Source organism: Helicoverpa armigera, chromosome 30 (assembly GCF_030705265.1).
Source record: "Helicoverpa armigera isolate CAAS_96S chromosome 30, ASM3070526v1, whole genome shotgun sequence".
In the NCBI taxonomy this organism is placed as follows: domain Eukaryota; kingdom Metazoa; phylum Arthropoda; class Insecta; order Lepidoptera; family Noctuidae; genus Helicoverpa; species Helicoverpa armigera.
Window position 1 is genome coordinate 3768988 of NC_087149.1, and position 143642 is coordinate 3912629.

The 143642-nt window shown below is 36.3% G+C and overlaps 6 protein-coding genes across 10 annotated transcripts in view; 2 read left to right on the plus strand and 4 right to left on the minus strand.

The window, feature by feature from the left end:
- The window catches only part of LOC110382506 (single-minded homolog 1), a 14846-nt gene extending 13166 nt beyond the window's left edge, over positions 1-1680 (minus strand). The window contains exon 1 of the mRNA XM_049848132.2: positions 1603-1680. Coding sequence (XP_049704089.1) covers positions 1603-1663 — 61 coding nt within the window. The 5' untranslated portion in view covers positions 1664-1680. The remainder of the gene's footprint in view (positions 1-1602) is intronic.
- A 32379-nt stretch (positions 1681-34059) lies between these two features.
- Positions 34060-35149, minus strand: LOC110382505 (DNA-directed RNA polymerases I, II, and III subunit RPABC3). The gene is made up of 2 exons (XM_021343120.3): positions 34759-35149; positions 34060-34284 (listed from the first exon to the last, which is right to left on the minus strand). The coding sequence occupies exons 1-2, from the start codon at positions 35049-35051 to the stop codon at positions 34125-34127; spliced, it is 453 nt and encodes a 150-aa protein (XP_021198795.1). The 5' UTR covers positions 35052-35149; the 3' UTR covers positions 34060-34124.
- Positions 35150-35784: 635 nt separating this feature from the next.
- Positions 35785-38919, plus strand: Nop60b (Nucleolar protein at 60B). Its single transcript, XM_021343118.3, has 2 exons — positions 35785-37378; positions 38173-38919. Exons 1-2 carry the CDS (start codon positions 35967-35969, stop codon positions 38297-38299), a joined length of 1539 nt encoding a protein of 512 aa, XP_021198793.3. The 5' UTR covers positions 35785-35966; the 3' UTR covers positions 38300-38919.
- A 2019-nt stretch (positions 38920-40938) lies between these two features.
- Positions 40939-44080, plus strand: LOC110382504 (oocyte zinc finger protein XlCOF26). 2 transcript variants are annotated; one of them, XM_049848182.2, is made up of 5 exons: positions 40966-41100; positions 41739-41916; positions 42283-42416; positions 42973-43084; positions 43378-44080. In XM_049848182.2, exons 2-5 carry the CDS (start codon positions 41773-41775, stop codon positions 43684-43686), a joined length of 699 nt encoding a protein of 232 aa, XP_049704139.2. In that variant the 5' UTR covers positions 40966-41100; positions 41739-41772; the 3' UTR covers positions 43687-44080. The 2 variants fall into 2 exon arrangements, with proteins under 2 accessions (XP_049704138.2, XP_049704139.2); XM_049848181.2 differs by having other exon boundaries at positions 40939-41916; positions 43378-44079.
- A 3723-nt stretch (positions 44081-47803) lies between these two features.
- LOC110382501 (uncharacterized) lies at positions 47804-120631 on the minus strand. 4 transcript variants are annotated; one of them, XR_010278004.1, is made up of 7 exons: positions 120383-120631; positions 109981-110388; positions 68629-69021; positions 66260-66481; positions 61969-62193; positions 48298-49081; positions 47804-48252 (listed from the first exon to the last, which is right to left on the minus strand). XR_010278004.1 is itself a non-coding variant. In XM_049848183.2 (6 exons), the coding sequence occupies exons 2-6, from the start codon at positions 110379-110381 to the stop codon at positions 48889-48891; spliced, it is 1434 nt and encodes a 477-aa protein (XP_049704140.2). In that variant the 5' UTR covers positions 110382-110388; positions 120383-120631; the 3' UTR covers positions 47804-48888. The 4 variants fall into 4 exon arrangements, 3 of the variants coding, with proteins under 3 accessions (XP_049704140.2, XP_049704141.2, XP_049704142.2); XM_049848183.2 differs by having other exon boundaries at positions 47804-49081; XM_049848184.2 differs by lacking the exon at positions 66260-66481 and having other exon boundaries at positions 47804-49081; positions 120383-120630.
- Positions 120632-137027: 16396 nt separating this feature from the next.
- LOC126056160 (UDP-glucosyltransferase 2) lies at positions 137028-142137 on the minus strand. The gene is made up of 9 exons (XM_064042781.1): positions 141988-142137; positions 140386-140470; positions 140065-140239; positions 139706-139900; positions 139198-139417; positions 138679-138898; positions 138100-138322; positions 137720-137823; positions 137028-137358 (listed from the first exon to the last, which is right to left on the minus strand). Exons 1-9 carry the CDS (start codon positions 142135-142137, stop codon positions 137177-137179), a joined length of 1554 nt encoding a protein of 517 aa, XP_063898851.1. The 3' UTR covers positions 137028-137176.
- Between the last annotated feature and the right edge of the window lie 1505 nt (positions 142138-143642).

Consider the following 143642-nt stretch of genomic DNA (forward strand, 5'->3'; position numbering starts at 1 on the left):
TTTGCTTCAGAAAAAAAATCCTACCATAGAGTTTTGGCGGGAAAACAACATCGTGATGAATTATTCAGTAATGCTGACAAATGAAGCTTGTGACGTATACAAAATGGCTGCCAACGTGTTTGCGAGGATTTTGTGAATTTTCTCAGTCTTTTGGGCGTGGAAATGGAGGTATTCTGTTTTTGTAGGTTTATTAGTGTAATCGTTGCTGATTGATTTTAATTTAATATTTGCTTATATTATGTAATACTACTTGTTTTCCCGCAGTTCCATTAGCGTCCCTGTCGAACTACTGCCCGTACCGAAATAAAATATAACCTATGTTACTCTCGAACACTGTAGCTTTCCAACAGTGAAATAATTCTTCATACCGGTTCTGTAGTTTCGGAGCCCTCAGGGTGGAAACAAATAAAAACATGTTTCGTCTTTTGTTATGTTATACAGCGGCAGGTAATTATCTTAAATACCTATTATAGCTACCGATGTTTTGAATTTTTACTCATATTACTTTAAAAAAAGATGGCTCAACTTTCAATATGTATTATTATTTTTTAATATCATGAAAAAGGTATGGATAAAACCAACAATTTAAACAAAGCCCTAGATTCAAAACATTAGCATTACAATACAAATCTCAGTAACACAGTACTAGCGATTTCTCCCTGCTATTGGTAACTCAATAATGAGCTCCATAGGTCCAGCAATAAACTCAATCACAGTTATTCCAAATTAACTACCTTTGTTTATTATTGGCTGGGTCTAGACTCGTCTAGGGCTGGTCACAGTCAAAGTCAAGTCATTTATTTTAATAAGGACCTTTACAAGCACTTATGAAAGACAAAATAAAAATTAGTTTGATTCTAGTTCAAATTTTCTGTAACCGCACTGCAAACTTTTAGTCGGCTGATAGTTTGTTTGGGCTCATAAATCGTATGGACAGGAATAGTACGCATATTGCGAAGATCAGTTAGCCGGTATCCGACTGAAAAAAAAACTTTGATTGGATTAAAGATTTTCTTTTAATAAAAAAATCCTACTGTTGACCCGATAATCAACTGTCGGCCGACTTTAATAATTGCATAAGCTGTAACTCTAAGCTAACACGACAAACATAGCTTTTTTGTCAAAAGCAGATAAGTGAGACGGTTTCCTGGGCACGGAAAACTATGTTTATATAGTTTAGAAGCATGTAGAAATATTGGTAAAAATTGGGTTACCACTTTTAGTGCCAAGAATATACATATGTAGGTATAAAAAATAAGCAATTTTAATTAATTATTATTAAACCCAAAACTTTCTTGTTTGTTCAAATAAAAATTCGCTATGCATTTAATTATTCTCTTTCCAAAAGGACAAAAAAATAATGCCACCCCTATGCACTATGGTCCAACGACATATGGCCGTCATTTATACAGAACCATAAACTAGCACTTGATCGGATTCCGCACGTTCCATTTACGAATTTGCGCGCGAATATGTTTGTTTTACGGCCAGCCAGTAACGTGGGGTATTAATAAAAATAAGTATTTACTGAATTAATAAAATGACTCAACTTGATTTTTTTTGCAAAAAAAGTTAAAAAAAGAGATTAAAAAGTATACTTACAGAGACTAGTATCATATTCTGATACGCATTTAGTGAACAACTTTCTTCTCGGATACTTCATTTTGAAAAACTTAGTCTTTAACTTCTTAAACTAACTTGAAAAAGTACTAAAACTCTTTAAAAAAAAAACTCGAGTTGCAACACGTAACTGAATAAAAATAAAAATTAAAAATGCACTTTACCCGAACAGGTTCAAATCGATACTGACTGCATCCACCTTCCTTCCTATGTCCGTTTCCGAAAAAAAAAACACAAATGACAGGTAATAACAATGGCCGACAATAGGAACATAAAAACCTAGTTGTATTACGTCACTTTGTATAATAAATGGGCGGTGAACAGGGGCGGGCAATATTTAAAACAATACCAAAGTAGGTTTTTTCTGTATGCACAATGTTTTTGTTGTAAATCATAGGATTTAGAATTTGTAGTGCACCTGCTTTGTGTTTTAAATATCTACATGTACTAATTTTATAAAGAAAAAAACTGATTGTTTGTTTGTACCCTAAATGCTCCCGAAACTACTGAAACCATTTGAAATATTATTTCACTACGCTCTTCCCGAGTACCTACCATAGGTTATATATTATCCATTTAAAATATATGTGACAAATCTTTAACTGGTCCGAAAGATACCTACATAGAATATACAGTTCATGAAGGATGCAAGTGAACCCGCAAGCATTGGCTTGTCTCTAGAGATAACGTGCACAAACTAGGAAATAATAAAACTGCACATCACTGTAAGACTTTGTTTACAGTTTATGACTAATTTATTCTAATGACTAATTCAGTTTCCTTTTAGGTCTCCTTATCTTATATAGATCCGTCGCATTTCGCATATGAACGAGGTCTTTAAAGCTAGAATACTGTCACCAGATAAATATAAAACAATAAACTTGAATTCCTATCATTTTTCAATTCGTTGTCCACTTATTCAGAAGGCAGTAAGTTTTTCTGCCTTTGAAGCCTGGATTTTGTGCCGGTGCGATACTATTGTATTACTCATAATCATAGATGTTGTTATATTGTTTTAATCATAAAAAAATAGTTTAAAAAAAACACGCTTTTTATAACGTTTCTTAGCCAGACTTGTATTGTCATCAGAGCTCAGAGCGTGTGCAAAATTTTCAATTTTCTTTGGGTCAAATTAAGATTCCAAGACTTTCTTACATACATAGTAGAAGCTAATATTAAACGTGTTTAAAAAATATATTTCTTTAAAAACACATAAAATTCCCCTCAATTATTCCGTCGCGTAAGCTAAGCATGTCACTTCATCTCAAGACACCGTTGGCCCGTATCATTTTGACAAGCGTCGATCGATCCGTATTGTGTATTGATAGTTCTGTTGTGTTGATATTATCTGATTCTTTAATATGTTTACACGTGTTCTGAGGGCTGCAGATAATCCCGTCTTTAGTGTAGAAGATATTAACGGTGAATATTTGTAACCTGCCTATCATTGAACATCTTTGGCAGTCACAAGACGGCCGAGACCCGCATTTAGACTTAGATGTAGCATTTGTGGGCTGTGGGATTGTTCGCGAAAGTTACCGCGGCGCTGGTACACTGCGGGCTCCACAAGGAAAATGGGGGGGTTTAAGTCCGAAGGAGTCCCTCACGCTGCACCCACAGTGGAAGAGTTCATTCAATGATATTCCATAAAAAATGTGTAGAGTTTGTAATTTTTTTTTCGCGCAGCCGACATAATTTATGTCTACTTAGTATGTTATCGGCTTTAAGATTTGGACTGGTATGTAAGGGCATAGATACTTCACTCTACAGAAGACCTGATTCTCTTTGACAGTGCGGGCTATACGGTCTCGTCCTATTTTACATGAAAAGCTTTTTGTGGCATTTATTTATCGATAATATGTAAACGTCACATGTGCAAATCTCGAACAAAACCACACATGATCAGTATTTATTCAAAAGGGACGTTAAAAGATTATCATTTGACAGCAAAGCTCATTATGCGGCCTCACACCTCATATAACAGTTTGAAAAGGATGAAAATCAATAAAATTCATGATGAATACAATTTGCATATCGGCGGCCATCTTCCTTTCATTGAGCAAAAAGGGCAACGTCGCAATTTGATGCTGGCTGGTGAAAAAACACAATTCGAAATTTGAATCTTGGAGTGTCCTCGAGGTGTTCTCTTGGAGATGGAATAGATTATGATATTGTTTTTTTTTATTTGTCTTTGATTTGCAAATGTTGCTTAAATACTTATTTGAATGAGAAAGATTGTCTTTTGTGTACATTTGTCGGTCTTTGCGTATAAACTCTGAATCAATTCAGACACCAATTATGTTAATAAGCAATACTTATCTTTCCATTTATTAACATTTAATGAACCCATAATTAACAGAATAGCTGCAAAGAAATTTACAGCGATTTGCAAATAAAAACTACAACACTACAACGCTGTAATGACAGTTTTTAACGACCAATAAAAATTGACAAAAGCTTCGCAATAAGCTGGCTGAGAAATATTACCTTACGGACTGATAAAGATATATTAATAAGAATTCTTGATGCGTGTGGTCTTAGTCTACACAATACACGGCTCAGGCCTTAGTGACAAGATAAGCAATGACAGAAAGGGTTCGTCATGAATTTAATAAGACATACCATAGGTAAATCTTTCAGTCTTCATCAGCATCTGCCTAGCCTTTTCCCAACTATGTTGGGGTCGGCTTAAAGTTACCAGTGTAAGCCAGTATTTTACTCCGGCTTCTGACTACCCTTAACGACTGGCAAAGATTTCCAAATGACAACCGAGTTGGTAATAAGATCTACCTACCAGTTTATGTGTCAAGGGGTATTGGCTTGCCCAGGTAAGTGGGTTGAGGAGATTAGGTACATGGACAGTCGCTCCTTGTAACTTATTCAGCTGCATCGGGTATACTGGAAGCAGCCCCTAAGATAGTTGGGAAAAGGCTCGGGAGATGATGAAATTACTTTTGCTGCGCATTAAAAACAAATCAATAAAAATCGTGTCCGAGCATTGCAATTGCAGCCAGCTAGTTATCTCAATAGCTTTATCACATTTTTTTTTTAATAAAAATCATCAAACTTCAAACCCAAAAATACACTAATATCTACTAAATTAGACCTACCTTACTACCACAACAACAAAATACCAAATACATAAAAAACAGCCTAACAAAACGTAGCGCATAGTAACTCGATACCGCACGTGCAGGATCCGGGCGCGCGCGGTGGTCCCGTGACGTAGTGTATGTGTGTTTTACTATAGACTATAGACCAGCTGTGAGGTTGATCAAAATAGGAACTAAATGACAGATATTCAGGTTTTTAAGCGTATAAAAATTTGGGAAATTAGCCATATTCTCATCACAAATAGATACCTACATTTGTATTAAAAAAATTGGTTGCCTGTAAAGTCGGTATACGGGCGAAAGTTTTACGTGACAACAACACTTTTTATGTCTGTCTCTCTCGCTCTTAGGCGGGCTAACCATGCCCGAGTGGAAGGGACGCGTGCCTCTCACTCGCTCTCATTGTGAGCGCATAACGTGAGCGGAGTGTAACGCAGTTTCTTGAAGTGACACCCGGCAAACCAATTTATAAGACGTTGTCAAGTCAAAAAAAAACGACTTCAAGAGACAAGAAGCACTAAAAAGCATAAAATACCTCAAAACACAAATGTCTAGGAGTCGCTGCCTAGCTAGAGGATGCAGCAGCAAACTTGAAACCTTTTTACACTTAACAACATCACAATTGGTTCAGTTAAACCAACAATAATCGCATAGATAAATAATCGCCTCGAATCATTGTCTCGCGGGAATTAATTCTACATATTTTATATCATGGACATGGATTTTCGCAAAGTAATATCTAATTTCGTATCTAATTTTTAGCTAAAAAGCGACATCAAAGCTAAACTACCAGCATTGATCTAAACCAGTGGTTCTTAACCTTTTTGACATGAGGGACCACTTTAACTAAAGTTGGCTTGCCGGGGACCACCTCATCGGTTGACCTAAATTAGCACTAATTTCTTTATTATTTATCAAAAAAAAAAACTGAATTTTTGGGTCAGTTATACTCAAAGCTAAACGCATGTCGGCAATTGTATTATTTATTAAGGAAAACTTGCCTATGTAGTTTCCAAATGCGCGAGCGAAGCGAGCGCGAAATTTTTATCGGATCTAAACCGAATATTTTTGGTCTGTTGACAAATGCAAAAATAAGGGCATAATATTTAGTTTCTGAATACCTACGCGAGCGAAGCGAGCGCGAAATTTTATCGGACTTAAACCAAATATTACGTAAAATTAAGCCCAAACGTACTTAACTTTTTGTTTGTTGACAAATGCAAAAATAAGGGCCATAATATAGTTTCTGAATACGCGAGCGAAGCGAGCGCGAACTTTTAATTATTTTTTCAAACTCAAAACCAAAATTACGTAAAATGTAGCCCAAACATACATATTCATGAATGGGGGGACTAGGTACGACACACCCGATATACGTCCATACGAAAACCCCCGCTCGCAATTATAAGTCGATAAAAATTAAGTTAGATAACGTATAGCAACGTCGCGAAGCTAGGCTTCGCGGACCACTTGGAATGCCTCCAGGGACCACCAGTGGTCCGCGGACCACCGGTTAAGAACCACTGATCTAAACAGATCGCTCGGCGGGACTACATATATTTTTGTAAGAGATTTGTACGCAATGAAGGGGACGTTTTTATGCAAGTTTATCATAAGTGTTTAGAGAGATTTTACATGGATTATCTTTGGAAGGCATTATAGATTTATGGCTGTAGGATATGTTTGAATTTATTTGTTTTGTTTAGTAGATTTGTGACGCTTTTTGTAACGCTCTTGTGGCTTCCGACGTACGTATTTCTTCTTGCTTAGAACTTAAAGAGTACCTATGATAATTTTAGGTACCAATAATCCATCCACCTTAAAAAAAATAAATGAAACTACGGGTTTTAACTAAATTAAGAATGAATATAAGTGCAAATCGCATTTATTCTGATTTAGTTTACCTATGAAAACTAACTGAATACCTACCTACCACAACCAAACCAAGAATTTTCCAATTGGGTATATTAGATTCGGCCTTCAGTATAAAAGGCTACCGAAATATTAAACATATTAAATATTTATTGTTTTTAAACTTTGTATAATAAATGTGCCAGCAGTCAGTCAGTTCAAAAAAAGATTTGCGAAGAATTTTTGTTTTCTGTCAAAACCGATCTAAGTAATTCCTTGCACATGTTACACAATAAATGCACAATAGTATGATTATCAATATTAGGTAAATAATCCGATTGCAAAATATAAGCTCCACTGCGTAAAATACGCAAAAACAACATTTGTTTCCTCTTTACAAAGACAAAATATTTTTTTCTTTAAAAAGTCAGCCCAGATGTGCCAATCACGACTTAGTGATGATAATCCTTTCAAATTGGATAACTATGGATAACTATACAGGTGTAAAGGATTAGAGAATTAAGGAAATAGAGATTAGAAGACATTTTTTGTCTCTGGTTCCGTCGTTCCAAAATGACTAGCGGAGATGTCATAACGCAAAATCTCCTAAGAAAGTTGCGCGCCAAAATGCGGGTGTTCGGGGGACGAGGAACGTTACTAGCTCAAAACTTACATGCTTTCTATGGAGCTCGCCCATTATTTTCAAAATAAAATCATCAATCAATCAAGACCAATCTTTGACAGATTGGTATTGGTTTGACAAGGAACCCGAACCCGTTTTCCCGGGGTTTCACTCGCGTCCTGTGGGAACTACTGACCGTACCGGGATGAAATATAGCGTATGTGTTTAGGGAATAGTCTAGCTTTACAACTGTGTAAGAATTTAAAATCGTTTTAGCAATTTTGGAGCCTTTAGGGTGCAAACAAACCTCTTTATAATATTATAGTACCTACACATACATGTACCTATGTGTGCATAGGAAGGTAATTTTAAATACCTACGCAGTTAGCGTATTCATTTATGCTAATAGAATCATCCATTAAGTTAAAATATTAAATTAACACCTTTCCAAAGAAATGAAAAGAAATCATAGAAAGAAAATAAGAAATAAGTATTAATTTCCGTTATAACTTGAAAACAAAATATGTTTGTAACAATTGTTAATATTTTTTACATTAAGGCAAGTGTCTTATAATTATGAAGAAGATGAATTCTTACTTTTATGGAACCCTAAACATTTATGACAAAACTCGTGGGAAACTAACAAGTCAATAAAATGCGCGCCAAAAGTCAATATCTATGGTTTTTGTTTCTTTTTTTTTCAAGCAAAGGACAGCCGATAATGCCATTGTCTCTGGCCGCAAAGGACGCACGTGTCTATGCAGGTTTTACTGTGTTTTGTGTATTTTTTTGGCGTAGTAGACACCTGTAGAGTCATTGATGAATTCGTGTAGTAATCATTCTGTAATTTGCGTTTGTACGTGGGAACGGGCGGTGTGAGACACTGAGACACCTTTTGTTTGACAAGTCAATTGTCTTTGGAAATGTTAGACTGTGCAATTTCATGCGAAATTTATAAGTTCTGGAGTTCATTTGTGGATGAAATGTTGAGTCACTATTTGGTGAAAGTTAACGAAAGCATGTAAGTAAATAGTTTAATTTATTGAATGGGTCCCAGTTGTCCTTTGACCATCAAGCCAGTAAGTCAGACAGCCAGTCTTACCAAGGGGTATTGGGTTACCCGGGTTGGGTTGAGGAGGTGAGATCTATAGGCAGTCGCTCCATGTGGCGGACTGGTTAGACTGGAAGCCGAACCCAAAATAGTTGGGAAAATGCTAGGCAGTTGAAGTATTACTAATTTTCTTTTCATTCCAAATATCTTTATTACCCTGTTAATTATATCCTCGACTCAAATTAATTCATATCAAACCCTTTATAGTCCTTGTCTATAAAACGTAGTACTATAAAATGTTCAAAAACGCCCCCAACACAATTTGCACGGGACATTTACTCATTCATTCACAGCCGTCTGTTCCCACGATATTCATAAACATCCAAACAATTGAATTATGTATTAGACAGTAAAACCTTTCGCATTACAATGCTTCGCCCATATTTAACAGGTTCAATTTTACACTTCACTTCGTCAAAGTTTTAAAAAGGAGTTCTTATGACAGTTACTGAAAGATTGTCTTTGGGACGAAGATGTTTATGATCTATGATTTTGACAGCTTTGAATTCGCGGGAAATGTTTGACGTTTTATTTTTAGACATCCTGAAAGTTTTTTTTTTATGAAATCATGATATTCTTTGTATAAAAATTATTGAACCTTTTACCTACCGAGGACGAATTTCAGCGAGCCTGAATTTAATCTATTCATCATGCAGTTCCCGAGTGCCTATTTCCATAATGTAAATATCATAAGTAAGTAAAGCAAATAAAAAATTGATTGGATAACCTGACAGACTGACTTCTAACTTTCTAGCTTCTGGTGATAGACGTGATTAACCGGCAAAATGAATGATAGTGTAATATTCAAATCATGAGCTGTAACAAACTGCTCTTTACTTCAGCCAAATTATAATTAGGTACCTATAGAGAGCGTTAATATATAAAAATTTACTCATGACAGAAACCGGGTAACACCAATTTCCCTTAAAAACCCGGTAACCATTAACAGAATTACTTAGACCAGATGTTTGTAAGCTTACAAGCCCAAAGCCCTCTAATCCTATAATCTGAGGAACAGTTTGTAAAAAATCCGGCCGCCATATTGATTTATATTCCTTTCCTGTGATTTAGCGGCTGTTTTCTCACCTTTGCTGTTTCTGTGTTTTGTTTTTAAATATTAGGGGTGTAGGAAGTGATTTAGATGATAAAGATGGCTATTTATAGGTACTTTCACTAATGTGTCAATATTCGATAACTGTCTATGGCCTTGATTAAAAGAGGCTTTTGCGAATTAAAAATTACATATATAAATGGCGAGTTCAATAGTAGGTAAAGTAAATAAAAATGAGTATTAAAAAATAATGAAATGAATCAGTGTAACGAGCAGGAAAATAACGTGTGCGCAGGAATAAATCGGAATTTATCGGTAAGAAATTAAATTTTAAGCAATTTTATAAACAATGAGGTGGTAACATAAAATAAGAAAATGGTACTTAAATAGTACTAAAAAAATAAATGACTCACTTTGACTGAAGGAATAAAATAAAACAAATTGTATCTAGGTATATCTAATAGAGGTTGGCTCTTTACCCACTAGGCCACCACGGTAATTTACTTGTTTAAAGAATTAAAAATAAAAAGTGCCGCACTAATATAACAGGTAGGTACAACAACGTTACAAAGTATCTGTCATAATTACAAACAAGAGTTGTAAAGTAGCAGTTATTAGTAGCCGTTCCGAACGTTCCGATATTCCGAACGTGCTTGTAGAACACGCGGCACGGTATTTACGATAAAATCACGTACAAATACAAAGTTGCACATAGTTGGCCGATGAAATGGTTCGTTTGGAACTTAATTTTATATTCCCGGCTTCGGCGAACGAAAATTGTTTAAAGTTAATTTTTATTGGTTGGTAGAAACTTGGTAAGAGGTAGTGGAACTGATTAGTGCGGAACCTATGTACATATATGCAATATGGGAATCGCTACTAATATTGTAAGTTATTGCAAAAGTAACTGGGGCGCGATTCTGCTATTTTACTCAAGCGACATACGATTTACATTCGACTGAGATCGAATCACAACTCAATTACGATTGAAGCGTATGTGGCATTCTGCATTTAAATAAACGTTTTTATCTGTATATGTGATTCAATTATGAATCATATCGTCTGCAAATTATTTACGATTCCAATATGATTACAGAGCAAACTACCCTATCCAGACCAAACGGCAGACCAATCGCACACCAATCAAATGTCTTTTATTAGCAGTATGTCTGTCGCATATTCAAGCCAAATCTAGGTACTGAACCGCTTAGATAGCCTAGACTAGAGCCTGAGAAAAGACACACGCTACTTTTCACTCGGTTACGAGAAGTGGTAATCCCTGGAGGTGGATGGAATCACGGGAAACAGCTAGTCTAGCATTCTTTTGTACACACTTTCAGCAAAGTAAAATCAAGAAAAAAAATATTTACCTCATGTAAAAAACCTTATGTACAAATGCATTCCTTTTTTCAGACACATTTTCAAACATAAAAAAAACAACATTGATCAATATCAACCGAGCACTTTAAAATCGGAACGCAACAGATGTTTTTTTAACCCCACCCATCCAAATAAAACCTATGAATGAACGAGTTGACTTTAAAAAAAAAACTCGTAAACATATCATGACCGAAAAAAAAATAGATCGTTCCAAAACGGTGTTATATCACGCACGAAATCTATCCATAAGGATTTGTGTGACTCGGAACGTGCAACAAGAATTCAAATATGGCGGCTTTTTTTCACAAAATGCATTTTTTTGCCTCCTATTTGTTGTGTTTCGAACTTATATTTGTTTTTATTGCACGGGAATGCATTTGAAAAGTCACGATTTCGCCATTAGACTAATCTGGGTATGTGTGTAGATTTTTACGGTTTTACAAATTGACGTTAGTACGTTTCAATTTTGGGTATCGGACGTGTAAATATTCGGGGTATGCGTTTTAAATTGGGAGGTGATTAATGAGGGTAATTTACGTGTTTGAAAAGTAAGATTAATTGTTGTTTCTATTGTAGCTGGTATAAAGTTCTATTAAGCATGGTTTTATAAAAGCACGTACCTGTGCGCAATTAATTTACAAAATTTGAGCGCAAAGGTGGTGCATTGTTTAAGTATCTACTATGTCATGTTATGTGTACATCTTTTGTTGGAGATCCTAAATAAAATAAATAAATGAAGTATAGAACTACCTAAGTACGTTATGGTTCTGAATTGTTACCTTTTAATGCCTTAATTTATTTTATGTGTGTATGCATGTTAATTTATATTTTAAGTACCTATTTATTTAACTTTATATCTTCCCTTTTTTCAGTTCTCTACCTTTTTAAAAACTTTGTCACTCTTTTATTGACGCACTTTTCATGCACTGTAGCTTATTACTTATTTGACTGAGAAAACCTCAAAACGTTTTGGAACATAATTTTGTTAAATTGGTACGAAATACCCGTGCAGCTGTGGACGGCGATCGATAGATTATGAGATGCCACTTGTGGAAAATCCAAGTGTCACAGAAATACCAAACGTTCAAATCTGAATTACAGAGTTCTTTAGGAGTTAATACTTTAATTCAAAGCAAGCCTACATCTTCAGTAGCAAGCAGCTCTAGGTATGACTATTTCTACCCTTTTGATAGGTAATAAACAAAAAAATATATTTCTTGAACAAAATTACCGTTTCACATTCCACAAGATATTTAGTCCAACTTTCCATTCGAAGTCACCTCATTATACCAAGTTTACAGACATTAAACCATGCAAAGAGATCGAATATGGAAAAAAGAAAAAAAAACTACTCATTATTCCCAGAAAGGAGGTTCTTGCGGCGGCCATTTTGTTCTGTTTGCTTACAAGATGGCTACCGGGCGCGCTTCGATGGACAAACAAACAGTTTTATTGTGGACCGGTTTCTTTGGTACTAATGGACAATTTTTAGGGCCCCGTAGATATATGTTGGGAGTAGATATGGAGGATCTTAATAATAAAATATTAAATTGTTGTGATAGGGAATTGGTGTAGCATTTGATCTTTTTTCGTCTTGTGTACCTAAGTTTGTTTGAATTTAATTTTAATTTTAACATCTTTGGCAGTCGTTACGGGCTAATCTGACAATTGGTCTTACCGAGGAGTATCGAGTCTGAAGACCAGACAACCAGGCTTACTGAAGGATATCGAGCTTCCAGGGTTGAGGAGGTCAGACAGGCAATCGCTCTATGAGCTCAAATACTGATACTCAGCTCCTATTAGACTGGAAGCAGACCCCAACATACTTAGTTTGAGCAAGCCTATGCAGCTGATAGCTCTCTCCTTCGCTCTAGAAGTCGGTGTCTTGAAGTTACTGCTTTATTTACATTGCTATCGACTTCTAGAGATATTTTAACTTTAATATGCAGACTCTATTTTCCTTTAGAAAAGTATGGAAGGAGAAAACATGCTGCGCCGACCCCAAATAAAATTGGGATAAGGGCAGGAGGATGATGATGATGTAGACTCTCTTTTAACAGCACCCAAAAGATTTTTTCTCAAAACGGTACCCAAAAACAGTCAGTCATTATCCACAGAAAAGTGCTAATTGAAAGAAATGGTTTGTAAACTCCGCGTGCGTGGACGTCGCCTTACATGTCAATTTAAACTGTATTTACTTTAAATTAAGGTTCTAAATGCAATAATATGGGTTCTTACTCCGCAAATATTGTGAAGAAATGTTCGTGTAACTCAATTTGAACTTTATGAAGTTCAGATAAGGTTGGAAATGGAATAATATGCGTTTATTCTGTGTAAATATTTTAGGGGCAATATGTAAATTCTTTGGCTTTTAGCGAAATTTGTAAACTGTTCGATTTGCGAGTATTTTTATGTTTATTCCTAGGAAGGTCAGGTAATTCTGTAAAATTACTGCAGTTATGAAATTACAGCATCCTAGCTGTTTTCCCGCGGTTTCACTCGCGACTCGTAGGAACTACTGCCCGTACCGGGATTAAATATAGCCTATGTTACTCCGGAAGAGTGTAGCTTTCCAACAGTGAGTTAAATATTTTTTTGGTTCAGAAACGGAGCCTTCAGGGTAGGTACAAACAATGAACGGATAGATCGATTACTGAAATCCGTAGTTAGACTGTAATAAGCCGATTACCATAAATCTGTTATCTTCAACTGTACACACAATTTCAAAATGGAGTCCAAATTGCAAAAATAGGGTGACACAATATAACGATAAGTGGATATTTATGAAATAATCTTATCGTGAGCCAATGGCGGCTCTTTCAGCTTTGAAATCCACCGCACTTATAGATAGGAAAGTTTATTGACTAATGAGTTTTTATTTACTTTGATACTAAGCATATTTTGATACATTACATGATCATACATAAGCACCAGGAACTAGGTTTTCCTGCCCGCCCGACGTGGACTTAAAAAGTGGCCGAGAGCTTCCGTCTATGGATTCGCCTGCTCTCCAAGTGAGCTTCTTGCCAAACATGGATAAAAAAAAGTGTAGGTATATTTACTTACTCTGGCAGCTATATTACTGCTGAGTTTCATAAAGATCTATACAGTATTTTTATGATTTTTATAAACATCTGGGCTTAGTAGGTACATGCTCAGTCATTATTCTAATAAACTACTAAGTATGTACTACGTTAACTTTAGGTTAAATCTTGCTACAATCTCAAAACTTTTGTTCTGTTAGTCATTTGTTCAGAAATAATTAGTCATAGACATAAGTCGAGTGCAAAGAGGTATCTACGATTAAACAAAGGTTGCATTTTACTACTGCAAACCACAAGTACCGTAACTGAAAAGATCTCTGTCAAATAGACTCAAGGTAAATTAAAGGTAGGTATTATTGAACGGTTCATCAGTCTTCAATCAGTTATTTTTCAAAATGAAGCATCTGCAGACTGAAATTAGATAGGTACCTACTTTGTCACTTAAGTTACAATTAATTCTTAGCAAAAGCCGAAGATAATAAAATTATTACAATAAATGCACTTTTGTGCAGTCTATATTTACAATTCACTTGACACTTAGTAGGTTACCTCGTTATGCCGTTACTAATCGACATTTAGTTGGAATTAAAGCAACCGCTGCAGTTTCAATATGATATTTTACACCAATATAAATTATTATTTGTATTTCTATATAAATAAAATAGGTAATTAAGCGTATTCTAAAGTCTCACCTGACATCTTTGCACAAAATTAAATAAAACCTCTTTTCCAAAAACAATACGGCACATAACACCATAAAGCACAACACTTCACAAACAGTTCCAAATTCAAATCGATGTCAAAAAGAAAAAATGGCGGAAAAGCGCGCGAACGCCGCGGACACGATACTATAATAAAATGGAGTACACATTTCTCGAATCAGAAGACAATTACATTATATTACTTCCTTGTTTTAATATTTGTTTTAAATCAATGTCAAAGTTTAGTTTTGTCAGCATTTAATGGAAGGCTAAGCGTTGCACGTTGCACTGTCCTCATTTCTCATTGTTTTTACGTTAAGTTACAATAAATGTTATAATTGTCATTATTATGGTGTAATTTTGAAGGTCGGTCTCGTGACTCATGATAGATTTGATTAATTGGAAAAAAAGGTTTTATTCAAACGGAAAGGAAGCTAGAGTAGCTGATTTCAGCTGCTAACAGACTACATAGGTTGTATGTATATGGACCGGAATGAAACCCCATTATCGTTTACCATCATCTCATCAATATTGGGGTCTCTAATCAGCATGTGGGGTACCCCCATACTGGACCCACGGCAGTTTCACCTAAAGGGCTAGCAGCGATTCCTAATATTCTGTCTAACTGTTGATTAGATACAATTTTGCTATAGTAAGAAAAACAACAGTTAAACAGAATATCGGGAACATGATCAACAGCTATAGTCGGTGTTGAAAATGTTTATCACCGCATCTATGAGGCTGAGGTGCATCGGAGAGCACGTAAATGTCGGTCCTGCGCCTGATCTCTTTCCGGTCGTGTCGAATTGCCGTCCCACCGGGTTATGAGAGTGAAGGAATAGATAGCACACCTGTGTCTGCGTAAATGCTCGTGCACTATAATATGTCCTGCGCAGCTGGCTGATTTCCTTAAATGAGAATAGCCGCCGTGGCCGAAATCGGCCGTGGACGCCATTATGAGGCTGATAAAGTGAACGGAGAGAGACAAGATGAAAATCATGACCTGCCTCTTACTCTGGTAGAACTAAGAGCAGTCGCTCCACGTGGCACATCGGTACTTACCTGATTAGACTGGAAGCCGACCCTAACATAGTTGGGAAAAGGCTAGGTTGATAATGATGATGATGAAAAATTTTCCGATTTCAAAATGTTAATATTATTTACATTGCATTCATATAACATCACTTGCTATCAAACTGATGAGTTCATAATTAACTCATATTTGTATTAGTAGATAGGTCACGTTCGATAGAGGTTTTATATGTTTATTTATGACTAGCCATTTTTCCTCTGTTTCACCCGCGTCCTGTGGGCACTAAAATGTAGTCTATGAGACTCGGGAAATGTGTAGCTTTCCAATTCCCGAGTGAAAGAATTTTCCAAACCGCTTCAGTAGTTTCGGAGCCTTTACAAACAATTTATTTTTTGTTATCATATTATAGACTTTGAAATCTTCAGGACGCTAACGAAGAAGTTAGAGACTATACAAATCATCGTTGATATTCTTGAATTATCCTACACAGAGCAACCTTTAGAAAGCATAAAGAAATCACAGGCTATTTCTTCATTATATAAGTTCTTTCACAAGCTTTCAGTCATTAGACCGTCGGCCTTTTACCTATCAATAAATAATACTAAAACAGCAATTTCAAAGCTTTCTCTTTCCCTTCGATATTAACATGACATAAGCCAAGTTTTTACGAGTACCTACAAGTAACGCATTTAATACACCAAATTAGCATATCTCGCTTAAAATTTCTGAACCGACAAAAGAAATTAACTTACAGCAATCAACTGGCACAAATAAAACTAATTTACTATTATAATAAAATAATAATGGTTTACTTACGCGACGGCCATTAAAACATGAACGGGCGACGGAACAATAAGACCTCGATACTAACAGTCTCTACGTGAGGATGAATAAGTAGACGCCTTTGTCAGCGCGCCGATCGATTCGATGACGATAACCTGTCAAATATGACGGGAGAATTTTATTAGGCGCGAATGTCGTAATTTGCTTGGCGTTTTTTTTAGCATTACGTAGTATTTTTTTATCACTTTTAGCCTAAACTAAATTCCCGGCTGTAATTTGAATATCTTTGGCAGTCTTTACGTAGCTAGAAGTTTGTATGTTCTAAGTATATCTTGGCCACCAATGACCGTGTTTCGGAGGGCACGATAAACCGTAGGTCCCGGCTGTCATTGAACGTCTTTGGCAGTCGTTATGGATCTGACAACCAGTCTTACCTATTGTTATAGAGTTGCCCGGATAACTGGGTTAAGGAGTTCAGATAGATGACAGGCTAGAACATGGTTCGGAAAGGGCTAGGCAGCTGATATTACGCCCTATCATACTATTAAACACCTCATGAATATCCATTGCGTAATTTGTACTGTTTTATATCTTACCAGCCGTTACACCAGCGTCTTGTGAGAACTACTGCCCGTACCGGGATAAAATGTAGCCTATGTTAATGGGAAAGACTGCAGCTTTCCAACAGTGAAATCATTTTTCATACCATGCTCTAGATTCGGCTCCTTTAGAGTACAAACAAACGGACCAAAAAAGTTTTCTCTTAAATTTATTATGTAGAAATAGTAATCTTTAATTACTATTTAACCCTCAGAAAGCCTCCGGAACAATTTAGATGTATTCTACATATCTCCCTATTTCGATTTTATTTGTGGTCTGCGCAGCGTCTCCTTCCATAATTCTCTGACTGACGTCATCTCCAAGTGACAGTATTTTCTGTCATTTATTAAGGCCATAGAATGTAGTTTCTTTGTTTTGAAACAAGATAGGTACCTACGTGCGAAAAACATAACTTTTCCTTAGCAGTTCGATAATGAAATTAAATAATTCATTAATGAAAGAATTTTACAACACATTTTCTCTATAAACAATTTACTTTGTTACCTTTTAAGAGAAAGTAGATTTTATAAAGGCTTTTGACATTCTAACTATAATAGATTACCTATATAGTTAGGTACAGTTTATAGTTTCTACAACTTTTATGGCGTTCGGTATTACTCAATGAAAATATATTTATTTTAATGATTAGTTTTATTACGTTTTTAATAATAAATCGTTAAGCTGTAAGAACAATACGTTGGTGGGATTCCACAGGGAAGTGAAATCGGCGCACTGAAAGTTTTGGTCTAGTCATAAAAAGCAAAATTTCAACACAAATATTCACTTATTGATATATGGGAATAAGATACAAAAAAATATTTTCTAACATTACATAACACGTAAATACTCAATTTTTATGCCATCAAAGTGCATAAGGTAATATTATTTCTTTGCATCATGAAACGAAACTTCTGTGATCTTTTACTCATAAATACATCGGTAATTTTATTGCTATTTCCCTGCCAAATATATAGCAGTAAACACAAATGCAGAATTAAAAGTAATAAGCCCAACACTTCATACAAAAACAGACCATAGAATTACATACAACCCTCGCGATTACCATAATGTCGCCCTAACATCCGTTCAAATTAATACCATTTAAATGTATCAGTACAATAAATAAAGATCCCCACACAAAGAGGTTGGATAATATCGATTGTTCGGATCGTGACGGTGAATGCCTTTCCCGACTTACTCTATGATTCGATGACGATATTTTTCCCGCGCACTTTGACAGCTGATACTTGTAAATTGTTGGCCAATTTATTTTGTTGTTGGCTTTGCTGAAATATGTTTAAATGTAGACTGTAATTGTTGAGAATGACCCATTTAAACCCATTACGGGTCATCATCTGCCTAGCTTTTTCTCACCTATGTTGGGGTCGGCTTCCAGTCTAACCGGATGCAGCTGAGTACCAGTGTGCCACAAGGAGCGATTGTCGATCTGACCTCCTCAACCCAGTTACCCGGGCAACCCAATACCCCTTGATAAGAGTTTGGCAGACTTTATGGCTTCTGACATGACCCCAACTCCAAAATTCTTGCGTCTGACTACCAGTAATGACTGCCAAAGATGTTCAAATGACAGCCAGGAGCCGGGACCCACCAAGTGAACGTGCCTTACGAAAAACCTTTTTCATTCTTCATTTTCATCGGCCATGACAGTTTTCAATATTTATTTATTTACTATTCATGGTGACACACATTACATAAAGCTTTTCAATCACATAAAAGATATAATAGTGGTATTATTTAATAATAGGTTGACATTTTAATCCTTATTAATGTTTCTACCGAGTCATGTGATTTGTACATAGTCACGTATTGGTATCGCTAATTCTTCTATTATGTTATACTAGCTTCCGCCTACGGTTTCACCCGTGTTCTGAGGGAACTAGTGATTGAACATGGAAAAAAATTTTTCTGATATATCAGCTATGTTGCTGCCAAGTTTTATCTTAATCCGTTGTTTTTGCGTACCTATATGCTTACCTGTTTTTAATATTAGTAGAGTTTTTAGTAAGTATCTTTGAGTTTTCAGCATTAGGTAAATAAACCAGAAAATATTTAACCAGCGCTGAGTGGGCAGAAATTTAGGTAGGTATGGCACTTTACACGGTCCAAAGAGTGCTAAAAAGATATGATGAAGAAAAATGGTTTCATGACTTCAGAAGCCTTTATGTGGGCGAGGAAAAACCCTGAAACCCACACAGATGATTCTATCTATCTGTGAGTACCTAAGGAAATAAAGCATTGGATGCGGTTTGTTGAAGACCGAGCAAAGTGGCGAATCTTGGTAGAGGCAGCAGTCCAGCAGTGGACGTCTTTCGGCTCACACGACGACGAAATCTTATAGAGCAAACTTTTTTTGAACACATCATGCCTTCAGGCCACGTATTAAAACCATGAGAAACACCAACTTCATTACAATATACCTTCCCATACCATTAAAAAATACCGCCCACCAGGCTTTTCAAAAACATTACCTATTTATAAACGAAAAATTACTCATTAGAATTCCCAAAACGTCCTTGCGTGGGAAAAGGATCATTAGACAGAAAGGACCCACTATGGCGGGCTGTCATTGTCATGACACGTACAGTCAACTGCAGGTCAGTGGTAACAGTTTTATAGGAAAATAGTACTTATTACTATTGAGTTAAGGTGCATGACAGTTACCACTGATGTGCAGTCTATTGTACCAAAGGACCTAGTTTGTAGATATTGGATTATAGACTTTATTTGCTTGGATATAAGAGTGATTGTGGGTTGGGTAGTGAGGTGAGCAATTTTGATGTTTGATATTTGAATTTGGAATGTGTCAAAGGCTTGGAGGTGTGATTTTAAAATGGCTACTAGATTTTGAGTTGTGAGTAAGGTGACATACCTATATTTTAATTGAACAAGCCAAAAATAAAATTCTTTACCATATTTATGTGGCCTTTTCAAATATTAATGGTTGTTGTCCAACTGTATTACTGTATTTCCGTTTTTCATGTTTTTCCTTTCAATAAACTCAAACTATTTTTCAGTGGTTTCTGTTATGTAAAAAGCTCTACCAACGCTATGACTTTCATTTATCGTTTTGATATTTTTTTTTTCATTTTGTATCGATAATACATATTGGCAAAATAAGTATAAAGAAAGTATAAAATTAAGTACCTATGCAGTGTGATGCCATCCATTTTACACGCTTTTTTTTATTTCAAGTCAAAATTTTTGACAGTTCAATAAAAGAATTGAACTTGACTATTAGTATATCAACTACCATATTGAAATGATACGTCTTGTAATATAAAAATAAAAAAAGACGTTCAACCCCGCATCACACGGCTAGCTGAAGCTATATATAGCTATAAACAGAATATATGTATCGTATCACTTTGTATCGCGGTGGGCGGTCTCGTTACGCTCCGCCCGGTGGCTGTTAAATTATTGTCTGACTTCGCCAATGCGATTCTATGCGTTTTATAGCTAACTAGCTGGTTCACACGGCTTACTTCTTCCCTTACATGGATTTATAATATATGGATATAGCCTATGTTACTTGGGAATACGTAGTGTAGATTTCCGTCAGTGAAAGAATTTTTCAAATCAGTTCAGTAGTTTAAGGCTTAGGGTACAAAAAAAATGATTCCACTTTATTATATTTGTTTATACTCTGGTTGATTTACATATGTAGTTTCTCCCACTCCCTGAGGTAACTACTTCCCGTACCTGGATAAAATATCTATAGCCTAACTAACTTCCGCCCGCGGCTTCGCCCGCGTAGAGTTCGGTTATATCGCGTTTCCAAGAGAATTCTTCAAAGTCCGGGATAAAAACTATCCTATGTTCTTTCTCAAGATCAACTCTAAGTATCTCTGTACCAAATTTTATTAAAATCAGTTCAGTGGTTTAGACATTAATTAAGACAAACAGACAGACAGAGTTACATACTTTACATTTATTATTATAGGATAGTGTAGCTTCCCAACTGTGAAAGTTTTTTCAAATTAGTCCAGTAGGTAATTTAAGGCTTAAGGTACGAAAAAATATATTTTATCTTTATTATACTTATTAGTAAGTATAGACTAGCTGGTTTACAAGTAGGTATAACCTGCTTCCTAAGGGAACTTATTTACTTCCCGTACTGGGATAAAATATGTTCCTGGATGGTATTTCACTGGACTTTAGTCGTAGACCTCGTGGATATCCATAAAAATATTGCAACCATATTTTATTTGCCCATTAATTTCCAATCTTACTGCATAAAAACAACGTGTCTGCGAATTGCTTACCTACTACACATTTTTGAAGAGCTCAATTCGCCCATTTCATAATTACATTCGTGCGAGTCTATAAAATAAATATATACCTATGAGTATATAAAAAAAAAATAGGTTGCGATTAGCACTTTCATGCCCGTTTAATTCGTCAGAATAAACCACTAACCCAGACTCTACTATCACAGTCAAACACAAAAAAACATAGGTATTATACATTCCATATTATTTTTAGCAGCTCAAAAATATTATCATAACGTATTTGTCCGCATTAAGTGTGGCACGGGGCCTCTCAAGTATGGATTAAGCAAATCTAAGTGTTGTTTGTACTATAATACATCGGATTTGAGACCGTTAACCCTCCTATTTTGATTAGCACTTCTAAACTTGAAGATGGATTTATTTTTTAATCTATGGTCATTGGGGAGGTTTTTTTTGAAAACAGAAAATGGGGTCAATCATATTTTTTATTTTTAATGCCTGTTTCCTGTGGTTTCCTGTGGTTGTGGAGAACTTCTTCCCGTATCCTGATATTATTATAGCCCCCGGGATAATGTAGCTTCCTAACATTGAAATGTTTTTTCAAATCGGTTCTATAGTTTCGTTCGGATCCTTTGGGGGGAAAAAAACAAAAATAAAGGACAATGCCTAAAAACGTCCCCACCCACCAACAGACTTGAAAGTAGTGTCATTGGATGCGCCTCATTTAATAGATCATTTCTTATTATGGAGACATATTCCAAAAGTATGGGGTTTAGGAACTATAAGACAATTTAGTATCCTTAATAATCAATTAACTTCAAGTTTGTTAATCAATTACTCGGAGTTGGGTGGACCGATTTTGATGTTTTTATTTTTATTTTACAGAATCTATCTCAAAGTTAGTCTAATTTAATTTTCATCAAGATCTTTTAAGCAGTTTTTGAGTTATCATCGGTTAAAATAATCGGTATGAAGAGGCAATGAAGGATGTCTTAAGGACACCTTCACCACCACCAACAGACTTGAAACTAGTGTCATCGGAAGCGCCTCCTTTGATAGATCATAATTATCATAACAATTTAATCCAAATATATGGGGTTTTGGAAATATCCGACATTCTATTATCTTTGCATTTAAAAAAAAGTCATCAAAATCGGTCCACGCAACTCCGAGTAATTGGTTAAGAAACTTGAAGTTAATTGATTATTAAGGATACTAAAATGTCGTGTATTTCCAAAACCCTATATATTTGGAGTAAATCGTTTTGATAATCATGATCTATCGAAGGATGCGCTTCCGATGACACTAGTTTCAAGTCTGTTGGTGGGTGGGGACAGGGTCCATACAAAATCCGGCATCGTCCTTTAGAATTTTAAATTCCAGGTTTCCTCAAGATGTTTTCCTTCATTTACACTCAGTCATTGATGCCTAAGACACAATTTGGAAGCACTAATGGTTCAACCACTTTGAAGCACGAAAATCTTAGCAAATAATATTTGCTCAATAAGTAAGAAATCAATAAAACCAGCCTATCGCAGACGGGTCCTGCGCCAAAGTTTTTCATGAATATGAATGCATGGATAGGGAAAGAAAGGATGGATTGTCTTAAAATGACATGAATAAGAAGGGAGTGGATGGTAATGACGACTGACAGAGAGGAATGGTAGTCAGAATTACATGGGCCATCATCATCATCATCATCATCAGCCTATCGCAGTCCACTGCTGGACATAGGCCTCTCCAAGTGCACGCCACTGAGATCGATTTTCGGCTGCTCGCATCCAGCTCCTGCCAGCCGTCTTGCGCAAGTCATCACTCCACCGTGCCTGAGGATGGATGCTCCATGGGCCATCACTAAAGTCAAAAATATTACGTTGACCCCAAAGAAAATTCGGAACACTACAGGAAAATGAAGATTCTGCTTTCAAAAACCTTGAAAAATCGCAAGCTTAAACGGCAAAATATATCGTGACCTCCTTTTATAAAAATATCAAGGCTGTACATTCGTTAAAAATGAGTAATTACTCGCCTTATGTGAACCGGTGACCTGAATACCTTAGCGGAGTTGACGAATATGAGACGTGTTGTAGATATGTTGCCAATTCAGGGGTTTTGTAGTCTTTCTAATGTGTTTTTTGGTATTTTGTTTTTTTTTTGTTTTAAAGGCAGGGCTTTTGGGTCTATTGTAAGTTACTTCTTAGAAACTATGAATGATTATGAAGAGTAATTAAATTCAGTTTAATTAAGATACCTATACCTACCTATTGCAGTACCTACTGTAATCTTATACAGGAAACATAGAGCAGGCAATATTTTGCAGAGCAAGCACTAAATTAATTGGACACTGTTTGGAGGAAATAAAAATTCTTTTACATGATGTAAATGTACATAATGGAAATATGAGCTACATATTACATATACAAACTTCTTGTGTTTTAATCACATTTTTTATATACATTTCAGTATTGGCAATTAGGTCAATTACAGTATTTTTTAAGAATTGACGAATATTATTAACGACGAAACAAAAAAAGACATTGCTTATAATAACCGTATAACGAAAATAAAACTTGGCATATTGCAAAAATACCTAATTCTAAACATACATACAACATAACACTAAGTAGGTAGGTACGAACACAGCAAAAAATAAATATAAATGGGTTCACAGTGCCAATGTTAGTGTGTGAAGGACACCAATTAACATTACGTAACTTTAAAATATACCGGGTTATTCTAAATTCTTTTTTAACCGACTGCAAAAAAGGAGGGTCTTTACATGTTTTGCATTGGTAACTTAACCTCTTGTGTGCCTCTAATTACAGAACAATAGAAAATCAATAGGTAGTGTTCGCGTGGATCCGCTTTTTTGGCATACAACGAGTTAAAAATCTACCGGGTGATTCTAAAATCTATGCAATTTTTAACCGACTTCATCATCAATCTATTTAATTCTGTGAAAATAAAACCTCCTTTATAATACCTATAGGTATCTAAAACTTATCCTAAGTCTGACTAAAATGCTATGTTGAAAACCGCATGAAAATCGGTTAATCCAAACGTGACATGATACGTAGGTATATCCACAGGTCAAACTGAGAACCTCTTTTTTTTAACTCGGTTAAATACTAGGTACATGTTTCCTGTATCACACAGGAAGGAAGTCGCTTATGTACGATAAACTAAATATTACGACCAAAGAGGCCGACATCCATTCATATCTAAAAGAAACCTTTTTACAGACAAATCAATCATTGCCACAAAAAAAAAAAAAAAACATCAAACACGATGTACTTTCCACGTCAAACGTTTTAAAAACGGAACACATTTTTTTCATAGAACCCCTCCGCTGTCATTGGTCGGGGGTGGCGGCGCGCGCACGCGATTGGTCCGCTCAAGGGTGGTGGAGAAGGCCGTCAGCCAATCAGAATGGCTCCCGCGAACGTGCCCTATCTCTGTTCGGTGCCCTTCAGGACTTAAGGGCGTAAGGTTGTGTTTGCGCTGCATTTTACGCTGTTTGTCAATTTAATTGATGTTCGTTTTTTAAATTGAGGGCTGGGAAGTGATTTTATAGGCTTTTGTGCGATCGGGTGTCGGCTGGCAACACTTAGTAACAATAGTAGCGTTTAGTAAGGCCGTTGTAAAAAGGTTTGTAGGCGCGTGGTATAGGAGGTTGAATATTCCGTTCTGTATTTTAAAATGAGATAGTTAGATAGCACTTTTACGTTGTCTTAATAAAAAAGCTGTCTAATATTATTGGGATTTTGTATTTCTCTTTCAGACCACAGGCCTATAGAGTCCCGGATTTTTGGGAGACGAACGTGGGGCCGAAGCCAACACGCTGAAGCCCTTTTGAGACATCTTTAATGAAATGGCGACACAAAACCGACGATTATCCCTCTACACTAGAAATAAAAGGATAATCCCCGGTTCTGTGCTAAACTATTGCTAACTATGGAGGAAAACTACTTCGGCTATTGTGATGGGATGTTAGTGGATAAAGGAAACTATGGCATCTGCCGATGACAATGTATTAGATACATCAGATACATGTAGGTAAAAATGGCAGGTGAAGACTCGCCACCTCACTTACTGGGCTCTTGGGAATCAGTCGCTAAATCGGAACAAGAGGGCTTATACCTAAGTATTATTATTTGGTAACCAATCTCTAATAAATCGTCGTGCAATAAGATGAAAATATGAAGGAAGACGTAGAAAATCAATAAAGGATCGGCGAAGGTGTGGTAAAGCAGTTACTACATTGAGTGAGTCTACGCTTGACAATGGCGCAAAAAACCTAACTTAGAGGTAGGTATGTCATGAACAATCAGAAACAAAAGTTCATCCGGCCTTTCAATAAAACACATCAAGAAAAGGTCTTGCACTTACGACATTTCGCCATTGACCCGCTAATAATTCGAGCCGTCACATATTATTAACGGCCGCCATATCCGAACAAAGAACAAAAGCTATTCGAATATCGAACGAACAAAGCTTTGTTTTTTTTCTTTCAGTTCGATATTCGAAACTGTTTTGACGTTCCAGTGTTCCATTTTTGAAAAATTATTATTATTGCCGTTGGTTGGTCTTTGGCATCAATAAAGAGGTCTGATTCTTGTTTATGGGTTTTGAAAGGTTATACTGAAACAGCTGCTTTGAAATTTTTTTTTTAAAGTTATTGTTGTAATGAAAGAATCTTGTAACATTCCTTCAGGTACAACCTTAGCCTACAGTTGCCTATGTTCCTTCTAAAGCCCTTCATTTATCAGGGCCAAAAGTAATATCAAATAATCCAACAAGCAATGTTGGATTATTTGAGAGATTTTTTTTATTACTTCAACTTAAAGTTTCATGAAAATGCAGTCGGTAGCTAGGGTGTTAACGAGTAACAAATCAAAAACAATGAGTGACATCCTGCCTGTACGTTTACAATAAAGAAAGAAAGTGTGACTTTTATGCACATCTTTTCTGTGAAAAAGACAAAGGACCAAGAAACAAACCTAAGTTATCTATGAATTCAATAATGTCTGATGACTGAAGTTCTGAACAATACACATAGCTAGGCATCTATTTTGCACATATTTAGCAGATTTGCTTAGTTGTAACTTGAATGCTATGTCCAGTAAAGGCGTTACTTCTCATCTATTGCAATTTTACGCAAAAGTCTTGAGGATCCTAAAACATTTCACTTATTAGGCCGATCAGCGATGATTAACGAAAATTACTTACAGATTTGTCTCCATTGGTAAAAGCAACACCTTGAAGGACAACGTGGCAATATATTAGTAGGATAATAATGCCATTAAAGTGGTATCTACAGAATTGAATCAAAGAGAATTTAAAGCTAATGTAAAAAACATTAAATATCGCCGTTTTCTTTCCAATCAGAAGCTGCGTCCCGTCGGAAACTTTCATGACACTGATTCGAAGCAATTATTGCTTGCTTTTCTTATTTTTTATTTCTCTTAATAAATACAAATTCCGGTAAGAATGCAATTTACCATGCTTTGCTTATTTTCACAGTTTTTTGGCTCCAGCTTTTTAGATTATTTTAGAATCGTTCTGATTCTTCATTCGTCAAAAGTTTCAAAAACGTTTAGCCGTTTAATTCTTTATATTTAAGGGTAAGAAAAAAACTTTCATAGGTATCGTTCTGTTTTTTTTATCTTATTTCCTATTTAAAACTATTCTCCTAAATATTCTTCCGCATTATACTTAGATCATCTCCACGGGACCACATTTTTCGAAACGGTGGAAATAAAAACATTAATTTTGACTTACTGATTTCTCATTTCGTTTGTATCATAGATAGGAACTGCGAGAATTCATAACTTAATCCTATGAGAAAAACATAAGAATATTTATTCTACAGCTTTTTCTTTGCTTTGATTTTCTTTCACGTTTCCATAGATAAAGCAGTTATAACAAATATTGAAGGACTCATCATCCCGTCGGAATCTGGAATATCGTCGAAGGAACGAGGCGTGTTGGTAAACTAAATGTATATTCATGTTTCATCATTATCATAAAATTCATAACTGTAATTTAGGGTCTAAGTAATAATAGAAAATTAATTAATTTCCACACTACACACACAAGTAGATGTAGCTAACTTGTTATTTTATAAAATGTGTGAGAAAAGGGTTGCCTAGTTAAAATTATTTACCTGGAAAAAAGTAGATATGTAAAAGCATATATATGTAGGGTAAACTGGGTACGGTTGTGCCAGGGTACGGTAGTGACAGTCGCAATTGTAACGAAACTATACGTAATACGGGGGAGGGGTGTGAGGGAGAAAGACGTGGCTCACAAGCCTAAACACGTTCCCCAATATTGCGTTAGCCGGCACAGGACGTTGACGTAAGCAGGAGCCCACATTGCTTTTCAACAATCAAAAGTAAGTATTTTTGTTCGATTTCTTTTCCTATATTCTGTTATTTTTAAACAGATAGATTATCTTGTTATTTTTTTCTTTAAAAGTTGGACATTAATATTTAATTACAAGTGATTTCTTTTTACGTAAAGTATTTGGCAAAATCATGGCGAATTTTTGTTTTCAAAATGATGCGTTGAGTACGATTGTGACAATTTTTTTGGGTACGGTTGTGACGGATATCTATACATATAAAAATCTCATATTATTATTTTTTGCTTTTAGATGTCCAGAATACGTTTGTGGAAGACCGGAGAGAGCAGTATGATGTAAAAAAATATACCTAAAGATGCCGATGAAGAAGCGAAACAAGGGATTTCGTAAGTCTAGCACAAGCTACAAGCCTTTCTACAGCTACAAGTTTTAACAGAGTAAATGTTGTTTTGTTGATTGTTAAAACTATGTTTGTAAGCTTATTAGGTTAAACATTTCTACAATAAAAGATATTATAGACCATTTTGATATATGTTTATGCGTGTCCCAACCGCCCTTGGTATGTGGCCGGTTGTGACACTTTCCCATTTTTTTTTAAATTGATCTTATGAGTAATACATTGTATTAAGGAACAATATATTAGTGTTTTTACGTACACAAATGTCCAAATTGCGATACAAGTTCCTTTTCTGGGAGCTAATTAGTAAAATAACAAAATTATTGGTGATCAAACGAAAATTGGCACAACTGTACCCAGTCTACCCTACTTACAACATAAAATTCTGTGTTTAAAGGTAGCCAAGTATTTCAGGGTCTAATAAAAGAATATAAAATCATTTCCATAATGTGGGTCTTGCAAATTTGGCACTGCCGCTATCTCGCATTTTCAAAACTTTTATTTGTTTAATCATTTAATAGATTAATGAAAAGCTTTTGAAACCCTCAACAATTGTTAATTATTTCTACTACAACTAATCTTAAATGGTTTTAGGATTAATATAGTCTATCTAATTGATTTAAATATACATTTAGGTTTATCAAATAAAAAAAACAACATTCATAAAACTATTGCATATTTAGAAAAATACACACTGGTGTTCTCCAAGGAAGTATCTTATGCCCGTTCTAATTGTTTTTTCATATTTATTTGAAGATAAGTGTAAGCTCTGATTATGAAAATTCTAGAGTTCCCATTTGATAAGATGAAAATATAAAGTTATGTCGGGTCATAATTGTCTTTTATTATTTCTGTTAATAATAAGTTATGTTCAGATAATCCTTAAGTATATTAATAAAATAAAAAGCTAAGCTAAGCTTTCTAAGCTATACCTACTTAGAAATGTAAATAATAGAATCTAGGTTGACCTTAACCTGACCTGCCTCAAAGTTCTGAAATACGAATTCAGAAAAGTTGCAATACCAAAAAACACCAAATTTTCAAAATAGGTACACAAAAGACTTTTGAAACAAAAAGTCTTATCTAGAAAATAAGTAAAAGCTTAAAAAATCTCGTTTACCTTACAGGAATCCAATAAGAGCAGAAACTCGAAGCCAAGAACCATTACAAAACATTATCACAGCACACAATAAAACAGAAATATATGAAAAACAATAAACACTAAAACACCGCCATTGTTTTTTTCAAATTTCAAAAAACAAAACGTCACTACCATATCCGTTTGCAACCAACACTTCTTTATTAAAAAACCATTCCAAATTCCGAATTCAAAATTTTAAAATGTCATTTTTGATGTTTAATTCTCATTGATTATTGTGTTATTAATTAGAGAAATGGGCGTACGTTATCTCGGGTCGAATGTCGCGTGATGACTGACAGGCGGCGTCCCGCTCCCTCGCTTCCAGAGGGATAGGAGACGGGATGGGGAGGGGAGAAGGGGTAATCCCGGCTGAGGTGAGCGATAACAGCATAGAGTATTTTGACGCGAGCTTTCGTAAAAGGTTATGGGGACTGTAAGGTATTTCCTTTGTAATGTGTTTTAGTAAGCTTTTGTACCTTTCACCTTCTTAAGTACCTAGATACATTGATTCATCACTGTTTTTTTTTTCAACTTTTTCCAAACAAATACCATTAGCAATTCTTTTACAACGAAGGTCAAAATAATAGGTAAGGTTGGCTGAAAATATTTTCTACAAAAAGGTGCTAATCTACCTTACCTACTTAGTTCTTATAGGTCATTCCTTCAAATAAGATTGAGATTTTAATAGGTGACTAATCAGAACGTGATGAAATGCTAATTAGATACAGGATTACCAAATACTTAACTTCTAGCTGGTGCTTGAATTAGCAATGTAATAATATAAACAAGTTACTTATAACTATCCTAAAAATTTATAGAGCAAAGCCTGAAGCGTCCATGATAAGCAAAATATATCCAAACATTGTTACAAAAGTCATTCTATTAAAATATTTCCATCGATAAACGCTCATTTTCACGTATAAAACGACATATTTTTCATGTAAAAACTGCGCCTGTCATAACTCAGACGAGACTATTACGACCACAGACTAAACAAAACGAAACAGGTTCTCTTTTTTTTATAACTCGTTTGCATTTGACGTTTGCCACTTCCCGCCTACGAGCGTTGTGGGCGCTGATTGGTTGGCTTCCGACCAATGAGAGAGGAGCATAGTGTTCTATTATACGAATGTCCGGTGATTTTTTTAATTTGAATTGGCTTAATTTTTTTTTTAGAATACAATGCTTGTCTGTTGTCTGTTATTTATGGGATATTGTACGATTGCAATAAATCGTTATTTTACTTTTTTTTTCTTTATTTCTTTTTGCAATGTTGCACTACTTACTCGATTATTTTTAATATCCTAATATTTATTTATTTTAATTCCTAATTGATAAGGGTAATTAATTACAACAATTTTACAATAAAAAATCATTGAAAGTCTACAAAGGTTCATAAGAATCAGAGATTACTGTACTTACCTATTTATAGCATGGTGGTAAGTAACAGATGGACAGTGAAGTCTTAATAAAAGGGCTGGTACTTACCCTTTCGCTAGGTAAGTAGCTACTGAACCAAAGAAAATCTAAAAGAACTTCTCATGTAAAAAGGTAATAGAACTCTAGCTAGTTAAATATGAAGGATTCTGTAGTAGCTTAGGTAGGCTCTAATTTTAGTTTCTTTTTACGTGGAAATCCTATGGAAAATCGTTTGAAAAATGTAAACGACTTATAGGTAGGTAAGCTACAATATTGTGAGAGCTGAATGAGAGAGTGAATTTCGTAGTTCAATACCTTATATTAAATTAAAAGCCAAAACCAAATTGAAAACCTTTTACAAAATCCATAAAATCTCGTAACAAACTTTAGAATCTAGTTCACAAATAATTAATTTGAACAAAGATATAACAATGAACAACTTGTGTCCATAATTACGGGCTCGTCGTTAGCGCCGCCATTTTGTTACAAATTGGACTAATTTGACACCCCAGTGACCCCCTCCCGGTGGGTGTCAGCCGTCACCCTCTCTCCCCGGTGGGTAACACGGGTGCTGATAAAAGATGACTCTGTTTAACTTTATCTGTCTTAAGATGAAGTTAACCTATAATTTAAACGTCAGTTTCTAATGGAGTTTAGAAAATGGAGGTTCTCAGTTTGACTTGTACATATTTAGGTAGATAATTATGTTTATATTATATACGATTATCTCACGTTTTGTTAACCGATTTTAATGTGATTTTCAGCGTAGTATTTTGGAGAAAGTTTCAGATGTAGGTAGGTATGGTACTTAGGTACCTATTAAGTGGTGGGGAAATAAACATAGCAGTTGCATCCACTAGGCACCAACTTCTAGAATGATGCACATAAGGTACCTATATTTTCTTTCTTTTCAGTGCTTTTTGAAGTCTGTTTTCTTCTTTCGTAAAAATTTTCCTTAAACAGCAATGTTTACTTACCTACCTAGGTAGCTACTCAATTTTCATGTTCAATTTTGAAAGTAAACAGTTGTTTTATGAAAAACTGACGTTTATGTTGTCGGTGAACTTGGACCTCACTTAAAACTTGGTTAGAATGATCGTAGCCCCTCTGCTCTGCAGATGTATATAAAGAAAGGAGTTTAAGTTAAGTTCAATTCGTGAATGGGAGATCATTAATTTTGTAGATTTGATCAATTTTGATGCCTTTGGAGGTATGGTTGAATTCATTCGTCGGAAACTTTCCTGGGTCTTCTTATTTTGGTGACTCTTAATTCCTGAAAATTTTTCTGTCAGGTTTTTGTTCTCACTTCTCGCTGCCCATAGTCGTCTGGAAAAGCTAATAGTACCTAGGTACCTAAGCATTTTCGATGTAAAACAAAGATATCAAAAATTACCTAGTAAGGTAGGTACTTACTTGCTTTGAGGTATTGTTTGTTACTTCTCGTCTTTTCGTGCAAATGGCTGGGCGGATTTTGATGAAACTTAACAGTAAAAGGTAGGTAGAATCCATACATCATAATAAAATACAGGCTTCCTTTTTTATCCAGGTGCGTAAGTCATCAGGAAATAGGGAAACCGCTGGCGCAAAATAGGAAGAAACGAAGCATAAAACAACTAAGTAGGTACGTATGACATTATTTCCTACAAAAAGCGCCTTTTCACAAATCAATCGCAAACAATTTTTCTGAACCATTGAGCTGCTAATGAGTGAAAAACAATGAGCACAAAGGATCGACACGCGGGCCTTGTTAGCGGCGCGTGGCTGTCAAGGCACCCTTGTAGGTACCTACGTCATCAGTTGTGCGCGTTTGAAGGTTGGTGATGAGAGAAAATTTTGAGGAAATGCGTGTGTTTTGTATGTAGTTGAAATCCATTAAGATTATTAGAATTCTTCAAGAAGATTATTCCTAGGTATAATGTAGGTTTCTATCAGACCTCAGCTCACCGATCTCTTAGGAAAAGTCAAGCCGACAGATGTAGGTAGGTATAAGAACGCAACTTATTTATCGATTAAAATTTTCCTAGGTCTCTACTCATTTGCCAAAAGAGAGAAAAAAAGTTTAACACGAAAAGGCAGTGTGTACCAGGCCTTTTTTCCATTCCAAAAATAATTAAATAAAAATCAAGATTTTAATAGCCGGAAAAATACTGAAATTAACACCCTCTACGCCTCCAGCATTCTATACGGGCCGTTACCATCACAGCAGTGGTCATACAAATAGGCGCCACTCCGCGCCATTCCGCGCCATAATCATTATCTGCTACAACGCGCCACGCCGCTTCGCGCCATTACCAACCGCCCGCGGAGATTTGCGCGCGCAAATAATTGACGCGTGTGATATGGGAATTAATGACAAAGAGAACACGTGGGGGGATTTGGTATTTAAATTATTGTTGTGTTATTTTATAATGGAGATAGTTTAATTGCTGTTAATCCCACGGGATTCGGAAAGATTTGTTTTCGTTTTTGTCTTCAGTTAATTGATTGAACATTTTTCATAAATGAGAAAACTACAGGGGCCCGATTCTCCTAATTTTACTTAAGCGACCTTCGATTGACGTTCGACTCGATTCGACTGAGACCCAATCCCGACTCGATTACTATTGAAGCGGTTGTGGCATTCCGCTATTTTTTCTTTGATATAAACGTTTTTATCCTTTTCTGTCATTCAATAATGAATCATTTTGTCTGCAAATGATTTACGATTGCAAAATGATTGTACAGCAAACTACCGTATATACCAAAATCATCAAAATAGCAGACCAATCGCACACCAATCAAATGTCAATCGAATACGATTGGTTTTTTATTAGTAGCAGAATGGCCGATATGGTTAAAACTGCTATTACAATCATATTGCGATTCGATTTCTATTCGATTTTGACATTATTAATTTAGGAGAATCGGGGCCCAGTTAGGGTAGCCTACAAAAAAAACCGGCAGTGCTGGGTATCTACTTACAGTTTGTTTACGACGTTGCTCTGGTAAACCATCAGTGTATGGTACCGATTAATTAATTGCGTATGTTTAGGTTTCAGTACCTACTTTTTTACATGTCAGTGGTTTTCAGTAAATGAAAATGTAGATAGATGAGTATGGCCCACAGTTTCACCGACCTGGCTGCGTCTTGAATTTATAATCTAAACTAAACAAACAACATCTATATTTACATGTGTTTGTTTGTTTGTTTGAACGCGCTAATCTCAGGAACTACTGGTCCGATTTTAAAATTTCTTTCAGTGTTAGATAGCCCATTTATCGAGGAAGGCTATAGGCTACTTTTTATCCCGGTACGGGAAGTAGTTCCCACGGGATGCGGGTGAAACCGCTGGCAGAAGCTAGTAAGTTATATTAAGACCTCTTTCGGACTTACATTGCCATCTAGTATCGAGTAGCTACACTAATTAACCAAGCGCCATCTACTATCGAATAGCACAACTTTTGAATTGTGTCTTCTTGATACAATAGATGGCGCTGTTCTTTTAGTACCTTTTTCAATACTAGATGGAGCTTTTCTCAATTACGTTTCCAGCTTCAATCAACTAAAAATATTTGTGATAAAAATGAAACCAAAAATAATCGTATAAAATATTTATTTTTATTCTTACGTAATAAACTTAATGACTAACTTATATGATAGTTTAGAAAGCTAGTTTCTTCATTAGCAAGTACATGTGCTGGTCAACTTCGAAGCCATGCAAATTGTTGGCATCTCCTTGAAGGCGCATCAGGAGGCCTCCGAAGGATACATACGCTGCTAATCGCGACGCTGGCTCCATTGCTGCTTCATCACCTTCTATCCTGAGAACAAAAATAAACATTTTGTAACTACTCAACAATGAAAATGTTGATTCTATATATTTTGTGGTTCAAAGTCAAAATCAAACGTTTGTATTTCAAATAGGCCTTTGCAGGTTCCTATGAAACGTCATACTGGTTGCATGGTTCCAAAAACTTGGTCCCTCGGAGAAGAGCCGGCAAGAAACTCCATAACTTTTAGTTCGATTAAGACTCACTCTAGCTAGACTAGAAGATAATCAATAGGATTCAGTATTGATATTATAAATGCAAAATTGACTCTGTGTCGGGATTTAACGGTAGAGATACAGAACCTATTAAAATGACTATCGGTACACAGCTAGTTTAAGGCCTGAGAAAGAAGTTAGGCTACATGTTACCCGATTATGGACCGTCTTTCGGCCGTAAGTAGGTTGTACCACGGGGAACAGCTATTTTGTAATAAACAAGTAACCTATTTGTTATTGTAGAACTAACCTGTAAACTTTGCCTGACATGACATACTCAAAACTGTCGGCGCGGTTTCCCTCCGTTTCTAGAGGGTTCCATTCCCCGCCATCAGGATAACCGTTCTCTCTGAGAGTTGTAGCAAGCACTAATCTAAACTTATCACCCAATTCCATCGGATAAATCCACGAATTAATGTCCAAAATAAGGTCCATTTTAAAAGACTCTGATTCGCAATGTAAACGGCTACATCGGTCGAATTTCTTCCCCTCAGGGTCTATGTCTTTTACATTGAATATATCTTCGAATAATACACCAGCCATTGTACTGTTTTATACGGTTTTTACATAAAAAATGCGGAAAATAGAAATAATAACACGCTTTTTGATTAGAGCTTGACTTCCAAAAAGTGACAGTTATTTTCTTTATGTTGGTACTCATTCATAGATAAATTCGGATACACTTTTCAACTGTAACATGATAACATGCACCGATTGAATAAAACTTCAATTCAACAAAACTAAACTGAGGTTTATTTAATTGAAACACTTGCATTAATTATAGTTATGGTAAAGTTACATACACGTATATTTAACTTATTACCTGTTATGTACTAAATGTATCAAATGTAATGCATAAAAAACTCCCGCTCAACACAATTAATGAACAAAATGTAAAAAAATTGAATTTGACTGGTGTTAATATTGTCATCAGTTTGTACTTTGATACAAAATGTATTGTTTTCTGCAATTTTTGAACGCACTTTCCAATAAACAATTTTTGATTTAATGCAATAATAGGAAGCAAAAGCGAATAGCGCTTTAGCGCTATTTTATAAATCAGATGAAGATTTTTGTATGTTATACATCAAACCTTATTTTTTAAATGCGTCGTACTAATTAAAACAAAACTGGGTGTACAAACTTTTTGTATTTTTTTATAAGTAAAACATATTGGGGTGGTGTATCCGAACACTTTTATTTATCGGTTGGCAGCTCCACATTTGTTCCCGTCAGACGCCACCTGGTGGAGTTTATTTCCACAGAAAAATGAAACCTCGAGTGTGATTGAAGCGAAGCTAACCTAAAAGTCCGACATTGCACGTGTCGGCTCTTTGTTTGTGCGTTTTACAATAAAATTTACAAACAATAGTAACAGTTGGTACCCGGGACTGACCTAAATATTGTGTTTAACTAGTACAGTGCGTAGTTACGACGGAAACAAGTTATAAAACCAAAATGACGGAGGTTTTGCAACCCGGCGCAGAAGTGTTTTCGGAGAAGAAAAAGAAGAAAAACAAGGATGCTGTATCCTTAGGCACATTCCAGAAGATTGGGGACTTTAAGATCGAGCCTACGGAGAGCGTTACGAAGCTAGATACAGCGTATTGGCCGTTGTTATTGAAGAATTTCGATCGTCTGAATGTGCGCACTAACCACTACACGCCGCTACCATTCGGCCACTCGCCACTAAAACGCCCGATCGCGGAGTATGTGAAGGCTGGCTTCATCAATGTCGACAAACCAAGCAACCCAAGCTCCCACGAGGTGGTTTCATGGATAAAACGCATTCTAAAAGTGGAGAAGACTGGTCATTCTGGCACGTTGGATCCTAAGGTAACAGGTTGTCTGATTGTGTGCATTGATCGCGCCACGAGGCTCGTGAAGTCGCAGCAGAACGCTGGTAAGGAGTACGTGGCAGTTTTCAGTCTCCATTCAGCTGTTGAAAATGTTCAGAAGGTCACCCAAGGTCTGGAGAAATTGCGGGGAGCGCTCTTCCAGCGCCCGCCTCTCATCTCAGCTGTCAAACGTCAGTTGCGTGTCCGTTCAGTCTATGACAGCAAACTCCTCGACTTTGACAGTGAACGCAACATCGGTGTGTTCTGGGTCAGTTGTGAAGCTGGTTCCTACATCCGTACCATGTGCGTTCACTTAGGATTAATGTTAGGAGTTGGTGGTCAGATGATTGAGCTCCGAAGAGTCCGTTCTGGCATCCAGGGAGAACAAGAAGGCATGGTTACCATGCACGATATTTTGGACGCTCAGTGGGCATATGAAAACCATAAGGACGAGTCTTACTTACGTAGAGTTATTAAGCCTTTGGAAGGTTTGTTAGTTGCCCATAAGAGGATATTCATCAAAGATAGTGCGGTGAACGCTGTTTGCTACGGTGCTAAGGTCCTTCTCCCTGGTATCTTAAGATACGAAGACGGTATCGAGATTGACCAAGAAATAGTAATAGTAACAACAAAAGGTGAAGCGGTGGCTCTAGCTATTGCGTTAATGACCACATCAACGATGGCATCCTGCGATCACGGCGTGGCAGCTAAGCTGAAGAGAGTGATCATGGAGCGAGATACGTACCCAAGAAAATGGGGCTTAGGACCTAAAGCGTCACACAAGAAGCAGCTCATCTCACAAGGCAAACTGGATAAATTCGGCAAACCCAACGAGAACACGCCAGCGGAATGGCTAAATAGCTACGTAGATTATAAAGGAAAGAGTGCGAATGGTGATGCGGACTCGGAAGAGGTTGGTAGGAAGCGGACAGCCAGTACTGCTAATGCAGATGACCCTAACAACTCAGTAGAAGTCAAATCTGAGAAGAAGAAGAAGAAAAAGAAGCGTGATAGTGAAGCTGGTGATGCTGTGTAAGTATTCAAACTGATTTTCTTTAGAACTAGGTTCATCCCATAGTTCAGCCCACATACAGTAAAACTATCCAGATATGCCCATGGATACTAATTCCCAAAGCCAGATAAAAAGTCTATTACGATCTTTGATGAATGGGCTATCTAACAAAGAAAGAATTGTTTAGATGGGACCATTAATTCTTCATACTCATCCACTCGGCAACACGTAGGATTGTCAGCAACATGTTGCCAGCAACTTGGCAACATGTTGATGCAACTTTGATTATAAACAAAAGTTTACAATGAGTACTAGGCTTTACATACATACCATCCATACACAGATATATCTATTTGTATATCTACCAAACCCTATCTTCCTTACTATTGATAGTCAAATATAACATTTATAAACAATAATTAGAAATTGATAACAGAGAGCATGAATTCATAATGACCTATTTGATAATAATAATTTAATGTGGTTAACAGATGTTTGTAAACTAAAATAAACACATGCTCATTTACTATCCAAAGGCATTGTAGATTTGTCCTTTTTTAACTGACTTCAAAAAAAAGGAATTTCTCAGATTGACCTGTTTGTGTGTGTGTTTGTGCACGATTATCTTACGTATGGCTGAACCGATTTTTATGCAGTTTTCAGGGTAGTGTTTGTGTAACCTTGGAGACAGTTTTAGGCATATTATTGAAGACAGTTTATTATTCTTTCATGATTGTTTACCTTTACTACTCAAATGGACATAATTATGTTTCTTCTTCTAAAAATTTTTAATTATATGGTTTTTTTTCGACAGAGTGGAAGACGGTTCCGGCGACGCGACCATGGAGGCCGAAACGACCGTAGAGGCCGATTCATCATTACGCAAAGAGAAGAAAAAAAAGAAAAAGAAGGACCGAGACCAAGAGAGGGCGGACGAATAAATAAAAACTAAAAACTGTACCATAATTTAGTTTATAAGTTGAGAATTTAATATTAAGCAGAACTAGATAGAAATAAAACAATTCTATATTCGCGAGCGAATGTATTGACGGCGTTTCGCGCGCTTTTGTCGTTTGTTTTTATCTGTTTCTATGGTTACGAAAGTTTCTTTTTTTTTAAGATTGGACTATGCTATGAGTAAATGTATTTTGAGGAAGATGCAATTGTATATTCATATAATATCAGTCTTGCTATGTAATAGTCCAATTGCCGAATAGATAAGCTATATTACTGATATGAGAACCTAACGTTTTAAGTTTAACTGTACTTTGTAGATGCCAGTGAACCATTTTTATACACATCTTGTTATATTTGTGTCTCGATGTCTTAGCAATATGTAGTCAATTTTATTTAGCTCACAAATGTCTGTTTTCCACATATCTTGTGGTTATTTCCAATGTTATTATGCCGAGAAATTATAACATGAACTTTATGACCTAAGCTGCCTTTTTATAGATAAAATACTTTTTAATCAAAACCTCCTTACTAACGAAATAGGTTTCGCTAGATTTAGTCTGTGGTTTTCGAATAAATGGAATTTTGGTGTATTTTTATATATTTCGATACGGGTTTTTTTACACCAGCCATTTAGGTATATCCTATACTAACACAAATTAAATAGGTGCAAAAGTGTAGGTCCCGGCTGTCATTTGAACATCTTTGCCAGTCCTTAGATAGTCAGAAACTAGTATCTGACAACCAGTGTTACCAACGGGTATTGGGTTGCCCGAGTAACTGGGTTGAAGAGGTCAGATAGGCAGTCGCTCCTTGTAAAACACTGGTACTTACCTGCATCCGGTTAGTCTGGAAACTGATCCCAACATAGTTGGGAAAAGGCTTTGATGATTTAGGCATATCCTATACTAACAAAATTAATAGGTGTATTGTCTAATTTTTAGCGCCAAAATAAGCCAAGAGCTGCTTGGGGCCTAATTTTTGACCACAATCACATTACCTACCATAGAATACTGGACTTGTTCCTAAAAAATGTATTCGTCCTTATAGCATTTTGTATGTTTTTTAAATCATGAACATTTAGCTTAGCTATAGATGTGCCGTCATTTTGTTTGCTCTATGGTATGAAACTTGGACAGTTCCCGCCAATTGTTGGCTTGCAACTAAATTCAGAGCACAGGTATTTGATCTATCTATTGTTTTGCTTAGTAGCGATAAGGTTTTGACATTGGCCACATAAAAATTATGTGAAAATTCTTTCTCTAGTAAGCTATACAACAGATTCTAAGTTAATCCTGGGATATAGGTTTACTATGATAAGACACACAAATTTTCTGACAACAATAAAATCTGACTATATTATAGATTTTTACTATATAATAGTCTGATTGTTTGTTTGTTAATATGCGTTAATATTTCCTTGAAGAGTTGCAGAAGGTCGGAATAAATTAAAACTGCTAATAATATAGCTTAATTGGCCTTAAACAAAGCTATTTTAATCTCTGGTCAGTTAAAGACGCAATGAGAAGCCTTTTTTCTAACTACAGTGTATTTTGTGCAATTAATTTGAAAAAAAAATATCATTTGTTTTTTTAAATAATTTTAATCCTTATTCATATTTAATTTAAGGCTTATTTTTGAGCAAGAAAACGTAGTTGTATATCACTCAAAAATGATACTTAAAGCTTTAGAATATGGGTTAAAATTGTTTAACTACTGAAAGTTGCTAAGTCCAGTCCATATTAAGAAAAGTTAGGCGCATAAGAATAAGTTTATTTAGCTTAATATGTTGCTTAGATTAAGTGCTAAATGTTTATAGAATAGTTGTTAAGTTGCGATTGAATGTTTTGTTGGTTATCAACATTAAATTTATGCTCTAATATTGATGTTTTTTTTTTAAATATAATTTCGTCAATTTTTACAGCCCTTATTACCGGACTTTTCTAATATTAACAAGATCCTATTACTAAGGCTGTCTGCTACTCAAGAACCGTACTAGCTAGACAGTTGAAATTTTCTCAGATGATGTAGTTCTGTTGCTGCTATAACAAACACTGAAAACTAGAATAATTATTTTAGGGGGCTCCCATACAACGAAAGTGTAATTTTTTTGATAAAAGTACGGAACCCCTCGGGCGGTTTTTTTTATTTTTTGCTTCATTGCATTGTAAAATTGGTCAGTAGGTAGGTATGAGCAAAGGTTTTTTACACGCTTTTTATTAGCTTCACCTGTATGTTTGTTTTTTTTGTTGTGTCTAATAACGGAGTAAATAATAATTTGTGTTTGTGTCATAATATGTTCAGACGCTTTAATAGGTCGAGAAATAAAAATAATAACCTGATTAGCAACTATTTACGTAAAAGATATAAATAGAAATTGAATATACCCCCACATAGCTTGTTTTGGTTTCACTATAGGCCAAAAGATAGCGCTGCAGGCAAGGAAAATCAACAATTTTTAATAATTATTATTTAAATTAACTTTCTATTTGCAAATGTAGTAGATGACTTTCTTACTTTTTTTCTCAACTTTAGCTTTTAAGATTTCATCAACTTTATTAAGATTTAACGTTCCGTTTTACGTAGAATCAAATGTTCATCCGTTTGACATGACAGTGACTTTGACAAATGCGAAATCAACAAAGCGAACTCTGCTTGTGTTATTTATTAAATCCGTTTTTGTGTTTTATCGTTAATTATCAGTAAAAAATAACACTAGATAATGCATTGGTACCAGATTTCAACCGACAGTGATCATTATAACTACGAATATTTCTCTAACGAAGACGTATGTCGATTGTGTTGGAACAAAAACGCAGACAACGATATTGTATTGAAATATGCGGAAAATTCAACAGAAATATGTTTATTAGATATAATAAAAGATTGCTTACAGATAGAACTGGAGGATATACATCTAAATAAAGTTTGCGTTGACTGTTTGAACGAAATAAAAAGGTTTTATTTGTACAAAACTTTTTGCCAAGAGACTGACGCTAAGTTACGATTAATTCTACAAAAAGGCTTCGAGGATACAAAAGTTAAAGAGTTATCGTCTGATTTAATAAAAAGCGAAGATATAGATGAGGTTTACGACAAAATTGATGATATAGAACCTTATTTTGACGATACTTTAGAATATGTAGAAGAAGATACAGAAAAAAAGCTAAAAAGTATATCTAAAGTTAGAAAAAAGTATCTGTCTAAACGTTCGCCTACTTATTGTAATATTTGCTGCTTAGATTTAGAAAGCATAGACAGTCTATCGCAACATAATGCTGAATTACACGGAATAGAAAATAATGGCACATTATTCAAATGTTTTGGCTGTGAGAAACGGTTTAAAAGTCGAAAAACACGCATAAGTCATGAAGTAAACTTCTGTAAAGGTTTAAAAGATGGTTACAAGTGTACTATCTGTGACAGGTACTTACCAAAGAGGTGTACATATGAGTTTCATATGCGAGACCATAGACATAATACTTTGACAGAGTTGCCCGAGCATATATTTAAATGTAGCAAGTGTGTGAAGCTGTTTAAAACTAAGGAATTGTTGAAATTGCATATGGTTGAACATGGGAAGGAGAAGAATTTTGTTTGCGATGTGAGTATTGTATTAATTATACACCTTTTCTAGTCTTAAATTGTTCCATGCTAAGTAATGGCTATTAATTGAACAACTCTATGGCAGTCATTACGGTTAATCAGTCCAATCAACCAGTTTTACGAAAAGGTATCAAGGTATAAGTGAAGGGTTCAGATAGGTAGATGCACTTATAGCCAATCTTATTATATTTGGGAAAAGGCTGGGCAGCTGGTTGTTGTCAAATAACTTTGCTGCCCTGAAGTTGGCCACTAGTTACTTCAGGATAGTCAAAGTAGCTACAAATGACAAACATTACGTCGGTAAATTAATTTGACTAAAATGGAGGTGTTTTATAAAAACATAATTTTGTCTCATATTTTTCAGATATGTGGTCGCGTGTTCACTAGACAGGACTACTTACACAAACACAAGCTGACTCACAGCGGAGTGAAGAGCCACCAGTGTCCACACTGCGAGTTTCGAGCCACGCAGCGCTCATCACTCACTGTACATATCAGGTAATGATGATCTCTTAGCTGACTTTTGGCCATGGCATCTGTTCTCATATAAGGAGATCAGCCAGCTGCGCAGGACATATTATAGTGCACAAACATTTGCGCAGACACAGGTGCACTCACTATCCCATCACTCTCATAGTCCAACAACCGGAGAAAGATCAGGCGCAGGCTCTCCGATGCATGGGTACATACCAACATCCAGGCTGCATCACCAGCTTCCGGGCTGCTTTGAGTAAGTTTGTAAAAGTACGAGCGAGAGTATGAGCACAGCAGCCGTGCTTGCGATACCTAGACCAACGAGGCAGATAATAATAAATGTATCTACCTACTTACAAATTAAATATCTTGTATCTTGTACTTTAAAAAAAAAATTTGAGACTATGCGTCGGCTAAAAAAGCCGCGAGATATTTTCGACATTTAGTTTACAAAATAAAATAAAGTTATTGCACTCTGGGAGTAGTGACCTACCCGCCACTTAAACTTCACCATACCCGCTTATAGTCAGATGACTGATCGTATTGAAAAAAGGAGGAAATAAAAATCTACTTTTTTCAGAAAGCACACCGGGGAACGTCCATACAGCTGTGACATGTGTCCACAGCGATGCATATCTAGTTCCAACCTGCGAGCTCATCGCAGGAGACATCTCGGCGTCAAGAAGTATGAGGTTAGTGTTCAATGACGTGTGAGGAATCTTCTAGAATAAAACAGTTGACAGTCTGCGCATCGTAGGCATTTGTTTAGAACCCAAAAACTAACATCACAGTTACATCAGGCCGTCTTTACACTTACAGCTTACGATATAGCAAAAATATAAAGCTCTTTGATAAATCGCTTACAGTTATTTTCAAATATGAGCTTAGAATATTTTTTTATAGAGTTGAATAATTGCGCTTAGTGCACAATAATAACTTTAGAAAAAATAAAACTAAAACTTAATGATTCCTTATTTATTTTTAGTGCCCAATATGCAGTAAGAAATTCGGCTACAAAATCAGTTTAGAAGAGCACATTTCTTCAACTCACGTGAGGTCAGAATCGCATCCCTGTGAACACTGTGGCGCCACCTATACTCGAGTCAGAGGGCTTCGGCGCCATCTAGCGGCAAAACATGGCAAACAGGCGAAGAACAAGAACGTAGAACAAAACCTATTAGTTCAAGTTACAGAGACAGATGGCGCTATTCTCAAAGAAGTTGCGTACGAATTGAAGGACGGCGAAAATGTATTATTGTTAAAACATCAAGATGGTGATGTGTATATGGTTTGAATTATTTATTTATTGTGCCATGATCATTCCTAAATGTAATGTTTAATACTCAAATTGTATGTTCCATGAAATAAATTTATTCGAATCGAGCTAGAGATTAATTTAACGCCATCTAGCGGCGAGTAGCAGATGCAATTCGAAACGCGTTACTGCGAAGTAGAAAATTACTAGTCGTATTACACGTTATTTATTTTGTGACAAAATATTCGAGTTTGTGAGTAAAACCACGGATTACTAAGTAAAACTAAGCTATGATTGGTCTTATCAATTTGGCATAACTTATCTACCCACCGCTAGATGGCGGTATAAGGACCGGTAATGGGATGAATTGTAAGGGTGCGTCCACATTTGGCGAATGTGGCTGGAAAGCTTTGTTAAAATTAAAATGCAGGTTAAAGTTAAAATGCAGGTTTTGGTGATCGTTTACTAATTTTCTATTTAATTAAATCCGGTGGTAAGTTCAACATGGTTCAACATAAACTATTAGCGCCTTTTAATTGTGATTATCCAGTACTGCACTGATAAGAGGTCCATAATAAAACTTTACTACAGTGCAATGAAGTGTCATAACAGTGCTTGCACACTCGTAGATTTCCGGTTCTCAGGAGATCAGATAGGCAGTCGCTCCAAGTAGAAAACTGGTACTCAGGTTGCAATCAGAATATATGCATGATATATAAACTAGAATTTGTTTGCCAAAAGCAAGGAAAATAAAATAAAAATACAAAAATGATTTGCAAGATTTATTTTTTATTTAATTCATCAGTTACAATAATCTGAACAAAAATAAAAGTTCTCTATAATATTAAAACGATTTTCTTTTCACAAATACTAACATGCAATCTTTTACTGTCTCTTGATCCCTTCCCAATATATTATCTATCTGTTGATTTGGTTACTGGAGATAGATTTTTGACATTGACATTTTTGACAGTGACATTGACATAAGCCTATACATGTGATGTCAAATTTCTATCTTTCGTAATTATTGGAAACGGGGGATAAAGGACGTAAGTACAATTAGAGATAGATACGCCTTTTTCGTATCTGACGGCAGTTTCTACATACATACATTATTATATAATAATAAATTATTTACAATTACATACATTGGTTAAGTCCGGGCTAGATAGGACTGGAGGATTTATTAAAGTCTTTAAGATGCCGATTTAATCATCTATATGGCTTTAGTTAGGAAATATTTTTGACAATTTATTAAACATTATGTAGGTGCAGAGTTTAGAAATAATATTATTGTAAAAAAATTAGAAACTGATATAAAAATAATTTCTCAAATAAATATTACATGGTAAGGGCGCACTTGGACTAAGGCGTTCCCTAGAGGCCCTAGAGGTGAAATATAATAAAAATATTGTGCAACTAAAATCTTTTTTCTAAAAATCATTGCGCAATATTCAATATTAACACTAAACGTCAATTTGCACAGTAGGTATCGTAATATTGCACAAATATATTGCCCGTTTGGGGAGAGCCTGAAAAGATTATAACTGCAGCAGAAATTGAACATTGAATGTCGCCATGTTTATGAAAAATGAACTGTTTATGAAAAATACTTTACATGTTATTGTGGGTAATATTTTTTGGCCTATATCCATTAAAAAACTTTGATGATTAAATCGGCATCTTATATAAAATTAATCCCCACAAAAAAAACATCTATACATCTGCGTATCGTTCTTCGCAATATAATATCACAAGAACAAATTACAGATGTTTTTACTTTTCTCATTCATAATTATTTTTAAAAGGTATAAGATTAGCTACTTTCAGCTTAGGCGATTTATTAACTAACTAAAACATATTTTTGACTGTGTGTTTCTGTGGATATCTTAATGTATCTAAGGTAAATATATTTTTTTAGTTGTCTGATACCTAATGGCCAGTCTGCACACTAGAGTTTTTTTGAAATACTTTGTTTTTCGTGATTTCAAAGGCTTCATGAGGAAATCAGTCTGGAGAAAAACAGATATATTTTCCTGTATTAATTTAATACTTGAAGATCTAAGACAGAGAGCTATGACAATTTCGAAGTTTACTTAGCAAGAGTTTCTAATTCGCCGTTACCAAAAGTAGCCACCCTTCTCTGACCTTAAAAAGGACTCCTACACTCACTTCTACAGATTATTAAATACATATTTCCTTACATAATTATTGCTTCCACTACACAAGTTCTAGACCGAACAGTTAGTTAACTACGTGTGAGAATCACAAATACTTAATGACTATACTTCAATATTGTCGACTTGAGGAACTTCGCACGCCTTGCTTATATCTACGCCGCTAAAAACTATACATATAAGTTAATGCCTGCCTGAATACTTATATATAACTTAGTAGCCCTTTTCCCGCGGTTTCATTTGCGTCCCGTATCCGGATAAAATATAGTCTATGTTACTCGGGAAGAGTAGCTTTCCAACAGAGAAATAATTTTCAAATCGGAATTTTATTGTATTACTTAGAGAAGTTTAGACATAGAAGTATAGAAAAACTACTTTAACCACCGACGCAAAAAGAAAGGAGGCTATAAGTTTCACCGCTTTGTCTGAGGTGCCATAGCTCTTAATAGAATAAACCGATTTCGATAAGATTTTTAGTCGAAAGGTTAGACATATTTCATCAAAATCGACTCAGCTTTAAAGTTATAAGTTATATTATAAGTACCTAAGTTGTAGTCTGTATTCGGGCATTAAATCATGTAAAATAAATACATTTAAAAGGGAAATGGAAGAACTGGATTCTATTTGGCACATTATTAGGATATTCATTTGCTCTCTAGACATATAATTAAACTGTCATGAAGTTGCTTCATGCAATTGTTTCTATTTATCGATTTTTTTTAATTTTGGAACTGAGATGAAAATAGTATGAATCAAACTTAATGGCGGCTTGGAATTGGCCTAATTTCGCTTGCTTAGAAGCATTTTTTCAGTTTTCACAATCATGCATCAATAATCGTGCTCGGAAGTTAGTTACAAATCGTCATTAAGTTTGAATAGAGAAATGTTGTTATTTTCTTAATATAATGGACAATGGTGATTATAAATAAAAGTTTTTAGCGGTAAATAAATTATGAATATTATATTACTTTCTTATTAATGTTATTTTTATTCTATTAGGTCGAGTGTTAATAAATAGCTTAAGAACTATGTCTGTGAAACATACAACATATCGAATAATTCGAAATATTTTAAGGTTACTTTAGGATATCGTATGCGATATAAATAAGTTCCAATAATCTGTCGGACTCTTCAGCTTTATAACACACTAGCTTCTGCCAGCGGTTTCACCCGCATCCCGTGGAAACCTCTGCACGAACCCGGATAAAAAGTAGCCTATAGCCTTCCTCGATAAATGGGCTATCTAACATTGAAATATTTTTTCAATTCAGGCTAGTAGTTCCAGAGATTAGACTTCAATCATACCATCAAACTCTTCAGCTTTATAATACAAGTAAAGATAAGTTAAACAGACATAGTTTTTAAGCTTATTTCTCTTTATAATACAAGTCTACGCCCGGGTTTGCTTGAGATATTACTATAATATCTACAAGCCTACTAAATCTAATAAGTAATTTTATTGCCAAAGATTTTATTTAAATATGAAATACTTAGACAATTGCCAGCCATCATATCGGACTAGTCGTGGTGGCCTAGTGGGCAAAGAACCAACCTCTCGAGTATGAGGGCGCGGGTTCGAATCCAGGTCAGGCAAGTACCATTGCAACTTTTCTAAGTTTGTATGTACTTTCTAAGTATATCTTAGACACCAATGGCTGATAAAAAGGTGAAGGAAAACATCTTGAGGAAACCTGGATTATATAGTCTGAAATCACCAACCCGCATTGAGCAAGCGTGGTGATTAATGCTCAATCCTTCTCCGTGTGAGAGGAGGCCTGTGCCCAGCAGTGGGACGATAAATAGGCTGTAACTATATCGGACACCTAGATCTAAAGAGAAAGATGTTTTTTTTTAGAAAAGATGAAATTTGATTCCTCTATCCCTGTGCGTAGTAGAAATGTTCTGTATTGAATGCTTTTTATACTTTTTATACATATTTTTTTATTTTTTATATTTGTTGGTATATTTTTATTTTTAAGGAATTTGACGGATTAATCCATAACTCAAAATACTAAAATTTTGAGTTAAACTTTAGATCTAGGTGGGCGATATTTTTTCAGAAATTATGTTGACATTGGCGACAGTTGACTAGTCCGCCATTTCGTAAATATGAAATGTGGAAAATAGACAGGATTTAAACTTTAGATATCAAATAAATATACATATGTACAGAAAATTTCAAAAAGAAGGAACTGAAACAATGGCAGTTGATAAAATGCAGTAAATCCATAAATAAAATATTAATTGATTTGATAACGAATAAATTGGTCAAATAACTTTGCTACTCCGAACTTCTGAAGTAAGCAATTTGACGCCTACCCCAATCTGTCAAATTTCTTCAATAGATTTTCAACTTTATCGCAATAGTGGAAGGTTAATGTTCGATTATTAACATTTGACAGGTTTGGGTAGGTTGACCTGCTGGCGTCTGTATATTTTGACTATAGTGAAGTCAGTAGCAGGTAGTAGCAACCTTCTTCAGAGTGGCAAAGTTATCAGAAGAAAATTATAAAGAAAGGAAATGTTAGTTTTTGTAATTCGTTTAAAGTGAATTATTTACAATGGCAGTAAAATAGGAATATGAAGTTCATGTTTATGTTGTGGAGAGATTCCACCGAAATTGTTCACGCACATTTGTTCACGTTGCAAATGTTGCAGTTTCGCGGACATTTAAGAAGTGTTCGCATGCAATTTGTTACTGTTTGCTTGAGCTACTAGACCAGAAGAAACATGGTATGCAACAAATCGGTGGAATCCCGCCTATAGATCATCATACACAGATTTTTCAACAAACACGCAAAAACCCGTATTCGACACACATTTAATTTCTATGAGAAACGCAACCCCCTATCTTAAGTAACGTTTAAAAATACATTAAGTTACTCATACGATCACAGAAATAAATTATTAAGAATCCAGCATTGCCACATTAATCTCCCCACACTTCGGGTAATTACCCTAAAATTAATTGGTAACACTGGCAGTTTTGTAACGCGGCAACACTGGATTGACATTGACATTAATGACATCTGTCATTTTCTAGACAAAGGTAACCTTTTTCAGCCTAGTACGGTAGGTTGTCTCGTAAATAGGCCTGTTTGGTGTAGCCTCTTCTTAGGCATTTGCCCCACCAGGAGCGTTGTGTGCACATCTTAACTGGTTTGAGGATGAAGCATTTGGTCTGAACCACGTTGAAGAATAGCTTCCCGACCATGTTGGAGACCGAGGTGTCAGCCAATTTGAGGCAGGCTCGAAACCTGTGGATGTAGAAAAATATATTTTTAGATAGCTCCCTGAGTTGAAAAGATAGTCGGTTGAATATTAAGTATCTTTAAAAAAATAATTAATTGTTAATTGCCACTAATGGACAAACCGAACTATAAAGTATTATTTTAATACATTTATTTTTCTATTGGTTTTGTACCTATGTATTGCTGTTGGCGCACTTTAAATAAAGAAATTGAAGGATTTAAAAGGCTGATCTTATGCAATTTCCAATAAATAACTAGGTACACGATCCTAAACTGACAAAATTTAAGAACAAAACACTAGTGGCGCATGCGAAAGTGTCTTATGGCTAACTTCGAAGCGGCAAAAATATTTAACGAGAAGTGTCTAAGCAAAAGTGCGCCGTTATGGCAACTTAAATCTCACATTTTGGGTTTGTAATAAAAACTGCACCATATTTAACGGAAAAAGGTTTTAGTATTTCACATAAAATGCATTATAAAAGATTTTACCATCTACATTCCTATAAAATACCATCGAAGTACTCAAAGTTAATACATTAAAATCTATGATAATTTACGTAACTGCGGATTTCAATAACCTATCCGTTGTTCTGCGATTGGAGCTTGAATTTTGATATTAGCTTCATAAAGATTACCACAAAACCTTTTAGACGTCTGTTGAACACTTGTATAAAAAATGACAGATTATGACGTTGAAATAAGGTCCGTTTTGCAGCCACACTTTTTTTAGAAAAGTGTTCATCAGATGTTTAAGTTTTTGTAGTAAGGATGTATGTTTTTCAATCTCTAATCTAAAAACGACGGATGGATCGGTTATTGAAATCTACGAATGGCGTATGCAGTTGTCAATTTATGGCGGGACCGTCATAAAGTGACAGTTTGTCAGCGGTCATATTAAAATTGTAGAGCTATTGAGCAAGGAATGAGCGGAGATTCCATAAGGTCAAGCGCTCCTTGGTCAAATACATACGGTGGGTGTCACCAAAAGGCTCAGTTACAAGTAAATTATCGAGGAATTCTTTTTCATTGAGATGTCCGAGCTGTTTTTGATTAAGAAAAATGGTGGGTTCCAAAGAAGGCGTGTAAGGATAAGGGCGGTGACAGTAACATTACTCGTCGCTACTTTCTTAGGAGATTTTCCGTTATGACATCTCCGCTAGTCATTATGTTCTCCAGGTGTAATCCAATGTATAGAGATGGGACGTTCTCAATTTATTATCGACATTCTCAGACTGTAATTCATGCGATAATATCGATATTATGTCCGTCATAAACATTGATTTATAGTTTATAGTTGGATTATTAAATGAAGTATTTTCCATTTTCCATGCCTAGTGATGCGAGAAGTTGCTTTTTGTTTAAAACAATTGTTTATTTTGACAATAAGAACATTTAAAAAATAATCACTTAAACTTAACCACTGTATTACCAATATATGAAGTGTTCTAGTGATTTGCCAACGAAATAAAGCGGCAATAGTGTTTACGAAAGTTCTAGATACTCTAAAACATTGCTTATAAGAATAGTTTGACCCGCATGCCGTGGTAACTGTTGCACGAACTTGGATAAAAAGTAGCATGTAGCCTTCCTCTATAAATACGCTTCTACATTATTGAAATCTTTTTCAAATCGGACCAGTAGTTCTTGAGATTAACGCATTTAAGCAAACAAAAAAGTCTTTAGTATTCATATTAGTATAGAAGTTTATATTATTATCTATATTTTATATTATCTATACTAATATTATAAAGCTGAAGAGTTTGTTTGTTTGTTTGAACGCGCTAATCTCAGGGACTACTGGTCCGATTTGAAAATTTCTTTCAGTGTTAGATAGCCCATTTATCGAGGAAGGTTATAGGCTATAAGGCTTTTTATCCGGGTTCGTGCAGAGGTTCCTACGGGATGCGGGTGAAACCGCTGGCAGAAGCTAGTATATTATATGTCTAATGTTTAACGTCCTCTCTCAATATTAAAATGAAGTCCTCAATAAAGTCGTGTGAGTTTATTAGCCGGTTTATCGGCCATTTTATTGCGTTACGTCAGCGATTTGCAGTTTATTGCACCGTTGTCGAATTAAATAGACAATGACGTTTTTATTTTTATTTCTGGGGAGATGAATGTGGGCACATTTGAGGTTTAAGTAGTGATTCCTCTTTTTACTTACCTAATATCGTTGTGTTTGATTCTCAATGTATTTATAGGTAACAGAATAACATATCTTCTTATTATTCTGTTGCGATAAGCAGTTCCACCGAGATGGGGGTGGAATCGCGTGCGGAAACTAGTTTTTTATAACTATTGTTCGTTTTTTTCTTTTACCATATAGATACGTACCTATATTATGTCGATAATAAAAAATATGTAGATAAGCGATATTTTGAAAAAAAAATGCCTATTTTTATCCGTAAAATAAATAATACTTCTTAAATTAAGAAATTCCTAATGGTACCAATTTTGAACTTATTAATCTGCAATGAACTCATAAAAATCCTTCTAATTCCCAAATAAAAAACAGCTTATTAGCATACCAAATAACCTACGAATAACATACTTGACGTAGAGCCCATAATCTATACAAAATCCGATCAGCAGTTTTGACATCGCGCCATCAAAATTTACAACTCCGCCATCAAAACAAAAAAGGCGGTAACAAATGGCGCGAAACGCCATTACGTCCAGCGTCGAGCTGTCAAACGCACGTTCCGAAACACGCAGCTAGGAAAAGAGCGGAGATGTCGTAATGCAGGTAGGTCGGGCGCCTTCTTGTAAGTCAAATTCGTATGGGGGTCATGATTGAAACGATGAATAATTTTGTACGACAGAACTAATGAGGCCCTTGGGTGCTTTGAGATATATGTCAACGATTTTTGGTGTTTCAAAAAATGGTAGGGTCATATAAGGCGTATAAGGGCGAAGACAGTAACGTTCATCGTCCCCTGGACACCCACATTTTGGCGTGCTACATTCTTAGGTGATTTTTGATTGAACATCTTTAGCAGTCGTTACGGACAGTCAGAAGCCAGTACGTCTGACAACCAGTCTAAAATGAGTATTGGGTTGCCCGGGTAACTGTGTCGAGGAGCTCAGATACTCAGTCGCTCCTTGCACAATACTGGTACTCAGCTGCATCCAGTAATACTGGAAGCCGACTCCAACATAGTTGGAAAAAGGCTCGGAAGATGACTTTCTTCGTAGATTTTCCGTAATGGCACCTCCGCTAGTGATTTTGTCCTCCACGTTCGGATGGCACTTCGATGGTACTTATCGGTGCATCCAGTAATATATTCGTATAAAGTGCCCGCCTATGCCAAGAACAAGGGGACTTTAGGAACCTATACGGCGTGCGAAAGAAAATAGTATTTTTCTATTTTAAGATTTTTGGATTTTCTTTTGAATTTTGTGAAAAATATAACGAATAAAATTAGTCAAAAATATAGGTTTAAATATTGAGTTATGTCACTTTAACGTATAACTTGACTTAGACGTCACAAGCAACCTCTTCCTTTCCTAATTTTAATGCCTTATATTTTAGAACATTTTTAATTTTATTAAAAACGAAAATAAAATTAGTCCGAACTTTTTTCAAAAAGACACACTTGAGAATCGCTAGGTATTCTTTAACTGACTTTGATATTGTCACGCCGTACTCCCAAAAAAACCCTTTTCAGTTTATTTAAAACTAAGTAAAAAAGTATTGATACAGGCCAGTTGAAGTTTATTTTTCTTGTAAAGTAGGTGCATCGGATTACTGAGGGCTAAAGCTTAAGTGTAGTCCATCTATGTTATCCTTCTTGAGAGGTCAAACCTTTTACCTAATGCTTTGTTAGAGAAACAACGTGTAGTTGATTTTGTACGTCTACATCTAAGTCTAAGATAGATGAAATGCTGATTTACAGCACTATTTTTACTTTATCGGGTATTTTTTGGACGTGTCTTGGACAAACCTGTCACGCGGTTTCAGGTTTCACCATTTATACCAATATAGGTAGTTTTCAATTGTTTGTTGTTGTCGCTCGTATTTTGTAAACGCTACACAATCCGTACGAACAGAGCGATGCCAGGCCTGAAAACCGAGCGGAAAATCCGATAGTGTAAAAGCCATGTATTTACAATTTTCTTAGTACATAAAGCTAGTTAAGGCGAGGAAGTGGTCAACAATAATTCCATAACCGGCACGCGCATCTAAGGCGCCAAAAGGGGTCGGAGCGTCTGAGCGGGGCGAGGATAACAATACGCGCGCTAGCTTATAACTAAAAGTCGTAAGCGACAAAATGGTTTTGTAATTTTAATATTTAGAAATGATAATTTAATAAAAATTCCTACTACCATTTTAAAGAGTATGTATATACTCAACTACTAAAAAAGTTAAGAGGCTTAAATCGGTCCCGTTTGCCCATAATATGTGAATCTCTTTTTAAAAAGAGGTATGTTTGATATATTTTTCTCTGTTATAAAAGTTACCTAATCATGTTTCTACAACTAACAAAATAAGGCTTATATCATGAACTTTCAGGTAACCAAGTTGTATTTTGATCCGTTTTGTATTTACTGAGAAAAATTGACATCCTTGGCGCCAAAAATTCCAATTCGTCCTCTTAAAACAATCCAATACATTTTATTAATTTCTAATATGGATTTAGAATCGCGATCTAGTGAAATTACTGAAATCACTCATTTCAAACTGTGTAACCCTACAAAGACTAGTCGAGTACCTATAACAATACATTGTAGATCATTGTAATATGTATAAAGCTGAGGGCAGACAAAGCTGCGGCCATTTGCACTTAACTGCTCACATCTTATGCATGCCGCGACCACAGATTGTGTAATGTTCAGAGAGGTATGTTTTAAAAACTGGCGTCGTGTGGGAACTACTTTATATACCTGGGTAAAAAGTTGCTATGGAAGGCTATACCTTCCTCGATAAATAGACTTTCTAACACTGAGAGGTCGAAAGATAAATAAATGAACCATCCAAACAAATAAACAAACTCTTCAGCTTTTTAATATTCAGCGTGTGCCTATACCTATACATCGAGTACTGACTCCCATTTGAACATCTTTGACAGATTTAGTCAGAAAGTCTTACCACCTAGCAAGGTGTATCGGGTTGCCCGGGTAACTGGGTTGAGGAGGTCAGATAGGCAGTCGCTTCTTGTAAAACTCTGGTACCTACTCAGCAGTATACGGTTAGACTGGAAGGAAGCCAATCCTAACATAGCTGAGAAAAGGTTTGCCAGATAAGCTGAACTTTACAACATAAGTATAATTTAAATTTTACCTAGAGTAGGTATATAGACATTTAGTTGTATTTACTTTATTTCTCTCCCTAAAACCAATTATTTACCTATTTTTACGGAATAAACGGTATTATTTCGCCCTAAAACAGCTTAGCACGCGTTAATTCCTTCGGACCACGGATTAGTGAAAGCTGACAGAGATTCGATCGTTTCACGTTTAACGAGCTCGACCCCTCACGTCTGACGTATGTTTGTGTAAGGAGGTTTGAATAAGAGTTACAGAGGAATTTATTGGTATTGTTTTAAACGAAGTAAAGTAACAAATTATGAGTTTAGCGTCTTGCTGATGACTAAATACCTATTTGAAAAGGTTATGTAGACGGTCGCTTAAATTTAAGACTTCTATTTATTCTTTGAATTAGATTCAAAATTCAAAGTTGCTTCAAAATCATATGTTAAATATTCTCGAAACATATAAACGTATCTTAAATAATGTGGCAAAAATGTATAAAACATATATAAACCTACTTGTTTATAATTAAATTGAATATCAATTGAATAATTTATTTAATTCAATCTACAAGCATATGACCATCTGTGTATTCATTACTCTGTGAGCATTCCTCGCGGAGCTTGTCGCGCTTTCTCTCTCGCTTCATTTGCCAAACTTGTGGTCAAGCTGCCGGCCGCCACCGCTAGTGAGGGGACAAAGTATCGATAGGAGTTGCATATTTATTGATATGCGATCTGTTATATTGCAAAACCGGTCATAAAAATGCGGGGTTGTTTATTGCATCTTACATACCTACATTGTATATTTCTATAACAATCTCATATAAAAGAATAATAAAATTTACAAACAGAACATTATCTACTGTTAATTCGCGAAGTATCTAGTGGATTACTAAAAGAAACGTTATGTGACAAATAAGACTATAAACTGTTGCGTAAACGAAAATCAGTAAACTTAACATTCTTATTAAATTTTTGTTTACACTCCGCATTGCATAAAACATTGCAACTCTTCATTTCCAACAAAATAAACTCCACAACTTATCGACATAAAAAACATCGACAGTGTCCCAACCCTACCCGGTAAGCCATAAGTGGCTTAGTTACACTACAAGTGCTACCAAATTCCGAATCAATGCGGGCAACTTAAGAACAAAAGAAGGATTACTTTCCTTTCCTTAAAAGAATTAGTTAGAAAGAAAAAAAAAACGAAATACTAGCGAGTTTTGATCGTTAGCACTATTGAGCGGTCAGCGCAAATGATGTGGGACTTTTTGCGCCCGCATTCGAACCTCTTTGTTGCATTTTTGTTGCTGGCAACTTTGATCTTGGCGTTTGTTATTTTTGGGTGTTCGGTATTTGAAAAAGGAATGGCGTCTGGTTGCAGATTTGTTGGGAAAAAAGTTATGTTTGCTAAGGTTTAGGCTGGATTTATACAGACGGAATATCTCTCTGAAGTTATTTAAAGCCAATTTAGAAAAAAAAACTCAATTTTCAAAAGAACGTTACTGACATATCTTATTAATTCAGGATCAGAAAAATATCCACAAGTCTTTCTATGTAGGTAATATCCCTTGAAGCGAATATTACCTTAGCCCCTACCTAAAAACTAACTAAAAACCTATTAGTGGTTTATATTAGTTTACCATAAACGTTCACACTATACACACTGTTTTAAAAGTTAACTGAAATAAATAAATGCAGGCTATACGGGCTTAAGTTAATTTAAGCTCTGACTTTTTATTACCCGTAAGTTTCAGTATTTGTCTAAGCAAGTAACTGTGTTTAAAATGATAGTTTATATCATCATTGAAAAATTAACATTTAAAAAGGAATCAAATAAACAGAAACTCCATTTTGGCGCGCGAAATGTTGACAGCTGTCATTGTACCATAGAGATTATTGTCTATTATCAGAGTTTGTGATCTGCATTCAGTATTCGAAGCACGGGATAGATGCTCGCCTACATTCGGAGCTGGCTTTAGGGTAGTCACGACTTAGAAATTATTTTAAAGCTAGTTTTTTTAAAGATTGCCAATCTTTAGAGAATTTGGTAAGCTCTAGTTGGATTTAATAATTTATCTCGCAATTGAAATTAAAGCTTTATTTTTTCGTGTTTGAGCCTCAAATGGCGTTTGGCAGTTTCTAGTTTATGGGTTTATGAACTAGCTTCTCTCCGAAGTATTGAACCATTTTTTTTGTAAAAAAAAGTGGGCACTTCAGAGCTTTCCGTCGTGGTTAGGTAAAGCTGTACCTATACCATTGTCATCTGTCCCGAAGTAATTTCTTTTCGAGCCCGGATAAAATATAGCCTATGTCATCCAAAATTTTCTTTGTTATCCGTGTAGCTTTCATGCAGTGAAATAATTTAAATCGGTTCAATAGTTTCAGAGGTTTTATAAACAAAATATCCTCTTTTACAGAAACATAGAGACACTACCAACATATTGGGAAAAGGCTAACCAGATGAAGAGATAAACCAAATAAAATATCAGCAAGTACAGTAAAGATTATACCTAAATGGGTATTCTAGTTATCAGCCCTGCTAACGGTAACAGGCCGGTAGTAAATAACTTGCAGTTGTACGATTACTGCTGTAGTGCAGGTGATCGTAGTTAAAGTGGGCTGCGGGATTGTTCGTAAGAGTTACCGCGGCCCTGGTACATAAAAGGCCTACGACGGAACACGACGGCTTTTAGTCAGTAAGAGTCTGACACTCCCTCGCCGCTGCTAACCCACAGCGGGAGGGGTCATTTGATGATTTTTGGCGTCGTTAAAAAAAAGGTTTACGATTACCTTTTTTTGGGGAGATTGCGCTGTCACAGGCTCACTTGTTTGTGGGTGCTGTTACAAAATATAATCCTTGGGGTGCATCTAGCCGGGCTGCGGGATTGTTCGCGCGAGTTACCGCGGCCCTGGTACATCAAGGGCTTAGCTAGCTACATGTAGGCCGGTGGAATTTGCTTGGACACAGGTGCTCTCCCTATTCCTTCACTCTCATAGCGCGATGGAATGGCAATCTGACACCACCGTAGAGAGATCACAAGCAGGACCGATATCTACACGCTCTCCGAAGCACGGGTGTATCAAACAGCAACTTCCAGGCTCCGGGTTGTTTTGTGAAAGTTTCCAAAACCCACAATGCGATTTCGGCTCGACCCGGGAATCGACCCCGATCTTGCAGCCACGCTATGCGACAACTAGACCAACGAGGCAGTTTTTCACATAAAAGCAAAAAAATCGGCTCTATTAGATCCACAATAATTATGTACGTAACTATGTTGATTATATCTACATAAACCCAGTTAGTTCTAAGTTTAGGTCTAGAATCTAGACGTAAGTAGTGGTAGACAAATGACATAGCTTAATAGTTGTGTCTTCGAGTTATTTTGAGCTTCATTCCACGCGTCGTTACGAGAAGTTATTTTGCTGTTGTTTTAAGATTTAGCGCCATCTTCAATAGTATTACAAATGAGATATTAAGTTTTCGCTATTTATGGTACGGCTGATTTTTATAAATACATGACAGACACAATAATGACACAATATAAATACATGATGACAAGATTTTTTTCGTTTTTCATTTCTGTAGGTAATGCGAGTGAAAGGGCGAAATTACATAGAATTGGAAAATAACCAGTTTATCATTTACTCAGAGCCAAATAATGCAATCACACTGCGAAGCTGAAAAACATAGAGTTTTAGGCAAATGGCCATCAATCCAAAATGCCAAATTACAGTCTTACAGGCCATAGAATAACTACAAAACATTATCCTAAGCCACCCCTAAAAATGTCTAAGAAAGTCCACCGCAAAAATACGTACAGCTTACCCGAACCCACCTTTAATAAATACGCAAAGTGACATAACAAATAGTCGTCCAGCCATTGTTGTTGTCCACAAGAAACCTTTCCGAGCCGATAAACAGGAATATAGTTATCGAAAAGAGGACGACTCATAATTTATATATTGTCAGCACCGATATTTAACCTCCACGGAGTATTATTCACACATTATAAATCCTACGGAGCGTGGCGATAACGGAACGCGCCCGTAAACGCCAAGATGGCGGCGGTGACAGTTTTTTGACAGCGGTTTTGGCGGGAAATGGTGGGGGAGCTTTTTTGTGTGCTTTTTGGATTTATTGTGCTCTTTTTTAACCGATTTTATAAAAGGGAGGAGGTTCTCAGTTCGTTCATAAAGTTCCTAATAAAGTTTTTCGTAATCTTTATTAAGATAAAATAATAGTTAGTTATTATTTGCATCAGCTTTAAGAAAAATAATTATTTTTGTTAGCTATGTTTGTTTCCACTACAAGTACACTACAAGTAGACGTGGTTTCCGAGTACAATGTAAGACTACCCGCTAAATCCATCTAACCATAAAAGCACGCATTACAATGTAAAACTTCCTGACGTACTATTCTTACTCAAAATTAAACAAAGCCGTCCCTTACAGTAAATATAACATTTTCAATTTTAGCACAGACTCAAAATAAACTTGCCAGAGGAAGCGGACACCTGTTTAGTCTATGCTTTCCGCGCCATTAACCGCCCATTGAGCCGCGCGCGATTTTCGAATTTCGAACGGAGAAAATGGCGCCGTGTCAAGTTGACGTGAACGGTTCGCGCGCAAAAACGTGGAAAAGAATCGATAGAGGGCTGATGATGTCTTTGTGTTCATGCTAATTTAGTATTGTTCATTTAACTTTTCAATGTTGCTTTTCGGGAAAACAGGGAGATGGGTAAAACTGCGTAATGCTTCAATATGTATTTTACAGCTTTTCCCTAGCTTGTTTCAGTGATATAAACAAAAAAATATCCGTTTTGCTTACAGAGTCTAGTTAAATTTGACATACAGCTCATTTTATTAACGTTAGGAACCTACCATCCGAAATTACAATTACTAATGACTCTTGTTTGTAGAAGCCAGCCATTAGATATGAAAGCCTCAGATACGGGTTTTAACTATCCGGCTACACATTTTTCCTATCTCGAGCCTTACGAAGTAAAACTAGCTTATTTAGTACGTATTTCTACTTAGAAATACTGTTTTTTATAACAAGTTATACTAAGCATTAACATAATTTAATCACGGTATCTTAAAAAAGATATTTTATTCCCCGGACAAAAGTAACACGAATTTTATCGATTCAACCGATCTCTGAATCGATCTATCGGATAAAAGGCTGCGTACGACTTCCTTTGCCTTTACACCGAATGTAAAAAAAACGTTTTTGACAATTGGAGACCATAAACACCTAGTTAAAACTTTTTTGTAACTGTCCTCTTTTTTGTATACTAATGTTAAAGAATAAATTATCAAGTTTTTTTAAGGTTCAGTATCTTATATTAGTGGCTCAATTAATGAAAGAACGATACGTTTACTGCAGCAACTTTTAAATTACGCTTTCTGCAGTTGAATTAAGCTTGGTCGTTCAGTACCAGATGATAGCTCGACTTATAAAGAGCCAGGCACATAATATATAAGAAATCATATTTAACCGAAACTGCAGGAACTCACTAAAAAGAGCAGGGTTTTTCACGGACTTCAAAAAGAGGTTCTTAGTTTGATCTGTATTATGTATTTTTTATTTTATGTTTTGGCTGTCAGATTGATTGTCAAGCTTGGGAAAAAGTTTTAGGTATACCTAAATTTACTTATTACTGAAAACCTGTTTTTTTATGTTTAACATACCCTTTTTTGTTTCCTATATATCATTTACCTAGTAGGAAACCTTTATAGGACCTACACAGAAAAATATATTACTGTCCTTCTAAAGGTCGTCATATAATAATTAGGTAATAAACGGGCATTTTATCACATACACACACAACAGACAGACATACAGAGATATCGAGCGAAGATATTTATTTATGAGCACCAATTAGAAGGTGTGATACAATCTCGACCTCTTTTGTGGGCTAGAGCAATGTGGAGAGGTTTGTCTGTGGTCATGATTTGTCGATGGTATTGAAGAAAAAACCTTTGTGTGTTAATTCTTAGGACAGGTTTTCGTTTCATTTCATTAGGAAACAGTTGGTTTTGTAACTTTGCACGTTTGTCATAAAACAAAAATGGCTGAATCAAGTTTGAAGATATTTTGTACCTTCCTACCCTTTTCCTATAGTTGGGCTATGTTGTGGTCGGCTTCCAGTTTAACCGGGTGCAGCTGAGTAGGTATCAGCGTTTTACAGGGAGTGAGTGCATAATCTGACCTCCTCAATCCGACTACAATAATAATTGAGATAGGTTGAAAAAATACGACCTAAGATAGTTCGGAATAAAATATTTAGTTAAACATCTTCTGTGTCCATTCCTCTATTCCTATCTTACAACAGTCACATTTTTTGTATTTTTTTTCATTAAACGCATCAATTTTTTACGCCACGACCACAGAGGAAGGAAAGATTTTAGAGATGCCATAAGAAAGGTAGGTCAGGTGCTTTCTTGTAGGTCAAGCAACGTATGCCGTGATCAGTGATCAGTTACGAGAACTAACGAGGCATTCGGTATCCTTGTCAAATCAAAACCAATCTGTCAAAGATTGGTTTTGATTATTGGTCTTGATTGACTGGTGATCTTATTTTGAAAATAATGGGCGGGTTCCAGAGAGGGGCCTATAAGGGCGGAGTTAGTAGGTAACGTTCCTCGTCCCCCGAACACCCGCATGTTGTGGCGCTACTTTCTTAGGAGATTTTGCGTTATGTCATCTCCGTTAGTCATTCTGCTCTCCATGACCGAGACCGTGGGTCAAGGAAATGGCTCTATTAATGTACCATAGACATTTGACGACATCTTTTTAATAAAAAAAGGTAACAACCACGGAGGTTTGTCATTATGGCCGTAAATTTTTAAGGTTTACTTTTTGTTGTTATAATTACGTGGTATTTTTGTTTTATAGAAGTTTTAATTATGAATAGAAATTGATTTTGTTTCTTAGTTATTGTATAAGTTACCTAAATATAAATTGTTATACAGGTGCAAAATGCGAAAAGTTTAAGCTAAATGAGATTTAAAATAACAAACCATCCAGAAATGTTAAACAGAATATTTTAAGACTCAGCAGAAATATGATATTTGAAAAAAAATATATAGGTTTTAGATTTTTCCCAAAGTAGTTTAATGTTTATTGTATATATTTATAATTATGTAAAAAAAATATATAGGAATACTTAAACTAAGCAACATAAAACAGCCTTTTACTTAAACTCTTACCTTATTTAAAAAAATATATTTTCTATATACATACAGATACCAACGCCAAATAGCTCATGCAAACCAAAAAACAACATACACAAACCAAAAACGATCGCGGATTTCAATAACTTAGGTATAATCATCGGCACGAATCTTGAGCGCTGACCTTCACCTGCGCAGAAGTAATTTATTGGTTCCCTTTTGTGGTATGAAGTGAGGCGCGGGGGCGGGTTAAAGCGGTGATTGGCCCGCAGTGCATCGCGTCATAGCCGTCACTCGGGATCTTTGCTAATAAATCACCTCTGCGCAGATGTAGGTCTGAGCTCAAGATTCGTGCCGATAACTCTACGCCCTTTGGCAGCAAGTTATTGAAATCCACCCCAATTACCACCACACAACATAAAAAGAAAACTACACAACACAGACATACAAACACAGTACCTTTCATCACATCTGCAATGCATCAGAGTATTAACTCTCCAATTGTAGAAGCCATATTTTTTCTCCAACGCGCCGATCCAGAAAGGGCACCTAAGGTCATGCACGCGACAGCAACGGTCAGTTCTCGTGTGACCGCCGAGCTGTGCGTATCTCGTCGCGGAGAAACCTTTGCCGCACCATTTCGTTCCGGGCACGCGGAGCAACTCCATCGTGTCGCGTTTCGGTCTAAATTATTATTTTTGTTGATATTCGAATTTCAATAACTGATCTGTTCGTTGTTTTGATATTAGGGATTGAAAATTTGACATTAGCTTCGTATGACTTATGTCAAATTTCAATCTCTAGTAGCAAAACCACGGAGAAATAGGTTATTGAAATTCGTAGTAGGTAAATCGATTTGGATTTTTTTTGTGTCATAGATAATTTTGATAAGTCCATTGAGATGAAACAACTAATTAAAAGTATGTTATACTGACATACAAATAGTTTTACCGTAATAAAAAATAATTGAGTTCAAGATTATCAATTTCACAAGACATGTGGCCGAATTATTTAATCTAACGTCCATTCACCTCTAGTAATTGAACAAACAACTAAATAACAGTAATTCCAAATCGATTTGTACATACTTTTATCCGAATATCGATTATAATCGGTACCATTCGATTCTACAACGATGCTCACTTTTTTAAACCAAAGACAACTTCACTTTCAAGCTTGTCTTTAATGACCTCTTCCTTTTTATTATAAACGTAAAAAAAAACAGACCACAGACCACCGGAGTGTAAAAAAAAACCGTAAATATCTGTGGTGCTATAAAGATCGATGGATCGCAAACGCATACATGATCTATAGATCACGGCTTGTTTTATTGCTTTATTGCATCGGCTAGTGTTAGAAGTTAATTGCTAGACATATTTATGTTTGGTTACGAAATGAGTGGACACGCCGAAATAAGGCATGGAAAGAAAGACGAGCGGAGATATCATACGGGACTGCGGGATTGTTCGCGCGAGTTACCGCGGCGCTAGTACATAAAGGGCTTAAGAAGGGACATGGCGGGTTTCAGTCAGTAAGAGTCTGTCACTCCCTCACGTTGCACCCACAGCGGGAGGGTCATGTGATAATTTCCCATAAATAAGGGAGGTAGGTCCGGCCTTCTTCTTGGTCAAACTACGTAGAGTGAATTAACGAGAGAAAAATAGTGATCTAACGAGGCGTTCGGGTTCTATGAGATAGGTACCTATGTCTTAAGATTTTTGGTCATACAGAAAATTGGCGGGTCCCATAGAAGGCGTGTAAGGGCGGAGCTAGTAACGTTCCTCGTCCCCCGAACACCCGCATGTTGTCGCGCTACTTTCTTAGGAGATTTTGGGTTATGACATCTCCGCTAGTCATTTTGTTCTAAATGAGGCCCTTTTGTTATGTAACGAGGTAGTTTACAACTTTAATTTTACATGTAATGAGCGGCTGTAAATAATGTTTAATGTCCCTGTTTAGATTCGAGAGGAGAGTGTTTGTAATTACAATCATTACAGCGCTTTGTAAGCAATAGAAAATTCATTTTAGTTAATTTCATCGATTCTTCTTAACTGTCATTAAAATCTCTCTTTGGTACTTGTAACGGAGGATTACAATAGGTAACTGATCCATCCGTTTTTTTGCGATTAAATATTGAATTTTGACACAAGGTCTGAAGTAATGAATTTAATAGTTTAAAAAACTAAAAACTATATTATAGTATTGTCATCAGAACTCAGAGCGTGTGCAAAATTTCATACAAATCGAAGGCCACGAATTGGGTCCAATGATTTCAAGATTTTCTTACACAAATTGTTACAAGTGTGTTAATTATGTCAAAAAATCTCAAATGAACAACAGAAACAACGGATGGATCGGTTATTATAATCTGCAGTTAGTAATAGTCAACTTTAAACTGAATCACACTTTTTTTTTGCATCAAGAACTCCTCAAGCGTGACCTCCATTTAAACCAAGGAGTTTCTTTTATCACAACCATAGACAGCGGCCATTTTGATCTCAGCGGGACACAAACGTCAAGTTTTTGATAACCCCTATCCTTGAACATAAAAATAAATTAAGTAATAATCTGAACAAACCTCATCTAATCTTAATTACTATGTTAATGTTAGAACGAGGAGATATTTTTGAAAATGGAACGTAAATTTTATGATATAGAACCTTATTTAAAATCCTTGGCCATCAAATGGTGGATATAAAAAAAAAGTTTAACAGCATAGAGTTTGAAACCCATTGCGTTTTGGTAATGAAATTTTTAAAGTATAATCTTAGAAAAAGCAGTAATGGATAGTATTTTAAAGAAAATAACGGTTTGATCTTTTATGAGATATTTTTTGGTAACAGGAATACTAGTAACTTTACTAATTGGAGGTAATGCGATAGAATTTTATTTCTTTTTTAGTGGACATCATAGATTTTGATTTTAACGGTAGATGGTATTATTTTATTTTGTTTTGAAAAGATACAAATTACTCTCGATATGACTAAAGTCACTATATCTTTTTTTATGGGCAATCATCAAATGATCCCTTCCGCTGTGGGTGCAGCGTGAGGGAGTGTCAGACTCTTACTGACTAAAACCCATCATGTTCCTTCTGTAGCCCTTTATGTAACAGCGCCGCGGTAACTCGCGCAAACTATCCCGCAGCCCCGGCAGGCTTTGGCCCTGGTGGTTTTCTGACAATCTTTTCACTTAATACTTTAATTGGCTTTTGTAAATACAGGAGTTTATAATATAACTCAAAATTACCGTACTTAAATTTCTCATAAATGCTAAACACACAGTGTTCATGACATGAAATCCTGTATGAATTTTAATTAATAATTATTTTTAATTACTTATCACACTTATGGTGGATGTTCACCTGTGATAGGCATAGCAAACTAGAATTATAATCAATTAATGTCCTTTTAATAACATCATAAAAGATGATTTTAACTGTCCGTGTCAAGTTGTTTGGTTTTGGCACTAACGCTGATAGAATTTTAATACACCTTATATTTATTTGTATATTTTCCGTTTATAATGCTGTTGGTATATAAAAAACCCTGCCCACTTGCCGTGTCAAATCCTAGAATAATATTAAACTGCTAAAATAAATCCAATGACATCATCAAATTTGACACAACTGACAGTTGCGTATGACAGATGTAAAAGAAACAGCCTGCCGCGGGCTGCGGGATTGTTCGCGCGAGTTACCGCGGCACTGGTACATAAAGGGCTCCAGAAGGAACATGGTGGGTTTAGTCAGTAAGAGTCTGACACTCCCTCACGCTGCACCCACAGCGGGAGGGGTCATTTGATGATTTTCCACTAAAAAAAGGGTGCAAATTAAATAGGATCGATTTTTTCGAAGGCTAAGATGAGTTTTCGAAGTCTCCCTAGACTTCGATTCTTTCAGCGTGTTCCAGCGCTCGGTTTTACCTGATATGCGTTTATCATAAAGCATTTACAAAGTGCAGAAATCAATGCTTAAAAGCTCCGTCACCAAAATTTAGATTAAAAACAAAACACGACCAAAAACAAATCCCGTATTATTCACAAAATAATAGGTATTACAGTAAATCAAAACTTTCGAAATATTTAGAAACAATTACATACCAATTTATTATAAAATGTGGTTTTAAAAAAGTATCAGCTTTTGTACCAGGTTTAAACCACTGTCCTGAACAAAGTAAGTGGACTAAACCTATTACTAAAGCGGGTACCTACTTCTTAAAACCACGTTTTATAATAAGGTGGCTTGTGTTGTTTATTGAAGGTAGCTTTTTCAAGATTACAGTCTAAAAACTAACTTTAATAAACAAAATGGCTCTTCAGAGCCTACTGAAATACGCATATAATTTTATTTCCAATGCTTGGCAGCTACCCATTTTCTACTGCTGACCACAATAACGTTGTCTATGACAATACTGAAGTCTTAAGAATATATGTGTAAGAGACCTTTTCACATATAAAGTATGCAACTTTGTGTGTGTGTGCTATAATATACTATCTATAGAGTGCTTAGTGCGTGTGTGTGTTTACCCAATAAGCCTTATTTGGATTGCAAGTGCATTTCAAACTCTGTACAGTTGAAATGCCTTTTAACCCAAAATAAGGTTCTAATCTAGCCTAAATCCCAACCAAAAACAAAAAAAAACATTAATTTACAAAAAAGTCCCAAAAACCCAAACACAAAACCCATAGACACACTCAAACCCTTCGAAATTTGAAATTACAAAAAAAAAAAAGAAAAAAGAAAACCAACCTCCTATCACATCGGCAATGGGATATCGTGTAAGGCCTATAGTTGAAGTACCCGAATCTTCTTTTAAACATGCCGATGTTGAATTTGCAGTGGTCATGGGCCCTACAGCACCGGTCTTCAGCTGCGTCCAGCCCAAGTTCGCCGTATTTCGCAGCTATATGACCAGCGCCGCACCATTTTGTTCCAGGCACGATAAAATTCTCCCTGAACGATCGCCGTGACCTGTTTTTGGTGTTTTTTTGACGTTAAAGTTGGTAGTACAAGCTGTCAAATGTTTGTGGTGCTGTCAATGTCAGCGGTTGTTGTGAACGATGACGTGGTATGTAGCGATTAGTAAATGATGAGCTTAGTGACATAGAGACATGGATGACAGAATAAAGTACGTAAGTTTCTCCGTAGGTACTGACAAAAGGTGTCACATGCTATGAGCAACTTCTACTACTAGGTACATTATTTTATTTATTATGATTTCATTATTTTATAATTAGAATTAAGAAGGGATAGAGAATTTAAGGTCTCTGAAGAAAACGATTTTTTTTTGCATAGTCTTACATGGTGAGGATGGTTTAGCGGACGATGCTAAGAAATGATTCATCATTCATTAGATTTGAAGGGGCAGCATAATAAGTATCTACATATATTTAAAGTGTGTTTGTTTGTCTATCAAATATTAATTACCTCTATATGTAGATAGATGGAGCAAATAACTTTTATATTAGTAAGTTTCATCTCTGCTCGTAAAGTGTAGCAGATAATCTTACTTTTAAAAATAAGGTGAGCATGAATGATTTCGCGATATCAGGTTTTCATTTTTAACAAATACGCGTCTAAATCATGTGCTATTATACTTTATCTTCGTCTATATTCGTGTGAATGAACAGAAACATTTTTCAAAATAAATCTGTGGTTATAAAATGTAAAATGATTATTTTTGAAGTCACATACTGTGTTTTGATAATGCAGTGTAGCATTGAAATTAGGTAACTAGCCGTTTTTCCGCGGTTTCACCCTTGCCTCGTGGAAACTACTGCCCGTACCGGGATAAAATGTAGCTTATGTTTCTCGGGAAGAGTGTAGCTTTTCAGAAGTGATAGAATTTTTCAAATTGGTCAAGTAGTTTTTTAGTTTTTCTATTACAAACAAACAAAAAAAAAGTTTGTCTTCTTAAAATATTAGTGTAAATGAAGATATCGAATAGGTATTTGCAGATGATTATTTGTTAATTTTGATATGAATTAATGGTTCTTATGAAGATTGATTGATAGCTTAATGAAGACGTTGTAATTCTGAGCAAAATGATCAATGACTGTCGATTTTAGAAGAATTTAGTTAGCGCCTTTTACATTATGATATTCAATGGCGTTAAGACGACTTTTACAAATACATTTGATAACCAATAACACTGTCTTTTGCTAAATTAGTTTTACATCTTTTGCAATTTCTGTGGTCAGTTTTATTTTACCACGGGTTTCAACAACCGATCTATTGTTTGTTTGATTGAAGATTGAATTTTGACAAAAGCTTCATATAAATGATGACAAATTCCTATCTCTAGGAAGCTAGTCAACCGATAGTCAGATTATTGGTAACAGCTATTAAATCCTAATGGAAGATGGTATTGATTATAGCATGTATTTTGCTAGGATCATTTTGTACAGAATATATACATAAGTTAGAAATGATACCTACTATGGATGCAACTGAGCATATGAATATGAACATAAATGATGATGAAAATGATAGGTTACATGAAGGCAGCATATCAGTAAGAATATATTTTTTGGAACCAAAAGCAGTATTCCGCGTTCCAATATACGTAGTTTTGTCTACGCTTAACGTTCGAATGAAGGCCAAAATGCTTGTATCTAAATACTAGTGAAAATAAAGTGAAGAGGTCATTCCAAGGACTGGCTGGATTGCAGTTTTCGAAATTTGAAAATTGTAGAGTATGAAATCGAGAGATGAGCATCGTGCGTTTGTGCATTCCATATTTAAATGTCTTGAATTTTCTGAAAGTTACTTTTTTACTGGTCAATTAATTCAACGAAAATTAGAAATAAATTCAAGACATTTTAAATAAACCCGTGTAAAAGCAAAGTTACTGTTTTCTCAGTAACATAAGTCAATAACGGCCGTTCCCTTTATTCTATTTATGTGTTATTTTGCTTAACAAAGATAGGAATTTGACGTTAAAATAATATCTTTAGTAAGCAAAATAATAGATAGATAGAGTATTGAGAACGGCCGCCAATAAAATGAATTTATCAGTCATTCGTATTCATTGATTGAAATCTTTCACAATGAATCCGAATGAATCTTTAAAATCATTTTATTTAAAACAGTTTTCTTGATAAAAATATAACAACTACCTAGTTAGCGAGATTTCTCCCACTTTATTTTTGTTCTCCATCATATATTTTAATTCTTCATGCCTTTTTAAGCACTCCATCTTCAGTTTGTCATAATCCAACCAATTCGATATGTCAGGCGGCAATCGGTCGCCATCTTTTAATATTCTAAACGTCACATTACCAAAATGGCGGTAAAACTTTTCTTCCTCAACATTATTTGGTTGTTTATTAACTATTCTAAATATTTCTTCGTCTAAAGCTAATTTTAATTCTTTTCTTAATGTTTTTAGGAAGTTTCTTGCTGATTTTCCCTGCGTTATGTATTCGCAATCTTGTATGTCGCCATTTTGTGTGTATATCACTTGGACAAGATGTCTGCCATCTGTCAACTGGCGGAGTTTTAGACCGAGTCTGAAACAAGAAGAAAAAAACATTATTAGAAAAAGAAATGCAGTGATTAGCAGTAAAAATCTTATCGAAGGGATCTTGTTTAATTATTATTAATATTATACCAATCAACGGAAATGAAATAAGTAGTAGTAGGTAATAACTAAACCTCTTTATTGGAAACTTGAATGACTTAATACCATGGAGAACTAAATGACTAGCGGAGGTGCCATAACGGAAGATCTCCTAAGAAAGCAGCGCGCCAAAATGAAGGTGTTCGGGAAACGAGGAATTTTACTGCTTCCGTACACGCCTTCTTTGGAACCCGCCCTTTTTGTGTAATATCAAAAACGTTGACGTCTCAAAAAAGCCAAACGCTTCGCTTTTTCACTCGTAACTGCTGATCATTTCGTCATTACGTATTTGAGCTAGAGAAGGTGCCTGATCTACCTGCATTATAACATCTCTTCATCTTTCCTTACTCTATGCTCAATACAGTATGGAGTTGTAATTAAAATAGTTTCTTACACTTGTCTATGGTTTGTAACCGGTATCTTTATTGCTAGTGAGAAGATAGCTTTCTAACTGATTAAATCTTTATTAAGATGTTTTTATGTTTGTCGGATCAGTCGTTGAGATTAAGGAGCAATCTCATCATGCATAGATTGGCTGTGTTGATACAAAATACTAGAATCATTAAGTATGGGCCAATTGATGGCATAGTTGTCAAGCTCTGTAGGTTCTCGTTAAATAAGTTTGCTGCTCTGAACTTAGCCATTTATGCCTAAATGAGCAAGTGTTTTGTTTATAAATTTTGAATATTTTATGGTCATTTGTAGCTAGACAAAGTTGTCTGAAAAGAGCGTTACCTACAAGGGCGTAGCCAGGATTCTATACAGGGGGGGGGGGCAGATTAGCAAAATCCCATACTACATTGTTTTAATCGTGATTTTTAACATATGAGTATCTAACATTGGTGGTGGAGGTGAGGTAAACATTAAAAACAAATATAACAATAAGAAACAGCTTTATTATTTGAAGAGTAATCTGCGCGGTTCTTCACAAAATTTATTAAAAACTTCTCTTACAATTTCATCTTTTTTTTCTTGGACAATTTTCCGGTGTACGCTTAACATACATAGCCCGTTTAAACGGTTTTCGGTCATTGTAGACCTCAGCCACGTTTTGATACGTCTCAGGGTAGAAAAAGACCTTTCTATATTACTTGTTGTACACGGTTGTGCCAACAAAATAAGTATGGCTTTTTTGGCTGTCGGGAAGAAAGTGTCCGCCTCCTTTAATACATCAATAAGATCTAATTTTTCTAGAGCGTCTTTTTCCATACCTTTATCCTTCCAAAGTTTATACCATAATTCCGCTTCATGCTCAAAAAGAAGAAGATCATAGTACTGGCAGAAATCTTGCGATTTTTCTTTAAAATCAACCAGTGACATATTTAACATTGAACTTGGATGTATCGACATTAAACTAAAAGCTGGTAAATGTTCATTAGAAAAACGCTGGTCGAGTGCGGATATCAAAGAATCTAAATAAGGAATGATGATTGATCGCTTCCAAAAATCGCTGCGATTTTGCGAGGCATTGCCTCGCCTCTCGCGGCTCTCGCTCGCTCGACCCGCATCCCGCTCAGGGGGGGGCAGCTGCCCCTCCCTGCCCGTACCTCGCTACGCCCATGGTTACCTACGTGGTTTGAAGGCCTCCTACGTTTATTAAAAAATAAACGTTACTTGGTATTATTCTCGTTTCCTATATCTATACAACAGGCGCTTAGATTTACATAAGTAGGTACGGATATTATAGACGTATATACTTTATTGGTACACGGTACCTATTTTTACATTACTGATCTTAAAACTAATTAAAATTGGTGACGTAATGGGTGGTCTTATCGAAGAGTGAACCTCTTTCAGACAACCTTAGTTGCTTATTAAAATTTTGACTTACGATACCTTATGAAAATAACCGTCAAAATATACTGGCAATTTTTAGTAGTACTTTATTAAAATGTGCATCAAACTGCACTGCGTAAGCATCACATATTTACTTACAGTCTATAAGTGAATTATAACAAACTTGCAAGAGGATGCAGAGTGGCTATTAGTTCCGTCCCCTAGGGGATGATAACACGAGGGATGGTAAGGGATGATGTTGATGATATAATATATTGCTATAGATTTAGATGGCATAAATTGAATCAAATATGAAGTGGATAAGTTAAAAAAATACAGCAAATTTTTATTTTATGATTTGGGATCCCTAGTTAAAATGTAAAGAACCAACTCTTAAGTTTGAGAGTGTGGGTTCGGTTCCAGGTCAGGCAAATAGGATGCGGGATTATTCGCGCGAGTTACCGGCCCTGGTACATAAAAGACCTACGACGGAACACGACGGTTTTTAGTCAGTAAAAGTCTGACACTCCCTCACCGCTGCTAACCCACAGCGGGAGGGGATCATTTGATGATTTTTGAGGTCGTTTAAAAAAAAGGTCAGGCAAGAACCAATGTAACTTGTCTATGTTATAATATGTACTGTTAAGTATATCTGGGACACCAATAACTGAGTGAAGGTAAAGGAAAACATCTTAAGGACAGATAGATGGTCTTCAGAAGTCTGAAACCACCCATCCGCCTTGAACTAGCAAGGTAATTATCGATCGTTCCTTCTCTGTATGAGAAGCACGTGGAAGAAATAAAATACTGTCGATGACACTTTTCTTAACAAACTATCAAAGGACTGAAAGTTAGGTTGTAAAAATCATTTTCACAAAAAATTGAACCGACCAACGGGTATTGGGTTGCCCGGGAAACTGGGTTGAGGAGGTCAGGCAGGACAGTCGCTTCTTGTAAAGCACTGGTACTCAGCTACATCCGGTTAGACTGGAAGCCGACCCCAACATAGTTAGGAAAAAGGCTCGGAGGATGTTAAAAATAGGTAACTCCACAGCCTAAAATATACGTAGGTAATTTTACAGCCTAATTAATATCATCTAATACTCAGATAAAGCTTACTCTACAAGTCACCGCAGACGGTGTCCCGAGGGCTGAAGTTGGTGCCTACCACTCAAACTGTTTGCTGAAAGATTTGTGCGAAGTCCCTGTCTGTCTGATGTTTATATTTCAGATTAGGGGTTGTTGAGTCATAGGGTGGTATAAAATGTTCCACGTTGTTTCATCCACGTCTTTCAAAAGGGTAAAAATTTGGCTATGTCCTTTCTCTGGTTCTAGACTTTCTGTCTCAAGGCCAGTTTCTTCATCAAACATAAAAGTCAAAGTAATGTCTAGGTAAAGTAAAAGTAACGGTCAAATTCGTTTTTTCAAGGCTAAAGTGACAGCAAAACTAATAGAAAAAGCGAATTTGACCGTTACTTTTACTTTAGACATTACTTTGATTTTTACTTTGGATTTTACTTTTAATGAAGAAACTGGCCGTTAGTATCTAATGTCATTAAAATCAATTCAGGCACACAAGTTTATTTTTGCATTAATAATGTCTCTAGTAAAAATGTTTGATCTGATCTCTGTACAAATGCTTAATGCTTAATCAAGGCTTGATCTAAGTTTTTTAGTTAATTAGACTGAACTTATAACTTTTTTGAGACCTATTCAATTTGTTTTATTATTTTTTGTTAAGTTTAGGGTTCTATTTATTGTTACCGCAAATATTTAAATATTAGTTAAAATTATCAATTCAATACTGCTAAGTAGGTACATATTCATTATTTATATTTTTTAAATTAGACTTGGTTTAATTTCATTTCGCCACGATGTTTTCCTTCACCGTTACTAGTGATGTCCAAGACACACTGTGAAATATTTTACATATTTATTTATCTCGATCTACTCCCGTACCAAATCCTTTTACCCGAAAATTAAGTTATCTAAATAGAAAAACAAACGAGTGAACAGGATTTGCGGGATCACCCTCACTACAGTGACACAGGAATGGCAATAAATATCAATTTGTGTGATATCGACTATTAATGGCACGTCTCTAGGGAAGACTTAGAGCAGTTAAATAACAGGAGACGGCATTGTCATGCCTTCCACTTTGGCAACGAGACTGCGGGCCGCCAAGATATGTGCTTGTCTTTAACAACTTTGTCGTGTGCGTGCGTAACGATGTGAATGAAAACCATGAATGACAAAACAATTGGGATTTAAATGCGATATATTACTATAAAAGTAAGAAAAAGGCATAATCATCGGCAGGGATGAGCACGTTACCGGATGACAGTGATGCGGAGGAATATCTACTACGGTGCCATTTTTATAAACTCGTGTTTTATATTCATTAGCTTTATTTTACTATTTTAGTTGTAATCGTTTCTAGTACCTATATTGTACAGTATTGTATTTTCTGTTTCTTAAATAAAGTAAATTTAATTTATAGTAAACTAGCTTCCGCTCGAGGCGAGTTCGATTATATCGCGTTTCCAAGAGAACTCTTCAAAAGTCTGGGATAAAAACTATCCTATTATCTTTCTCAAGGTCAACTCTATCTCTGTATCAAATTTTATTAAAATCAGTTCAGTGGTTTAGACGTGAAAGCGTAACAGACAGACAGACAGACAGAGTTACTTTCGCATTTATAATATTAGTAGGGATTGAGTTGGGATTGGGAGTCTTTTTCAAAAAGATTTATGCTCATAGCGTATCCAGTTGGTTGAATGCTCTAAGCTAATGGCAAGTCTTTGGGGAACAGCTTTGAAGTGTAAACTGATAGCGGTGAGCTTGTCATCGCGATTCTATTTATTTATTGCTAGTTTTGTAACGCGGTTTTGTTCGTGCCAGTACTTAGTAAGGGGTGAATTTTGTAAATGGTCGTATAAGAATGAGTAATACCTAACTTAACTATTGGCAAGATTATGGTCTTGGGGAGATCCGCTTCATTACGCTTTAAAATCTTCAAAGACTTGAAGTTCACGCTCGATATTTGAACGTCTTAGGTAGCTTCTTATGTCTTTTCTAGTTTTCAAGATTAAAATGTGTAGTTAAATAAGCATAGAAATGGATCATCGGTGACAACTGTCTAACTATCATAGTTCAAGAGAGACAGCCTGGCGACAAGCGAACGGACAGTCAACCAAGTTAGTAAAAGTTTTGCCCTTTGGGTACAGAACCCTAAAAATTAAACTGACCGCAATAGTGACCATACTCCATATAATATAAATCTATTTCACTCCATATATAACGTCTCTATTACTTCTGTGTATAGTAAAATGGACAAATTATACAATAGAAGTTATTCTTACATGGATTACCGATCGTACAGTCGCGTTGACATTATGCGTGTCACTGGGGAATCATGCTTACTTTATTCAAGTACTGTCGAGCACAAAAGCGGTACGCAGATATCTATGCAATTACTAACTTGTTTAATTTAATTTATTTTAAAAAATTTAATTTTAAATTTTAAAATTTTTTATATGAATATTTTGAAATTGAACTTTTAATAGTTAGTATGGCTCTGGTACACAAAAGGGCTTAACAAGGAACATAGTGGGTATTAGTCAGTAAGAGTCTGGCACTCTCTTTCTCTTCACGGAGGGAAGGAAGATTTATTTTTTGATCGGATTGTTGCGATTTCGATTAGTGTGTGTTGCAGTAGAATGAGTTTCGTACAAATTGTACTTAATAGTTCAAGTTAATATGTGCTATGACCTCTAATAATTTTCCATCTTCAAAATGTTGTATAACAAATGTCGTGGTCAAAATTTTGACATCTTTATTTCTTGTATATTTTAAATATATTTTTGACATTTATTATACGTTTTGACCATTAAAAACCTTTCCAAGGCTATAAAAATCTCAACAACACAAAATCACCGCTGTCCTCGCGTATACGTCCGAAGTGACCGTCCGCGAATCGAATGTGTTAAATGAACCGTGGACGACTGTACTTCTGACGGCTAGGGGACTGTCGTTTGACAATCTTTATTTATTTTTATTGCTTAATTTTGTTGTTTTTGGTGGTTAGAATTTTGTGTTCAAATAAAATAAATTTGTTGATATATGTATCTACATATTTAATTCCTTAAAATATGCTAAGAAGAACTTGCATATCACAATCAACAAGGACGATATCACAAAAACAATATTGTAAAAAAATTGGTAGGATATCTTTCATAATATTGTTTTTACTGAGTTAAATGAACCGTGGTCGTTACACATACCTACATACTTTATTTAACAGGAAAATCGAATTCATTGTTAAAGAACTGTAAACATAACTTTGGTTATAGTTAGGCTTCTGACACGCAAAAACGAAAAAAAAGTTTACCTATATCTCATCTTATTTACTTTGCTGAAACCTTGCAATTATGCATTTTATAATATCGTCATCATTAACCATTACACTAAACCATTACACATTCACACAAAACTAAAAAAATCAACAAGAAAAAACAGTACCTAAAACTCAAAATTAAAAGAAAGTGCTAAAATCCTCTTACTGAGAACAGCGCCATCTATCGTCGGGTGGAGTTAATCTTTATTGCCACGGCCGCAGACGGATTGTGGCGGGCCGCCTGCTAATGTTCTTAGTTCTAACGCTTTGGTTGTCTGCTCTCCTGGTACTTTTTGGTCCGATATTGAACGGTGAGTGCTTTTAATGTGGCTTTTATACGAGTGTTTTGATAAAAGTGAAGGTTTGCAGTTGTTTTGTGCAAGAAAATTACTATTTTTGTTTGAAATAATTGTTTTAATGTATAAAAGTTCTGTAAAGTACTAAAAACCAAATTGCTCAAGATTTGGCAGGGGCACGGCCGTGCCCCCAGATGTAACCGATGATCCGTCGACGGACCGGGATAAAAAAATTACACTGTTCTTCGCCAGACCCAGTCGATTGTTATTCTTTTTTGCATCCTGTGAAAACTACTCAGCGCTTACGGATAGAAAGTATTCCCAGGGCCCAGCCTTCCTCGATAAAAACAAAACAAATGAACTCTCAAGTTCAAAATATGTAGTTATATTTTGATATTCACAAAAATATTGCTAATTCCCATTGTTTCCTAAAGCAGAGTTACAGGTAATATAATATTTTGCCTAAAATTAATAGTAATAAATAAATAGTCCTCCATAATTGACTTAAGTTTTTCGTAACTACATAAACTTATACTCATTATGTAAGAAAGTACATAGACGTTGTGCTTATTTTGACACAAAATAATGCCTTCATAAAACGCGGAACCAATTCAACAGCCTACCCATCATTATCACTTAAAACTAATCAGAAGCACCAACTCTAGCAATTGGCAAAGCCTGCCGCCATTCTGCGCCCGCGCTTGTTAGCGACATTCCTTCGCGATCGGGCGATATGATCGGCGCGCGCGGCGGTTTAACTTGATAGCTCACTGATTGGCTGTTTGCAATCATCGCTGCGTTTCAATTGATGTTCATTTTAAGTATTTATTTCTTTAATATATCTATCTATTGTTTTGCAGCTAATTGAAGCCTAGGTAAGCTTAGCTTAAGCCTATTCATGAGATCTGTAAACACATTATGCAATGCAAATAAGCAAAAAATGAGAAAATTCAATCGTTGATCGCAATTCAACGGTCAGATAGGTTATTGAAATCCACTGTAGGTAGTCAGTAAAGTCTGTACCTAAACCTTTATTTGAAATCCCTTCTTAGTTGTACTGCTATGTTATTATGAGGATATACCTATGTAATTATTAAATGTCTGCAATCAAGACAAAAAAAAAAATTAAGTTGACCCAAAGTAGCGTAGCTTAGAGAGACAACAATAAGAGAGATAGACATTAAAATTGTGTAACCATTGTTAGTTAGATAACTTAAAATCTTTTTCTAATAATTTCACGTTTTTAATTTTTAATTCATTCACTTACCTATACAATAAATTATAACTCATAACCACACTTTAGAATTAGTAATGAATTGTATACAAACGCTATGAAAGACAGAGAAGCATAGACAATAATACAAAAAGATTACTATCGACATAAACACATTAGTTCCCGTAGGCAGGGTTGACAGGTTTTAAAAACAAAACCAGACACATCAATGCTTTGCTACTTTTTAGTACTTATAAAAGAATAGAAATGGAATCCTTATTATTAGTTTTTGGTTTAAAGAGTAGATTATGAATAAAAATATGTAAACTTTTTTTAATTAATGACTTCCTATTTTACCCCGATTTCACCCGCGTCCCGGGAAAACTTCATCCCGTAGTTGGCTAAAATTATAGCCTATGTTATTCGGGAAGAGTGTAGCTTCTCAACACTGGTAGAATTTTTCAAATGAGATTAAAAGGTTCAGAGCCTTTAGGGTACACAGAAATAAGCAAAACATGTGTGTTTACAAATAAGTAATTAGTATCAGTAGATACCTACAGGTGCATTATTGTTTCTAAGTCAACGACCCATTTTACCTAGACACAACCAAAAACGTATAACTCCCACTTCATCCCTTCACCTGGTAACACTACACGTAACCATAAGTCAAATCAATTACAACACTCAAGCAACAAGTTATAAGTTATTAAACAAAATGATTTATATCCCACCATTAGGTATACAAGAGAACAAAGTTATGTCACAAAATACATAGGTACAGAAGTCAATCTACATATAAAGCGCGTTCGAGTCACGCAGCCATAGGTGTCTATGTGTGCGTGTTCACAGACGCGCTGTCTCAAAACAACTCAAAACAGTGCGAGCGGGGCTGCCGTTTTCTTGAGATACGCGCGTCACACACAAGGTAGATAAATGTGCACGCGTTTTGATACCTACCTAACTGTAATATTTTTAATTTTAATAACAAAAGAAAAAGTAATACTGGAGTAACAAAAAAAGTCGTATTATATGTAATTGTTCAGTGGACGGTTGTTTTAATACAACAATAAACAGTGAACTGTCGTTTTTTAGCCTGCCGTATTACCTATAGTATGGACCTACTTATTTTCTCATATTTCGATGGTTCTTTTAATAAACGCAGTAGGTAGGTACAGTTAGGTGGGTAGGTAAGCGCCCTGGCGGCCTCTGGCCCAATGCCGATAAGTTTTGCTAGTGTCGGCCCAGGCGAACCGCCCAACCTACCCTCAAAGATTATTACTAAGTAGTAGGAGTTGATAATTCATGGCGAGAGTATGTTGTAAGGTAGACGAAATAAAACTCGCAAATCAAGGTTTCTGTAGGTAGAAGCAAGCTTAGATCAGGGACTGTACCAACCCATTACATACAAAAATATTTTTTTCGCAAGAGTAATAAGTAAGTACCTATAAGTATATGTATGAATAACCAAATTATAAATTGCGGTTTCTGAAAAAGTTCGGTATCTCGTTCAAACGAATTTCCGTTGAAAGTGTTTATTAACCTCATGTATGCCACATTAAATATTTTATTATTATTGGTTTATATTTCATTTTTCCTGTTTTATTCTCAACAATAAATCAAATAATTAGATACGAGTACCACTACCACGTTAGTTTTATGCGCATAAAAAGTTGACGACCCTAGCGCGACCGCCGAGTTTAGGCATGAAAAGTGAATATACATGAGATTGACTTCTGTACCTATGTATTTTGTGGTTATGTTTTCCGATGCGTTTCATTTTATAATACGTTTATGATCTTTCATTTGTAAGCAATGGTAATAGATTCTTGCCGCGAAGTGTAAAGAATAGTACTGGATTCCTTTAACGGATTTTCTCACGGGAGCCAATGAAATAAATGTTCCTAGATTATTAGCTCTTCTTCCTCCGAGCCTTTTTCCCAACTATGTTGGTGTCGGCTTCCAGTCTAACCGGATGTAGCTGAGTACCAGTGCTTTACAAGAAGCGACTGCCCTGCCTGACCTCCTCAACCCAGTTACCCGGGCAACCCAATACCCCTTGGTTAGACTGGTGTCAGACTTACTGGCTTCTGACTACCCGTAACGACTGCCAAGGATGTACAATGACAGCCGGGACCAGTTTAACGTGCCATCCGAAACACAATCATTGGTGTCAAAGGTATGCTTAGAAAGTACATACAAACTTAGAAAAGTTGCATTGGAACTTTCCTGACCTGGAAACAAACCTTCATGCTTGAGAGGTTGGTTCTTTACCCACTAGGCCACCAAATACCTATCTATCTATTGGTTCAATAGGTCTCCTACACCATTTATCGAATACCTTAGAAATACTTAAGTTCTAGAATGTTACCTACTCTAAAATTATCTAGAACTGAACTGTCAAAATACTAGCTACGAATGATTGAGCGATATTATCATTTGCATGATAACAGAACATTAAAGTTGAACAATTTTCTAGTATGCAAAACTGGCGCCATTTGGCAATGCCTTGATAATACTATGTAACCTAAGAAATAATTGGAATTGTAGGTATTAGTAATTAAAGCTAGAATGACAATTATTTTTTAACTATATCTCTTGTGGTTTTGAACCGCATTCCGAGAGGATAACTTCACATATTTCCTAGCCAAGGTTTCCTCTAAATTGGTTTAGTTCATCCCTCCTCCGAGCCCTTTTCCCAACTATGTTGGGGTCGGCTTCCAGTCCAACCGGACGTAGCTGAGTACCAGTGCTTTACAAGAAGCGACTGCCTATCTGACCCCCTAAACCCAGTTACCCGGGCAACCCAATACCCCTTGTTTAGACTGGTGTCAGACTTACTGGCTTCTGACTACCCGTAAATAACCCGTACCCGTAGATTGGTTTAGCTGTTTAGTGCAAAAGGTAAGTATGAATAGACAAAAGATGCAAAGGTAAGACTGGATAACTGGGTTGAAGACTGAAGAGGCCAGATAGGCAGTCGCTTCTTGTAAAGCACTAGTACTCAGCTGAATCCAGTTAAACTGGAAGCCGACCCCAACATAGTTGGGAAAAGGCTGTTTTGACTCCCTTATACATAGCGAACTTTAAAATATATCAGTATGTATGCCCCTCACTATACTGCGAACTAGCGAACTTATTTCGACGTGCCACTAACTATTGCAAAACTCTATTGTTTTAAAAGTCATAAAGAAAGCATAAGCTTTTCAGTATATTGAGCGTAGAACGTTAATCTTACACAAAGAAAACTGTACTTACATATGTTTTCCGGAATTAATGAGTTAATAAAGGAAGTAAGTTTGTTTGTACATGTTAATCTCTGTAACTGTTGTACGTTTAATTATAATTGTTACATTGTTAGTTGGTGCAAACAATTGTAATATGTATTAACTAAGGCTTATTTGTAAGTTTAGTTTGTACTTAATTAATTGATTAAGAATTTTCAGCATTTTGATTCCTCCCAAACTGATGTAATATTTGGAGGCTCCGTATAGAGCGACCCATTTTTAGAACTTTTTATTAAAAAAAACTGTTAGATATATTAAGTAATTTAAAAGGTACTTATTGGTAGTTATTGAAGAAAAATTTCATGAAAATCTACAAATTCGGATTCGGATAAGCCGATAATTGGCGGATATTCAGTAATTCGTCGGAAATTATTGGCGATTTTACCAATAGAAAGCCACGTTATTTTGAGTGTTAGGCAATACCTACTTTATTTTTTTCTTAGTTAGTAGTTTCCTAGATGCGGCAAAGCGTAACGACCTATACCTTCTAATAAGTATATTAAAAACCAAAACTACAGAACCGATTTGAAAAATTGTCTCACTGTTGGAAAGCTACGCTCTTCCCGAGTAACATAGGCTATATTTTAATCCGGTACGGGCAGTATAGTTCCCTCAACATACGATTTTAAACCACTAGAAAGCTTTAGAAGTTAATAAATAAATCCAAAAGCGATCGTGTAATATGCTATCTATCTATTGTTTTGCTGACCAGAGATAGGCATTTGACATTACATTCTAGGATGGGGCTAATGTTAAAATTCCATCTCTAATGAGTGAATTAATAGATGGATAAAATATTGGGAATGACCGTCAGTTGATGCTCTCGATCCAAGTTACATCTTCCTATCTTTGTCGGCGCCAATACATCATTAATTCATTTTATTTCAAATTTCGAACACTTGTTCGTTTTTTGAGTGATAGCTTTCTTAACGGCCAGTCGTGTTTGAAATCGGAAGAGTGTAACTTATCGTTGGGAACTTTTTTTTTGGACTATGTTCGATGAGAAAGGTTGTCTATCAAAAAAGTTATCTATGGATATTTTTTCTAAGGATTGTGAAACTTGATTTGTATTCGTAACTTATTAAACACAATAATATTAAGTCAGTAAGTACTAAAAAAACAGAAAATAAGGCTTACTAAATTTAAGAAGAATGCAAATTATTTTCAATATAATATGTTTGGTATCCGCCTATCGCTACCGTTATCCACTTATGTTATAGCCGGGAGCTTCTAGTAGCTGTCCGAGCTTATAGTGACGGCTGTAATTACCATGGATTCACCATCGGATGATTTCGTAACGGATCACTTTAAAAAATAACATTTATACTAGTAACGAGGCGATTCGTGACTGAGAGTTAAAGAGTTAGCATTGCCATAGAAGCCAGTCTTTTAGGCTACGTTACTGGATGACAGCTATGTGGAGGAATACTTTGATGTCTACGAAATATGTTTTGTATAATAATATTCGTATATTTACAATAACATATTCATGTAGTTGACGATGAGATAATTGATATTTGATTGATTTCTTCTGAACTAAAACACATAGGTAGGAAGTGGTGATGTGGTTTTTGGGACTGTCTTTCCATTCAAAAAGTGCTGACTTTCAATCAAGCTTGACGAAATTATGTTGAATTTTAAAGAGAGAAATATTAATTAAATAAGTAGGTACCTGCATATATATCTCGATAATAAAGTTAATTGATTTGAATTAGGGTCCTGAGTTTCAAGCTTTTCACTCTTTCGTAAATACTAACGATTTTTTTCTGAACCGATCCATAGAATCAGACTTTAATAAATTATGGAATACCTAATGGTTAGTTTCTTAGTCGAAACCTTTTTTTACTTGCTTTTACTTTCTACATTGAATCAGTGCAGCCATTTTACAGTAGGTAATTTAACATATTGACAGCATTATTTTCGCATTTACAACCAGATAAAGTTACAATAGACACATCATCCACATAAAAACTTTAACCTCACATACTGTCCTACATTTGAAACATTTTTTTATAATTCACAGCTAAATCCTGGTCATCTTGCCATCTATAGCTAGCTCATCATAGACACTAAACAATTACTTTGTTTTTTTCTCAAATGATTCACGAAGGCTAGCAAAAAGAGGCGCATACCGTTTCTTTGCGGACGCTTAAAATGCTGCTTGTTGTGGGCTAGACTTTGTTGTCGTTGAAGTTACAATGTTTTTTAATTGGTAGCAGTTGATTAGTTTATTATAGGAATGCGGATAATATTTGTAACGTTTTCTTTTTGTTCTAGGCGTTGCTTGATTAAACGTTAAAAAAATCGGTAGAAATAGAGATAACTGAAAATATAAATTGAAAATAAAAAAATCAATAGGTATGTAAGTAAAGTTAGAAAACAACAATAAGTTCATATATCTCAGTATCCCTTACGATTAGGTACATGAAAAAAAAAACATTTTACTTAATAATTATTATAAAAAACAGCAAAAACATCATAATTAAATCATAAACATAATCAAGTCTAAACTCAACAGCAACACAAAAAAACAGTTTCACCAAATCAAGTTACAAGTTCCCAACAAAAAACGCAAAGATATCGAAAGCGTCATTTTAGGCGCCACCAAAAAGTTCAAAGCTCCCTTTCAATGAGTTTTTTTGTAAAACTTTTTGTGCTATCAACCGTAAGATTTTTGATTCTGTTTGGCTGCTTCATGTCATTGTAATTCATTGAGTATTTCGATATATTTGTAGTACATTGCTGGTTTAGTGCAGCTACATTAATTGGCAGTGTATAAAAATCGTGGTGTACTGGGTAAAGAACCAATCTCTCAAGTATGAGCGTGGGTTCCCTTCCAGGTCAGGCAAGTACCAATGCAACTTTTCTAAGTTTGTATGTACTTTCTAAGTATATCTTCGACACCAATGACCGTGTTTCGGAGGGCACGTTAAACTGTAGGTCCCGGCTGTCATTGAACATCTTTGGCAGTCGTTACTGGTAGTCTGAAGCCAGTAAGTGACTTCTTAAATAACTGGCAATGGATACTGAAAAATTTTAATTCTCATACTAAAGTTGAAGTTTTAAAAGTGTAGTCAAAATTAGCACTGTTGTGATGTGGTATTTTTAGAAGAATTAGTCATTCTGAATGACAGCTGCACATGCCTCGATCGATTTTAAGGTTAAGCAACGCTTGACGCGGCCTGTCTGTCGATGGATGTATCAGTGGATCTCCAACGCGATACCGGGTTGGACGAAATTGTTAGCTGGGTGTTAGGACTTTTACAAAGCAGCACGGAGTCTTTAACTTGGTGGTGGCACAAACCCGTTTTGGAGAGGATGTTAACTCTGTCGGCCTGTGTCTGATCTTTCCGATTGTCGTCCCTTCAGACTTTGAGAAAGAACTATGTAACCTAACATTATTAAGAGGAACAGTTTTCGTTTGTTTGTACCCTGAAACTACTGGCTCCGAAACTACTGATCCGATAAAAGAAATCTTTCACTATTGGAAATCTATACTATGCCCGAGCAACCTTATTCAAGTATGGAAAGAAGTTCCCCCGGGACGCGGCTAAAACTGCAAGACACTTAAATATACATAGAGAAAAAACGGTCATTTTTATCCAGCTGCGCTGTGTAAGTACCTTTGAAGGTGAAATCGCGTTAAACAGCTAGTCAAACACAAAACAAGTATCACTTACAATAATTACCCACAAAACCAGAGACAACACTAAAATCCCAGCGGAGCGCGGGAACGGAATCCATTTTGTAAGTTTGACGTTTGCAACAAGATGGCGCCGCGTCGCGGTAATCTAGTTGGCGTTGTTTGCAACTGAGCTTACGTTAGAGCTGCCTCGGTCAGTGTTTCTCCACGATTTTATGAGTACGAATACAGTAGTTAGTTGTTTATTAAGTAATGCAAAATTTGGGAGTAGTTTTTGAAAGAATATGACTGTCAGAGGTTTGTGTTAAAAGTTGGTAAGTATTTAGTGTAGTATTAGCTTCCAGTCTAGATGGATACAGCCTAGTGCCAATGTGCCACATGGAACGACTGCCTATCTGACCTTCCCAACCTAGTTACAGGCAAGTCAATGCTCTAGCATGTCTGGATACCAGACTGTCTGATCCAAATGTTCAAATGAGAGCCCACCAATCAAACGTGGCAACTAACAAAGAAAAGAACAACAAAGAGGAACTCGTCATGTCATCAAGTCGTCAAGACGGTTATCCATCCGACTGACCGACCGCACCAAGCCTTACAACAATGATCGAACAATCAAAAAATCTTTTACTAATAATGCCGTGTGGCTATTACTTAGCCAGAAGCTCAAACAAAACTTCCATGAACTCTAATAAAACAAAATCGTAGCCGACACGACAATAAAGCGAATCAATCTTAAACAAATCTATGGCTTCAAATCTTCAGCCATTTGTAAAGCTCAGAGTTCAAACACAGAAACAGTGTTAATTGAAGTGCGCACGCGACTGGCGGTTTTGGGTCACGATATAGATTACGATGCAGAAGGTATAAGTACATAGTTCTATCTATCTAATGAATATTAAATAAATACAAGAAATAGTTTAGCCCTTGGCCTGTTGCTTTTGATGTTTTTTTAGACTTATGTTAATAAATCTATTAATCTTTATTTTTATAGGAACCTCGCACGAGCATGTGGCCCTACCCCTCATGTATCTGAATCTCTGAACCGCTGACACCTAAAACTGCTTTCTGAAATAATGTAAATACTAATTTTACAATACACGAAAATAACTGTAAAAGTCTTCTTCTCTATCAGTCGCGATGTCTCGCCAATACTACCTACTATTTATTTAAGGAACCAACACAGATACCTTAGAGAGAAAGGAAGGATAAAGGCAAAATTTTTATCCAGCAGCAGAAGGTAGGTACTTCTCTCTAGATGCGTAAACAGCCAGTTACAGATAAATCTCAAAAACAAATCCTAAAGCAGCTTATATATCACAGACAAGATTATCCTACCAATCTTCGGAACTGCTGTAGAATTTATGAAGCTCATAGTTCAACCAAAAAACTCAATGAGTGCTAATTGAAATGCGCACGCGACTACGTGCGTGCACGTGTTTCAGACACGATACAAGAATATGAGAAGGTTCAGGGTTTTATTCAAAGAGTTCTAGTAGATTTTCTCATATATTAATTTATTTAATACTTCTTGTATACAGAACGGCGAACTTAACGGCTTAGGCGTTCTCTATCATATCTCTATCTACCTTTGCGTGAAGATATCTGCCTAGCCTTTTCTCAGCTATGTTGGAGTCAGCTTCCAGTTTAACTAGATGCAGCTGAGTACCTGTGCGCCACAAGAAACGATTGTCTATCTGACGTCCTCAACCCGATAAGTCACCCATGTAACAAACACCGGCATCAGGATGCCCACCCGTAATGATCGAGGTCAGATTGAGATAGGCAATCGCTTCTTGTAACACACTGGTACTCAGCTGCCTCCGGTTAGACTGGAAGCCGACCCCTATATAGTTGGGAATACATAGGCACATGATGATGACGAAAACCTTTTTTCATAATCTGTTTAGTGGCGTCTATACCTAGTGCGTTGCGTGTGAGCATGCGCATAGACCAAAGCGCGGATACTTTCATCTAATTGATTGTGGAAAAGTGTGCGAGCTGATTTTTTTTGTCTGCAGTATTAAATTGTACTAAATCTTTACTATGTTTTCTGTATTGTTTGAGTCAAGAGGCTCCTCACACCGATGACTAAACTGACGGCGGATAGTTAACCCTATGATTTACAGTTTATTTTGAAGGTAATCGTTAGTCTAATATTTTTAGTCGGTCTGATACTGGCAGGGTACCTGATCCCCTGATATGCAGATAATCCTACAATCAAAACCGATAATTATAAAAAAGTTTGAGTTTGTATCGAAGGCGTCCATGCTTGTCTAAACTAAACTGAAGTATTTGAAGTGCATTAAACTTCTTAACTGTTAATTTGTAGTTACAACAAGCTTCAAATTGGATTAACAAGTCATGCACTCTTTTACAATTAGCACCCAATTTTGAAGAAAGTGCTGTTTGTATGCTCTACTTAAGAAAGAGCCTACCGAGGCTGCGGGATCGTTCGCGCGAGTTACCGCGGCCCTGGTACATAAAGGGCTTAAGAAAGAACATAGTGGGTTTAGTCTGTACGAGTCTGGAATCTGGAAGTTGGTGATTGATTCACCCGTGCATCGAAGAACAGGTTAATGTCGGTCCTGTTTGTGATCTCCCTCCGGTGGAGTCGGATTGCCGTCCCATCGCGCTATGAGAGTGAAAGAATAGTGAGTGCACCTTTGTCCCAGAAAATGCTTGTGCACTGTAATATGTCCTGCGCAGCTGGCTGATCACCTTCGAGAACAGTCTTGGTTATGGATGCCGTTGTTATTTCGTTCTCATGAAACAATTTCATTAGTCTTCTGGCTGTGGGCTGCGGCCTCCTCTCACACGGAGAAGAATTGAGCATTAATCACCACGCTTGCTCAATGCGGGTTGGTCTTCGATTCGTGTCAATCTACAAATAAGTTAATTCTGGTAACTACATGACGTCAGAGTAAAACTATAAAGCTACAGATTTGAATTGTTTATTTAATCAAGCAAATACAAATTGCCGAGTATTTCCACGTTGTTTAGAACACAATGATCGTGGTTTGGAATCGTGCGCCCACTCCTAGTGTAAGCTAAATATTTCGCTGCCTAGATCAACATGCTAAAAACATACACTGTTATTAGTCGGCAGGTTTCTTATCCTTTATACTCCAACTAGCTGTTTACCGTGGTTTCACTTGCATCCTAGTGGAACTTCTTTCTGTGCGCGGATAAAATATAACTTATATTAATCGGGGTTAGTGAAAGCAGTGAAAGAATCTCTAGCTTCCCGTCAGTGAAGATATTTTAAATAGGTTCATTAGTTTCGGAGCCTTTAAAGTACAACCAAATAAAAGATTTTTATTTCATGTGGACCTGGTTGACAAAAAAGTTGGTCCTATGCAGAAGAAACTCCATGGACACACTTTTAAATAACCGACACTGGTACCTACCCACGTAAATGTTAATGAGATAGTACATAGTCATTCTTTACATTTCAATTCATAAATTGAAGTACCGTTTTGACCTACACTAAAATTAGCAACAAGAAAAATCAATTTATAAATATGACATTCAAAATCAACTTTTCCATTTCGCCCGCCCGCACAGAGCACACGCCTGTCAATCTTTTCAAATTTCGAACGCTATAAGAAGTGACGTTTCCTGTGGCGGTGTTACTTTTTTAATTAGCCCTAGTGGGCAACGTCGTATTGTCTATGGATTGAGATTTAACGGACCTTTTTGGATGTGGGCTGTGGGTGTTGTGAAATTAATAAGCTTAGATAAGTCATGTTACTGGAAACGATATTGCCGTACCTTATTTACCAAAAGTACGAAAGTTTCGCTCATACATGTATGTGCGTCAAGTTTCTGCTTGTATGAGATGTTGAGTGGATGGTGCTCATGGCGGTTCCAATTGGTTAAATACTTTTAGATCAATAAATAATAATGACATGTGACTTGGTGCTAAAATAATGAATGGATTGAAACTAAGTACTTTCAACATTGTTGTTTTTCTTTTAAGCCGACTTAAAAAAACGGTTCTCAGTTTGACCCGAATTTTGTATGTTTACCGATTTTGATGCTGTTTCCAGCATAATATTTGTCAGTCTTAGGAAACAGTTTTAGGCGTATTATTGGAAGTCGGTTTTATGATTTTGAAAAAAAAAAAAATTAAAAATATTTTTGTATAAGTAAATTTGAATGAAGTCTGAAAATAAATCTAATTTAATAAATTTACAGATAGTGTAGCTCAGATCACAGAATGTATTAAATAAACAGTGGGGATTTCCGATACCTACGTATAAATTGAAATAATGCGCCATCATTGCTTTCTAACACTTTCTTTTGTTAGTGTGGGAGTAAAAACATGTAATTAGATCATGAAATATGCCGTGCGATCGCCATTCATGCGATAGATTTGCCTATTAAATTTTAATATTATAAAGAGGACGGATTTGATTGTTTGTTTATTTGTTCGTCAGTTTGCAGCAGATAGAACTACGCTAGTCATTTGGTTTTTCAACTTTCTTCCCTTTTTCGTTTTTGGTATATTAATCTAAATATATTACCTAATATTATAAATCTGAAGTTTGTTTGACTACTTGGAAGCGGTCCGATTTGAAAAAATATTTAAGTGTAAGCTCATTTATCGAGGACTTTTTATTCGGGTATGCGCAGTTGTTTCAAAGTTACTCGAGTGAAACCGCTGGCGGTACTTAGCTAGTGTAGTACAAAATGAGAGCTAGTTTAACCAGCTTGTACTTTTATCCAAAAAACATATCAATTTTATACTGTCAACATATAAACTGACGTATTATGGTGCACATTTCAATTTTGCCCTGTAAATGGAACATCAATGTAGGGCAGGCAACTGTCCTAACTTTGTGATGAGATTGTGCCTGCCGAATGTGCTAGACGGTTTTACAAATGGATGTGGTAAGTACTCAAATTTGCAGATATTACCTATTTGGTACCAGCTTTTGGAATAAAAGCGAAAAATATATTGCACCGATCCCATATACATTGGGAAAAGGGCAGGAAGAAGATTTTGATATTTTTTTTGTGGCACGATTACTAACTAGTTAATTAACTAATATACTTCGTGAAGTCCCCCGTCACACTGTCTGTCTGTTCTTTTAATAAAGTGTCTCCGTGCAAATATTACTGAAGTTCATCAATAAACTATCCTATACATACTTAATGTTTTTTTTTCGTTTCATTTTGATTCTTCACACATTTCTACCTTTTTCTACTTCTACTACTGTGCTTCTTTATTTTAATCATGAATTATATAGCATATTTAAGTTTTAAATAAAAGTGGGATTAACCATTTCTAATATTCTGATTGCGTCAGACGCGGTGTAACCCGCCTTATCCAATCTCACTTGACGCATCCTAATAGAAATGAGTTCTATTCTTTATTTTTACTTTTAATTAATACCTTATTTAATCTATAGCTCTCTTGATAACGCCCAGAACCGTGTCGAAATAGAGTAAGTACACACTGGAGATTAAACAGTTGGCCGACAGTTGACCCGATAGTTGGTATAGTTGGATTCCTATCGGTTTTCAGTCACTCTGATTCCGGCAAAATAATAAGAATGCCAAGGCCGATTGTCGGCCATGGTGCCTGTTCTCATATAAGGAGATCAGCCAGCTGCGCAGGACATATTATAGTGCACGAGCATTTGCTTGGACACAGGTGCACTCCCTATTCCTTCATTCTCATAGCCCGATGGGACGACAATCCGACACGACCGGAGAGAGATCACAAGCAGGACCGACATTAATGTGCTCACCGGCTAAATACCTGACCTTTGAAATGTGCGTACTACCATTCATCTTCATACTGATTTATGAGCCCCAACAAATTGTAGGCCGACTAAAAGTTGTCAGTATGCCAGTACTCACATAACCGATATGATATTTAAATCGAAACACGATTCGATTAAAATAATAGATAGCGTATTATTTAGTTTTGTATGTTCATTTGTTTTGTTGCGGAGAAATTTCCTTTCTCTCATGTTATTTTGATGGCTTTTTAATATTTTATACCGCGAAGGCTTTATTTAATTATCAAAATTAATCATAGTCTAATGAAGTCATTATACATGATTATTTATTTTGTAAGTTTTCGTGGCTAGGTACTAGGTACTTTGTTTAAGATAAAGATTGAGCCTAGGACTGTTACCGATAGTGTTACCTACAGCCTTTTTATCGTCCCACTGCTGGGCTGCGGCCTCCTCTCACACGGAGAAGGATTGAGCATTAATCACCAGGCTTGCTCAATGTTGGTTGGTGATTACAGACTATATAGTCCAGGTTTCCTCAAGATGTTTTCCTTCACCTTTTTTTATCAGCCAGCTTCGGACTAGACACAATTCAAAAGTTTAAAATTTTTGTTTCTACGCATTACATTAAGCGTAATACAGTCTTACTGCCGTGGAACAAAATTGTGTTCTAAACACTTCGAAATAACATTTTTTAAGGGCTAAAAGTTATCACCATAAATTTTAAAGTAACTTAACAAGCTGCAACAACATTGTTCACCACCCATTAAACATTTCCAATACACAAAATCGACGATGAAAGACGAAAAAAAAGGCGGCCATCTTGTCATTTTTCCCGCCAACTGTCAACGTTCACAGATAATAAATTATTATGCGCGCAACTAAACGCGCTTTCGTATCTCCGAGGAACGCCTCGATGGCCACAGACAATACTTCTAGATTAGTGATGGCAGGTGAGAGAATCTGTCGCTTGTCATCGAAATGTGGTGATTAATTTTATAATGATCGTTTTTTTTTGTTCAAGGTGGTTTTTTGGGAAAAAGGGGTTTGGATGACAACATAAAAATAAGGTTTTTATAGGTAGAGCGGTATTTTATTTCTGTTTTGTTTTGATGTGTTCACTCGAAAGAGCGTACTTATGCGAAGATTTAGATTAATTTTATTATGAAGCCAAACGCAATTTAGGTAATACATAAGCACCTTCTGGGTAACTAACTGAAAGTGTTAAATAAGTCTAATGTGTTTTAGTTCTAATATAAGAAGACTCCGGAGCTATATTTTTCAAAATACTATTTATCGATATCGATATCTGAAAATGTTAGGTGTTGTAATGTCCCATCCCTAGGTCTTAACTGGCAAAGAGTCGCGAAGTGAGTAGGGAGTTCAGTTGACCGCCTTGTGCAAGCCTATGCGATAGACTAATGTGGATATGACTGAGTTGACATATTATATAAAAAGTATTAACTACTTCATTGTCCACGAAAGTAAAGTTATCAAAAAGTATGTTAAGTATAAACGGTGTGAGAGGATGTGGAGGCAGAGGTAGTTTGACTAAAAGATGGATTGATTGTTCGAAAGAGGTCATGAATAAGAAGAGAGTGAATGTTAGTATAGAGAAATGCAAGCGGAAAACATATTGCGCCGACACCAAATAATTTGAAAACCGGGCAAGAAGAACACGGTTGTCAATTCAAAACTCAATTCATTGGACAGGGAGTTAATAACAAAATATTGATGTGATCTTACACGTTATATAGGATAAAAAAATAAACATAATTTACATAGTTATATGGTAGCAAGAGAGATCGTGGGCCATCTACATTATTTTCATTACTTTTTGCCTCACCGCCGTGGTAACTTTTTCGAGCGATACAGCCTCACAAAACTTTTAACCAATCTTTTATTAACACCTCAATCCTGAGCATATCCCCACAATTCTATCGTCCACCTAAACAGGTGCATCTGAGGCGCAATCATTCAGTACTCACACAAGTACAATAGTTAGGGCGACATTGTGCAAAGAAACACACGAGTCTCTAAGCACACGGCAAACTTTTAGACGGCCAGCAGTTACTTTGGGCTCATAAATCAATATAAGGATGATGATGATGTCCTCGTAGAACCTAGCCGATTATCGTCCTTGGCTGTCCTTATATGAGGACATCAGCCACCTGTGCAGGACATTTTATAGTGCACCAGCAGACACAGGTGCACTCACTTTTCTTTCACTCTCATAGCGCGATGCGACGGCGGCGATCCGACACCACCGGAGAGAGATCACAAGCAGGACCGACATTAACGGGCTCTTGATACATCGGTGTATCAATCACCAACTTCCAGACTCCGGCCTGATATGCGAAAGTTTCTAAAACGCACAAAGCGATTTCGGCCCGTCCTGGGATCAAACCCGAGACCTTGTGCTCAGCAGCTGCGCTTGTGACAACTAGACCAACTTGTATACACATTACAAATCAGGTACATATTTAGCCGGTTTCACAGACAAAAAATTTTGATTGGAATCAAAATTGTCTTTAAAAATAATTGGCAACTGTAGAGTCAACTGTCGGCCGACTGTTTAGTCTGCAGTCTGCGACTACTCTTGAGAAAATAATCAGAATGATAGTTTTTTTGTTCTTTTTGCTGGTGACTTTGGTCTAGTAGACATTTACCTATGTCAACTTGGACGTTGAAGTCCAAAGTTTTAATTCAAGGGTCGGCAAAGTGGGCTATGGTATTGTGTGTGACCCTAGTACATAAAGGGCTTTAAGAAGGAACATGGTGGGTTTAGTCAGTAAGTCTGATACGATCTGATATGATATTACCTCACGCTGCACCAAAAAGTTTCAATTCAATCTGTAATCATAAATCAACGGATAGATAGGTTATAGAAATCTACCGCTACCCGACGCTGGTTGAGTATTTATCTGCGCTAGTTAGCTGTTTTGTTTTATTTACGGAATAATCTCAGGAACTTATCGCCCGATTTGAAAAAATATTTCAGTGCCCATTTATCCAGAAAAGCAATAGTACCTACCTAAAGTACTTTTGATGTGCTTCACGGGAGAAACCGTTGGCGAACCTGTTAGTATCAGGCCCCAACATATGACTACGAACGTAGACAGTAAGACGACCTAACAAGATCTTATTGTTCAGATAAAAATAGATATGATTCGATGCCAAAGATTTTTAATTTGCTTATTTCTTTTTTTTATCGACTGAACTGAATGTTTTAATCGATACTTCTTTTTCAGCTATCGGATACTGAATCTAATATTAAGTTTTTTAAATGTCGTCGTAACTAACTGGGTTGAGGAGGTTAAATAGGCAGTAGCTCTATGTGAAACACTGGTACTCAGCTGCATCCGGTTAGACTGGAAGCCGACCCTAACATAGTTGGGAAAAGGCTCAGGAGATGATGATCGATGTATGATACACCAACAGTATATTGATGCAATATATCATCCTTATGCTTTACAATATGAATAACTTGTTTTTGAATAAATGCAAGCAGGTGTACTTACGATACATCTCGAAATCCTAAACACCCATAGTTATTTATTATTCCAAACATCACAAACTACGAAAACAAAATCGAAATCTATCATAGATCTTACTAAAAGCCTGTAGACATCTCATCCTAGATTTTAGCCAAATATATTGGCAATAACTTATGTTATATTTCAGCAATTTGTAAACATTCTATAAGTCAAACGTTTCTTCGAAAAATACTGAAGAAAATATGAATCTTTTTATACACCTATTTACTATAGATAATTTCAGAACATTATGTAGGTTAATTCCGTGTAGATAAATGAAACCTGTATAAACATATATACCTTTTTCAATAAAGCTATCTAACACTGAAAGAATTTACAAATCGGATCTTTAGTTCCTCAGATTTGCAAGATCTAAGCTAAGAAACAAGAAATCAAACTCATTTATTGAAACTTGGCCGCAAAACAGCGCTTTTTGAATGTACAAATTTACAAAAGACAGCCCCCTTAACGCCCACCCTTCACCACTTCTTATGTGTTATTGCTGGGAAGAAGAAGTGGCGCAACAAACTCCCCAGCAACACTGCATGCAATATTATTGTAGTTGCTAAAAATATTGCTTTCTTGTCAGATTTGAAGCCAGGTGTAATACAAGAGTTTTGTTCCTATAACCCATACACTATTTAAAACACAAACATATCTTATTTATTGTTGTTTAAAAGTGTACGTATTTATAATAATTTATTTGTTTCTGTAATCTAAGAAGTATTCCTAGAAGAATACGCATTTCTTGTGAATATTATAATCGTCATCCAGTTACGTTCGGTTCTAAGAACAAAATCCAGAAACGAGCAGTTTTGCTTACGAACAGTTAGTAACTAATGACGTTTGTTTTATGAGGAAAATATATTTAAAAAAAATACCATAAGTAGGCTACCGTGTATATCCAAAACACTGTAACTCGAGTTACAGTCTTTTGCCTTAATAGCGCTCATTTGATTCCTTCGAGGCAGTTACATATCTCTATAATATTACTTTTTCATTTTAAAGTACATAGAAGGAGATAGGAGCACCTAAAAAACACTGTATTTTAGTTACATTTATGGTTTAGTTTGGCATATCACTGTAATTGAAGTTACAGTGTGTTGGCAAAACATTTTACGCGCGAATAGCCGAAAGCTTTAGATACAGTGTTTTCGATACCCAAACAATCTTGACACGCCGCGCGCGGCGACACTTCTCTGCGCGTAATACTTGCAAGACGCGCGGGGGGTGGAGCGAGGGCTCAACGGTTAGTAGTCAGTCGTGAATCATTGCTTGCTCGGACGCGCGTGTTTTGATCGATGGCGCGTACCTACTTTCGATAGATTTTCGTTTGTGCGTTTAAACGAGTTTATAAATAATAACAATGAGTGGGTATCGAAATAGATTATTAGTGAAATTGTCACAAAGCAATAAACAACATCACAACAACTCATCATGTACCACAATGGCTTCAGAATTAAACAGTGTGTTGAATGAAAAAGAGAATATCACCGGCATTAATAAGGAGCGTCCTGGTATCAATACATCATACGATTGTGGTAGCATTGAATATGATTGTTCCACATATGCATTCGATTCACGTAATATAAGCCCCTTGATACCCCTTAGTGAATCTCAAATAAATGAGTGTATTGCCGACAATCTTGGTGGCGACGTCAACTACGTTGATTTATTACCCGTACCTGCTTCTAGTACCAATCAAGAATTATGCAAGGATTTAAGTAGCCAACCCTGCGCAGAGAGTCCATCATTCCATTCTGATACTGGACCCGTAATTAATGTAGACGCGGCGCCCTCTTCTACTTCCAACGTAGAGTGTCTCGATACGTCAAGTGCTGTATTTCCGTGTGAAACACTAGAAGAAACTTATTCTCCACCAGTCAAAAGATGCCGAGACCCTAACGTTATTTTGGAAAATCAAGCAAAAAAGCATCCCATGAGACCTTCTTGCCAAAACTGCAAAAAAAACTGTTCTGTTAACATCTCTGAATCCAACAGAGAGACCATTCACAGTCAGTTTTGGAGTATGGACAGACAGAGACGACGGGATTACTTATCAAGACAGGTGCATAAAATGTCCACGGCAACCAAAACGGCTGGTCCTACCTCAAGGCGACACAACACTTTGACATGGACTCTTAATGAGTTCAAGGTATGCAAAACATTTTTTTTAAATACCTTAGGATACAGTAACGATGAAGCAGTCCAGGCTGTTCTAAAACAAAATCACTTGAGTGGAAATAAAATCCTAAAATTAGTGCTGCTCCTGATCCCAGAGGTCGTCACACACCTTATAATGCTTATTCTGCGGAGTACGAAGACGAAATGAAGAATTTTATATTAAAGTATAATCCTATGCCATCACACTATAATATAAAACATGCGCCTAACAGAAAATATCTGCCAGTAGGCGTGAATTTTACATCCATATACAAAGAATTTCAAATATACTGTCAAGAGAAAACCTGAAAGTTTGTAGTTGGGCACATTTTCACCAGATGATCAAACAGCTCAATCTTTCTACAGCAGAGCCAGCTCAAGATATTTGTACAAAATGTAGAAACCACGAGGTAAAACATAAAGCATTACCTCTACCGTGTAATTGTACTGACTGTATAGATATAGGCAAACATTTAGAAAACAAAAGAGATTCAAGAAGAGATTTGAAAGCAATAGAAGAAAAGTGTGAAAATTCAGAAGGACGAGACGTGCTGTATACTGTAGATATGCAAAAGCTATTTGTATGCCACTGTTAACTACAAAGAATACTTTTTCAAGAAAACTCGTACTTTTCAATGAATCATTTGTGCCTCCGGGAAAAACAAACAGGCTGTCTGTGCCGTTTGGCATGAGGGAGAAAGTGGTAGAAAAGCTCACAATGTTGCTTCTACGTACACCCATTTTCTTAGAAAATATTGCAGAGACCTGAAGTCCGTAACATTTTTCTTGGATAATTGTAATGCACAAAATAAAAATAAGATACTATTGTCTGCTTTGATAAGAGTTATTAATGATAAAATGACAAATATAGACAAAATTACTCTGGAATACTTTGAACCAGGACACACCTTTATGGCCGCTGATGCTGTACACGCCGCAATCACAAAAAAATTGAAATCTAAGGGACAAGTCTACGATATAGATGATTTTATATGTACAATTAAAAGTTCACGAAAAAACATGCAAGTCGACTTATTAGGTCACCAAAATATGATAATGTTTAGTAATGATTCCAAAGTAGCATTTCCCAAAGAATATAACATACATAACCTTAAAGTAATCGAATTTAGAAGAAATAATGTAACAATATTTGTTAAGAATGATTACAATGCTGAATTTAAAGAGATATTTTTTTTGAAAAAGAAAATAGAAATAATATTGCGGGCAAAAATATCAAACGGAGTAAATGATCTTTTGGAAGACATACCTAAGGAGAGTCAACCCAGAGGTATTAGCGAGATTAAAAAAAAAGAGTTATTAGACTTGTGCAAGTCAATACCTCAAACAAGAACATTTTTTTATGAAAATCTTGTTGTCTCGGAATCACCCGATCTTGACGAACACATTGATACTGATTTAATATAACTTCTAAGTAATTTACAGACTGATTACTAATAAAAACTTGATCTCATTATTGAATTTTTTGTATTTAATTTGCATTTTTTTTTTTTAGTTTTGTTATGTTAATTTTAATTTTACTGCAACGGTTATTCTACCTAAGAAATAAGTAAGAATTAAGAAATAATAATTGATGTTTGGAGAAGTCTAAGTTGAGCTTTTGTTATTCAAGTATTTTTGATTTTATTTTTGAAATGTTTGATTTTATTTGTAATTTTTCGTTTGATTATAATGTAAGATTTGATTCATTTTATTATAACAAATAAATAATTTTTAATGTAAATTCTGTTTTATTATTTTTGACATAAGTGGACCCAAACAAAATTTAACACCCCTATAACACTTTGTAACTGTAAGTATTTAAAATTGTCAATGTAAATTCATTCGGACATCCTCATAAATACTTATTATTGTTAAGGTAATACACTGTATTTGAAAATACAGTGTTTTTGTATGATCCATTGGCTCTGTTCTCATAAAACCAATACACTGTAACTAAATATACAGTGTTCTGCTCAAACAATCGGATAAATAAATCTTAGTTTTATTGGGGCAATACACGTTTACTTAGTTAAGTCTTATTGTATGGATCGTATGGTTGTAAAATTAAGATGGTTAGATTAGACGTAAAAATGCCTATAATTTGGTACCTATTACTATATACTTTATTTTTAATATATTAAGAAAACAAACCAAAAATCAAAAAAAGTTTTAATAGCCCTTTACACGAAAAAGGTACTTTTGAGATACAGTGTTTTGGATTTACACGTCAGTAGGCAAAACTGATAGTGTATTTTTATAGGAACCAACGACCCCAAATAAAATTGGGAACAGAGCAGGGGGAAGAAGAAGATTTTTATAGGAACCAGGATACCATCTTTTTTATTTTTACCTGGTTTGAAAATTCAAATGACACCTCCCGCTGTGGGTGCAGCGTGAGGGAGTGTCAGACTCTTACTGACTATAACCCACCATGTTCCTTCTTAAGCCCTTTATGTACCAGCGCCGCGGTAACTCGCGCGAACAATCCCGCAGTATACATAGTGACGTAATTTTTCTAGTAATTGTTTTTTCTATAAATTGATCCCGGATTCGGTTCGTTTTACTAGAATATGACGTTTCATTTGTTTTTTTTTTCTTAGAAATTGTAGGCGCAGATGTTAAGAGGAAATAATATTGGCATAAATATTATTCTGCAATAGTTTTTTTTAGTTCCGTGAGCCCTATTTTAGATTTATTTATAAAAAATACTAAAAAAACAGTAGTTTTCCAAAATATCTTATGAAGTATTTTGACAACGTTTGGGTTTTAGAAACTTTCACATAGCAGCCCTTAGCCTGTAAGTTGGTGATTGATATACCCGTGCATCGTAATCGCCTGATCTTTCTCCGGTGGTGTCGGATTGTCGTCCCATCGCGCTATGAGAGTGACGGAATAGGGAGTGCACCTGTGTCCAAGCAAATGCTTGTGCACTATAATATGCCCTGCGCAGCTGGCTAATCTCCTTATATGAGAACAGTCGCCGTGGCCGATAATCGGCTGGGGCTTATGAGAAGTAGGTACTCACTGAAAACACCATGCTTACTACAAAGAGCGTTAAAACGTAAATATTTACGTTAAAAACTACGTGTTTTACGTTTACGTTAATCGTTAAACGTGTGATACCGTGATTATGAAGGGATCGCTTCATAATCTTTTTATACATCAAAAAGATTTAAGTTATGTTTTGACAGATGCAGTTTGAGATTTCAAAATGGCGCCTGATGGCTATTTATGAGGAGCGTTTGTATTTCATGCACCTGGTTACAGGGATTGTAGAAGAAAAGGAGAGAGGAAGACCTTAGAAAAGATGGATGGATTGCCTGAAAGATGACATGAATAGGAAGGGAGTGAGCGTCAGTATGACGAGTGACAGGGAAAATGGAAGAGGATGACATATTGCACCGACCCCAAATAAAATCGGGAACAAGAAACTAAAACCCATCATGTTCCTTCTGGATCCCTTTTTGTATCAGCGCTGCGGTTACTCGCGTGAACAGTCCCCGGCAGTAAAATGCATCCTCGGGTTACATTGACACTGAACATCCTTGGCAGTCGTTACGGGTAGTCAGAAGCCAGTAAGTCTGACACCAGTCTAACCGAGGGGTATCGGGTTGCCCGGATAACTGGGTTGAGGAGCTCAGATAGGCAGTCGCTCCTTGTAAAGCACTGGTATTTAGCTACATCCGGTTAGACTGGAAGCCGACTCCAACATAGTTGGGAAAAAGGCTCGGGAGATGATGGTAGGTTACATTGACACCTTTTTTTTTTTTTATCGACGTAAAATCATCAAATGACCCCTCCCGCTGTGGGTTAGCAGCGGTGAGGGAGTGTCAGACTCTTACTGACTAAAATCGTCGTGTTCCGTCATAGGCCTTTTATGTACCAGGGCCGCGGTATCTCTTTCGAACAACCCGCAGCCCCGGCAGGCCTTGGCCCTGCTGGGCCCCGCTGGGGTTGCTGACGTCTCTTTGAGGAGCGCGTGGAACAACGCGCGCCGTCGACACGGGTCTGTCGTCTAGGAAGACAGAGGGACGATGAGCCACCCGAACTCACCGCCCACAGACCCACGCCTACGGTGGCCGGGAGTCATCTCGCGACACCCGGCGCCCATGGTGTCTACCTGGTCCAGCGCGGCGGCCGGGATGAGAGGTGCGGACTCTCTGGCGTTCCGCCTCCTCCTTCTCGAGCATGACCGCTTCGCAGAAGGAGGCGACGGCATCCCATTCCCTCTCGCCCCGGACCATGGCCTGAACCAGGGCCGGACGCGAGAGGTCGCCGCCGCCCAAAGCCTCGACGAGGACCCGGCGGTGCCCTTCCCATGCGGGGCATACCTGGACTGTGTGGTCCACCGTGTCCTCGGGGCTGTCCGCACAATGGTGACACCCGGGCGCCTCCTCACGACCGATGCGGTGCAGGTACCTCCCGAAACAACCGTGTCCGGTGAGGACCTGCGTCATGCGGTACGTGAGGGCGCCGTGACTCCTCCCGAGCCACTCCTCAAAGAGGGGACTTACCGCCACGATGGTGGCGTGCCCTGTTACATTGACACCTGAAATCACCATTTCACCTTCGACCTTGAGCAAATGATTAACGCTCATTCTGGTTCAGTATCAAAAGAGGATGATGCCGGTGACGAAGATGTGATAATATCACAGCGGCAAAGTTACATGTCGTGGTGGCCTAGTGGGTAAAGAACAACAAACCTCTCGAGTATGAAGGTGTGGGCTCGATTCCAGTTCAGGCAAGTACCAATGCAACTTCTCTAGGTTTGTATGTACTTTGTAAGTATATCTTGGACACCCATGGCTGATAAAAAGGTGAAGGAAAAACATCTTGAGGAAACCTGGACTATAAAGTCTGAAATCACCAACCCGCATTGAGCAAGCGTGAGAGAGCGCAAGAGGAGGCCTGTGCCCAGCAGTGGGACGATAAAAAGGCTGTAACAGTAACAGTAAACTTACATGACAGGAGCTGAAAGGAGGCGTGGTTTACAAACATCGAACACTGCAAATCTGTCGTTTGTTATATTAATAGATAGTTGTAATGTCGTGCCAAGACGAGTGGCGTGATGCGGTTTATTTTAAATGGTGCCTAATGGTTGGGAAGCGGAACTAACTTCATTCATAGTTGACCTGGATAGTAGTATCCTAATTACCTGTTTATGTCAAATGTTGTGTATTTTGAAAGGACTGCCAAATAAATATGAATTTTCAAACATTCTCTTTTGTTCATCATCATCATCGTCAGCCTTTTTATTGCCCCCACTGCAGGGCACATTCCTCTTCTCATACAGAGAAGGAATGAGTGTTAATCGCTACGCTTGGTCCCGGCGGATTGACGATTTTAGACTTAAAAGTTTTCTCGAGATGTTTTCTTTCACCTTTACTTTTTCCCGAAGGGGTTTATTTTTGTAAACACTGGTGGATATTTGCAACAAAACTACAGAATGACAGTACACCAGTGGTAATTGTTGCTATTGCATAAAAATCGTATCTTGCCAATCGTGTCTCCGAAACTACTAAGCTGACTTGGAAAAAATAATTTAACCACAGTAAATACATTAATGCTACACATTCCCCAGGTGACATACGCTATATTTTATCCGGGTATCATTCATGTATCAGGTTGTCTATTTTAACACTGTATTCTGAATATATTAAATCCACTACATACTTCAAGAAGAACCCTTCACATTCCTCACGGAACCCTAACAATCTGTTTACTCTATAAAGCCACACCTGCCAACAGATGAGTTCCGTATATCTGGCACTGACCAACTGTAACTATTCTAAATATAGCGCACACGACAAACGAATAAGTGCAGGTTTACGTGGGATTTCGATAAGCTATCTTCCTTTTTTTCCTACTGAAGATTAAATTTTTTATGGGAAATCATCTCCCGCTATGGGTGCAGCGTAAGGGAATGTCAGACTCTTACTGACTATAACCCACCATGTTCCTTCTGTAGCCCTTTATGTACCAGGGCCGCGGTAGCTCGCGCGAACAATCCCGCAGCTCAAGATTGCATTTGACATTACTAATAATAATGTCGGGACAATAATAATGTCGGGACACCTTTTCACACACGGTCGGTTAGCCCCATGGTATGTTATTAATTAACTTGTGTTATGGGTGCTAACACAACTGATAAACTACATATAGCTACACATATACATATTTATAAATACATATTGTAACACCCAGACCACGGTTAACAAGCATGCTCATCACACACATGTCGACCGAGCCGGGAATCGAACCCGGGACCTCAGGTTCGGCAGTCCGGCATGGTGACCATTGCGCCATCGAGGTCGTCAAAATTATATTATTTATCAAAATTATTACTATTGAGCTAATATCAATAGAAGATGAGTCATCAAATATACAAGTTAATGAAATCGGCAGTTAGGCTCTTTTACGTTGAATGAAAAAAGATTTGCCTGAAATAATAGACGCCATTCAGGAAAAGTTTTAAAGAAGCTGAAATGGACACAATTAACCATTTACCTAACAGCCTGTCTCTCCTGAACTCAAGGTACGTTTCATCATCATCATCATCCTCCTGCCCTTATATCAATTTTATTTGAGGTCGGCGCAGCATGTACTCCCCTTGTATTCTCCGCGCTTGAAAATCACTAATATATTGGTGGAAACTCCATGAAACTTCTTGCAGTACACCTACTTACGTATGTACTTTGCTATGATTTAGCGTTTCATATGCCACAGTAAAGACAATAGGTAATAATCATTTAGTCTCACGTGAGTTCGCGTTTCCGGCACACATCAGGTTAATGTGTTTTCTTTAGTCTTTGTTTTGCTGTCATTTAAGAACATCTTTGGTAGTCGTTAGGTAGTCAGAAGCCAAGAAGTCTACAACCAGTCTTATCTACGGGTTGCCCGGGTTACTCTTGAGGTCAGATAGGCAACCAATGGGCATCGGGGTGGATTAGGGAGGTTAGATAGGGCAGTCGCTTCTTGTAAAGCACTGGTACTCAGTTGCATTCGGTTACACTGGAAGCCGACACCAACATAATTGGTTAAGGGCTAGACACGTGATTATTTCAAACATAATGTTACGAAACTTTTCATGCGCGACTCTGACTCACACATGGCCGGTTTTTATTCTCTCAATTAAGTCTTTAAAAGCTTTACAATCGACACTATTTCATAGTAACAGCTATATCTTAATTAGGTAATCTTTGAGGCAAAACAGTCTGCGGTTTGCGGTTATAAGAGCATATTCTGTTACATATCATAGTTGCTAGTACCTATTATATTTAATGTCTTTATAGTACACTTATTGTCGCCAACATTGTAGCTATTTTACATAATGTAATGTAGGTACTTATTTTGAAATATTAGCCCTACGTGCATAGGTATTTTGAAAGTTAAAAGCACAGTGCGCTGTCAAGATCACATTACAATTTAATATGACATGAATACAAGAAAAGACTCTGAATCAAATATTTATATTGCCACAGACTTTAAGATTTTAGATCATCTTTATATGGGTCATTTTTGAAAAGTGTTTCATTTATTGCTTCCTACAGTAATTCGATAAACTCCCACTGGTCTTAGATCCCGCTTCAGATCTTCAAGGTACCTAAGACGTCAAGCGTAGGTATTCATCAATGTAAATCGTCATCAGATCGTCGAGGTAAACGAAATCAACCAAATTCACATTATTATAGGAGCACAACTATTTTGCATCACCATGCAAAAACAAAAGAACTCTCAGACCACACAAACATCAAAATAAATAGAACAAAACACGACTTATATTCGTACAAACAGAAATCTAATATTAGTCTAACTAAATACCGACGTATTTACACCAAGATTCCTCTGTGAACTAAACTACAATAAATTGTATCGAACGAGTACAAAGTTCAATGCGTACAAAATTAGATGCAGTTCAGCAAAAAATATTAGACTGAAGTTTGAAAATAGATTCACTGGTATTGTAGTTATTTTTGGTTTTAGATTAAGTGTTTAAGATTGCAAATTCTTCCCCAAAGAGTTTCAGCAACCCTACCAGGGCCAAAGCCTGCCGGGGCCTGCGGGATTGTTACGCTTGTTGGGCTGGTACATATAGAGCTTAAGAAGGAACATGATGGGTTTCAGTCAGTAAGAGTCTGACACTCCCTTACGATGCACCTACAGCTGGTTATTTGATGATACCTCATCCAAATGAAAGATTGTAAATGAGATGTATATTTAAAAAAAGAGTAACCATGGAGTTTCCCGCCCGTTCTTCTCCATAGGAAGCGACTTTTGGAATGGGCAACTAGAATCAAACTTAGTTATATTTTTGACGTTCATACGTGCTTGTACAGGCCTAAATGAAATAAATGATTTGACTTTGACTTTGTATCAAAATGTACTTGGACTTATTGAAGAGTTTTTAAGAGCCAATTTTTGGATTGCCAAAATTTTTGGAATAAGTAGCTACTGGGCCTTTTGATTTTGCAATCTCAATTGGTCCTGTCTTGGTAAGTGATGTAATATTGGCTACTTACTCACAATACATTGGTTTAATAAAGCAAATATTGCACTTATTAGTATTATTGAAATTACATTATTTATCTTTCTTACGCAATAAAATCTAAGTTACGATTTACTCGATTCAAGGACAAATCTAACGCACTGTTTACATTAGATTTCATCGCAATCTGTGCAGCCGACCAATGATAACACGCAAATAGTTTTATCTATAATTTCTAGTGTTAAACTTTCACCTAGTTGATCTAGAGTTGAATGTCGACGCAAATGAAAATTGTAGATAAGATAATTTTCTAACCAACAATATTGTTGTTTCTTATTTGTTATGTTTATTAGGATTGTTTATGTAGTGAAACACGATAAGCTTAAATAAATATATATCTGATAAATAAATAAATAATGTCGGGACACCTTTTCATACACGGTCGGTTAGCCCCATGGTAAGTTATTTATTAACTTGTGTTATGGGTGCTAACACAACTGATAAACTACATATAGCTACATATATACATATTCTTTATAAATACATATCATACTAGCGGTTTTACCGTGGTTTTACCCGCGTCCCGTGGACGTGTGCACTAGAATCTATTAAAAGTCTAGATTCTGTCGTTAAAACCACACGCGCATAGCGGAGTTGCTATTGATGTTACTTGATGATGGAGACGACCGATACTACTATATAGCCTACTAGCCGTTTTCCCGCGGTTTCACCCGCGTCCCGTGGGAGCTACTGCCCGTACCGGGATCTAGACACACGGCAGTGTGTCCGCCAAGTTCGAGCAAAAAAGGCGACACACCGGCCGTGGGTTATATTACACGAACCATTTCGGGCCAAATTCGACCCCCCTGTAACTCAAAATCTATTTTATTTACGCATATCAAATTTCTAGTATCTGTTGAGACCCCCTCACTTATCTAAAATACAAAATTTCATTAATATACCTATTGTAGGTCTTGAGATATTGACGTCAGAAAATCGCTATTTTTACTATACACTTATTCACTGATTCACTGATTCACTGATTCAATGATTCACTTATTCACTGACTCACTCATCAAAAACCTAGACCACTTCCAATGGTCGTATTGACTTGAAATTTGGCATGGAGATAGGTCTTTATGTCAAGGTAAAGGGAAAAATCTGAAAATGGCCAAGTGTGAGTCGGTTTCAAAATAATGAAGGTGTTTTATACCCGGTGTAAATTTATACCCCTAAGGAACTAAAACGAACTAAATTTATCTATATTTATATAATATATCTTCGAATGGTACAAAGGTTTGTATTTAGTCAACGTAAAGTAAAAATCTGAAAACGGCCAAGTGTGAATCACTTTCGAAAACAACGAATGTGTAACTTTGATCCACGAACATAATATATGATAACATGTCATGTCAGTCAGTTGGTAAATCTAGTCATAGTTAATCTAGTTCATTTCTTTGTAAGAAACATAGTGCATATTAAAAAATCTAAAAGATAGTATAAATGAGACATTTCTTTAACTAACTTCATCATAAGAAAAAAATAAAATAAACAACCTTACAAAAATAAATGAAATCCCACCCAAAACAAAAATGTGAAAGACTGCCAAGTTCGATAATATGGGAATGCTTCGCCTATAAAAGAAGTGAGATCTGAATAAGTACCAAGTTCCATACACATACCTCAGTTAAAAATAGTTACTTTTTAATGATGATTACTTGGCAAGTTTTAATAGAAAATTAAATACTTGATTCATTGCGTTTAGTAGGTTTATAACAAGGTGTATGAAAACTTGCCAAGTAACATCATTAAAAAGTAACTATTTTTAACTGAGGTATGTGTATGGAACTTGGTACTTATTCAGATCTCACTTCTTTTATAGGCGAAGCATTCCCATATTATCGAACTTGGCAGTCTTTCACATTTTTGTTTTGGGTGGGATAAAATATAGCCTATGTTACTCGCAGATAATATAGCTTTCTAATGGTGAAAGAATATTTAAAATCGGTCCAGTAGTTTTTGAGGTTATCCATTACAACCAAACAAACAAACAAACAAAGTTTTCCTCTTTATAATAATTAGTATAGACTAGCTTTCCGCCCGCGGCTTCGCCCGCGTGGAATTCGGTTATATTGCGGTATAAATCACAACTATAAGAAAATCATCAAAAGACCCCTCCCGCTGTGGGTTAGCAGCGGTAAGGGAGTGTCAGACTCTTACTGACTAAAATCGTCGTGTTCCGTCCTAGGCCTTTTATATACCAGGGCCGCGGTATCTCTTTCGAACAACCCGCAGCCCCGGCTGGCCCTGGCCCTACTGGGCCCCACTGATTTCAAAACACCTTAAGACTAATTCGCGGCGAACCTTAACACCGCGATACAGAAAAGCACAACGCCATCTATCGAGCTATCGGGAAGCTCGCGATTGAACAATGAGCTACAGGTTAAAGCGCGAGATATCATTGCACTTCTTACGTATATTAAAAAAACAACGTCACCACGTTTTAAAAAGCTATCATTCCACTTCTTACGTATTTTAAAAACACATCGTTACCACGTTTTAAAAACACCCAGCGCCATCTATCGCATACCTCAAGAACTAAATAACTTAACTAATACATATACCAATTAGTAATTCGTTGAATTATAGTTATTTCAGGATAAGTAGATGTAAAAAAAACAGTTAAGACGATAAAACAAATTGTACGTCATCCCTCGGGAATTCCTCATTTTCGAGGATTCATTATCGTATCATTTTTAAACGACACACAGCGCCATCTACAATCTATCCATCAAGCAAACAATATTTTTGTTTTCCCTCGGGAATATCTATTTTTTTCGGGATAAAAAGTACCCTATTATTTAATCCGGACTTCTAACTTTACGTCTGCAAAATTTCAAAGCAATCGGTTCAGTAGTTACGGCGTGAAAGCGGAACAAACAAACAAACAAACAAACAAACAAACTCACTTTCCGATTTATAATATTAGTAAGGATGTTACTCGGATCGGGAAGAGTGTAGCTAACAGTGAAAGATTTTTTCAAATCGGTCCAGAAGTTTCGGAGCCTTTTGTACACTGCAAACCTTTAGTCAGCCGACAACCGAATTAGAACTTTGATTATAATCAAGATTTTCTTTAAAAAAAATGCCAACACCGTTTTTTTTGCAGATGACGTATGTTAGGTCCAAGGTAGATTTTTCCAAGAATCGCAGACAAAAATGACTTCTTACGACGACGTATGTGACATATTATTTTGCACTACAAAAATGTCCCAATTACCTACTGAACGGCTGAGAATAGATTTTCGCGTAGCAGCAGCGTACAAACTTTGCACTTGTGACTATTCGTCAAGGCTGAATTTTTCAGACACGCTGTTTTCATCTAGACGTGCGTGAGAGTTTATGAAAAATATAATTTGTTTTTTTCTATCACGCAGTCGGGTTTTCCGAACTTTGGTATTTTTTGGAATGAAGATAATGTAGTTTTTTTTTTGTGAATTTGTCATTCCAAAATAGAGAATTTGGAAATGAGTGTTTGTTTATTTCTTTATCAATAGATACTATGTTTATTAGCAATTTACTAAGCTTATTTCTAAAACAGGTAAAAAATCTATTGGTCGCCCATCCAATACCCGGAAAAGCTACACAGGATTATTTTTTTTACAACGCTCAAAGTTCGAAATTTATAGATTCTTTTAACTTGAGTTGAAAGTTAAGCCACTTTTGATTGTTATACTAAGACATGCAACAAAAAATACGTAATTAAAAACCTCTTAAATTCTACGCTATCTTAATTAACGTACTACATGAAAAAAATACTCCTGTAAGACAAAATAGGCGTCTCAAAGCTGTCACGCTGCTTAAGAGCCGTCTAATCGTCATTTGTTCGCAAATTAGTCGCTACAACACGTTGTAAAGAGAAGGGCTGTACTATTTTAGAAATCCTTCACTAGGTCAATAACCTAAGGTAAAGGAATAAACAGACTAAAATTCGCTAAAGTTCTTCAATGATTTGCAAGGAAGATTTACGTCAATATCATCATCTGCCGAGCCTTTTCCCAACTATGTTGAGGTCGGCTTCCAGTCTAACTGGATGCAGCTGAGTACCAGTGTTTTACAAGGAGCGACTGCCTATTTGACCTTCTCAACCCAGTTACCCGGGCAACCCAATATCCCTAGCTAAGACTGGTAATCAAACTTACTGGCTTCTGACTACCCGTAACGACTGCCAAGGATGTTCAATGACAGCCGGGTACTACAGTCAGACGTGCCTTCCGAAACGCCACATATTCATCCATTTTGCCGTTTGCCATTGCCCAAGAAATAAGGTTTAAAATCTATCTTCTTATATATCATTTACCATGTCGTTTCCATCATCAGGTTTTTACTATTGAATTGGGTACCACCGCTCTGCTCGTGTGATTTTAACGACTGCTTCAGACTTTTAATAGATTTTCAGTGCCCACGTCATGACCTATTGTGATGTAATGATGAACATTGCGAGGTACTGTCGTGAAAATAACGTGTAAATGACGTGAGTGGAGTACTTATGTCGCGGCTGAGATTTAGATGGGTGACCGTTACAAAAATATGATTTGTGATTTCCCTTTGTCAAAGGAAAATTAGTGGACTGATGGTTAATCTGCTTTGCGAGATTTGCATTGTTCAGTGTTTTTGTATGCTTTGTTATTTATTTAGATTGGACAAGAGCATTATTAAGCGTGTGTTAATTTTTAACTTCTTCACGCTCAAAAGGCTGATCAGATTTTGATGATACTCGGCAAAAATTTATACATACAACAGAACATAATTATAGGCTATTCTTTATAATGGTATCCCAGCCTACTGTCAACCACATCGTCTATTCTCTTTAAGGAGATCAGCTTATATGGATGCAGAAAGTAGTTCCCAGAGATGCTGATAAAATCCACAGTAACTTTAATACCTAATTTAAATTGCAATGTAAGAAGAATATCCGCATCGCAATTAAGTAAGAGAATTGATAAGCACTGCACTCTTATCTCTAGAGAGTGCATTCATAATATTTATAATTAAATTACTAATAATTAATAAAAACAATAACAAACTATTTGACCTACAATTTCTAGATGTACGAGGTCATTATTATTTTTTATGTTTAACTACAATATTTTACAGTAACATGTGTTAGGTACATACTGTTACTGCCTTTTTATCGTCCCGCTGCTGGGCTGTGGCCTCCTCTCACACGGAGAAGGATTGAGCATTAATCACCACGCTTGCTCAATGCGGGTTGCTGATTTCAGACTATATATATAGTCCAGGTTTCCTCAAGATTTTTTCCTTCACCTTTTTATCAGCCATTGGTGTCCAAGATATACTTAGAAAGTACCTACATACAAACTTAGAAAAGTTGCATTGGTACTTGCCGCAACTGAAATCCAACCAACACCCTCATACTCGAGAGGTTGGCTCTTTACCCACTAGGCCACCATACGACTGTATACTATATACTATACCTACTTACTTACTTAGGTAGGTACATAGGTACCATGCACCTACATACATAGTTATTATATGTGGGTGGGGAAAGTTGTTCCCAAAGATATTTTAATCGGTTTTAGGGTACAATTTGCATGGGAAGGAAAGATAGCAGAGATGCCATAAGGAAGGTAGGTCAGGCGCCTTCTAGTAGGTCAAGCAACGTACGGTACTTAGACATGATCAGTTACTAGAACTAATGAGACGTTCGGGTTTCTTGTCAGATCAAAATCAATCTTCAAAGATTGGTCTTGATTGCTTAGTGAATTTATTTTGAAAATAATGGGCGTGAAAGGGCGGAGCTAGTAACGTTCCTCGTCCCCCGAACACCCGCATGTTGTCGCGCTACTTTCTTAGGAGAGTTTGTGTTATGACATCTCCGCTAGTCATTTTGTTCTCTATGGTCATCCCACAGTCGCCATCTTAGGAGTCAAATGTCAGTATATCTTGGAACTTCATAATCTACAACTTATGTGTTGTATGGTCTCATACATATTCGCATTAACACACAATAACTTCCTTTAAGCCTACTGTTCTTTGTATTAAAGTTATCTTAATAGTTGGACGATATCTTTTTAAATAGTTTCCGAGAAATTCGCAAAAAATTGGCCTCATCGATAAATCAGTCGATTCTTGTGTTACCGATTATTTCACATAAAAAGAACGTATCCCAATTTGCCGACTCTATGGTAAATTATCGCATTTAAAAATACAAAAACGGATATTACAAACCATAGACAATTTCAGTAACACCTAACGAGAATATTATCCCAAAAAAAAAATGACTTACCCATCGGCTCCAACATAAGTCTCCTTCGCCGTCACACCATTAAAATGCACTCTGTTCTCCACTTCACCATCGATAAGATAGTCAGTCATCACAAAATTCACTATATCTCTATTTAAATGTCGCCTCAAATATTTAATTTCACTCATTTTATTTCTATCTGTCTCATTCTTATGTCTATGCCTAAGATGGCTGCCTTCAAACGTTTGAATTTTGAAATTGGAATCAAGATCTGTCACTTCACTTTTGAAATTGGAATCTAGTTCTGTCACTTCACTTTCCCGCTCACAGTTTGTGGTGCCCAACAGAAAGAGGATGAGCAAAGGAGTTTTAAACATTCTGCCCCACGATATTAGTTTTGCTATGCTCGACTTTTTCTTCGCTTTTGGCGATTTCAACTCCATTTTTAACCTGGAACAATTAAAAACATTATTTAAGAACACATCGTACATAAGTACATATATATATCATCTCTTTCATGAAAATCTTGTAAATTTTTTCTTAGCCTATATTGTCCCACCTCTGGGCAAACGCCTCCCTATTTTGTCTCCACACCTCTCGATCTTTCGACTGTTGCCGTAAAAATTACGTATAATTTATTCCATAAATGTTAAGTACAAAAAAAGTTCTTTTAAAATCGGTATAATAACTCTACAATTGAGGAAAATAAATGGTTAGAAATAAACCAAAAAATATCCCACTACATAATATGAAATCCCATTTTCAAATCTAAAAATAAAACAAAAGGAAATATAGTACAAATACCAAGCAAATGGTACGAAACTTCTACCTAACACTCAATACACCTATGTACTAATTTACTTATTTTATATTATAGTTCAATGACATTACCTCGTTTGGCCTTGAATGTCTATAAACTAGTCTAGTTACATAGAGCTACGTTTACCTACTTATTTCATTAATTTTTCCACGGCTTTGATAACTTTTTTATCTTGATCGATGCACTTACTGAGATAAAACCGTGTGCTAGAAGTCTGTATTAGAAAAATGATTCACGGTAAAAATTAAGTAGCTTTTTCTAGACTGAGGAAAAGATGGATTGATTGCCTGAAAGAAGACATGAATAAGAAGGGAGTGGATGATAGTATGACGACTGACAGAATGAAATGGAAGAAAGGTACATATTGCGACGACCTCTAAAGACTTGGGAACAGGGCAGGAAGAAGAAGATTTAAAAGACTACGAATGTATGTTTCCTGGTTCAAAATTAGCATTTTTTGTGCTAATGCAAATCATTTTTTACATAATACAGCCTGTCTGTCATTTTAACATCCTTAACAGTCGTTACGGGTAGTCAGAAGCCAGAAAGTCGGACAACCAGTTTTACCAAGGGGTATTGGTTTACCCGGCCAGCTGGGTTGAGAAGGTCGGAGAGGCAGTCGCTCCTTGTAAAACACTGGTGCTTATCTGCTTGCGTTAAGACTGGTAGCCGACCTCTACATAGTTGAGAAAAGGCTAGGCACATGATGAGGACATAGGCGGTATTTTACATATGTACCTATAGGGAAGGAAAGAGTGTTGTAAATCCAAGTTTCCTCAACATTTTCCTTCACCTTCTGTTATTAATATATTAGAAACGGTTACTAATATATTAGATTAGAAAGTATATACATATGTTACTTTACATGGGTATTTATCTGACCTGCATTGAATATAACCCGCTAACTCATACTGAAGAAGCAAGGGTTCTAATCACCAGGCCACCAAGACTTCTTATCTTTCTGAAATTCTCTGCACTCTCTTTTTTACCGAATTTTCATTGTTGTATTCTTACCTCAACAATGTGATTATTTATGAAAGATATAGAGCCGTCCTATCGGGCTATGAGAGTGAAGGAATAGTGAGTGCACCTGTGTCTGCGCAAATGCTCGTGCACTATAATATGTCCTGTGCAGCTGGCTGATCTCCTTACATAAGAACAGCCGCAGTGTCCGATAATCTGCGATGATTATTAAACTTGAAGCTTTGGAATTTGTTTAAAACAATATACTACGATAACAGATGTATATTCTGAGAAAAAAACATCATCTCCTATTACTGTATTCAGCTATTTTATCAAGCAGTCCTATTACAAGCGCTAATTAGATAGTGTAATACTAAACTGTGTGCATGTGTGTTTCGTCAGCTAAATATTTAATCAGAGCAAAAGTAAGTTTATAGCTAAAGATGCAGTTTAATATTTTTGACTAATTACGCAATTTATACAAGTAATTAACAGCCGGGGCTGCGGGATTGTTCGCGCGAGTTACCGCGGCGCTGGTACATAAAGGGCTCCAGAAGGAACATGGTGGGCTTTAGTCAGTAAGAGTCTGACACTCTCACGCTGCACCTACAACGGGGACAGTAAGTCAATGAAAATCCTCATTATGAAATTGATTATGTTGCTACAGAGTTTGGTCTACAATACCTTCTTTTCAGAAAAGTACATGAAGTGGCAAATGTTACTCTTGAAGAGAGTAGCTTTTCAACAGTGAAATATTTTTTCAAATCGCTCTAGTATTTTCGGAGCTTAGAGTTCCAACAGACAAAAACTGTTTCCTCTTTATTATACAAAGTATAGATTAATAACACAACAATATTATCAAGTGCAACTTTTCATAATTAATCACAAACTCTATTAAAATATACAAGACCTGTGCACCAGAGGTCATGTTTATTTTACGTACTACAATTGTTTTTCAATGAACATACGTAACAATATAATTTATTGTAATCACATTCAAACGATCTAGTTACTAAATGGAGTTATGTAAAAATAAAACAGACGTATATTGTCCCACTGCAAGGCACAAGCCCACGAATTTACTTTCTGGCTGTCATTTGAAAATTTTCAGCAGTCCTTAAGGGTAGCCAGAAAGTCTAACAACCAGTCTTGCTAAGGGGTAGAGGGTTGCCCGGGTAACTGGGTTGAGGAGGTCAGATAGGCAGTTGCTCTATGTTGCACTTGTACTCAGCTGTATTTGGTTACACTCGAAACCGACCCTAACATAGTTGGAAAAAGGCTCGGCAGGGATGATGTAGGCACAGGCCGCTTTTCCTAAATTCAAGATATGAACAATGATCTCTAAGCTTACCAATAGCTGGAGACCTGGTAAAAAAAGTTAATATTTTGGAAAGCTGGAAGCTCAGAAAATTAAAAAAGAAAGATAATGTTTCTTTGTTTAATGTTGGATTTAATCACCACTACTTAATAAGCCATTTGGAACGAGTTTAGGCAACGGTGGCTGTTCTCGAACCTGGGGAGATCTGGTGCACTCTCTTATGCCTCACACTCGAAGCCCGATGAGACGGCAATTCTACACGTCCAGGGGTTTTTAGGCCACTAACCCCTGCACTCAGAAACATTAACCCCCTTACTTATAAACGTGAATTAAATAATAAGTAATACTTAAGGGCTGTTTAAGACAATTCTTACTTATAAACGTTGCTTAATCATGTCTAACGTTCACTAACATTTAATCACTACTTAAGGCTTTAAGTAGTGATTAGTTAAAATGTTGCTTAGAAGGTGATTAGAGATTTTTATAAGTTAGGGGGTTAATGATTACTTAAGTCACTCCTTAGTGACAGATTCTCATAGAAATCCTGCACTAAGGAACGGCTTAAGTAACCATTAAATGTCTCAAAGTGTGTCCACGTTATCAAAATCAAAAATGACGCTTCAAAAACGAATTTTATGTGTTAATGAGTAATTAAATGTGTCAATTAATGGGAACACGGTCGCCGTCACACATTGTTAGAATTTCAAAACAGTCGGGATACATTTGAATCGAGTTGCCAAACCCGTTCCCTATTGTCTGGTAATTTATACTTTACTTTGATACTTTCTGTTTAACTTTGTACACTCTTTTTTTCAATCGGCTTTCCAAAAAGGAGGAGGTTCTCAATTTAATTTAGATGCCTCTTTTCTAAGTTTGTATGTACTTTCTAAGTATATCTTAGACACCGCTGACTGTGTTTCGGATGGCACGTTAAACTGTAGGTCCCGGCTGTCATTGAACATCCGTGGGAGTTGTTACGGGTGTTCAGAAGCCAGTAAATCTGACACCAGTCTACCCTCATGCGATAACTTTAAAGTAGATTTTTGATTTTCTGTGTAGCAGTCCTTAGGTCCTTTATCAGATAAAGTAAGCAGCTACAGAGGTTTCACAGTTTTTTGAGAACCTACTGGTACCTATCCATGTTTTTGGAGCCCTGAGTATAATATCAAGACCGCGGCAACACTTTCAAACCATCCCTTAGCGGTAATCATCCCTTGCGTTTGACAGCTGCTGTCAATTTTTCTACACGGATTTCTAGAAAAATACATTCTTTAGTAGATACAAAAAATGGTTCCTTTTCAATACAACCAAAACCCAATTTTTATACACAGCCTTCTAGAAACATACCTTCTTTAATAGACACAAAATATATTTCCTTTTCAATACAACCAAAACCGCCTAAAAGCCCTAGTCCCATACATACGTAGGTTATATTTTGCGTCCATCCCCTTGCACAGTCCAATATGAAGTGGTCGCGCGGCCATGACACTCGTATAATGCCGTCCGCGTTGATGAGCACATTAAATTAAAACAATGCCCTCGATTGGCGGGTAATTTAAAATTGGAATGCGAATTCGGGTTTGAATGTTTATTTGTTTTTTATTTTAATCTTTTTCTTTTTTATTTTATGGATGGCTTGTGTGAAAGATGTGGCTGGAAAGAGGTTTCTTACTGGACGCGTGAGACATAAAATGGATGATAGAGTGACAAAGTTATTTGAATAGAACTGTAGTATTTTGTTCATATATTTTGCCTGTCGTGACGAGTATTATTAGCTAACTTCTGGACACCAAAGTTAATTATTGAAGACTTGCCGATTTCCCGCGGTATCTCTCGGCACTGTCTACACCGGGATAAAAAATAGCCTATGTTACTCGGGAAGAGTGTAGCTTTCCAATACTGAAATAATTTTTCAAATCAGTTCAGTCGTTTCGGAGCCTTCAGAGTACAAACAAACATACAAACAAAAAGCTGCTTGCAAAAGTGTGCTCTTTACTATTTTAGTATAGAATTATTAGACACACCTTAATAGTAACTGTTGTTCCAGATTTAGATTTGTATTGTTAGTATAGCTTAGTAACTCAAGTTTATTTTTAGGTACATTAAATTTAATTTAATTCGCGCGCATGCTTTTTAATTTATTTAAAGGACAATGCCTAAAAACGTCCCCACCCACCAACAGACTTGAAAGTAGTGTCATTGGATGCGCCATTTAATAGATCATTTCTTATTATGGAGACATATTCCAAAAGTATGGGGTTTAGGAACTATAAGACAATTTAGTGTCCTTAATAATGAATTAACTTCAAGTTTGTTAATCAATTACTCGGAGTTGGGTGGACCGATTTTGATGTTTTTATTTTTATTTTAAAGAATCTATCTCAAAGTTAGTCTAATTTAATTTTCATCAAGATCTTTTGAGCAGTTTTTGAGTTATCATCGGTTAAAATAATCGGTTTGAAGAGACAGCGTAGTTCTTCGTAAGGACACCTTAACCACCTCCAACAGAGTTCAACTAAGTGTCATTGGATGCGCCTCATCCGCCAAAAAGATCCCGATGAAAATTATATCGGACGAAATTATAACGTTGAGACACGTTCTTTGCATTAAAACAAAAATAATCAAAATCGGTCGACGCAACTCCGAGTAATTAGGTAACAAACTTGAAGTTACTTAATTGATTTATTAACGATACTAAAATGTCGTGTATTTCCAAAACCCCATACATTTGCAGTAAATCGTTTTGATAATCATGATCTATCGAAGGATGCGCTTCCGATGACACTAGTTTCAAGTCTGTTGGTGGGTGGGGACAGGGTCCATACAAAATCCGGCATTGTCCTTTATCGCAAGACTGCTCTGTCACCCTGATTTTACAAAAAAAAATGAGGATTTTGTCTGTCTTTATTTTAATTCATCATCTGCCTAGCCTACCTTTTCCTAACTATGTTGGGCTTAGCTTCCAGTCTCACCGGATGCAGCTGAGTATCAGTGTACCACATTAAGCGACTGCCTATCTGACGTCCGCAACCAAGTTTACCCGGGCAACCTGACACTTCTTACTTATCCGTTCCGTTCGTTTAAAAGTAGCTATAGCTTCCCTGGATAATTAAGCAGTCTTACACCGAAAGGATCTTTGAAATCGTTCCAGTGTTCCTAGGATTAGCACGTACAAACAAACTTCAGCTTTATAATATTTATTAGTATAGATAAGTAAGCCTTCAGCTTAATAATATTAGTTTGTATAAATAAGTAAAAAAATAATAATGAATGAAAATAACATTGAAAACGTGACGTAAACCAATACTGCAGTTGATTGCATAAACTTATTATTGCAACGATTGTAAACGTAAGCTTTTAATATTGAATATGCAAAGAAAGAAAATAATTTAAAAGGGTAAATGACCTTACTGATTTATAATATTCATTCATTTGTTTTTATTGTAGAGCAAGGATTATTTAAGTATTAGAGATTTTTATAACCTACTAGCTTCTGCCAGCGGTTGCACTCGCATCCCGTGGGAACTACTTCCCGTACCGGGATAAAAGTAGCCTATAGCCTTCCTCGATAAATGGGCTATCTAACACTGAAAGAAATTTTCAAATCCGACCAGTAGTTCCTGAGTTTAGCGCGTTCAAACAAACAAACTCTTCAGGTTTATAATATTAGTATAGATTATTCCATCTTCTTATAAACACAGTTTGTAAGGAACTCAGTAAAGAGCTTGTTTTAAAACTAAAAACAAAATGCCTATAAATCACGCCAAGTCAAGCCATGCAGGCTTCAAAAGGCGAAGGCAATCGGGTTGATGGCAACCTTTCTTAAAATAACCTGGTTGCTAAGTGAAGAAGTTTTTTCTGACTGAAAGTGTAAGTAACTGGTTACAAGTAAAACGTGGTAACCGAATTTAACCAGTCGAGGTAAGATATACGCGAGATACAATTGATTTTCTATTGTTTTATAATTAGCGACATACAAAAGATTAATTATAATGTTTTTTTTATATTTAATGTTCTTTAGTAAAAATATTATATACGTGAAAGTTTGGTTTTGTGTGATTCTGTGGACGTTAGTTAGAAGCTAAAGGTTAGGTTTCAAAAGATTCCTCTCTCAGTTATCATACTAACATCCACTCCCTTCTTATTCATGCTCTTTCTTCTGTAGTCAATCCATCTTTTCCTAGGTCTCACTCTACCAGGTTTTACTTTATACATAATATTTAATTTAGTCAAAGTTAAAATCATTTTTTTTATTTCAAATAGGCCTGTGAAAGTTCATGTTTACAAGGTTCCGAAGAGTGGATCTTGGGCAGAAGAAACGCTATCCAATTTTTATCCCGATTGCTGGAAATACCTATAGTTCACTTGGGACACGAGTAAAACTGCGTTGAAAATCTAGCAGGTACAGTAAACTGCACATCAGTGGTAACTGTCATGCACCTCAACTCAATAGTATAAGTACGATTTTCCTATAAAACTATTACCACTGACCTGCAGTTGACTGTACTACATACATACATATTAATTTCTTGTCAAAAATCTTCGAAAAAACAGGTGAAACTAAAACATTTATTTCATCGGCTAGGCTAAAAGTTAGCATTGACGTCACTAGCGTATTGATAGGCAAACAACGTCTCTCTGAATTATTTACATACGATTAAAAGATACAGCTGTATCCATGGTATTATCTCATCAGTTTAAACATTGATATTAAAGTCAAATCATCTATATCACTTGCCTCGAAAAGCACATATTTCTTCATCCTTGCCTTCTCTAAGAATACTCACACATTGCAAACTAGGCAGTCGTCATACAGTTGGCCCAGTGTTTGCAAAAATAAGTATTTTAAGAAAATTGATCAAAGTTTTCAGTTGGTCTGATACCGAAAAATAATATAGTCTTTGTATCATACACATTTAAGAGCCAGAGGCCATCAGGACTTGAGAAAGCTTTGATTAGGCCTTGCTAGGTGATTAAACATGCAACTCACTTGATAATACGAAGGAGACTGATATATAAAAATGTATCGGTTATTATATTGTATTGGGATTACTCCTAGCACCCAGATAAAAAGTAGCCTATAGCTTTTTTCGATAAGTAAGCAAAAACTGAAAGAATTTTCCAAATCGGTCCAGTGATTTTTGGGAATGGAGCGTTCATGCAAAACAAACTCTTCAGCTTTATAATATGTATTAAAATCAATTGTGATTTGCCAGAGATTTAATTTGTCAAATCGGTCCTGTAGTTCCTGGGCTGAGAGCGTTCAAGTAAAGACAAACTTTTCAGCTTCACAATGTTATAATATTACATAATATGATTTAGGTATAAACATTATCTTACGCAGACACAAGCGATTATAAATTAACGTAAAAGACGTAGGTATGTATAGTATTTGTTTTATCAATGACTATAGTTGTTAATGTTTAATTTGTTAAAGTTCAGAAGATAGTAACAATTTGTAACATCTGAAAAGATAACGTTTTTAAAAACAAAAACAGATATTTTTCTGCTTATTTGTAATTTAGTATTTTCTGAAAATCGTGCGTTTTTAAATATTTATTTAAATTTTTTTTATTAAAAAAAAAATATTTTTATAAAAAAAATACTGTTTTTAATAATAAATATGTACCTACTTCATATTGTTATTAATTTAGTACTTCATATTACTCATTTAGTACTTCATGTCGGGTTGCCTGGGTAACTGGGTTGAGGAGGTCAGATAGGCAGTCGGTCCTTGTAAAGCACTGGTATTCAGCTGCATCCGGTTAGACTAGAAGCCGACCCCAACATATTGGAAAAAGGCTCGGGAGATGGATATTACCTCTTATTTTTTTTTTTTGAAAATTGTAAAATTATAAAAAAAAAAACATAAGCATAAACATCAGCGATTTCACTGTTAACGTATAAGTGCGATAAAGATTTTTTTAGTGTCTTTGAGACATTGATGAAAAAAAAATTTGTTACACTAGATTGCAGAAATAACGACCCAACCAATCTGTTATCTAAACTGTATTATTTTGTGATAGAACATAACCTTGGGTAAGTTCTAGTAAATTATATATTTTTACATAATTTATTTAGATAACATACATTGTTTTTGGCGAAGGAATACTTGATGCGTTTTTTTTTGGGAACTCATTCTTGAGATAAATATAAGAGTAGTGTAATATGACGTCAATATTACAGAATTTTGTGAGAATAAATAGTGTGATTGCGTCTTTTTTGGCTAAATTTAAATTGTCTTTATTATGTTTTTTGACACGTTTTAGTTATAGTGTTTTTTTAATGTTTTTAGGATAGTTTTTATATGTATTGTAAATATCTATAGATATACATATCTATAATATCGGTAATGAATAATTTTAGTTTAGTATATCGTATGTTAGTAAATGTTTACGAATATTAACGTATTAAAAGAAAGTTTTCTTTTTTATGTAAATATAGATTTAGTTTATTTTAAAATATAATGTACAGATTTTACAAATAAAAAAAAATTAAAAGAGATATATGTATAAACAAATATTATTATATTATACTGAAGTTTCATGCGTTTCAAAATGGGAAAATATGACATTAAAAAAAACAATGTTTCGCAAATAAATTAAGTTCGTAATTATTTAATTTTACAAATACTAATAAGTAAAAGGTTTGTGTCAATAATATTAAACTAATTAGCCTTGTGATTCTTTGGAGTTAATTAGCATTTATTAAGAACTAAACGGTTAATGACTGTATGTAATATTATAATGGATATTTTTCCCGGCATAATAATAGTACAGTAGTTAGTTTTTAATAAAACAATGAATTAGGTATTGTAGATAAAAAAAAATAATGAGTTCTGGGAATGCTTTTAGATTTAGATTTAATGTTAATTAAGAGTAAACTAATCGGAATTATTTATACTTCCTTGAAAATTCCAGATTTTAAAATATAAGTAAGAAATATAATATATTGTTTATTATCCCATTACATATAGGTTTTAATTGTCGTGTTTTTTTTGCAGCTGCAATTTAATCTCATTCATAAGTAAAAAAAAAAATTAAAAAAAAGACCGATTTCAATATTAACTACTACTGGAAAAAAAATTTTTCAGAACCGCATCAAAATCGGTTTAGCCAAACATACAGGTCAAACTGAAAACTGTTTTTTAAGTCGACTAAAATACTTAAACTCTTTACTAATGGAGCAACTTCAAAAATATATTTCCGAAAAAAGTGCACGTTGCATTTCGTGTCACAAAATTACCGGTTTCCGAAGTAAGCAACCTCCGATTCCTATAGGCTGAACGAAAACGCTTGCTTGCACCTCGTATGACTTTTTAATTAAAAAACAATAAGACTCACCTGTCCAGTGTTACACAACATCCATTCACCTCCACATTTTTTTCCAAAATTTCCAAAAAAAAAACACAAAAAAAATCACCAAAAAACACTCAAGTCCAAAAAAAATGGGGCAACTTTTAAACAATTTTTTTTTACTAAAATTTTAATTCAGCTATGCGATATTCGAAAGTTTAACGTAATTTTGGCGGGAGCACGGCTCAGACCGTCACGGAGACGTGTGCACCGACTAGCCGCGAAGCCGATACTGACTGAATTCCTGTACAGCTAGCCGATGCCAATCTGCCAACGTGGTTGCAAGACATCGTACGATATCGGACATTGGAACGTCATATGCATTTACTGAGGATTCCAATAACCGATCTGCCTTTTGTTTTTCGATTACAGATTGTGTATTGAAATTGTAATCATTAAGATTATGTGTTGCTGGGAAGTTTGTTACGCTACTTCTTCTTCCTAGTAATAACACATAGGAAGTGGTGAAGCGTGGGCGTTTTTGGGCCTGTCTCATGTAATTCCGACTTTCGAAAAGTTCTGTTTTTCTGCCTACTTTGACCAATCCAAATTTTGGATTTTGTCCGAAAATTAACATAATTAAGGGTTTATTAATTTGGGAATCTTGTGTTAAGAAAGCCGGTAAAGTTGTAAACTGTTTGTTTTTAGTACAAATTGAAGTTACATAAAGCTGAGTGTAATTTCTGAGATTTAGCTTACAATTTGCATTTATGTATTCTAGCTCAACTTTAAATAGGACGTTTTAATGAAGTACATGGTAGTCTTGAATTAAAAATTCTGGTTCCCCAGGGAGTTCCCCTGGAAACTCTTTGTAACATCAACAAAGTTGTAAAAATTAATGAATATAGTGATTCTTACAACTTTTTTTACTTCCCATTTTTTTGGCAAAATAGTTTACCATTTTTCTATACTTACTGCTTATTTATAAAACATATAGGCCTATTATATGTCTTACTTTATTTTTATACTGCTTATATATAAATATATATACCTATGTATTAAAGATCGATAGAAAGAGATTCTCTGCTTTTCAATAAAGAATCAGATTCACAGCAGTTACGGTCGAACCAAAGGTGAAGAAAATGTCACTACTCACTGTGAAATGAGTAATCAGAATCGTATGATTGTAGATATCATCGTATGATAAAATCTTTCATACATACTAATATAAGGTGTCCTTAAACTAACGTAATAAATGAAATAGTTACGTAAAATTATTCAATTTCCATACGTAGCATAATTTTTTGGACATTGACCGGTCTTATTGACTTGAATATACCTTATTAATTATGTATCAATATCAGCATATTTTTAGTACTTTACATAACAACATTTTTCTGCTTGTGAAAGTAAAATGCTGATACAAACTGCATTCACTGACTCTAGGAGTCTAGGCTATCTGTGTTCTAAATTTCATTTAATCAAGATCAGTCTTACCTTATGTAGTTTTACAGGGACCCATTGCCTATGTGACCTCCTCAACCTTATAATATCGGCAACATGATGATGACCTCCGTAAGATAGATTGTCAGACTTTTGCTTCCCGCACGTAGAGACTGCCCAGGGTAGTCTAATGGAACCGTGCTTTAAAATAAATAATGAATAATGTCGGGACACCTTTTCACACACGGTTGGTTAGTCCCATGGTAAGTTATTTATTAACTTGTGTTATGGGTGCTAACACAACTGATAAACTACATATAGCTACATATATACATATTTATAAATACATATCATAACACCCAGACCACGGCCAACAAGCATGCTCATCACACAAATGTCGACCGAACCGGGAATCGAACCCGGGACCTCAGGTTCGGCGGTCCGGCATGATGACCATTGCGCCATGGAAAATTTCCGGAATAAGATAGATAATGAGATCCCAATTATTGTTGCTTAATCTTATGATCAATAAACCCTTATTGCTTTTCCTTAGCCACCAACTCCTTTTACTCTTTTTTTTTACTCATTTTCAATATTTTTTTCTCTTAACCAAAACTTTATTGCTTAACTTTCATCTCCATAACTCTTGTTTACTTCATCTAAGAATATCTTCGGTTAATAAACATTAAAATTGGAACATCATGCAGCTATCAGAGATATTAGCCATGCATGCGCTCGCGCTGATTGACGGAACGTGTCGTAAGACTGATAGTTGAATCTCTCTATGGCTTTAAGGTTGGCTGTAAGAGAACCCAATTCTGGGTTAAGCTCGCCGTTGTACATAAACTGTCTTAATTCTGTGTATCCATCCATATTAATTGTTAAGTGTGCAATAAAGAATAATAAAGATGTTGCTTGGTTGGTTCACGAGATTTCGTCTGCGTCTTGAAGGAACTAGAATCTGTAAAAGGATTGAATATAAGCTGTAAATCTCATAAATAAAGTGGACTTCTAGTGGTAAAAGAATTTTTAAAATAGGTTCAGTAGTTCTAGAGTATCAGGTACTCCAGAGTACATACCTCATACACGTAAATTATAATGTATGTCTTTACTCTTAAAAGGCTTGGTTGAGATGGAATTTTGGGAAAAGTACCTAGGAAATGCAGATAGGCTATTTTTTATCTCCCACGGTACTCGGATAAAGTAGAGAGCGAAATCTATTAGGAGTATTTTATAACAGATCGAAAATCTGTACATTTAAAATAACTATTAGTAACTTTAAATAACGACAAAACGATACCTACGTCACATAAGAAGACCAGTATCTCCGGTTTAAAATACACATAATTTTTGTCATGACAGTATGACTTATGGGTTATGTAAATGATGTTCAAAGCAACAGCTGCGAAGCTGGCCCATATGGTCTGAGAAACCTTAAAGATAAGCTCACCTGTTACATCAAAAAATTTTGGATGAATCCTTGCAAACATAAAATACTTGCCTATATGTATGAACGAGAAGAACGAGGTTGAGGAGGTCAGACACTGGTACTCAGCTGCGTCCGGATAGACAGCAAGCGGACCCCAACTTATTTGGGAACAGGCTCGGCAGATGATGATGTATAAGTTATAGGACCTATAGCATATACATCATGTTGTATACCATAGTATAAGTACTAATGAAAAATAAAGTTTCTTTAAAATCTGATCTTTAAATTTTTGTGTGAAAGAATAATGATGACAAGCATCCACACATCCACATATCAAATGTAAAAAGTTCCATACTTATAATAATTCCTCTTCTAAGTTAAACAAATAAATAATTCAACACACATTGTAGGCGAAACCAGTGGAAATAACTAATAGCTTTTCGCCATTCAACAAAACATACTTTAAATCAAAAGCGTCTACCACGGAAAACAAAATGACTAGCGGAGATGTCATAACGAAAAATCTCCTAAGAAAATAGCGCGACAACATGCGGGTGTTTGTGGGACGAGGAACGTTACTGTCTTCGCCCTTACACGCCTCTTTCGGACCCGCCTATTTTCGGTAACACCAAAAAATCATTGACAGATGTGTCAAAGAACCCGAAGTCCTCTTTATTTCACTCGTAATTGATCGTTTTGGTCGTAAATTTGACCTACAAGAAGAAGCCTGACTTGCCTACATTATGGTATCTCCGCTCATCTTTCTTTACTCCGTAAACATACTTTAAAATCAAAAGTATGCGTCAGCGCGTAAACAGAGATGGCGAATATTTCTCTCTCTTTCGAGTCCGAAGTCCGTTTGATGGTGTGCAAAAATATTTGCAAGCAAGTGTAATGTTATATCACTCGATTGATATATTGGACTTTGGACTTATCTTTTTAGGTAGTAAGTAAACAAAATGATTTATTTTTTCTGAATCGAACATTATTATAGTTACTTAAATAGTTACATACTTTATTAACTAAAAAAAAAATGAAAAAATATAGCAAGAATTTTTTACATGTTTTTTTTTATATTTGAATAGGTTGGATTGTTAGTTTGATAATGAGTGATAAGTAATATTGTAAAACTGAAGAGTTTTTTTTTCTATCTTAATCGAAGTCAAGGTCATCTAATGGATAGAGTTAATTAGCTCGTTTTCCCGCGGTTTCACCTGCGTCCCGTGGGAACTACTAAAATACAGTCTATGTTACTCGGGAAGAGGGTATAGTTTTCCAACAGTGAACGATTTTTTCAAATTGGTTCAGTAGTTTCGATGCCTTTACGGTACAAACAAACAAAAAAATGTATCCCCTTTATTATATTAGTGTTGAAGGCTACTTCAGTTCGGGAAGCTGTTTGTAGGGACGCGGGTGAAACCACAAGAAATAGTTAGTACATGTACGGTTTTTTATTAAGATGTTAAGAACTGGACTGATTCTAAAAAACCACGTCTAAAAAGTCACTCACTCAAAAACAATGTGACTAAAATATCAATTTAGAATTTGAACCATCTAACAGAATAAACGCCACAGTAAATAACGGTCCGCCGATGCAAAAAGATCTATATCTGTTTCAGAAGGCATCAATAGCATTCCACTTGGCTGGGCGCCGCCATATTGTTATTTTTTTCGCGGCAACGTCTTCAACTGGCCGGTTGCTGTCTATGGTTTAGGGATGCGCGCATTTATTTGAATTTGGAATTTTGATGTTCTGTTTTTGTTTTTGATCTTAGAACCATGCTTATTTTGAGATCAAAATCAAAATTGCTTGACTGAAGTCGAGATATGGTTTCAAAAATGGGTTAGGTATAAAATATTATTTCTTAACTTCAAATGAGAGAAATCAACTCAATGACTGGAGATAAAAAAAAACATTTCAATTGATGTATTTAAAACAAACTAAGCAACCAAATGTAAAAATATAACAATGTGAGCTCACTTTTTGTAAAACTTTTCTATCCCACATTTACTAGTGCGTCTCTCAGGATACCAAAATCCGTTCAAAATTCAGTGATTGTTTCATAAAATCGCAAAGGTATCGACATAAATTTCATCTTTTTACAAATAACCATTTATTACCATCCATTAATCAATCATCTTTTTTCATTAATTGTGAAAATTCACATTAAACAGTTGTTTTTAAAGAAAATTGCCTATGTTGTTTCTGAACTTGGACATGAATGAATAATCAGTATGACCATGATGTTATTTTAGTAATAACAGGAATATATGGTTTTCCCTGTAGATAGTAGGAATATACGTAATCCCCATTATTTCAGTTACTGGGAAATTCGTAATATAACTGTGTTTAAAGTTATTTACGTAAATGTTAGTCAGAATATATAATTGACTAGCCTTTTTCCTCCGGTTTCAACCGCGTTATAGTTATCGGCACGAATCTTGAGCTCTGACCTACATCTGCGCAGAAGTTGATTTATTAGCAAAGAACCAATCCCGAGTGACGGCTATGACGCGATGCACTGCGGGCCAATCACCGCTTTAGCCCGCCCCCGCACCTCACTTCATAACACAAAAGGTTAAATTACTTCTGCGTAGGTGGTGGAAGGTGGGACCTACTGCCCGTACCGGGATAAAATTTAGCATATACCTAGATGTTACTCGTTATCGGCGGGAATACTGTAGCTTTTCAATAGTGAAATATTTTTTCAAATCGGTTTAGCAATTTCAGAGCCCTTAAGCTACAAACAAACAAACAACAAAAAAATAACAATTTACGTAAGCGCCATGCGCCATTATTTTAGTTACTGGGAAATTGTGTTATTGTTTACTTAATTTTATTTACGTAATGGTTAGTCAGGATATTATATTAATTTGTTAACCAACATGGCTATGACTCAAGCTATGTCGAATACTCATTCTATTCCTACCTAAATAATACCTATTATACCTCAAATAATATTTCCTTCCACCATTGACAAAACATAGCGTTCTATATACCTATATAAAAAGCCGCTATTTATAAGATCTGCATTTTAACAAATAATAAAAATGTAATTTAAACCATTACCAAATACTATCATAAAAATCGCAGAAACAGATGTAATAATTACAAAACTGTTCATAAGTCATTCTTATCAAAATAATCAAATATATCCGACGGAACCCACAACCAAAAATTAAATCACATAGCCACCCTATGCTCCAACACTGATATTATTAGCTCCTATACATTGACACCTTGCTATCCATTGTTAGAAGCAAGGGATGATGCATCATAAGGGATGATAACCCCTAATGTTTGTGAATTATTACTTTTTATTTCTTTAAAATAGGCTACCTGCAAAGAGTTTGTCAACTTTGAGTGTGAACATTTTTTTTTGAAGTGGTCCATTTTGAATGGAATTGGGTAACTTTTAAATAATTGTTATTAATGTTATAATGGCGAAAGTAGCTTTGTAGGACTGTTTAATGTGTTTAAAGAGTAAAACTGAAGCCAGTAAGTCTGATTAACTAGGCAGATAGTGAACTAATATGAGAAAAATTTATGGGGGATGACAATGATAGGGGGGATCATAAAGTAAATAACCACTAGAGAGCGCACTCGCCAATTTCTTCTAAGAACACGACTCACCACTGCGGGCGGGGGGACGCGACATAATCCGCGGCTACTATTGGTCAGTTCAAGGTCGCTACTAAAGGATCGTACTGATCGTAGCCTTATAGTACGCGCAAAATCACTAACTTTTGGCGAGCGTCGGGGCACTGTATGCGCAGTCAAGTGGTTTTATAGTCTTTGGGGGGGATGCTTAACCCCAATGTTTGTGAATTATTACTTTTTATTTCTTTAAAATAGGCTACCTGCAAAGAGTTTGTCATTTGTCTTAGTGTGTGAAGTGTGAACTTTTTTTTGAAGTGGTAAATTCTGAATGGAATTGGGTGACTAAAGTAATTGTTATTAATGTAAAACTTAAGCCAGTAAGTCTTACTAACTAATAGTAACTGGGCATTAAAGAATTGAGTATTGAGAATTGGGTTGTAGAGGTCAGATTGGCAGTCGCTCCTTGTAAAACACTGGTACTCAGCTGCATATAGCAAGACTGGAAGCCGACCCCAACATAGAAAGTTGGGAAAAGGCTAAGCAAATGATGATCTAACATTAGAAAAATCAAATATGAGGATGACAATGGATCATAAGGGATGATAACCCCAATGTTTGTGAATTATTACTTTTTATTTCTTTCAAATAGGCTACCTGCAAAGAGTTTGTCATTTGTCTATGCCAATTGTTGCGTATTTTAGGTGTGAACTTCTTTTTGAAGTGGTCATTGTGAATGGAATTGGGTGACTAAAGTAATTGTTATTTTAATGTTAATGGGGAAAATAGCGTTGTACTTTTAAATAGTAGAACTGAAGTACTTTGAATGAAATAATACTGTAAGGGGCAAACCAATCCCAGCCACCGTCGTGACGTGGAAGACACCACGGGTGCCGGGTGTCGATCACGTTAAGTGTGGGTCTACGGGCGATGAGTTTTCGCTGGCTCACTGTCCTTCCGTGTCTTAAAAGACTGTCCGTGTCTGTAGCGCGCGTTGTTCCATGAGCTCCTCGAAGTCAGTATAGTCAGTATAGAGAGTCAGTATACCCAGGGCTTTGGGCTGAAGCCTGGCGGGGCTGTGGGGTTCTTCGAATGCGTTACCGTTGCTCTGATACACAAATACCAACGTCTTTCATCCACAATCATCAAGCTCAATGTACCACGATTGTAAACCTACATAGTTGAAAGGCTAGGCAAATGATGTTACTCGGAGATGCTAACCATTTTGGCTACCAGACACCTACCACTACATATTAATAATCCCAACCAAAATCCAATCAAATATATCATATATAGAGTCCAATGTTCACCTCAAATAGTTCTCGTGAATGACTCACAGTTGTGTCGAAGACCATTTTAACTAACAATAGTTAGAACTCCCTTTGAGCTCGCCGCTTCGAGGTCCAGTTAAAAAAACTGCGAGTCAACTCGTGTTCTTACTGAATAGAGCTTCATTTGTTATTTTAATCGTCGTCGTAAAGGTTGCGGTTTTAAATAAGGTGCTGATTTTAATGTTTCTGACTTATGTATGACTTTAAATCTATACTGATATTATCTACGAGACGCTTTCTCGGCGGTTTCACCCGTATCTCGGGGGACTTCTGATGATAGCCGGTCAAAATGTAGCCTGTGTTACTCGGGAAGAGTGTAGCTTCCCAACAGTGAAAGAATGTTTCAAATCGGTTCAGTAGTTTCGGAGCCATAAGGATGCAAACAAATAAATGTTTCCTCTTCTCTTTCTTCTCTCATCTTTAATAAAAGGCCATTGATGATGATGATATATAACACAAGAGATACCTAAAGGTTTGAAATACCTAACTTTTATCTCTAAATATCTGACTGAGACACTGAGGAGAGGGAATAGTGGCGAGAATAAGAGTAGAGAATGGAGTAGGTACTTACTTACTGTTATTTTTTTGTGATTTTTTCAAACTTCAAATATTTATTGCAATCATGAGTGTTACAAGGTGTTATAGAATGTAGAGGTACATACATGACACCCTGTTTTACTTTATATAGTAAAAAAAGCTATTAACTAAGTAAATAATATACTACTACTTCCTACATTAAACGTCTCTCTTCCTCTCTTCTAAATATTTTGTTGTGGCCATCAGGGTCCATTGTGACTATCACTTTTTATATTTTCCACCTTATGTACTTACATTATGGAAAGCAATAAACGATATTATATGATATGGTGGAAGTATTTTCAACTGAATTACATAAAGAAGTATGTAGAGTCTATTTTCGACAGGTTTCGACCTACAAGTTAACATGACTTTTTCCTTTTCTTTACACGTGGGGTGTGACACATATTTCCCACTACTGTTTTTTAATTGTAATTTCGTCTTTTCTGGTGTTATTTCTAACGACTGTTATTTTCTTTTTAATATTATTTTTGTTTATTGATTGTAAGTCACACGCGTGCGTGAATAAACGTATTTATTTATTTCTTTCTTTAGGTAAGCTTTTATTATGCCAGGAATTACCTTCACTTCTAATTTGCGACCTTAAGAAGTAGTTACGTCTACAACACGAGTGAAGCCGCGGTAAAGTCTATGTCACCACACAGGTAGACTCCATATTTGTTGAGTACAGTAAACCGCACATCAGTGGTAACTGTCATGCACCTTAACTCAATAGTAATAAGTACGAGTTTCCTATAACACTGTTACCACTGACCTGAAGTTGACTGTACAAGCCTAAGCTAACAGTGCAAGCGCCTGCATTGTCACCGAGATGCACTTCTGTTGTTTGATTAGTTCTTGAGATTTTTTGGGGACGTCTGTTGCACTGGGGGTTCATTACAGAAGGTCAGCAGAAATATGAAATTTGTACGGAAATTACTCTTCCAAAGCAATAAATAACTTGCTTTAGTTTTCAACTTGTACTTACGAGTTGCCGCGGCGCTGGTACATAAAGGGCTCCAGAAGGAATACGATGGGTTTTAGTCAGTAAGAGTCTGTCACTCCCTCACGCTGCACCCACAACGGGACGGGTTATTATTTTGATGATTTCTCAACAGGAAAAATGGCAGGACAGTTCGAGTTTATCACCTGAGTAAAGAAGTTCCCTCAGGATGCAGATGGAACCATGAAAAACTGTGAAAACAACTTTTTATTTCCTTTCAATGAAATGTCGCAAAGTGAGCCTTCTGAATCATTGGTTTGCTGGTCAAATAATGAACTGCAATTAGTCAAAAGGTAAAAAGTGTTGAATAGACAAGAAAACTAGTTACTTAACACTTCTACTAAATAGTGTTTGTTTTGTAATTATAAATAAGTGTAACATTACGCATTTTCACAAAGGTCATCAAAGGTTCATATACCTAGATCAATTCCATCATCATCATTATCTGCCTAGCCTTTTCCCAACTATGTCGGCTTGCTAACTCTTATCTGGATGTAGCCGAATAACAGTGTGCCTCATGGGCCCGATAACCCTATACAAGGCTGGTTACCAGACGTGCTGACTTCTGACTACCGGTAACGAGCGCGAAAACAATGACATCCGGGAACCACCAGATGACTGCCAAAGGTCCTCAAATAACAGCTAGTACACACCAATTTAGCGTGCCTTCCGAAATTCCTCATGACACCACGTCAAGTATTACATAACCCGGCTGTTACTTAGCCATAAGCTCACAAAAATAAACTTAAATTGCTTAAATCAGCCATCTTACTTCATTTTGGCACATGTCTTCTAATTCAGCCTATCAGTGTTGCCAAGTAATAACTCCATGGAGAACTAAATGACTAGCGGAGATGTCATAACGCAATATCCCCTCAGAAAGCGCGCCAATATGCGGGTGTTTGGGGGACGAGGAAGGTTACTAGCACCTTTGTGAAACCCGCCATTCTCTTCAAAATATAATCCTATCAATTAAGACCAATCTTTGACAGATTGGTTTTGATTTGACAAGGGACCCGAATATTTCGCTAGTTGTATTTATTTATTTATTGCTTATTACAAGGTACATTATATATTCTAAAAGGTACAAAATGTCCAACAAAACTTATACCACAGTTTGTCTAATCACGCCTACAGTACATTGCTTGACCTACAAGAAAGCGCCTGACCTACCTTTCTAATAGCATCTTCGTCCCACCGGGCTATGAGAGTGAAGGAATAGTGAGTGCACCTGTGTCTGCGCAAATGCTTGTGCACTATAATATGTCCTGCGCAGTTGGTTGATCTCCTTACATGAGAACAGCCGCCGTAGCCGATAATTGGCTAGGAGGACATCATAGCATCTCCGCTATGTTTCCTTTCTCCGTAATAACTCTTATTGAACTGGTTGCCACGCTATTGCCACTAAATTGACAATCAATAACAATCTGTCCGTCTGTCTGCATCGATTGGGCAATCATTCATAAGATTTATTGTAAAGTGTTTAATAGATTGCTTGTTTTATGAACTTTGATTAGGTACGCTAATATTATAAAGGCAAAAGTGAGTGCGTATTTTTATTGCTACTTTAAGCATAAGTCAACGGTTTTTGATTACACTCGTCAGTAAGCTTATAAATCGGAACAAAATATAACCTAAAAGATCCCAGTGTCAGAGTTTCCTCAAATCTGACTGGCTGTCTTTGACGTGGAATTGTAACAACAACTGCTACTGAGTAGCATTCGGGGACGCCGGCGCCACGTGCCCTCCCAGGCACGGGGGTGTGGACAACTTCCATACTCCGGGCTGCTTTGTGAAAGGTTCTAAAACCCACACAGCTATTTCGATCAGACCCAGGAGTCGAAGCCGAAATCCCGTGCACTAGCTCATAAGTGTGGAGGAGCAATTGGAAATCAAGCAAAGGCGCGTGTAAACCTAATTCATAATGATTATGTTTGACGTATTCTAATCTTATTTACCATAGGAAATAAACAACAATAAGAGTATTATTCCAAAATTGCAATAGCATGCTTTAAACTACATACAAATACACGTATTTACGGATAAACACACAATTTGTATCTAAAAGACTGCCTTTAATAAAACTAATGACATAACTGTCAAGATGGCGGCCGGTTCAATGTCAAATCGGTTTGAAACAAACTCTTTGTGGAGCAAAATGGTCACGTTTTTTAGCAATTAATGTGTTATCTGTTTGCTGTATATGTTCCTTATATGTTTTTCATGTGGTTTTATTCATGCTTTCAGTATATTTCACGTTCTGTACTTCTGTATTATGTATGTTCAGGATTGTCAAAGTGTAGGTACACCACAGGAGAGAAGCGTGAAATGCTTGACTTCAGGTGGCAAAGTTATTTGACGAATATAAACACATTTTTTCACAAGGCTTTTTATTAGCGTGTGCTAACATTCTTTGCACACTGGTGGATTTTCCGCTTGTCGCAAAACGCGCAACAAATTCCGAGCTGTAAAAATCGCGGATTTTTGTACCATCAGTTGTCAATTGTTTGCTCGGAAAATCCGTTGGTGTGAAAACGGCGTGAAAAGCTAGAGATGCGGTCAGAAGTCAGTTTAGTATAAGACCTTTTTTTGTAAATGGGAAATCATCAAATGACCCCTCCCGCTGTGGGTGCAGCGTGAGGGAGTGTCAGACTCTTACTGACTATAACCCACCATGATCCTTCTTAAGCCCTTTATGTACCAGAGCCGATAACTCTTTGGAACAATTCCTTAGAAATACAAAATATCGGCTAAACGATTGCAAAACCCTAAAATGTTCACGTATAGGCCACTATTGGGGCAGGCCTTATAACCTAATGCCATGTAGCGAGCGTGGCGCCTACCTTATACAGCCTTGTCGTGACTCAGCTGCCGGTAATATCGACTTCTTGGAGAAGGTATATTCTGCAGGTTTTCTCTTTGTTATTTTGACGCCGAAAAGATTGATAGTTAAAAAAATATAATCGCCACATAGCTTTGAAATTCTGAAGACCATTTGACAACCACCCAGTGATCATCTTCTGCCCCGAATGCTACTCAGTAGTCGTTGTTACAATTCCAATAAATTATGGAATTATGGCGTTACTTTGCGGGAATCCATCTCAATTTTCGACATGAGAGGTTCGATTTCTGTATAAAATGCCTCTATTTTTCCTAACATTTTAAGCTGTAGGTATTCCATTTTCCGGTTTCGGCTAGAAAAAGTAGCCCATAGCTTTCCTTGATAAATGGGCTATCTGACACTGAATAAATGGTGTAATCATACCTGTATGTAGTTCCTTAGATAATGGCATTTAACCAAACCCTTCAGCTTTCCTAGGCGATAGCTAAAAACCCTTCTCCCGCAGTCAGTCAAAAATAACGGTCAGCACTTCCAGTGAATACAGAATAAGCCCTCTCACGATCTACTCTGAATATATGGCAAGTAAAGTTTCCCATCCTTGTATGGGCAGAGAAAAGTTGTACCACTCACGGCTCAGCCTTACGGGGGCACAACTGTACCATCTAGATATTGGCAATCAGGTCGGGTTGGGCTAGGTTCAAGTGTTGTTTATAGAAATGGAGTATTTTTTTAATGTCTAGATATGTTTATGGATAGTCATAAGAAATCTAATTATTGTTACTTCAATGCACTTATCGTCAATCAATATCACTTATTGTGTAGTTTGTAAGGAAATATAGTTAAGGAAACATATCTATTTGTAAGTACTAGGTATGCCGAATTAGATTAAGTTAAGTATTAACTTTGTGATAAATAAATAAATAAAAATTAAAGTATGTAGTGCTTTGTAATTACAATTACAAAGCACAGATTTTTTATGCTCACTTATGTTAATTCGTCACTAACACGAAAATACTGAAAAAAAAGTTCTTGGACAAATTATATTTCTAAAAAGTTTTCACATACTAAAGGTAAATAATAAGTATAGTAATAGGTGTAGTAAAATCAAATAAAAATAATCTATTCCGCGAAAACATCATTGTGGTTTGAGAACCACACCAAATCATGAAGTAAGTCCAAAAAGTCAAAGATATAATCAATCAAAAATACATATTTGAGGAGTCCAGACTAAAAGTTCATTTACTTTTAGCACTACTTAAAACAGTAAACAGTACTCATAAAAAATAAAAAAGCAACAAAAAATTGACAGTTCTCTCAAGATGGCCGCCGAAATGTAGGTCACTTATATTTGACGAGACTTGAAGATTGACAGATTGATATTTTAAGACTTTACTTACGAAATTCAAGGGGTTCGCGGCTCATTAACAGTTAGCCGATCGTAATTAGCTAGGTTAAACTGTCATCATCATCCTCCGAGCCTTTTCCCAACTATGTTGGAGTCGGCTTCCAGTCTAATCTGATGCAGCTGAGTACCACAAGGAGCGACTACCTCTATCTGATCTCCACCCAGTTACTCGGGCAACCCGATATCCCTAAGTTAGACTAGTTTGGTTGTCAGACTATCAGGCTTACTTTTTAAAAATCTTTGGCAATTCCAAAGGTTTTTTTTTCAAACGACAGCCGAGACCCGTCATGATAAGACCCGTCACCCATCCACGGGCCGACCGCACCAAGCGTTGCTTTGCCTTATGATTCATCCACAAGCCACGAGCTTGCATTCATTTTCCATCTAGCTTTTTTGCTTACCATAACATAAAACCGGCCAATTGCGAGTCGGACGATCACACGGAAGGTTCCGCATCATTAAATTCGCAATAAAAATATTCTTCTAATAATCTTCTATAAGAACAACTGTCTAAATATCACGATTCAAGAAATAAAGCCTGGTGATATGCTGGTGACAGACGGATAGCGAAGTCTTAGACCCTTTGGATAAGGAACCCTAAAAAGTACCTTATGACGTCCCTACGGAACCCTAAAACGTACCTTATGACGTTTAACCTCGGTATTATGATGCAAGTTGCGTATGCACATAATTCAAGTCTAAAGAATTCGCCGCGCGCATAGCATCGTTGTTTTATTGTATTGCATTTTGTTTTTAGTATTTTATGCTTTCCTTTGCACCTTTTGGCTGGGTTAGTAACAATGTTTTGACGAGGTTGTGCTCAATTTAATCTTGGTTCTTATACTCGCTGATTTTGTACACTATCATGCTACACTAACATCATCATGCTTTGGAGTTTGTTCCACCACTTCTTCTTCGCAGCAAAAACACATAGGAAGTGGTGAAGGGCGGGCGTTTTGGGGGCTGTCTTTTGTAAATTTGACGTTCAAAAAGTGCTGATTTTCAGCCTACTTTGAATAAATGACTTTTGATTTTGATTTATCATTTCTATTTTTGCAGGAGCCCGATACACTTTTTACCAGTCTAAGTAAAAACTATCGAATTACTTGTCAATAGAAATATCCTGGGTGGAACCAACAATTAAGTATGTATTTAATCTATTACAATAAATAAATGCATAAGCTTTTTAAATGACAAACATACTTGACTGTAGTGGTTTTGTAACTGAAAAAATTATTACATTAACGAAAAAATTATTACATTACAAATAAATTAATATGTCCGAGACATACTTAGCTATCAAACCGCATAGGTAAATAACGTCTGATAAGTCAATTTCGATTTTCGTTTGTTTAATTCTGAAATCGAAAACTATTAAAACATTAATCCCTAAAAATACTGGTGAATAGAATTCGACAGTTACTGGTCATATCTTGAGTAGAAAAGATCGCTGGGTGTCGCTACCAAACTTCTTGGTGTTAGTCATAAGCTGTAGCGATTTTTAAATCTAAGTATCTTCAAGATATATTTATATATTTAATATTTCCCCATTTTTATCTTTTTAAGTCTAAAATAAATAGTAGGTACATCTTTAAGTTGTACTACAAGTTACAGCTTTTTCATACTATCGAATTTCCGCTTGGTTTTGACGTCATACATTGTAGGTACCGGTAGTTGTCAATTAATTGGGTGGACCGAGCGATATTTCTAGGAAAAACCGGGCGGAAAACGCTGTAAGATCGCGTGACATATCGTGCCTACGCGTATATACACTTTTTGGTGGAACCCCGCTTTTAGGTATCAACATTATATTAGAAACAGAATAAATAACTATATATAAGTAGGTAAATTTCGTTTAAGAAAACTTAGTAGCGATAGACTCGCTTATAACTTGAATAACGCGCACTTGGCGTAAGGTGCCAAATTGTAGAAAAAAAAACACACCGCGAATATCTTAGGGTTGCCACTACCTAAACCTACCACAAATATGTAGATACCTATATATAGAATAGATAGGTAGGTGTGTAAAACTTTTTCCGCATACGGATAAAAAGTCTAACTATAACTATAATTTTATTACTCGTCAGAACAATTCAACAGCCATCCACCGAGCCAAACTTTATCATTGATCGACCAATGCGCCTGTTAGTCAGCACACTTTGATAGAACCAATTTGCCAACTTTTAAATCTGAAAAAACATATTTTCATTCGTTTAAGAACTACGGTGTCACAGATCCGCATATCTAGCGGCCAAAATTATAACACAACTTTGGCTTCGAAGGTTAAAAACAGGAACATTATTCTGAATACTCTGGCAACCCTAACAGCAATGCAGCGAAGTCATCAATTGTGCATCTGCAGGTGACGCTCGAATGTGAAGACAAGTGGTGGTGTGCTACCCCAGAAGATGTCTGTCTTTGTTCCGATGGGGTGCAGCTCATTATCATATTTAAAAATAATATATTACCTTTTATAACCAAAAGTTGAAGAAAGTAAAAGTAAATATAACTTACAAGGCAATATGTATTTGGATGGACATAGCTCTTGAGAAAAGATTGGGCAGCGCCATCTATTGTCGAGTAGCAGAACTAATAATAAATAATTTTACAAACAAACGTGATTTTAATGTTAGTTTTTTATTCGTGAAAGGCCATTGCAGATAGAATATTTTCCAATAGTAAAAAAAATACATTAAATCTCACTCTGGTTTAGATGACGTAGATATCCAATATTTAAAAATACTCAGTTTGAATAAGGTATGAGCATTGAGCAAAGCGCCATCTATGATTGAGTAGCAATAAACGCTTTACAATAAGTAATTAAGTTCTTCCTAAAGAAGCGGAAAAAGGAAGAAAGAAATCATATTCAAAAAGTAATTAATTAAACAATTCGAAAATCATATCAAAATTAGAACACTCTTATTGTTTAGCATTAAAGGCCCATAGTTACACATGAACCTTGGAGAATAGAATTTGTAAAAATATACTAACTGCTAGGTAATAAAATATGTTCATGGTAATCTCTGTCCTCTGTAAAATATTTGAACCTTCTTACTGATTAAGAGCAAAATATCCAACTAAATAACGCAAACACTTGGAATATTTAACAGTCGTGAAAACTATAAACAAAATCTTATTCACACACATCTATTTCAACGGCAACGATCCCGTAGCATTCTTTCAATATTTACAAAAATAAAACAATATTACAATGATCATTGCTTCTTCTTCTTAGCCGTAGTCTTCTTGCCACTAAATCTTCTGACGCAAGCAGTGACAGCGAGCTTGACGAGCCACGCGAGCGCCGCGAGCACGCCGAGCACAGCGAGCACGAAGTCGAGCATCCAGCGCTCATACCAACTGTACTTGAGTGATAGTGAGCGTAAGTGGTAGGCCCCTGTGAACAATGAAATTATGTAAGACGTAAGAGCCCAAAAGTAGTAGGTGCTACTCGAGCATAGATGGCGCTGTAATCAATTTAGTTTAATTTTCCTTAAAAAATTAGAAGCTACATGCGCTGTATATAAAAATAGTACGATTGTAAAGGCTACCATCTACACACAGTACCGGCGGCAGCGCCGCCGGCATTGCCGCCCAAAGAAGCCGCCGGCACGACCAACCAACCAAAAAAAACGATTACCTATGTGCCGCTTGTATTGCCGGCGGCATAGCCGCTCGGCATGAAACCGGCGGCATTGCCGCCGGCATGTGTGTGTAGCCTTTAACCTAACAAAAATAAGAACGATTAGTTTACATACCTTTAGTTTCAATAGCGAGTTCTACGTAGAAAGGAATGAGTTTCGCCGGCGGCACGGGACGAGTGCGGAATAGTTTAGACAAGAACTTTGCTTTTTCACGGTACCTGAAAATTGACAAAGTTAATGTAAGTTACACGTCTTAACGTAATAACCTGCACGTTTCACAACATAGAATAGCAAGTTACCCAACTTCAAAATAAGCAAAGATTTCATGAAAATTCGCAAAGATTCCCAACTCTGCAGAATGGTTTCATAAGATTGAAGGTGACAAAATTTATTCATTTATTCTTAGCGACGTATCTAAGTTATTACATACACAGTTACAGTTTCAATTTCCAATCCCATTTTAAAACCACCAGAGTTCAATTTCCAATACTCACTTCTCATTCCCCAGTAACTCCTTCACAGCCACTTCAAGATCATCAGCCAACGTGTCCTTGTAATAGTCTACTTGTAAAGCGACACCCATTCGGACAGCTCTCTCGGCGTTCGCTTTCTGGTCCCCACCAAACGGCACTACTACCACGGGCATACCCGCGTGGATAGCTTCTACTGTGCTCGACTGACCGCCGTGGGTGATGAAGGCCACTGTGTTCTTGTGAGCTGGATGGATGAGAAATATTTGTGACATTGCTACAGGTTTTATATGACAGATGGAAGTAGGAATTCAAGCCTCTTCTGGTCCTAATTTGAAGTCCATTCCTCTCTGTCAGGCGTCATATTAACATTCACTCCCTTCTTAATATAGGAGAGGTCAGTTCGGGCCATGGGAGTTGCTATCGCTGCACAGGGCATAATTATTAAAGTGCACAAGCTTTTGCGCAAACACTAGTGCACTCACTATTCCTTCACACTTTTGGAGAAAACTTTGAGAAAGTCATTTTCGCCAAAAAAGACTCCTTATTCCATGATAACTCTGAGTATGAACCCACAGACTGTGCCCAGTTTTTATTACTTACCAAGGACGGTAGGCTGTGGTAACCAAGGCCTGATATGTACATTAGGAGGCAGGTTGTCCAGAGGCTCCTCGTACTTCCACAGCACGGTGTAAGGCAGCTTCCCAAACATCTTCACGAGTGCATCGCGTTTCTTAGGGTCCAGCCCTGCCGCTCGGAAAATAGACCCCATGCTGAAGAAGATCACTCCGTTTTTGGACTTGTCCATGAGCTCCTGTAAATCCTGGAACGTAGAAGTAAATAGGATGTTATTTGCTTTTGTGATAAGTCAAATCATGTCAAGAGTAGTTCGAGACTATGTGACAGCCACAAGGGTTGGTCGATTATAAGGTTAAGCAACGGGTCCTAGTCAGGTCAGGTCAGGATGCTAGTAAGACTTAGTAGTAGACTAGTAAGGTTATCAGACTTCTAGCCTCTGACAACACATAGTGACTCGTGCCTTGACGTTCATTAGCAACACGGGGCTAGGGAATTGATCGCAAGACATATTGCTTATTGTATCTCAATTGTCTTAGAACATACCTTAGGCAACGGAGCCAGATGCTCACTAATATGATACCCAGCGATGTTCACCACATTGGGAGGAGAGCTATACCCATTCTGCAAGGACTCGTGGGAGTTCACCAGGAGTATGGACACGTTATGCCTGGCTTCCTCGAAGGGGGGCAGAGGAACTCCTCTCTTAGCAGCTAGTTCAGAGAACATGGACTCGTATTGAGCTACTTGTCTTGGCTGGTCGTACCTGGAATGTTAATGATGTAGATATTTTTGATTCCGAGATTGCTTTATGTGGCTCATGTGATGATGATGAGCCCGTAATAGAGGAGAGAGAGACTATCAAAATGATAGTCCTTCCATATTCTAATCTACTGCAAGCAGCGGTATAAGAAGTAGTGACTTTCTCACAGACATAAGAAGGTAGGAAAGAAATCTGACAAGCGAATCCAGGCATTTTTAACCCGACAGTTGCAGCGCGGAAAATCAGCCAGTTTATTCTTTTAAACTACAAGACTACAATGCAAGGACTTACCAGGTATATGCAGTTAAAACCATATACATAAGTCCATTAAGCCATCTCCTAGGCAGACTCATGGGGGTCTCACACTCGTTCAGTACAATAGGCGTGGTCGGTATGGACCTGACTTCATCCACCATCAGCTCTAACAAAGGATGGTAGTTCACGTTGCTGAACACGATCCAGGGGACTTGCTGGATGGCTGCGTACCTGGGTAAGAGCCGAAGAAGGTTTATTATGATGGTGGGGATCTAAGATCTGTTGAAGGTGTTTAAATGACAGCCATCGCCAATAGTCCGAAAGCGCCAGGCGCTGTTCAACTATGGTTCCGCACGGATTTAGGACGTATTATTCATTGGGAATAACCCACTCACCCAGCATCATAGTCGTTCAAATAGTACGTAGTGATGACAGCGTCGAACTGTTTCTCGACGACCACTCGCCTTAATTCGGCATTTTGCGCGGTTGCCGTACAAATACGGACAGTGTGTTCCTTCATGAAAGACAGACTTATGTTGTTATTGCCCATCATTGTTATTGGATCGAAACCTAGGAACGAGAAGTAGTTGGCTTGAATTACGCAGAATTCTGGGATAGTTTAACATCAAATTTACCATCCATAAATTTGTCCTCGTAGCCGATTATCGGCTTCGGTGGCTTTTCTCATGTAAAGAGACACAATTGAATGTACTTACTGTCGACAACCTTCCTGGCTTCTGGAAGATCAATGATAGTAAGGTTAGGATGAGATTCCTGCTTGAAAGTCGCAGCCCAAGTTACCTGGAAGCAGACAAAAGTAGTCTGTGAATAAACCTTAAAAAAATAGCCACCATCGAGTTCTTGAGAGTTCCCTAATACATTAGGTACAGATTCTAGAGTTGAATCAATGGTTGTTCAACAGTTTATTTTGAAGTTAATCGTGAACTCCATCAAACTTTTGAGTCGATCTGATACCAGCCGGATCGCTGTGACGTGAACACTACCATTCATATGCTCATTTATGAGCCCAAAGTTCGAGATCGACTCAAAGGCTTGATTGGAATCAAGATTTTCTTTCAAAGAAAGTTAACTGTCTGCCGACTGTTCTAACCTAGAGACAGACATGTGTTGCTCTGGGGAGTTTGTTGCGCCATTTCTTCTTCCCAGCAAAAACACATAGAAAGTGGTGAGGGTGGTAGTTTTGAGGGCTGTCTTTTACAAATTTCAAAAGTTCGAAAAGTGCTGTTTTGCAGCCAAGTTTGAATAACGATTTTTTTTTATCTGCAGTGTGCTCTTATAGGTCTTGTAGGTTTGTCTTTTTTGACACGCTTATTATTTTTATTTATTGTATTCAAGTACATTGATTTTTAGCCATATTTTGTTTTCAAATAAAATGTCATATTTCGATGTTTATCTTTAGTTCAGTGGGTCCTCCAATGAAGTGATGGTATCATATTATATCCTGATAAATAAAATGCATAGTGTACTTACTCCGCATTTTTTGTTTATATGAAGATTGTTATCAAATGATCAAGCTGGTAGACTACTATAAGCACTATACATATAGGGTACCTATCAGAAATGGATTAGTAATTTACAGATCTGTGTGACGTAACCAAAATGCATTCTTATAATCATCCTTGTTAATGATAAACAGATTTTAGTCATCAATTAATTTCAGTTTAGTCTCTCTGAGTCATTTTATGGTCATAATACCCAACCTTCAGAATAAAAAGTGAAACTCATTAAGATTTCATCATCAACTACGTTGGGTCGGCTTCCAGTCAAAACCTATGCCACTGAGTACTAGTGTGCCACATTGAGCGACTGCCTATCTGACCTTTTCAACCCAGCTACTCGGGTAACAAGATACTCCTTGGTAAGACTGGTTGGTAGACTGCCAAAGATGTTCAAATGACAGCTGGGACGCATTACCTCGTTGTATGGCCATGCTAATCTTTTGTCCGAGGTAATAACTGTTACAGCCTTTTTATTGTCCCGATGCTGGGCACAGGGCTCCTCTCACATGGAGAAGGATTGAGCATTAATCACCACGCTTGCTCAATGCTGGTTGGTGATTTCAGACTTTACAGTCCAGGTTACCTCAAGATGTTTTCCTTCACCTTTTTATCAGCCATTGGTGTCTAACATATAAGTACTTAGAAAGTACTTAAGTACAAACTTTGAAAAGTTGAATTGGTACTTGCCCGACCTGGAATTGAACCCACACCCTCATACTCTAGCTAGAGGTTGGTTCTTTACCCACTAGACCAACACGACTACTCGAAGTAATAACAATTAATTAGAATACTTCATACCTCATGTCCGGCCTTCAAAAGTGCCCAAACGACTCCTTTGGCCAAAACATCGTTAGATCTCGTGGCAGCAGGGAAGACGAACAGTACCTTATATGCCCAAGTACTGGACAGGCATAGTAGCAACAATGTTAGGACCTTCGTGGTTACCATGGTTACGGCTTCCTCTGTAAAATAAACAAAAAAATAAACATCATCTTCTATTAGATACTAATAGAATAATGTAGAGCCCATTATGTCGGTCCTGCGCCTGATCTCTCTCCGGTGGTGTCGGATTGTCGTCCCATCACGCTATGAGAGTGAAGGAATAGTGAGTGCACCTGTGTCCAAGCAAATGCTCGTGCACTATATCTGTCCTGCTCAGTTGGCTAATCTCCTTAAATGAGAACAGCCGCCGCCGTGGTCGATATCGGCTAGGAGGACATCATGATCAATATAAATAAGAGAAAACTTTTTTTTCTACCGTAAAGGCTCTGAAACTGATCAATTGATTTGAAAAATTCTTTCGAAGTAAACAAACAAATAATAGTTAATCTTAAAATATAAATACCTCTTTAGCCGAAAGTATGAAGTTCCCTCCTGTTTGAAATATCGTTCACTACTAAGCCATCATTCAGATGTTTTATACTTTAAGTGCAAAGATAAGATATTTTATACGTAATGATAACGATGATCTAAAACATTTGTATCGGTATTTAGTCATTGTTTAATATGTTTGGATTAAGCTCCCAAGTAGATAAAAAAATATGTATCGAAGTTGAACTTCATCATAGGCAGATTGCAGCTGACTACCAGTGCTTCTCAAGGAGCAACTGCCTATCTGACCTGTTCAACCCAGTCACCCGGGCAACCCAATACCCCTTGGTATAGATTTAGATCTTAATTTTATTTTTACCTATATTTTATTTATTTATTTTATTTAGGATCTCCAACAAAAGATGTACATACACATAACATGACATAGTATGAAAAACAATGGGAATATTGTCGGGGTACTCCTTCACTTATAGGAGACCACAGCATATAATATCACTAGCTATACTATATATATTTTACAAATCTCTCTTCTCTTCTTAGTCGTTTCCCTCACTGCTGAGGATCGTGACTCCTTCTGATCTTGTCCACTAGATGTCGCCATTAATTGCGTTCTGTTGCTTGATGCATTGCAACATTCATAGGCATCTCCAGCTCTTTGGTAATTTGGTCAGACCACCGTATGGGACTTCGGCCTCTCGGTCTCCTTCCTTCTACTTTCCCGGTCACTATCAGGCGCTCTAAATTATTGGCAAGTCTGCGAGCAATATGGCCAAACTAATTTTACAAATAATAAATACTTTAACTTTGACATGTCACGCTGATTGTACAATAGGTAATTTACTGAATGTAATCTCAATGACAATATTTGTAGGATTAAAGATGGCTGATAAATCTTTATCATATTCTTAATTATGAGTAACTTCTTTCTGTAGCCAGGTGGTGACAACAACTATGTCTTGTGTCATTCTCCCGGGTATAAGCTAGATTTATCCTCAGTCTCCTCTAATTTTCAGCTTAAACGGCTCTGCCATTCTTGAGTTATAAAATTTTTACCTAATAATATGACTTTCTTTTATATATAAAGATAGAAAAAGAAGATCTTTAGTCAAGGACAAAGGTAT

Coding starts and splice junctions, on each gene's coding strand:
- LOC110382501 (XM_049848183.2), bottom strand. CDS start 110,381: ATGGAGTTGAAATCGCCAAAAGCGAAGAAAAAGTCGAGCATAGCAAAA. Junction 69,022..109,980: donor ACTTATGTTGGAGCCGATGG/GTAAGTCATTTT, acceptor TTCTTGTTTCAG/ACTCGGTCTAAAACTCCGCC. Junction 49,082..61,968: donor CATTGCAGATGTGATGAAAG/GTACTGTGTTTG, acceptor CTACATCCACAG/GTTTCGAGCCTGCCTCAAAT.
- Nop60b (XM_021343118.3), top strand. CDS start 35,967: ATGACGGAGGTTTTGCAACCCGGCGCAGAAGTGTTTTCGGAGAAGAAA. Junction 37,379..38,172: donor AGTGAAGCTGGTGATGCTGT/GTAAGTATTCAA, acceptor TTTTTTCGACAG/AGTGGAAGACGGTTCCGGCG.
- LOC126056160 (XM_064042781.1), bottom strand. CDS start 142,137: ATGGTAACCACGAAGGTCCTAACATTGTTGCTACTATGCCTGTCCAGT. Junction 139,901..140,064: donor TTGAACGACTATGATGCTGG/GTGAGTGGGTTA, acceptor GCTCTTACCCAG/GTACGCAGCCATCCAGCAAG. Junction 138,899..139,197: donor ATCTGGCTCCGTTGCCTAAG/GTATGTTCTAAG, acceptor TCTACGTTCCAG/GATTTACAGGAGCTCATGGA.
- LOC110382504 (XM_049848181.2), top strand. CDS start 41,035: ATGCATTGGTACCAGATTTCAACCGACAGTGATCATTATAACTACGAA. Junction 41,917..42,282: donor AGAAGAATTTTGTTTGCGAT/GTGAGTATTGTA, acceptor CATATTTTTCAG/ATATGTGGTCGCGTGTTCAC. Junction 43,085..43,377: donor TCGGCGTCAAGAAGTATGAG/GTTAGTGTTCAA, acceptor ATTTATTTTTAG/TGCCCAATATGCAGTAAGAA.
- LOC110382505 (XM_021343120.3), bottom strand. CDS start 35,051: ATGGCTGGTGTATTATTCGAAGATATATTCAATGTAAAAGACATAGAC. Junction 34,285..34,758: donor ATGTCAGGCAAAGTTTACAG/GTTAGTTCTACA, acceptor TTTTGTTCTCAG/GATAGAAGGTGATGAAGCAG.